Genomic DNA, 124,093 nt, shown 5'->3' on the forward strand with positions numbered 1-124,093 from the left:
TAGATAACATCCACAAAGGCAGGAAGATGAACGAGCTTAGTACTGAGTGATCACACGAAGTTTCACTATACACCACTTATAGCTCCAGATACTGCTAATAATCCGATCCAGACCACATGGTAAATTACCTCTTCTACTCATATGCCTTATTTTCCTTTATTTAGTTATCATATTTTCATTAGCCCTGTTAAAATTTTACTTTGTATACTTACAGTTGTTTCACTTTACTGTTTCGTCTTACTTGTAATATTTTACATGTTTGTGATGCTGGACCTATTAAAAACAAGATTATCTTGTTCAACACACCTTAGTATCGCGTCACCAAAGTTTACTGCATATTATTCAACTTATTTTTCTTCTCAGGACAGTTGTAATTTATCACTTAGTTATTTAATATGTTACATACTTTACTTAAGCTAAATAGTTTTACATTTCAATTTGCTAAAATCATTCCTCTAGTTGTAGTCCTAAATAAACATTAATAACTGTTCTCTCTGAAAACCAATCTTTGATCCCTCAAAAATTTCACAGCCACACATATTTGTCTTTGTACCTCATGTGTAACTGGCGAAAACTGGTTTTTAAAACAACAAATATTGCAGAATATTATACCAGTGTCGTGTGCTTTTTTTTCATTCGTAACTATAAAATATTCAACCAGGAACCAATGGAACAATCAATTAATGGAACTAATTTTAACTTAATGCTGGGATAATTGACCCACGCAAACAATGAATGCCCAATGTATGTGATAGTGAACTTGATTGTGATTATACAGAGTAAATTTAATGGCTTGCGTGATATGTGCAGTGTACATGTATCGCTATCGATCACATGCAACGTGAAGATGGTCTCAGTGCGTCTAGGACACTTGATCTATTTGAAAATTATTTCGAGAACATTGTTATCGATTGTCATAAACAAAATTTTAAAAAGTATTTTACGTACGTGTATGTGAGTTTGGGAATCGGCTTGGAACTGCATGAACTACACTGAATTGCGTGCATCGCTTGCGAGACGATTACTTTGTAGTCAATCGCTGTCTTCTTGTAGGATGCTTCGGCTGGAGGATGCACACCAGAACATGGTCAGTCCGAGAACATTTTTCACAAGCGACTTGTCATTTGGTGACTTCGCACTTGGCGCCGCTAGAGTCCGTCTCAGATTTGCGCGCCAAGTGACCGCTATTAATAAATTGTGATACGTCCTGTATAGAAATCTTACAGCCTCAGCATGGCGCCCCACGAGGCGGTTTGTGTCGCTTCGGCTTTAAAGCTGCTCTGATCAAGAATGTCATCTTTTGGCATTTACACTCACAGTTCCTCTTGAAAAGATACCGAGCTCATAGCTAAATATTTGGTGCAAACGCTTTCTTCTGGTGAGTCATACTCAGAAGACTGCTTTTGACTTTAAATTTATTTAGTCTTTTGAACAAAGTTAATTGGTGATCGCGATATCACATTCACGAAGAATGGTTCAAATGGCTCTGAGCAGTATGGGACTTAACTTCTGAGGTCATCAGTCCCCTAGAACTTAGAACTACTTAAACCTAAATAACCTAATGACATCACACACATCCATGCCCGAGGCAGGACTCGAACTTGCGACCGTAACGGTCGCGCGGTTCCAGACTGTAGCGCCTAGAACCGCTCGGCCACTCCGGCCGGCCTGGCTGCACGAAAAGATCTGTTAAATCTACGGTACTATGATATAGACCAGTAGGTTGTGTAATACGCCAAAATCTGTGTTGTGTTAAATCCACATTACTAGCACGTGTAGCCTTATCTTACTATCGAAATTTGCTGTAATGACGAGAGATGAGGCTGTAATGAGTTCTTTGGAGAGTGTTCTTGTATGTATTTTTGTAAAATGTTATAGAGATTGTCGCCTGAAAATGTCTGAGCTGCAGAATCCGGTCAAAGTCAGCGAGTTTACTACGCACAGACGACTGCAGAGTTGCAGCTTGCGGCAAAGATAACATCCACGGCGCAGGGGCAGCTGGTCGCCGCAAGACTCCAACGACCACCTCCATGCCAACGACAGCCGCAAAGGAAACCCAGCTATTGTTGAAATGGAGAATTTGAATTCTATGTTTATTCGTCGTAAATGGTTGTTGGTTTGACCCATGAGAACTTCAGTTAGTCGTTGGTGGTTGGTAGCCAGATTAAGATCAGTCCGAATCGCAGTTAGACTCGGGAATGTTTGAGTCAAACGCCATATTTGTTTTGGAGAATTCAGTGAGATTGTTATCGGATTGTTTGAAAGATATTTAGCCCTGTGATAATTCCGATCTCACTTTGTGGGGCGATAAGCGTGAAGTGTTTGATTTTTGTGGGATTATAGTTTTTTGTGAGATAGTAGTAGTGGTTACTGTATGCTGTATTTTAGGATCGGTTTCTCGTGGTTGGTGATTTTATGCCAAAACGGTTACTGGACGAAGTGTAGCATGAAAGTCACTCGTTTGTAGGCGATCTGTATCTGGGTTAGACTGGAGATTTTCTATTTTGTTGTGGAAGCTAAGTGACGTTATCAGATGAAGTCTTCATTTGAATTTGAAGGTGGAGAAAGCACGCACTAAGGAAATAGTGTCTCTGTGTTAGTGAATTAGTGGATTTGAAGACGAAAGCAAGCAGTTAGGAAATGGTGACTTTTCATATTGTGTTAGGCATTGTTTTGCGATTTCAGCGTGAGCATCGATGTATAAGGCTTGGGAACCTCTATATAGATACACGAATTGTGTTGTCCTTGTAATTAGGAGAACGACGTCCTACGCTTGTATGTGATATGGTGAGAACTAACCTTAAGTTAGTAGGAGATCTTCAAGCGCGGTCTCAAATTTAGTGGCTTTTCCTATAAAACTCTAAACGACAAAACAAGAACCATTGTTGCTGGAGACACGCAACTCCTACAGTGCGAGAGCTGCGTTTTAAATAATTTCAGTGCTAGTGGGTACGCGGAAAGTCAACGCCTGAAGTGGGATGTATTTTGTATCTATGTTAAAGTCCAAGCAGTTTAAAAGTGGTGGTGACACCTCGGTCTTCTGCTTGCTTTTTTCCGCTTAGAGGGGTTTGTTTGATTGACAAGTACTCGCAAAATCAAAGCTAGCTTGTACCTCTACATGAAAAAAAGGAGCAATAAAGAATGAAGAGTTTCCTTTTAAAAATTGAAATAGTGTTCCAGATCTCATTTGCACCATATTTAATATTCAAGGACATTTTAAAAATGAAGTTTAGTTTTGTAGCAAACGAATAATTTGCAAATATCGGAAAGTGGTAAAAAAAAGTCAAAGAGTAGATAAAGAAAAGTCTGCAATGTTATAAAAAGCAAAGATATTAATTCCCAAACAAATAGAAATATTGGTTCCTATTTGTTAATTTGCAAAGAGAGAAATTATTTCATATTTCTTAAGTTAAAAAGGAGAGAAATTATCTCCAGGATTTTATTTAACGAGAAAGATGCTTAATTTTTGAAAGAAAGATAATTTACTTATTTCTGAGACTGCAAGAATTTTAAAACTAATTACTACATTGGTAATTCAGTTGTGCAACGATATTGTTTCAGAATGGCTGCTTTCACGTGCCTCTATTTGTATATTACGTTACGAGAGGTACTGTGGCTGTAAACCTTTCAAAGATATACTTTGGCTTTCACAAAGGCATTGACGTATGTTTCTGTTTTCAAGGTTTCGTCGTGACTGCGGCAGCCATTCTAGCAGACGAATTAAAGCAGAAGCTCATTATATGTTTAACTGGATCATTCATTGCAAATTTGGAAACTATACTGGCTTTTCTTTTTTTGAAAGTTACGACCTTTCCGATTTATATCAATTATATCAGTTACATCGTACGAAAAGTACTGAAGCAGCGCCGCCGAAGATACATACGTGAAGTATGTTCTAATTTGTGCGAAAAATTACAACTGTTCCTGTATTTTCTTTCTTTGACAATGAGAATCTGTCAACTACATACTAGTTATTTAAGTAGCGGTATGTATTAGAAAAAGTACTTATGGGGAAACTCCCCCATCGCTAAATAAATGTGCTCATTATGTGAAGCATGTTCTAATTCGCGTGAAAAATTACAATTCACTGCCAGGGAAGTAAATTTCTTCCCTTGCTCTTGACAGTAAGTGAAACACCAGCAGAAACATGCCTGCACCAGTACCAGAATACATTTCGTCTGTATATGTGCTTAATTTGAAGTCGTTTTTGTTTGGAAAAGAAGTATCCTAAAATATTTAGCTCGTAAATTTTCTTTTAAACTTCATAGGCGGCTGACAGTGAAGCCAAGTCACCTTTCAATTCTGTCTCACAATTGTCAGTTTTCTTATGTTTTTGTTCTGATGATGAGTAATATTTTGTTTTTACCAGATAACCAACGTGTTTTGAATATTCACTCCAATTTCCATGTTTTATGTTTAATTTGTAAATCACTGACAATGACAAGTTCCAGAAACTATCAGAACCGTGAAGGCGAATAATAAAATTTTTGCAGATGGCAATACACGAACTGAAACTAGTGCATTTGCAATTATACAACCACTTCCACTAGTCGGAATTTAATCCACTATACGACAACGATAATTTGCAAATCTGGGCCTTTATACCTGTGTCATATGTTTGCTGGAATCTATAAACGCCAATAACATATTATCTGACAATTAATGTCAATAAATTGTACCTTTTCGAGTGACCCTCAATGTGTTAGTGTTTTGGAATAGTGTTTATTTATAGGAAATAAGGGTCAACAGAAACGTCCGATCTTACCCGTCGGCTTTGACCCGTGACGTAAGCGTGTTGTGGTGTGTGACGTCATTACGGCGCGGAGTTTGATTTGCGATTGTGGCGTGTTTGTAGATGTCTTGTTTTTTTTTGTCGTGCTCTCTGGTGGTGTGTTCATGGTTTTCGTTTGTTTCGTTTGTTTCGTGTGGTGGGGTCAGTTTTCTGTTGCTCAGGTGTTGGATTTGAAGCGGAATTTCTATTAGTGAGTTAATGGTTAATTTAATGCTCATTGCTGTACGTCGGGTGAGTTTGTTATTGAGTGTATTTGGTTGTGGTTTTTTGTTCAGGAATGGATATGAAAGACCGCCTTAACAGTGTTCGGTTGAGGGCGATGATGGGGGAGACAGCTTTAGAGCTGATTAAATTTCTTCAGCTATTTGGCTTAATTGCCGAGGTCGTGAAGTGCGGTGTGTGCCGTGAACCTATGAAATTGGTTAAAGTTCCGGACTCTCGGACCAGGGACGGATACATGTGGTGTTGCCGGAAAGATGGCGTATGGCGTTCTGTAAGGCGTGGGACCTGGTTCGAGAAGTCTAGATTGGCCATGCGTGAGATTGTGCTTATTACGTATTATTTTTGTTATAGTTGCGGGCAGAGTTTTTGCGCGTTTGAGACTGGTGTGAGTGAGAGGACTGTTTTAGACTGGTATTCCTTTTGTCGTGAGGTGTGTTCCGAATTTATTAAGTACAGGGGTAAGTTGGGTGGGCATGGGGTGCTTGTGGAGGTGGATGAGTCGCAGTTTGGTAAAAGGAAGTATGGGAGGGGGAAGTCTGTGGCTGGTCTTTGGGTGTGGGGGGCTGTTGTTCAGGGGGGTGGGGGTACTGAATGTGTTTTTAGGGTTGTGGAGGGGAGGTCGAAGCCTGAATTAGTGGGGTTAATTGAGGAGTATGTAGAGCCGGGGTCCACAGTAGTTTCAGATGCGTTTTCTTCATATAGGGGGTTGGGTGAGAGGGGATTTAATCATTTAGTAGTGAACCACAGTCTAGAGTTTAAGAATTATGATACTGGGGCTTGCACTAACACAATTGAGGGGATGTGGGGAGCGGTTAAGTCAGTTCTTGGGAGGGGGAAGAGGCGCTCTTCCAACCTTCAGTCTCATTTAGATGAGTACTGTTGGCGGAAGAGTGTCCCAGAGGGCTATTGCATTCTTCGGGTTTTTTTAAGGGCTGTGGGTAAAATGTATAGACCGAAAGTGGTTAGTTAGGGTGGGCTGGGTAGGTGGGTGGGTGGTTTATTTTGTTGTATAGTGTTTGTGTGTTGTATTTTGGAGTTGTGGGGGAGGGGGTTGACGTTTGGGTGGGTTGGGTTTTTATTTTAGTTCAGTATTTTTTCATTGGTGTGTGTGTGTGTGTTTTTGTATGTGTGTGTGTGTGTGTGTGTGTGTGTGCGTGCGTGCGTGTGTGCATTTGTGTGTGATTGTGGTGGCCAATCTAGTTTGTGGAGCTGGAACTTTTTTGAGGTAAGTTCCGTTTTTTTTTTTTGGTTATTTATGTATGTTTTGTGTATTGGGTATAGGTTGGAAACATCCGATCTCACGCGTCGGCTTTGACCCGTGACGTAAGGGACCTACACATTGATCTGTAGCGTAGCCCTGAATACGAGGTTAGGTTGGGAGTTTTTTTTTGGAATGCGGCTGCGGCAGCGGCCGCCTATGATTCGAAAATATTGATTTGACACTAATGAACATGTATACGTAATATGAAGCAATTTGATGAACATATTGATCTGTAGCGTAGCCCACTTGAGGTTAGGTTGGGAGTTTTTTTTTTGGAATGCGGCCGCGGCAGCGGCCGCCTATGATTCGAAAATATTGATTTGACACTAATGAACATGTATACGTAATATGAAGCAATTTGATGAACATATTGATCTGTAGCGTAGCCCACTTGAGGTTAGGTTGGGAGTTTTTTTTTGGAATGCGGCCGCGGCAGCGGCCGCCTATGATTCGAAAATATTGATTTGACACTAATGAAGCCTGTGGGGGGATGGGGGGGCACTGCAGACTCCCCCCACCGCATAACGACACATGATGATCAAATTTTGAAAAAAAATGAAAATTTTTTTCCGTACCTGCTAAACTGCATAAGTGCCGATGTATGTAGGTGTAAGGGAAGCTTTCGTTTCTTAGTTTTCTATTGGGGGATGTGATCGGTAGGTTCTGTTGAGCTATATAGGTTAAGGGAAGTGTCCGATTATGGATAGGAATGTGTTTTTTGGTATTTGGTCAGTTTTGTGATGTTGATTTATTTCGTTGTTTTGCGTGGTTTTGAATGGCGGTCGGTGGCTACATTTCTGTATATTTAGTTTCTCCGCACCCAAAAACCCCTAATTTCCCACGCTTGTCCCGTTACAGTCATTAGGCTTTTTGTGAAACTTGTGTATTTCAGTGTTTACAATACGTATGCGATGTTTTTATATCCGCCATATTGGAATTGTTTATAGTCGTTTCCGCGGTATTTGTGACGTCATGGGTCAAAGCCGACGGGTAAGATCGGACGCTTCTGTATTTCCGGAAATAAGTTATAATGTGACTATATGTAAAACCAACAACCTACATAAACAATATACCTCTTTGTGTAAAACACACCAAATACGAGCTTGACGAAATCCAATATGGCCTCACCACGTGCTTCAGCCAAAGTATATCTTTGAAAGGAACACAGCCACAGTACCTCTTGTACTTATATGCAAATAAAGGTACGTGGTTACTACGTACAGAAGTTATCATTAATAACGTCAATGAAACGAGAGAGTAAAGTACATCTCTGAAAGTGCAACGTAAAACAAATATTATTTAAAAGCGCAGTCAAGCACCCTGCAATTACCTGGTTATGCGTAATTTTGTTCTGGTTTTGATGTAGAAAGATATTTATAAGGTATTACAGAGCACGGCAGCTTGTACTTCTTTTTTTTAAATAAGAGTAGAATATTCCTGTTAAGCCGTTACTTAGCGATGTGTCTTATTCTGTAATAGATGTACACTATAAGTTTTCATTTTGTTACTTTGAGAGGTGAGATCGAGTATCTGGTTTTCTATCCAAGGTACACTATAGTGCATAGAATTTTCCATTGAAACTGTGATCGCCATTGGTGGTTGTTAATCGCACGAACAAGAAACTTGTAGATCTTTTGACAGTCAGACGCGTTATTAATATCCTTATTAACATGTTCCGGTAGCTACCACTAGGCCATCAAACCACAAATAGTATATGCGGTAGTTCTGTAGTGCTCATCATCTTTGTAGTGGTACATAGTGTGGGCTGTATCGAGAGAATTTCGACATCCAAATGAAAGGAACTACATTAGGATATGGACAGATGATGTTTCCAACACAGAAGTTTACGACCGCTGGTTATCTTGGGCGTAGTCTTACCTGTGAAGTCGATTGACGTACTTTCAAGACAGCTAACATAGCTGATCCTGATGTTATGCTTCTTGAGTAGAACTGAGCGAAATTAAGGTGATTTTTAGCTGTGCGACGTTGCTCTCCCAGTAAGTATTACTGTGCCTCTGCAGAGCCTAACAGTTTTGTTATTTCTACGAGGATGGTCGTGTCTGTAGGGTAGTGCAGTACAGAGGTGGCAATTCTGTGGTCCACGATGTGCTACTGATTGTGTCTTTGAAAAGCAGTACATTCTGACGTGACCAGGTGATAGAAAATTGTTTTCTGCTAAGTCCAGTTCAGAAGTGCTGTCTTTCGTTGGTCAGGATTCGCAGAGATCAAGCGTCTCCTGAAGAGATCTGAGTCGTTGGAAAGTAATTGTCGGGAGGAGGTTGGAAGTAGAATTAAGTTTGTTCAGGTACTACCAGACGTAGCTGGGGCAATCTCATTCCACGGGCGGTGCCGACAGCTGAGAATACAGCATCAATTGACTGCAGTAGCGACATCGGCGTCGGCTACAGCTCCAGATTTCACCTACAGGTGCAGCTCCTGTACAACTTAACACGACTTCACAAACTAGCGCAGCTCTTGCATTGCTTTCGGCTGCAGCGGCAGCGTCGTCGTCGGCTTCGCCTGCTTCATCCTCGGCATCGGCAGCGGATATGGCGACGTGTCGAGCTAATTGCGATAAGGAGGAGCAACGGAAGTAACAAAACTTACGCATCAAAAAATAATTTGGATGAGCCCTTATTGTTTATTGTAAGTGAATGTTCTTTCGAGAAGTGATGACTCAGTTTGCGGACTATTTGTCGGTTAAACTAACTTAAAGTCGTGGAGTGGCTTTTAAATACTGGAAATTATTATTTATACAGTTGGTTTAAGATTTCAATGCATAATTGGTCATTATTTAAGATTGATGGTGATCAGAGTGACAAGTCAGCGCAGCTATTAGCAAGTATAAAGGGAATAAATGATACTATAAACGAGACTAATGTTAATATGTAGGTGGAAACACTATGCAATGGAATCTATTATTGTCGCTGATAGCACACGTTGTTGACATATCTACCTTACATCCGAGCAAAGGGACTCGCCCGTCCCACGTCACCGGCGTGCGCACAATAGAGGGAAACACAGTCACTTGTGAGCGAGCAGTCTAACGTAACGGTGTCACTATGTTTTCGAAACAGGAACAACGGAGTTGGATCAAGATTGAATGTGCCAGAGGTCGTACAGCACGACACTGTCATCAAGGTCTTCAAGAGGTGTGCGGGGAATCGGCATTGCACAGTGGCACGTTGGGTAAAAGCCTTCAACGAAGGTCGGCAAACTGTGGCAGACATGCTACGGGCAGGTCGTCTTAGCGTCTCTCAAGAAGTGCATGCTGTTGCCGCGTTAGTGGACAGTGATCGACGAGATACGATTCGTGAGCTCGCCCACGAAACCGGATTAGCGCATACGACTGTGCTTCGTATCCTGAAGGAACGCCTGGGCATGCGAAAAATTTCATCACGATGGGTTCCGCATGGCTTGACGGAAATGCAGAAATGGATGCGTTACGACGCTGCTCAGTCGCACTTGGAGCGCTATGAGGGCGAACAAGAGGCTTTCTTACGCCGTATCGTAATACTGGATGAGACATGAGCCACATCGTACGAGCCAAAACTGAAACACCAATCCAACGAATAGCGTCATTATAGGTCACCGTGAAAGCCGAAAGTGCGTCAGAGCCCCAACATGGTGAAAGTTATGGCGATTCTCGTGTACGACTGTGATGGTGTTATCCTAACGCTTTACGTTCCTCCACGGCAGTCCATCAATGCACAGTACTACTGTTCGTTTTTGGAGCATCACTTGCAACCAGCTTTGCGAAAGAAGCGGAGATACTTTCTGCGCAACCCACCCATCATTATCCACGACAGTGCGCGGGCTGACTTTGATTTGATTCCGAAGATGAAGGAACCACTTCGTGGCATTCGTTTCAGAACTGTTTCAGTGATTCGACAGGCAGTAGACCGCTCCATTCGCACCATCAACAGAACAGGCTCTGCTAACGGTATGCTACGCCTTCCACATCGCTAGCAACGGGTTCTACACAAAGCTGGACAGTAACAGGGGCAAACATGTAACTCTTGTGTATCAGTTGTGAATAAATAGTTACCACTATTTATGTTCCAACCTTCGTATAAATAAGCTTAGTGATAAGATAGCAGGGGGTCTGAAGGTGCTGGACGAAGCTAAACATGACAGGGAGTAATTGAGACGTGATTTAAAGAAGGAGATCAGAGATAGTCAGGAAGAATTACAAAATGAAATTTCTATTTTGAATTATAAATATGAAGCAGTTAATAGTAATGTATTGTCAGTAGAGGGTGCACTTAAGGAGTCCCAGGAAAAGTCGATACGTTTGCTTTGGCGAGATGTAAATGATCAGATTGAGAGTAACAATGTACATTTCCGAGGTTTTAATGAAATCACGATCAATAAATTAGGCACATACCATGTAAGCGACATAAGGAGGTATTCTGTAGGCAGAATAAAATTAAATATGAGAGATACCTAAGCCAGCACTGGAAGAGGTTTCTACAATAACAATAAGTAATGCGACAAAAAATAATGTGAAGAAAACTCATGACGGTGTATCAAAGAGTTCTAAATTTAAAATTACTGAGTACCTAGTCGGCAAGGAAATAGGATACAACAGAATTAGCAGTGCATTATTTTTAAGTGTATTAGCCCTATATTCTAGCGAAAAGAAATGGTTGCGTAAGAAGAAAAGAACGAATTAGACATGGCAAACTTAGGAGTATCTGGAACTTGTCAAGAAGGTGGAATATACTCATGGTGTCGCAATATAAAAAGAGAAAGATTAAAGAATTTGAAATACAAGGTGGAAGACCACGTGCTTACCAGAAGAAGCTGTCTTTGAGTGGATCGGTATAGGCTCGGCTTTTATCGATGCCACAGGGCACCTGGTAATGAATTTTATACTTCAAATTAGTTATTTAGAAATAATTTGTTTAAAATTATGTTTAATATTTTCGGAAGTCCAAGAAAGTTTTGTATGCTGTGTCCTGTGTGTAGAATTGTTGGTGTTTTCTGTGGGAATGTTAAATGAAGTTTATCGTCTGAAGAGCATTGATATTATAATGCGAGGGGTCGACACACAGATTATTTCTATTTTGATTGTTGATCAATTAATAGGTGAAGCTAAGAGTTTAGATCCAACCCTCCGAAAGATCTCTGGCGCTCCGTCTAAGCACTGGTCGGGTATGACAAGTGCAGTGTGTTAAAAGTATCCATTTTTTTTCAAATGTGGGGACTTGAGTTAGTCTATCAATTCCTTCCACGACGAGTAAATCCGATGGACCGAGTTCTTGTACAACTAAAATTATAACTAAAAAGTAAGCGAATTGTTCTCCCCTTACGTATTACTGTGCCTATGCAGTGTCTAACCGTTTTGTTTTTGTTTTTTTTGTTGTTTTTTTCTGTGTCTACGAGGATGGTCGAGTCTGTAGGGTGGCGCAGTGCAGTTTTTGATTGTAGCCAAGTTTGTAAGTTCTCTTGTTTTCTACAGGCTAAATGATCCGTCGTTACTTTAAACCAAATATTTTAAATATGTTAAATATGATATGCTTTGTTGACACCTGAGAATGTCAACACACTCTAAACTACATAGTAGTAAACAATATAAAATAAAAGGATGTTTTAATCGTAATGATAAACAACTGAACTGCAGATTTATGTATCATAGAAGAAATTTATCACATTGGTGGACTCCACTGGAACTAATTATTTACATTTTATGGAATTATTGCTGTTTTAAAGTTTACATGATTTGTGAAAAACCATTGTATATGTGATATATATTTTGTGGCGAAATCGATTTGAATCGAGTTATGAATTTAGAATACAATTTGATATCTATGTATAAGTGCTGAGTTCTTTGCGATACTGTTCTGTGATGTATGGTTATTGTATGTGATATGAAGGAAGTTATACTGTGATAAATAAAAGAAAGTTCAGTATATTTAATAGTGTTTATTCTTTGGTGTTACATAGGATACCTAAAAATTCACTTAATAAAGCTTGATAATAGTCCACTGAGTTTAGCCTCAGCTCTCTTGTCCAACAAAAATTTGCTGTGCATATTTATGATAGCCGCATTTTGATCTTATTTCCTAAAAGAATCATCAGCTACCGTACCTGAAATATCACTGTATGAAATAGCTTTCTGTAGGCTTGCTATTTTAAATACTCTGCTGCATGCATGTACCATCTTTCTGTAGGCGTAAAACAGTTCGTTTGTAGCCCGAATTTGTGAGAAAATATTGATTATTAACACATGCACGAAAGTATCGTAACCATTGCTCCAGTTCACTATATAGTTATACGTCTAGTAATTTCTCAAACATTGGTGCAGTCAGTAAGAAGTAAATCAATCCGATCCTGGTGAAATTTAAGGTTACCTCCAACAACAAGATTTCTTAAAAATGAGAAGAACATTACAGAGAACTGCGGCTTAAAATGGCAAGAAAAACTCATATTCCATTGCTTAAGAAGTAGGCTGTAGTATCGTTATTGTATTAATACATAAACTCATGCGTTTATTGAAGACGCCATGGGTGATTTATTCTATTCAGTCATATTACGCCATCGTTTTGTAGCCATAGGTACGAATCATATGGAGCATGACAACTGAAACAATGAGTGTACACCACCTTGTCCAAATGCAATGCTCGTTCGTGAAAGCGATAAAGTCTCGAGCGCAGAAAGGCAACGCTGCAGTCGTACCAACTGTATTGCTGGTAAGCTAACGCCACCGGTGAGGTTCCAAGCGTTGGCAGCTCCGTACGCCGCTCTTGTGTTGCTTGTCAAACTGCGCAGCGGAGGAAATTCCGCAAAACTCATGTATTGTGAGTGTGCGTGCGGGATACTGCTCAAATAACTAAGCTGTATCTGTGAAGATCATTTCTCTCGCAGGCGAGAGTTCAGATACGTGAAGTTAAATCATACATAAGAACGAAACATATACTCGTACTTTTGCCTGTGACTTGTAAGTAATCGGCAAAGGCTCGGTGTAGAAAATCGACGGAGAAAGGTAAGCCAATAAGAACTGTGTTTCTTTGTTATTGATGAAGTAACGCTTCGTCACAGAGCTATTTTGATGTAATGACTTTTAATTTATTGGCAAAGGTACACTGTAGGAAGTCAACGGACGAAGATAAGCCAATAACAACGGTGTTATTTTGTTTTTGACAAAGTAACGTCACGGAGCTAAAAAATCAGGCATAGTCCCAGGGTTCATTAGCCTTATTCATGTAACTTTCTGTGTGATTATCTATTCGTCGACAAGCTTTAGTGTAATGTTGAATTATTTTCATTGGCTCAAACCTCTAAACTACCCAATGGACGGAACTCAATGGATTTTTAAAGGAGAAATGCGGTGCAGAATTTCTTGTGCATTTAATGTTTGTGCACATGTCATTTTAGTCGATGTAGCGATTTCTTCGGCTATAACCTACTTCAAACAATGTTAAATGCGTTCTCTAATTCAAGCTCGTTTTAATGAATTGTTGTGAGTGGCTGCTGTCATCTGTCAAAATTTCACCTACATTGTATTTACGACATTAAATAGACCACAACAGATTTATTTATCTTTGAGAATTACACGTGCTATATAGGTGCCATCAAAATCATAGGTGCCATCAAAATCATTTTCTATGTTATTGTCTACACATTTTTACTAAACACATGCTAAACAGGTGCTAGTGATGCTACATTGGTTACAATGTTGAGGTTAACACCTATGTGAACTGATTAAATACATTTGATATTCTGCTACACACGATTCGCCACAATTCATTTTGAAGTAGCTTTAATGGCAATGTTTATGTTGATTGTGCACTGTGTGTGCACATGGTGTTCTGCTGATGAAGCTGGTGTTCTGTTTTCAGCGGTGTATAATCTTTTTGGGCACAGCTTACAAATAGCATTTTAATATTTCCACCATGGTGGCAGTTGCATAATGGAGAAGTGTAGATGTAATTAGTGTGCCCTGCTGTGCCGTGACAAGTGCGTGTGACATTGATGATAGCAGCCTATCTTCAGTAGCGCATATTGTGCAGAAGTAGTACACTGGACATTGTACACCTCATAATTAACTGTGTCGAGAGGATTATGATAGAATCAGGGCCACTAGAGAACATTTTTCTACATATGCGATACATCGTTTAGTGCCACATCCCCGTCCATTGTTCCACACTAGCGACATATGATTTTGCCACCGCTCTCCTCCTATTTCCTCCCTCCGTCACAAAGTAGTTGCAGTTCTGTGAGCCTTTAGTAAGACCTTTAAAGATAATCTGAATCTAGTAAGCGCGGAAATGTGTTATTTTCGCCATTTGTTATGACGCATTCTGTGTGCAAATTTTGTGTTAGGGGCGCCCCAAGCGGATGCTTGTGTCGTTTGGGCTTGATGTCGGCCTTGGGTAGCACAAAATCTGCACTTATTTAGTTGCACACAGACCTCAATATTACCGTTACAGTATTGATATTTATCACGAGTTTATTGTCACTGCAAACTGCGAAAACAGCCATGCTTCGAAAACAGCTGTTTACGGATGTTACATTTCAAGAAATTTTTCAAGAAATGTAGCTTGTAAACATTCTACGTAAACGAGATCTTAAAACTAATTTTGTTAACTAAGACTCTTCGTTATTCCCCATCAGACTCGAGGAATATAATGACTGGCGTTTAATGCCCGTCGGCATCGAGATAAATAGCGATCGAGAACTTAGTCAACAGGGCAGGGAGAGAAGAATAGATTGGTGTTCTTGTTGAAGAAATGATTTTAGCATTCAGGTGTCATTGTCTTGCACTGGACGAGGTTTTCTGAGTAACGCCTGAACTCCCAAATAGCAGAATAGTGCGTAAAGTAATTCCTCACATCGTTCACTAATGTGCAGTATACTTACTAAAATGCAATTCCGGAACCCTGTACCAGTTGAGGGCAACAAAAATTCCATTTCCGATATTTCGCGCAGTTATTGTTCAAATGTGTGCGAAATCTTATGGGATTTAACTGCTACGCAATTATTGCCCGAATTTAAACTAAGTCATAATCTAATCATTAACATGTGTAACATTATATTAAATGGTTAACACAGTAAGACAAGTATTTGTCTTGGGGCAGCATAACGGACGGCACGAAAATACGAGGATCTCATTCATACAGGATTTGAGGATGAGAGCGCTTAGTGACTTCCAACAAACTTTACACATAATTTCAAACCTTTAGGAAACTGTTTCTCGCCGACATCCCTCGTACAATGATTAAGGGAAAAAAGTTTCACTTATTACATTTACCCGGTTCGTCTAGTAAAACTTCAGCATCAGGCAAGAAGTCTTAATTTATTTTGTCTTTACTACTGCCTGTATTTGTAACAGTTTGCAGACAGTTTACGCATATACCGCTGAATGAAACGGCAAAATTATGTCACTCTACGAGAAATATTTCAGGAGATACGTTGTCATAAGCATTGAGATGCGTGAAATACTAGCATTTGGTGAGAATTAAGCATAAATTACTCAGTTCATACTCATCCAGTCTTTAAAATGAGAGCACTTAGTGGCTTCCAACGAACTCAAAGCACTGTCTTGATCGTAGAATTCTTTGAACAGAATTGCTGGTTTTTGCTAAACGAGAGCAGTCTTCAGAATCTACAATAGAAGTAACATAGAATAAATTACTAGCTATTACATTAAGAGATTAGAAACAGAGGAGACAAATCACAATGTGAACACGTTAACACCGTATACTATTCGTTCTACTGCACTGCAACAAGTCGTAACGATGTAAAAATAAAATAGTTAAACTTGCCAAGCATGCTGTGAGCGCTATATATAGGATGCGAAGCTGTCCTATAAGTCCTTGATGCACGCTTAACGTACGGATAATTATACAAAGTAGTTAAGAAGAGGTCAATAACCGTTTGAAGCCGGCGTGGCAATTTTGACAAGTGTTATTTTTATATGGTTATGATTTTGTGCGGAGCAGCTGAATGGGAGGTAGCCTATATCGTGTTCACAGTATGATTTTTGTTCTTCGTTTTTAATTTCTTAATGTAGTAGCTAGTAATGTATTTTCTTTTACTTTTATTGTGGATTCTGAGGAAGGCTGATGTATAGCCGAAACTTTGTGAAACCACAGTAACCATGTAAATTATATGATCGGACCACAAATTGTCGGTTTATGTCAAATTCTGTATAATTTCAAACCTTCTCTAAACGTTTTATTGCTTACATGCTTAGTCAAATATTTAAGATATTAACTCATTTGTCAAGTATTCGGGCGTTTGATGCTGCTTTAAAGATGTGAGTTCGATTCTTTAAAGAATCAAGGGTTTGTTGGTAATTTCAGAAGAAGCAGCGAGAGCGAGGGAAGTGTATTTGCGCGGCTGTACTGACAAGTCGTTACTTGCGAGATACCTCGTGGACATGAGTGCGTCAGCTGTAGGCGGGAAACTGATATGAGCGCCGCGATAGAGGGGGGGCAGTACGTGACCTTGCAGGCAGCTTCTTTGGTGGACGTTGGACTACAGCGAGCGGCCTTGCACAGGGAGTGCATTCCGTTACGAAGTGCACGGCGCGCTCGCGTTTAATTCGGCATCGAAGATATTTATGGTATTATTTCCAACGTAAAAGCAGGGCCGGTTTAAGGCCCAAGCGGCCGACAGGGGCGCCAAGCTGAGAGGGACACCAGAGGCGGAAGTGCAGCCATTGTATATATTGGTGTGTTAGAATTAGTAGCGAAAACTGACTCGGGTGAAAGAATACAATAATAGAAGCAAAATCGCTCCAGTAAACATGGATCTGCAAACGTGTCTTTTTTGAGGTAATTCAGTATGAAATATTGTCGAAGTTGGTACATACCTACATCAATACACCGCAGCGGGGAGTCCTGATACTACTAACTGATCGCCTCATCCCTGTTCTATTCGCGAATGGCACGTAGGACGAATGATTATCTCTGTATTAGCTCTAATTTCTCGAGTTTTCTTGTTGTGGTCATTCCGCGAGATGTTTATTGACGGAAGTAGTATGTTGTCCTACTCTTCCCTGAACGAACTCTCTTAGAAATTCAATAGTAAACTTTTCCGTGATACGCAGCATCTCTCTTTTAGCGTCTGCAACTGGAGTTTGTTGATTATCCCCATAACGCTCTCGCGCCCACGAAACGATCCCCTGACGAAACGCGACGCTCTTCGTTGGATCCTCTCTATCTCGTATATTAATGCAACGGGGAAAGGGTCCCAGAATAATGAGCAGTACTCGAACAAGTATTTCATAATCCACTTTTATCGTGGAAGGAATATATTTTCTTGAGATTCTTACTACGAATCTGACTGGCATCCTCTTGTGTTACTGTTTATGCCTTGGAAAAGTAAACTTTTCGATTAAATCCCAGTCCAAATGGGCTTAAATTTCACCAAAGACTACCTTAACTTGGAATACAATACTATTTCGGCACATGACGTACTACTATTTTTATTAACCTCAGGGTAAGTTGACTAGTAATTCGCAACTGCGCATCACAGCAGAATACGAGCATTTCGCCAATAATACATGGTAATGAGGAATAAACCGTAAATAGAGGCAAAATCAGGCTCCTTAGCCAGCTGTGGAGCATACCTCCTTTCCTTCCTCACTGCTTAGCTGACAATAACATGCAAACAATGTGTTAGCAACGCTTGATTCCAAACCACAGTGTTGAGTCGTTTTCTACAGTGCTCTTGTTACGTACTAGTATATTGTCATGTTTTGGCCAGTAACACTTTTGTGAAGTTCCACTGTACTTTCACTGAATTCATAACAACGAATTAACTTACGAAAAATCTCTAAAAAGAAGAAAATGTCTGGTGCATAATGTTGACAAACAATAGCAGAAGAATAAAAGGAAAATGAAAAACAAGCTAAAGCTATGAAAATTTTTACGTCATCCTCAATAAGAAGCGAAAAAGCTTGTAAAGATGTATTTCTGCGTATAGAAACCAGCGGAAAAATGTCCTATCGGACCACAAAAAATGCGAATATGTTCGTTTTCACGTAAAAGACTGACAGCAAAGTGGGAAGCCTGCTTCCTCCTTCTACCTTTCTCAGCACCTTCAAAAATTTTGGCACGTCAACATATTCGCGCTTTTTTGTAACATGCAACCACCTCAGACTCCCACAAGCTCCCTTAACTGTGTAACTCACTCACACGCACTGGTCCATTGCTGTAAGTCACTGACACCCATCTGCTCCCATTGCACTTTCCCTCTCATTCAACCCAACTCATTGTCATCATCTCTTTGTATCTTTCTATCATTGTCTCCTGTATCACAGCCACATTCCATGTCGTTCTGTCCTACTTCTGAAATCTCTTATCACTGTCACCGTCTCCTTCTTGCTCTCTCTTTCTGCTAATATCTCATTCCTTCCTCTCTACTGTTGTTACTCACTTTCGCTACATCTCTCTCTCTCTTCTTCGTTGTTATTGTGTCAAATACTCTGTCTCTCGTTATCACTGCCTCTCACCTGCTTCCACTTTCTTTTTCTCTTTATTTATTCCCCCTGGCACGGTCACCTTCGCTCTTATCCAAGCACTGTTCTGTCACTGTCACTTATGTCCCACTGCCACTTTGCCCCTCTCTTTTTCTTATACTGCCATTGTCTCCTTCGCTCTTTTCCTAACACAATCGCTTTCTACTATCTTCCAGTATTTATTAATTTTCCGTTTCTTTGCCACTGCCACTGTCATCTCTCACAGCATAACGAAACGGAGTATGCTCGCATGCCAGAATTTGCGGGAAAATTTTTAAAGGTGCTGAGGAAGGTAGTTCGAGGCAGGTGGTCCCTACTGAAAATGAAAAAAACGGGTTTTCCGAGGAACCGCTCATTTACTAATGGCGCCTCCGTTAGTCCCATGAAACACGCCGTAGACCACATCAAATGCAGAAAGAGCCAACTAATTTGCTTTATTTGCCGAAGCGGGAGGAAAGGTGGAACATTCATACTTTGACCCTGTGGGATAGTGACACTCAGAGCCTGCTTTTTATGGCGGGAGGGGAGGGGAAGGGAGGAACCCTAAAAATAACCACAATACTTCAATGTTTGTAGTACTTAAACAGTACCTTTAAACATTCATTTTATAAAAAGTTTTGTTTTCTGAGCATGCCTGAAAATGTTATTGACAAACGCTCTGAGTTAGTAGATACTTGTAGCGCGATGACGTTTACGGCATTTATCCATCCTCATCTGCATCTACACAGATACTCTGCAAACCACCATTCGGTGCATGGAGGAGAGCACCCTGTACCATCGAGTGAAGTAGTTCTGAAGTTATTAACGAATGATTGAAATGAAGTAATAGCTCACTTCATTACGCCTCTTGCTAAAGATTGACTGGAACGGTTCAATATTAGATAATGATGCGTATTCTGTTAACAACACCAGTGACTTACAATTGGCCAACGCAGTTTTTCCAAACTGAAATTGATAAAAACTTACTTGCCGTCTACAATGTCTCAAACAAGTTAGGCCTCACTATCTGTTGGAAATGAAGTTGCAAGAAACCTAGATTTTGCTAATCGTACCGGAAAGTGTGCTGACAAAAAAAAGAAAAGTTAAGTTTTAGCTGTTTGTTTATATTTGCTTTTCATTAAATGTTTTATGCCCAGACGACTGACAGATAATATAAGCTCATTGATTAGAGTTATATTAAAGTCAGTAAAAAATAATATACCCAATTCAAAATTAGTTTTTTCTCCATTATACACTACTGGCCATTAAAACTGCTACACCACGAGGATGACGTACTACATACGCGAAATTTAACCGACAGGAAGAAGATGCTGTGATATGCAAATTATTAGCTTTTCAGAGCATTCACACAAGGTTGGCGCCGGTGGCGACACCTACAACGCGCTGACATGAGGAAAGTTTCCAACCGATTTCTCATACACAAATAGCAATTGACCGGCGTTGCCTGATGAAACGTTGTTGTGATGCCTCGTATAAGGAGGACTTTGATAAAGGGCGGATTGTAGCCTATCGCGATTGCGGTTTATCGTATCGCGACATTGCTGCTCTCGTTGGTCGAGATCCAATGACTGTTCGCAGAATATGGAATCGGTGGGTTCAGGAGGGTAATACGGAACGCCGTGCTGGATCCCAACGGCCTCGCATCACTAGCAGTCGAGATTGCAGCAGCATGGACTATCAGCTCGGAGACCATGTCTGCGGTTAACCTTGACGCTGAATCACAGACAGGAGCGCCTGCGATGGTGTACTCAACGATGAACCTGGGTGCACGACTGGCAAAACGTCATCCAGGTTCTGTTTACAGCATCATGATGGTCGCACCCGTGTTTGGCGACATCGCGGTGAACGCACATTGGAAGCGTGCATTCGTCATCGCCATACTGGCGTATCACCCGGCGTGATAGTATGGGGTGGCATTGGTTACACGTCTCGGTCAACTCTTGTTCGCATTGACGGCACTTTGAACAGTGGACGTTACATTTCAGATGTGTTACGACCCCTGGCTCTACCCTTCATTCGATCCCTGCGAAACCCTACATTTCAGCAGGTTAATGCACGACCGCATGTTTCAGGTCCTGTACGGGTCTTTCCGGATACAGAAAATGCTCGACTGCTGCCCTTGCCAGCACATTCTCCAGATCTCTCACCAATTGAAAACGTCTGGTCAATGGTGGCCGAACAACTGGCTCGTCACAATACGCCAGTCACTATTCTTGATGAACTGTGGTATCGTGTTGAAGCTGCATGGGCAGCTGTACCTGTACACGCCATCCAAGTTCTGTTTGACTCAGTGCCCAGGCGTATCAATGCCGTTATTACGGCCAGAGGTGGTTGTTCTGGGTACTGATTTCTCAGGATCTATGCACCCAAATTGTGTGAAAATGTAATCACGTGTCAGTTCTAGTATAATATATTTGTACAATGAATATCCGTTTATCATCTGCATTTATTCTTGGTGTAGCAATTTTAATGGCCAGTGGTGTACATATTATTATAAAATGGACGCCAAATGAGTCAGCCGCCCTGTGTGCCTGGATGGTTAAGGCCGGCCCTGGTGACACTAAGAAGGTCCCTCTGTTGGGTATACAAATGGTCTCTAACCCAAGGGCCGTCCGAACACCTGACCCTGTCATTTTATCACCAATAAAGCTCGAGGTATGAGTTTCGGAACATCCCTTTTTTATGCGCGGCGACGCATGCATGTCGATCCAATGAGCCTAGGTGATCGACAACTTACAGCCAGCTACAAGTCTCTTTTCAAGAGTAGAATCGTTGCTGGTACGGTTAAGAACTTATTTTATTTACTTGTTGGTGAACTTCGTTTCTTGTTTGTAAAAACTAATGAATTTTGTAAGAAAAATTGAATTTAATTAGTGCAATTCTTTATTATTACAATTGACAGATAGGTTTGTGATCAAATAAGTAAAAGTAATATGTTCAAATTGTATAGGTTAATTGATTTCTTTGGCAACTGCACTAAATATCGTATTAAGACTAGAAGCGTTTCACTTTATTTTAAAGAATTTCAGTGATTGTGGCAATTTGGGTTTTTCTCTCTTACAATTTTCTTTGTTATGGTCATTAACAGTTCGCTTGCTTCACGTAGAATTGTGAGCGGTTTTTATTGGTTTCGTTACTCGTGTTTTTAACGTTGTTTATTGCATTCTTGTTCGGCTTCCACGTGAATGTGTCGAGGTTCTGCACATCTGCACACAGCGTTTTCACTGCACTTAACACATTCAAATTTCTGCGTTGGAAAGTATCACTGTCCTCTCACCATTCCGTGCTTTTTCCGGGATGCATTCGTCTTTTGTTTTGATAGTGGTGGAAGCCTGTACTGTCGCTCTGTTCGTGTTTATATTTCCTAAGTGGAGATAGAGAGAGAAAGAGAGAGAGACAGTTAGAGAGATTACATTTCAGTACATTTCATTAATCCATTGCGGATGACGAACTGCGACTGTGATTTTAATTGGCGATTTTTCTGGCGACTGGTTGCGTATTTATTACCAGGTAAATCGCCAAAGAGATAATATTATTTTTATTTTTATGTGTATTTTTTATTTTAAAGTGGGGATGATTGTCTCTGCGTGCTTCCGCGTGTGTGTGAGAGGGAGAAAGAAGAAATAGACTTTTTATTTTTTTTAGTGTGGGTAATTATTTTTGTTTATTTGTGTGTGTGTGTGTGTGTGTGTGTGTGTATGTGTATACAAGTGTGTTTCTAAACGGAGGTAACAACTCCTAGCTACTGTGTGTGTAATTTATTGCGTTGCTATGGTACGGTGGTGGATGATCTAGGGTGAGGATATCGCCTAGTTTGTAATATTATTTTGTTGTGTCTATGAGGTTTGTTCTTTCTCAGCAATATATTTTATTAGTTTCTATAGCGCCTGGTTGCTAACGTTGGTCTGGTCATTTATTGTGTGTTTCTTCTCTATTATTGCTTTTTGAATTTGTAAGTTTCCTTGTAGGTGGAGGAGTAGTTTCTTGTTGTTAAACTTTCATGTCCTTTTCTGTGGTGTTAGGGTGATGGATTTCTTGCCGGAAGTGTTCTGCAAATGCCATATTTCCATGCTCTTTTGTGTTAATTTCTGCCTGGCTCTCCTATGTAAAGAGCATGACAGCTGTTACACTGGAGTTACTAAATGTCCGTTCGATCTTCCATTTCTACACTCCTGGAAATTGAAATAAGAACACCGTGAATTCATTGTCCCAGGAAGGGGAAACTTTATTGACACATTCCTGGGGTCAGATACATCACATGATCACACTGACAGAACCACAGGCACATAGACACAGGCAACAGAGCATGCACAATGTCGGCACTAGTACAGTGTATATCCACCTTTCGCAGCAATGCAGGCTGCTATTCTCCCATGGAGACGATCGTAGAGATGCTGGATGTAGTCCTGTGGAACGGCTTGCCATGCCATTTCCACCTGGCGCCTCAGTTGGACCAGCGTTCGTGCTGGACGTGCAGACAGCGTGAGACGACGCTTCATCCAGTCCCAAACATGCTCAATGGGGGACAGATCCGGAGATCTTGCTGGCCAGGGTAGTTGACTTACACCTTCTAGAGCACGTTAGATGGCACGGGATACATGCGGACGTGCATTGTCCTGTTGGAACAGCAAGTTCCCTTGCCGGTCTAGGAATGGTAGAACGATGGGTTCGATGACGGTTTGGATGTACCGTGCACTATTCAGTGTCCCCTCGACGATCACCAGTGATGTACGGCCAGTGTAGGAGATCGCTCCCCACACCATGATGCCGGGTGTTGGCCCTGTGTGCCTCGGTCGTATGCAGTCCTGATTGTGGCGCTCACCTGCACGGCGCCAAACACGCATACGACCATCATTGGCACCAAGGCAGAAGCGACTCTCATCGCTAAAGACGACACGTCTCCATTCGTCCCTCCATTCACGCCTGTCGCGACACCACTGGCGGCGGGCTGCACGATGTTGGGGCGTGAGCGGAAGACGGCCTAACGGTGTGCGGGACCGTAGCCCAGCTTCATGGAGACGGTTGCGAATGGTTCTCGCCGATACCCCAGGAGCAACAGTGTCCCTAATTTGCTGGGAAGTGGCGGTGCGGTCCCCTACGGCACTGCGTAGGATCCTACGGTCTTGGCGTGCATCCGTGCGTCGCTGCGGTCCGGTCCCAGGTCGACGGGCACGTGCACCTTCCGCCGACCACTGGCGACAACATCGATGTACTGTGGAGACCTCACGCCCCACGTGTTGAGCAATTCGGCGGTACGTCCACCCGGCCTCCCGCATGCCCACTATACGCCCTCGCTCAAAGTCCGTCAACTGCACATACGGTTCACGTCCACGCTGTCGCGGCATGCTACCAGTGTTAAAGACTGCGATGGAGCTCCGTATGCCACGGCAAACTGGCTGACACTGACGGCGGCGGTGCACAAATGCTGCGCAGCTAGCGCCATTCGACGGCCAACACCGCGGTTCCTGGTGTGTCCGCTGTGCCGTGCGTGTGATCATTGCTTGTACAGCCCTCTCGCAGTGTCCGGAGCAAGTATGGTGGGTCTGACACACCGGTGTCAATGTGTTCTTTTTTCCATTTCCAGGAGTGTATATAGAGACATTTCTATATAGAGTTGATGCTTTAGTATATTATTTTTATTCCTTGGTGCTTGAGGATGTTCCCAATTCTGTGTGTTGATTTGTTTCCATATATGATTGTGTACCTGCTTGTCTGTTGGGTTTCGATGTTGTTCTCTTTTTGAGCAATGGTGGTGACATTGGTGTATGTGTCTGTTATGGGTGATAAGGGTCTGTGGATTTTTGTGGTGTTTTGTATTTATATTTTTCTGGATTTTTTTGTTCAGTTTTATTACTAGGGATTTTTGGTATTCATTATTTTTTGCAATCTGAATAATTATGCTCAACTCCTTATTATAATTTTGTTAAGTGGTACTGTGTTTTATCTGTGGTTCACATACCTGAGGGCAGATTTCTTTTGGGCCTATGGGTGGTTACATGATTGATGTAATATTCTGCTTATCGTGATGTTTTTTCCTGTAAATAAGACTTTTATTACAGTTGCTAAAGACGGAAATTAACCTATGCAACTTGTATATATCCCAGTGCGGAAAAAAGAGTCCAAAATACAAAGAACAGTAATGTCTTCCTTGAAAAGTTACGAAAACAGTAATCTGAACTAACTGACTCGCGAAAAACAGTTTGGAAGGGGCTGCCAAATAATATGACGCTCTTGTGGGAAATGGTCTCGAACCGACCCGGTGGACCGCCTCCCTAGTAGCCAAATACTAGCGTCGCTACCTTCCGTGCGGAAGGCCCCACTTTCGATTCCTGGTACATTCTCAGATTTTTCTGAGATGGGAAGGTCTGGCAAGGAGCCATTCGGTCTATGTGAGGCGAAAAGAACAACAGCATCATCAGGATTCATCTCCTGTCAATAACGACTAGGACATGCTGATCGCGTGTTCCACGATTTCCACGATGCTAGATCGCTCTTCCACGATGCTAGATCTCTCGCCATACTGCCTAGCAGATAGCAGTGAGCCACTCAGCACAAGCTTTTGCTTTACTTTACAAATCCCGTGCTTTTTTTTCTTTTTTCATACCTGAGAGGACCGGGGGACGAGGGAAAATTCATGCCTCTTACGTTTTACCCCTCAAAGCGAACTGAAGACCTGGCCAGGGTGGCAACACGGTGTCATGAAATTCGCACGCAGTAAAATTCGCATCCAGAAAAGGTCGAGGAAAGGTACTTTAATCTCTCCGTTCGATCCCGGCCCGGCATGTAGAATCGCCGCTCGGCAAGTAGTAGAGCCGGAGGCCTTATTTTACTGCAATGTGTGGCCGTAGTAGTGTTGCCAGCAATATTGCTGATACGCGTCAATACCCAGGCCATGTCCGTCTCAGTTCCTGTCTGTATGTGTTTGCCTTTCACTCTCAGCCTTGATTCTTCTTCCTCAGCCGACAGTGCTGCTGTGTCAAGTCACGTGAAACAGCATTATTTCGTCCTTGGAGGTTAGGTTCGTCTAATGAATTCCACGAAGCAGTGCTCCAAGAATACAGAAGCAGCTACAGGTATGTAAAATTGAGCAAACGAGACAGCCAACGACAAAACATGAACGTGATAAATACATCTACAACTAGAGCGAATGTAAAATTGAGCAAACGAGACAGCCAACGACAAAACATGAACGTGATAAATACATCTACAACTAGAGCGAATTCTTTCTCACTGCTATCGTTTTAGAAGATCTGCAGTGCTGAACAGAAATTGTATTCTACGTCGGTTTTTAAGACGCCGGAACGTTTTTGAAACTTCATCACGCGTTTTAAATGGGCATCCATTTGCCAACTGTTATTATTTTATTGTCATGGTTGTATACATTACTTTGCACACACTATAACTCTGACCTCTCCCCATGAACCGTGGATCTTGCCGTTGGTGAGGAGGCTTGCGTGCCTCAGCGATACAGATAGCCGTACCGTAGGTGCAACCACAACGGAGGAGTACCTGTTGAGAAGCCAGACAAACGTGTGGTTATTGAAGAAGGGCAGCATCATTTTCAGTAGTTGCAGGGGCAACAGTCCGGATGATTGACTGATCTGGCCTTGTAACATAAACCAAAACGGCCTTGCTGTGCTGGTACTGCAAACGGCTGAAAACAAGGGGAAACTACAGCCGTAATTTTTCCTGAGGGATGCAGTTTTACTGTATGATTAAATGATGACAGCGTCCTCTTGGGTAAACTATTCCGGAGGTAAAATAGTCTCCCATTCGGATCCCCGGGCGGGGACTACTCAGAAGGACGTCGTTAGCAGGAGAAACAAAACTGGCGTTGTACGTATAGGAGCGTGGAATGTCAGATCCCTTAATCGGGTAGGCAGGTTAGAAAAATGGATAGGTTAAAGTTAGATATAATGGGAATTAGTGAAGTTCGGTGGCAGGAGGAACAAAACTTTTGGTGAGGCGAATACAGGGTTATAAATACAAAACCCAATAGGGGTAATGCGGGAGTAGGTTTAATAATGAATAAAAAAGTAGAAGAGCGGGAAAGCTACTACGAACAACATAGTATACGCATTATCGCAGCCAAGATAGACATGAAGTCCACGCCTACCACACTAGTGCAACTTTATATGCCAATTAGTTCCGCAGATGACGGAGAGATTGAAGGCCGGTCGTGGTGGCCATGCGGTTCTAGGCGCTTCAGTCCGGAACTGCGCGACTGCTACGGTCGCAGGTTCGAATCCTGCCTAGGGCATGTATGTGTGTGATGTCCTTAGGTTAGTTAGGTTTAAGTAGTTCTAAGTTCTAGGGGACTGATGACCACAGATGTTAAGTCCCATAGTGCTCAAAGCCATTTAGAAGAGATTGAAGAAATGTATGCTGAGATAAAAGAAATTATTCAGATAGTGAAGGGAGACGAAAATTTAATAGTCATGGGTGACTGGAATTCGATAGTAGGAGAAGAAAGAGATGGAAATATAGTAGGTAAATATGGAAGGGGGGTAAGGAATGAAAGAGGAAGCCGCCTGGTAGAATTTTGCACAGAGCATGACTTAATCAGAGTTAATACTTGGTTAGAATGACGAAAGTAGGTTATATACGTGGAAGAGGCCTGGAGACACTGGAAGCTTTCAGATAAATTATATAATGGTAATACAGAGATTTAGGAACCACGCATTAAATTGTAAGACATTTCCAGGGGCAGATGTGGACTCTGACCACATTATATTGGTCATGAACTGTAGATTAAAACCGAAGAAACTGCAAAAATCTGGGAATTTAAGGGGATGGGACCCGGATAAACTGAAAGAACCAGAGATTGTAGTGAGTTACTGAGAGAGCACTAGGGAACGAATGACAGGAATGGGGGGAAGAAATAAAGTAGAAGAAGAATGGGTTGCTTTGAGAGATGAAATAATGAAGGCAGCAGAGGATGAAGTAGGTAAAAAGACGAGGGCTAGTAGAAATCCTTAGGGTAACAGAAGGTATATTAAATTTAACTGATGAAAGGAGGAAATATAAAAATGCAGTAAATGAACCAGGCAAAAAGGAATACAAACGTCTCAAAAATGAGATCGACAGGAAGTGCAAAATCGGTAAGGAGGGATGGCTAGAGGACAAATGTAATGATGTAAAGGCGTATATCACTAGGGGTAAGATAGATACTGCTTACAGGAAAATTAAAGAGGCCTTTGGGAAAAGAGAACCACCTGTATGAATATCAAAAGCTCAGATGGAAAACTAGTTCTAAGCAAAGAAGGGAAAGCAGAAAGGTGGAAGGAGCATATAGAGGATAAATACGAGGTCAATGTACTTCAGGACAGTATTACGGAAATAGAAGAAGACGTAGATGAAGATATGATACTGCGTGAAGAATTTGACAGATCGCTGAAAGACCGAAGTCGAAAGAAAGCCCTGGGAGTAGACAACATTCGATTAGAACTAATGACAGCCTTGGGACAGCCAGCCCTGACAAAACTCTACCATCTGCTGAGCAATATGTATGGGACAGGCGAAATACCCTCAGACTTCAAGAAGAATATTATAATTCCAACCCAAAGAAAGCAGGTGTTGACAGGTGTGAAAATTACCGAACTATCAGTTTAATAAGTAACGGCTGCAAAATAATAACACGAATTCTTTGCGGACGAATGGAAAAAGGATAGAAGCCGACTCGGGGAAGATCAGTTTGGATTCCGCAGGAACATTTCTAGCATTTGTAGATTTAGAGAAAGCTTTTGACACTGTTGACTGGAATATCCTCTTTCAAATTCTGAAATCAGATAGCAGTTATAAGAGTCGGGGGGCATGAAAGGGAAGCAGTCGTTGAGAAGGGAGTGAGACAGGGTTGTAGCCTATCCCCGATGTTATTCAATCTGTATATTGAGCAAAGAGTAAAGGAAACAAAAGAAAAATTTGGAGTAGGAATTAAAATCCATGGAGAAGAAATAAAAACTTTGAGGTTCGCCGATGGCATTGTAATTTTGTCAGAGACAGCGAAGGACCTGGAAGAGCAGTTGAATGGAATGGACAGTGTCTTGAAAGGGGGATATAAGATGAACTTCAACAAAAGCAAAACGAGGATCATGGAATGTAGTCGAATTAAATCAGGTGATGCTGAGGGAATTAGATTAGGAAGCGAGACACTTTAAGTAGTAAATTAGTTTTGCTGTTTGCAGAGAAAAATAACTGATGATGGTCGAAGTAGAGAGGATATAAAATGTAGACTGGCTATAAGAATTTGTGGCACGACTAGAAGAAGGGATCGGTTAGTAGGACATGTTCTGAGGCATCAAGGGATCACCAATTTAGCATTGGACGGTAGCGTGGAGGGTAAAAACCGTAGAGGGAGACAAAGAGTAAGCAGATTCAGAGGGATGTAGGTTGCAGTAGTTACTTGGAGATGAAGAGGCTTGCACAGGATCGAGTGGCGTGCAGAGATGCATCAAACCAGTCTCTGGACTGAGGACTACAAGAACGACATAACTATGGTCAACTCTGGTCTATTACTTTGATAAATTCTTTGAGCCCTTCCACCAAAGCATTGCAAATGCCTTGTACCATGAAGCATATGGATGACAAATGAACTTTAAAGATATAAAATTTTTCAGCGCGTCGCGTCTAGAAGCTCAAAAATGTGGAAGAAAAGACATTTTTAAACACTTACAACAAAGTTGCTAATTAATTATTTAGTCTTGGTTGACTAGCTTCGGACTCCGTCCCTTTTCACATACCACTTCTTACACTTAACAAAATCTTATACGAGTACGTTAATTGAAGATAATAAAGGTATCATAAATAAAATGGTTCCTATGCTAACTATTTACGTATTTTGTATTTAGGATGTGTTTGGTGTGGACAGTCCTATCTGTGTCACTACACTTGAATGTAGCTCAGATCTGCATTCGAAGATGTCACAATTGTATTTACACCTTACTGCACTGTATTATGGTAATGTACTAATGGCTATTAAAATTGCTACACCATGAAGATGACGTGCTACAGACGCGAAATTTAACCGACAGGAAGAAGATGCTGTGATATGCAAATGATTAGCTTCTCAGAGCATTCACACAAGGTTGGCACCGGTGGCGACACCTACAACGTGCTGACATGAGAAAAGTTTTCAACCGATTTCTCATACACAGACAGCAGTTGAGCGGCGCTGCCTGGTGAAACGTTGTTGTGATGCCTCGTGTAAGGAGGAGAAATGCGTACCATCACGTTTCCAACATTGATAAAGATCGGATTGTAGCCTATCGCGATTGCGATTTATCGTATCTCAACATTGCTGCTCGCTTTGGTCGAGATCCAATGACTGTTAGCAGAATATGGAATCGGTGGGTTCAGGAGGGTAATACGGAACGCCGTGCTGGATCCCAACGGCCTCGTATCACTAGCAGTCGAGGTGACAGGCATCTTACCCGCATTGCTGTAACGGATCGTGCAGCCACGTCTCGATCCCTGAGTCAACAGATGGGGACGTTTGCAAGACAACAACCATCTGCACGAACGATTCGACGACGTTTGCAGCAGCATGGACTGTCAGCTCGGATACCATGGCTGCGGTTACCCTTGACGCTGCGTCACAGACAGGAGTGCCTGCGATGGTGTACTCAAAGACGAACCTGGGTGCACGAATGGCAAAATGTCATTTTTTCGGATGAATCCAGGTTCTGTTTACAGCATCATGATGGTCACATCCGTGTTTGGCGACATTGCAGTGAACACACGTTGGAGGCGTGTATTCGTCATCGCCTTACTGACGTATCACCCGGCGTGATGGTATGCGTTGCCATTGGTTACAGGTCTCGGTCACCTCTTGTTCGCATTGACGGCACTTTGAACAGTGGACGTTACATTTTAGATGTGTTACGACCCGTGGCTCTACCCTTCATTCGATCCCTGTGAAACCCTACATTTCAGGAGGATAATGCACGACCGCATGTTGCAGGTCCTGTACAGGCCTTTCTGGATACAGAAAATGTTCGACCGCTGTCCTGGCCAGCACACTCTCCAGATCTCTCACCAATTGAAAACGTCTGGTCAATGGCGGCCGAGCAACTGGCTCATCACAATGCGCCAGTCACTACTCTTGATGAACTGTGGTATCGTGTTGAAGCTGCATGGGCAGCTGCACCTGTACACGCCATCCAAGCTCTGTTTGACTCAATGCCCAGGCGTATCAATGCCGTTATTACGGCCAGAGGTGGTTGTTCTGGGTACTGATTTCTAAGGATCTATGCACCCAAATTGCGTGAAAATGTAATCACACGTCAGTTATAGTGTAATATATTTGTCCAATGAATATCCGTTTATCATCTGCATTTCTTCTTGGTGATATATAGGGTGAGGCAGCTAAGTCATAATACCCCTTGTATCTCCCCAAACCGTAATAGAAACAAAGATTTCGTTTGGACAGTGAATTGCAGGGACAGGGGATACTTGAATACATCACATTTCATGTTTGTGCTATTTTTTATTACGGAGATACGAGGCCATCTTTGGTTTTTTAAATGGAACCCTATGTTAAATTTTAGCGTAACAAGCTGGGCTTAAAAAGACGGTTTCAAGTATGTGTGTATCATAATATTTAGGCGAATAGTTTTTGCCCCTCTCGTATCGTGTTCGTCATTCTAAGTGGTGTTGCCCAGTGCGACCTTTCCTGTTGACCACTGAGGAACTTAACAGGGAAGGCGTTGTTTTCCTGCTTCTTGATAACGCCGCAAGCTGACGCACGAGGTAGCTGGAGAGAAGGGTATAAATATGCTGCTGGGGTAATGAGACATCGCATTTTTGTCACAGTTTCTTGGAGCAGACATGTACACCAACAAAGAAAAGTTAGGTATGCTTCTAGTGTATGGTGAAAGCAGAAGAAATGCTCATAGAACAAAAAAGCGATATGGAGAGCGCTGTATCCTGATCGTGAGCGTCTTACGCGCCAGCTTCTTGCACGTATTTGCAAGAAACTACTTGAATTGGGATCATGGAACGCCATACAGAGGACAAGGCAGAAAACTGCAACTGGCGAGATACAAGAAAATGGCGTTCTAGCGTTGGCGCATAACGACCCTACTGTTTCGTCGAGGCGTATCGCCTCGGAATGTGGTATAAGTCAGAGAAATGTTCTACGCATATTGCACCAGCATAGATTTCACCCGTTTCACCTCTCGTTACATCACGCACTCTCTGGTGTGGATTTCGAACGGCGCCAGGAATTTTGCCGGTTTGCTCTGCAGCGCCTACAAGTTGATCCAACTTTTTTCAATGGGTGCTTTTTAGTGATGAAGCGACTTTCACCAACCATGGTAATGTGAATTCGCATAATATGCATTACTGGTCACTAGAGAACCCTCGTTGGCTTCGACAGATACAGCATCAGGAACCGTGGAGTGTTAACGTGTGGTGTGACATCGTCGGAAATGTCATTGTGGAGCCGTACGTCATTCCGTGTATACTAAATGGCAACAGCTATTCACAATTCCTGCGAAACGTTCTGGCCATTTTGCTGGAAAAGATACCACTAACTACGCGTCAGTGCATTTGGTTCCAAAATGACGGCTGTCCTGCTCACTCTTACCGTGTGGCTAGAGCTGTTAAATGACAAGTTCCCGGATTGTAGGATAGGACGACGTGCTGAAGTGGTCAGCCCGGTCTCCTGATTTGACCCCTCTTGATTATTTTGTGGGGGCAATAAAACACGAAGTGTATGCTCAAACACCAACTACGCCAGACGATATGAAGCAAGGTATCATCGAAGCGTGCGCCGATATCTCACGTGACACCCTCTCAGCGGTTCACAAATCATTCGAACGGCGACTACAAATGTGCATTGCAGCAGAGGGGAACCATTTTGAGCACATGCTTCAGTAAAGTTTTGTATTATGTACAGTATGTACTTTGCATCTTTGTGTGTATTTGCTTCGTATTCTGATCAATAGTAAATATTTTAAAAAAATACGTAGGAAATAATTATGACCAATATGAGCCTCCTCATTGACATTTGTATTTCTGTTACTTAAAATGTATTAACATCTTGCAGTATTTTAATACTGTATGTTGTATACTATTTTGGTATCACAGTTGTCAAATAACTGAATAATACACTCCTGGAAATGGAAAAAAAGAACACATTGACACCGGTGTGTCAGACCCACCATACTTGCTCCGGACACTGCGAGAGGGCTGTACAAGCAATGATCACACGCATGGCACAGCGGACACACTAGGAACCGCGGTGTTGGCCGTCGAATGGCGCTAGCTGCGCAGCATTTGTGCGCCGCCGCCGTCAGTGTCAGCCAGTTTGCCGTGGCATACGGAGCTCCATCGCAGTCTTTAACACTGGTAGCATGCCGCGACAGCGTGGACGTGAACCGTATGTGCAGTTGACGGACTTTGAGCGAGGGCGTATAGTGGGCATGCGGGAGGCCGGGTGGACGTACCGCCGAATTGCTCAACACGTGGGGCGTGAGGTCTCCACAGTACATCGATGTTGTCGCCAGTGGTCGGCGGAAGGTGCACGTGCCCGTCGACCTGGGACCGGACCGCAGCGACGCACGGATGCACGCCAAGACCGTAGGATCCTACGCAGTGCCGTAGGGGACCGCACCGCCACTTCCCAGCAAATTAGGGACACTGTTGCTCCTGGGGTATCGGCGAGGACCATTCGCAACCGTCTCCATGAAGCTGGGCTACGGTCCCGTACACCGTTAGGCCGTCTTCCGCTCACGCCCCAACATCGTGCAGCCCGCTTCCAGTGGTGTCGCGACAGGCGTGAATGGAGGGACGAATGGAGACGTGTCGTCTTCAGCGATGAGAGTCGCTTCTGCCTTGGTGCCAATGATGGTCGTATGCGTGTTTGGCGCCGTGCAGGTGAGCGCCACAATCAGGACTGCATACGACCGAGGCACACAGGGCCAACACCCGGCATCATGGTGTGGGGAGCCATCTCCTACACTGGCCGTACACCACTGGTGATCGTCGAGGGGACACTGAATAGTGCACGGTACATCCAGACCGTCGTCGAACCCAACGTTCTACCATTCCTAGACCGGCAAGGGAACTTGCTGTTCCAACAGGACAATGCACGTCCGCATGTATCCCGTGCCACCCAACGTGCTCTAGAAGATGTAAGTCAACTACCCTGGCCAGCAAGATCTCCGGATGTCCCCCATTGAGCATGTTTGGGACTGGATGAAGCGTCGTCTCACGCGGTCTGCACGTCCAGCACGAACGCTGGTCCAACTGAGGCGCCAGGTGGAAATGGCATGGCAAGCCGTTCCACAGGACTACATCCAGCATCTCTACGATCGTCTCCATGGGAGAATAGCAGCCTGCATTGCTGCGAAAGGTGGATATACACTGTACTAGTGCCGACATTGTGCATGCTCTGTTGCCTGTGTCTATGTGCCTGTGGTTCTGTCAGTGTGATCATGTGATGTATCTGACCCCAGGAATGTGTCAATAAAGTTTCCCCTTCCTGGGACAATGAATTCACGGTGTTCTTATTTCAATTTCCAGGAGTGTATTTGCGCGACATCATCAGTTAATTTTTGCGCAAAATATCACAGTATGTATTACTATTGTCGGGTAAATGGGCGTGTTTGTGTAAGGACGAACTGGCGACGTTCGCCATGTACTCTACACAACAGGAAAGATCGCACTGGACAATGCCGCTTCGAAAGACGAACACGGTACGAGACTATATCTGTGTCTCAAAAACTATTCGCCTAAATATTATGATATACACATATTTGAAACAGTCTTTTTAAGCCCCTCGTGTTACGCTAAAATTTAACATAGAGTTCCATTTAAAAAACCAAAGATGGCCTCATATCTCTGTAATAAAAAATAGCACAAACATGAAATGTGATGTATTCAAGTAGCCCCTGTCCCTGCAATTCACTGTCCAAACGACATCTTTGTATCTATTACGGTTGGGGAGATACAAGGCGTGTTACGACTTAGCTGCCTCACCTTGTATAGTGGTACCCTCATTACCCAGCACGATGTGATCCACGTGACAACGATATTTTATATACAATGGAGAAATTGTTCTCATTGGATTACGCTGGCTTGTTTATTACAGGCATTATCGCAATTTTGACAGAAACACACTCGACACCAACATCAATTATAAAGAAGCCAAAACACGACGATATAACTATTCTGGCAGTTAACAAAACGAATGCAATAAGCCTACGTTGCACAGACGGATGTTTAAAGGGAACTAGTCGTGAAATGTCTGAAATTTTCGAAAACATATTTTTTTTCACCATCTGAAAGACAAATTTCTCTCATTTCAAAAAATGTATTCTTTATCTGCTTTTCAGTTGTTGATTTGGTCTTAAACGCACTTCGAACATACGTCGGCGAATCAGCCACGCTCATGCGTGAGGCAGGGAATATCACCGTAAACATTTCTTGCCTGCCATAGTCATAGAAGCAATAAAGCCAATATACAGGGGACCTTGTAGATACAAAATTACTTAGCGGATGTCTACATGGCCCTACACCAAACCCTAATGACAGTTTCAACAGCTGCGTCTGGCAAACAGTGCCAAAAACAGAGTTGATTCGATTGGCAGTACTCAAGTGTAATTGATGCTATCAGCTGTTTGAATGATGGTGTAACTAACAAGATAAAAATAATGGACAAATTAGGCATTCAACCAGGAAATGATATGATAACTGTATTGAATGCCAAAGATTGTCAGCAAGTAGTTGAAGCTGAAAGGAGTTTCTAAAGTCAGCACTAATGGTCCAGAGTAAGGAAAAGATTCATGAAAAAGTCTACAGAGGATGAAGAAGCAGCTGGCCAGCAAGAATAAAGCTGCTGAAATGTTCTAAAAGAGTCAAAAACACTGAGGACAATAATTTCTGATTTTTTCGAAACTAGTTTCAGGACATAGGTACATATATCTTCACAATGCTTTTGAGCTGTGTTCACTAAATACTCCAAAGTGAACGGTCTATCTATTATAAAGAATGTCGTATTTCTTAAAATATAACAGATAATTAAGTAGCTTTCCTTGTACAGCTTTAGTGAATGTCACTCAGTGATTAATGTCATTCTGATTCCTTCGCATTGTAGATCAAGAGTAACACGCGATGAAAGCGAGGCGTAGATATGCAGCCCATTGAACTCCAAATCCCCGTGAAACGAGATATACAAGATACATAAACAGAAACGAAAATAACCTTTCAATTTTCAGCACGCTCCTCAGAGAATAATACACACTCCACTGAAAATATCGAGATACATTTCACTACTTTACAGATTTATTCAAAGGCCAATTGAGGGACGTGCTAGAAGAAATACCTGTACAAATCTACATTCACACGACCAGGCTCCCAGAAGAAATGTTAAAATCATAGAAAATTTCCATAGCACCTTAATCAGCACATGAAAGGCACTCCACCACGTACCAATCATCGAATACGCGACTACAAACGATTCACAGAAACCTTCAAGAGTACCTTAATCAGCACATGAATCGCAATCCTTACAGTGAGAATGATAACAGCAGAATAATATTGTATGTTGATTTTATTGAAATAAAAATTAAAGAAAATTATTTGCTTTCAATTAGTGCTGAAAAGAAATGAAATATTTATTGTAGAACTGTAATGTGACGGAACACTGTCTTACACTGGATATAACAATTGATCTTAATACAATTGCGAAGTAAATTGAATACATCAAAGATTTATAAGACATAATAAAATTCGTTGCATCAACATTTGTCAAAATTGTGACCAGCGTGACGCACAGCGTAGTTCATTCAGGAACTTCTCCATTGTATATAAAATATCGTTGTCATGCGAATCACATTATGCTGGGTAATGAAGACACAACAATTAAGGAAAATATATATTATGCAGATATGTTAACATAATACTGTAAGGTGTAACTACAATTGCGACATATTTTAACGCAGATCTGAGATACATGTCAGTATTATGGCATAAATAGAACTGTCCACACCAAACACATCCTAAATACAAAATACACAAGTAGTTACCACATGAACCATGCTATTACTGATAGGCTACATTTATTACCCACATTCGACGCATCGACTCATTACAAATTTTATTCTCTGTAACAATTGATATCTGAAAATAAGCAAAGCCCGAAACTTGTCAGCCAACGCTAAATAACTATCAGCTCTGGTGTAAACTTTTCAAAATGTATTTTTTTTCTGCTCTTGAAAGAGGAATATCAGAGCTCTGTATCAGCCCCCACTAGCCGGGCGTAAACTGAACAGTTGCAACTTGTACACACTACATAATATTGGTATTGATTTTTTATCAATTATCGGACGAATTACTTTTAAACGATGTATTCGAAATCGGATTTCTGCATTCTGGAAAAGGTTTGTTCCCAGTATCAGTTAACGAGCTAAAGTTTCGGAAGCAGTTCGCCTGCTTTAAAAAAGAAAACGTCTATGATGCCCTATTTCATGTCACGGACTGCGTGGCCCCTCCCGTCGGAGGTTCGAGTGCTCCCTCGGGCAGTTTGGTCCCTTAGGAATTCACACACATTTGAACTTTTGATTTGATAGCCTATATCTTTTGTTCTTGCTACGTTTTTCCCTTACAGAACGCAAATGTAGCAGAGCTCCACTCACATCCACTATCTTGCTTTCGTTTTTTACGCGGCCATAGCGTTGCTCACGGAAACACATTTGGCCCGGAAATGTTTTGCCGCAAACGTTCCCAGGGAACTGTGGCCAACAATATTGCCTTACATTTGGCTATAATTCGTGTGGCCGTGATATTGCCAGACAACACAGCCGGTCTGTATTGTCAGAAATAGCCAATTTTTACCGTCCGTGTAAACGTGCTTTTACGTGCTGTACAGGAGAAGGGGCTAGTAGATGATCGGATAAGATTCCTAATGCCATATTACTTATTATGAGAAGTGATCATTTTTTCTGTTGGATGATTTTTACTTTGTACTATATGTTCAGAGACTACAATCGAAAATACAAAAAACAATTTACCGACACAGTATTCAAAGATCACTTCTATTTCACAAATAATACTTTAAGTTTATTTTAAAGTAAAATATGGTCTAATCATATGGTACATATAATGTAGGCCTAAAAATATGGTCCACAGCGTATGGCACATATAATGTAGGCCTATCTAAGACGCGTTGTTATACTAACTGAAATTCCAGGGTTAGGCACGAATATTGGTGAAATTAGCTGTACACGACATCCCACGGCACACCTAGCGCTAGCGCTACCTACGCGCAACTCTTGTGCAGGGGCCTTAATCTTCGCATGTTATGCGACAACGCATGTTATTTTACATTACATATACATGATATACGTTCCGTAGTTATGAGCCATACTTTATTTTTATTTTGAGGTATGCTTTTGACAAATAGAAGAGATACGATATTTAAATTGTGTGTTGGTAATTATGTGGTGTCACCGCCAGACACCACACTTGCTAGGTGGTAGCTTAAATCGGCCGCGGTCCATTTAGTACATGTCGGACCCGCGTGTCGCCACTGTGTAATCGCAGACCTAGCGCCACCACCAAGGCAGGTCTCGTGATACGAGAGAGCACTCGCCCCAGTTGTACGAGAACCTAGCTACCGACCAGATGTACGAAGCCTTTCTCTCTCATTAGCCGAGAGACAGAATAGCCATCAGCTAAGTTAATGGCTACGAACTAGCAAGGCGCCATTAGCCATACAGTGATTGTACTTAAAGTCTCCTGTGTATCGTCAAGATCGATGTACCACAATGATTGAGTAAAGTTAAGTATTAAACCAGCAACGTACTTTTCTTCCTAACATTAATTACGTATCCTGTTCCAGTACTTCACGCCCGTCTGCGTTAGTCTAGCTTGCCTTTTCAGCCATCTCAACTTCACGGTGTCGGCCCAGCTACCGACACAACAAATTATATATACACCAGTTCCCGTGAGATCACCGAAGTTAAGCGCTGTCGGGCGTGGTCGGCACTTGGATGGGTGACCATCCAGGCCGCCATGCGCTGTTGCCATTTTTCGGGGTGCACTCAGCCTCGTGATGCCAATTGAGGAGCTACTCGACCGAATAGTAGCGGCTTCGGTTAAGAATACCATCATAACGACCGGGAGAGCGGGGTGCTGACCCCACGCCCCTCCTAACCGCATCCTCGACTGAGGACGACACGGCGGTCGGATGGTCCCGGTAGACCACTCGTGGCCTGAAGACGAGATGGACGACGTTGGCAGATACAGGCCATATGTGAAAGTTTTATGATTGCGTCAGAGAGAAAATAAAAAAAATATCGAAGTCAATCGTGGTACTTCATACGTGAAACGTCGTTTCTTAGAGGAAGTGATAATGTCTCTATGGATTTTTCGTAACAAACAGACTCCCATCAAACTTTATCGAGGCTTTGGACTGGTTAAATGGCAAGAGCAAACTGTCACTCAGGCGTGTTTAAAATCAGTTTCCTTGTATTTGTTTTGTACTTAATTTTTAAAATTTTATATTTTGTTTTTAAATTTGTAAGTTACTACGAGTATTTACATTTTGTACCTTCTTTTCATATATATCGTCCAACACTAACGTATGGCTTCATTCAAATTTTTGGACATTTAAGAGATTGCTTTCAAACAAGCACCGATGTCACCATCCTCTTCATAATTTTCTACTATTTTTTCCAGCCTTTCATCAAGTTTCGTATAAGTTATTTTCTTTCGTTTGGCTTCCATACTTAATTCTGACCTCATTAATTGGCATGCCGAGTTCTCTGCTTCTGTCTACATACACTCAATCACGTCTTTAATTTTAGGATTCGGTTTTCCGAGATTATTAATTTTGTTGTGCCAACCCTCTACAGCGGTGGTGGTACGATGGCGCCGTCTGTGGCAGTTCCAAACACTGATCGGGATATCGTCATTTTCCAGCCATCTATCTACAAAATAGTCGAAAAACTGAGGAAGCTTAGCGATATCCAGTACTTGTGAATGTATCACGAGCCAACCATCGCAGACATCTTCAGGTCGAAGAAACGACAGAGCAGCACACATGCGAATTTGCAGCTTTACTTCTTCGTTTTCTCTGTATTCGCAAGAAAGCCCCAAGTCTTGCACTTTCCTCCAGAGAAATTTCTTCATATGAATAATACAGACATGCACTTGAACCGACTGGCTCACAACTTATAGCGCAGAAATTGCAGCTGATTCGAAATCAACGGTGGTGACATTATTAGGTTTCCATTCTGGCACATTCTCGACAACACTGCGGAGAAGACGGGTCTATGTTTCTTTTCCTTTGTTTGGTAAGTATGCAAAAGCCACCGGATAGATGTTTGATTCGTACTTTGAACTTCCGAAGTCCACACGAACAGTATTTGCTTGCGAAAATTCCTTGCTACAATATTTGAAGGTCGCATCCATAAAAATGTCTTGTTTAGTCTTTAGAGCCTCTTGTTTCGTTTTCGCCGTTTAAGCGCTCCATTTATTTTCGTTAGTATGTAATAATTTTTAGTTACAAATATCTGTACAGTTCTTTTGTTATATTTCTTCTTTTGTCAAGAACATTGCACTGTTCAGTAATTGGTGAACTATTAGCCACTGGGATTATATCTTCTGCCCACTCAATGTTTTCAGTTCATAAGAAGGGACAGACAATTCATCGTGAGGATAGTTAATAAGGAAGTAAGGAACATTATAAAACCATGTGATCTAGAAGCGAGGTGTGAAAGTACAAATAGGTTATCTGTTTAATGCCTATTATGTTGACGTATCTCTACAGTCTTTCGCAAGAAGTTGAAAAAGCGTAATTATCATAGATATGACCCCTTTGTGCTACAGGTTTTTAAGCGTCCAGGATATGAAGTACATAAGTTTCTCTATCGTTACTTGGTTATGGATGTAATAACAGACATAGGTTATCTGTTTAATGCCTATTATGCTGACGTATCTCTACAGTCTTTCGCAAGAAGTTGAAAAAGCGTAATTATCATAGATATGACCCCTTTGTGCTACAGGTTTTTAAGCGTCCAGGATATGAAGTACATAAGTTTCTCTATCGTTACTTGGTTATGGATGTAATAAGAGACGTTATACAATGTACATGTGGACATTACAATTCCGCTGCAAGCTAGAAACAGTCGAAAAGGCCTCGCAGATAACAATGTTTTAATTGGCTCGCCGTGACGAGAAAAAGCATTTCAATGGTTGCATACACATGATCAGCATTAATAAACTTATTACACAATAGGCTACACAAATGAAACAAAAAGGTCGGTATTATTTCGAAAGTATGTGTATCCTGAAAGAGTGCGGCGATTAGATATATTTCATTTGTTGAAATTTATTGCTGACAAAGGAGTATCTACTTTCATGACAGTGTTTTTCGAGCGACGTGAACTGCCGCCCACAAGGCTCACATGTCTAGCTTCCGCATTGCTGCAGCGCAGATTATTCTCAGCTGCTGACAATACACTGAACATTGTGTTGTGCAACAGATCAATTGTCTATTCTTCTCAGTAACAATTACTTTATTTGCGAATCACACATTATCAGCCGCGCGGAGTGACCGCTCGGTTAGAGGTGCAATGCGCGGGCTCTCCCGCCGGAGGGAATCCTCCCTCGGGCATGGATGTTTGTGTGTGTTGTTCTTAGCATAAGTTAGTGTAAGTAGTGTGTAAGTTTAGGGACCGATGACCTCAGCAGTTTGATGCCTTAAGGATTCACATACAGCCGGCCGTAGTGGCCGTGCGGTTCTAGGCGCTACAGTCTGGAACCGAGCGACCGCTACGGTCGCAGGTTCGAATCCTGCCTCGGGCATGGATGTGTGTGATGTCCTTAGGTTAGTTAGGTTTAATTAGTTCTAAGTTTTAAGCGACTGATGACCTCAGAAGTTACGTCGCATAGTGCTCAGAGCCATTTGAACCAATTCACACACATTTGAACACATTCTCAGTTTGGCAAGCCGTAGGTGAGTAACCAACGTCTGGCATGTGCCTGTCATTCCGCCAGAAGGAAACGCTCGTCATTATTTTAACACTGCTCAGGTCAAAAGAAGGAATAAAATCCTTTGGTAAGTTTCCATTCCAGTCGTTCAGTGTTGAAAATACGGTGGGCTACGGGGATTCAACCAAAATTGCAGCAGAGTTGTCAGTTAATTTTTGTGCGAATTGTTGACTTTCTCTTATTGGAAGAAGCATCACTATTTATGAGTAACGGCCACATTTCTCTTGTTGACAGGTGTAACTGTACTTCCTTTGCCAAATCAGTGTAATTCGTACAAACTCTTAAACGAAGTGACTCATTAAACAAGCAATTGGCAATCAGATGCTCAACAGCTTACGAAAAATGTCATAGCATCGGTTTGCAGCAACATAAGAGAAGAAATTTCATATATTTTTTATACTAGGAAACTCTTGTTTGTCTAGCTGTCGATAACTCTTAAAAAAATTTCACTGGAGTGAAAAAATAAAAAAGGAAGTATAACTATTGACATATCTCCATAGATAAGAAAGTTCCGTATGTTTACGAATTGTCAAAATACTCTCCTCTTTGTGTGCTATCATTCGCCAAACTCTCGTTTCGCTGTCTCGAGCCTTTTAGGAGATACCAGGGATGTTGTGAATATTTCATTCTCGCGGGCGTGAGATCGGGAGTGAGCACGAACCAAAGGATCCATTTTCTCGATATCGGAGGGAGATAAAGAAAAATAGAACATGTTAGCTAAATTTCATACCCCGTAACATATGGGGTAATATGCACCGAACGCAAAATCATAGCGACCCCTATTATCATAGCAAACGTTTCAAATTTTGCGTGCGTCTTACTAAAATCTGTGTACCACAATAAGTATGACCATTAGCGAGATGATTGGCACTTCTCCGTGAAGCTGACGTGTAACGCTACAAGCAAGGTAAAAATGAAATAGTTTTACTGAAAAGTTAAAATCGTTTCAGAAAGAATACAATGTGCATGCGCTTCGTTTCTGTCAATGCAGATCGTCGCCAACCGGCGCGTGCGAAGTATGTGTACGGGTCTCAATATGCGCTGGATCCGCGCGACACGTGCGGAACGTGCGCGTAGTGTCATGTCACGTCACATGTGCTATAAGCGTCTTAATTTGCGCTTAACCGAAGCGTAAATTGAGACGCGTACAGCGCGTGTGGCGCAGTGCAGCCCAGCGCGCTTTTTAGTAACATCACAGATTCAAATGGAACCGCGCAAATTTCGACGCGACGCGACTGGGACGCGACATGCGCCTGCGCCAGGTCGCGCGGCGTTGCGGTTAGGCGGGCCGCAAGATGAGACGCAGGCCCGTGAGGTGACGCAGGGGGGCTCACGCCAAATTCCTCACGGCAGCGTGAGTCACGGCGACAATCATCGCAATTTGGATCGCAGTTTCAATACGCAGTTTGCTGAGGAACTTTGGCCGAGATCGCGAGTACTTCTGCTATGTTAATAGACATAAGTTCAGAAACTGATTCCGATTCTGAGTTTGAGTTCGAAACACGTTTCCAACTCAAACTCAGAATTATATATATATATATATATATATATATATATATATATATATATATATATATATAATCAATAATGTACTCGGACGACAGTTTCGATTCTATATTGATGCTGAAGACGTGTTTAAACCCATCTATTCCGTTTTCACTGGTAGATATGGAGGGCTACACGCTAGTAAGGAATGATATTGTAAGGAACCTAGGCATCTTTTTGATAAACTTTTAACCAGGACAGAGCACATCACGAAAATTTGCTACTGAGTTTTAACAATGTCAACAACGAATTACAATGCAACTTACCATTTCGTACGTCCGTTTCCTTGGCCACTTCCTGCCGGCCGGTGTGGCCGAGCGGTTCTAGGCGCGTCAGTCTGGAACCGCGCGACCGCTACGGTCGCAGGTTCGAATCCTGCCTCGGGCATGGATGTGTGTGACGTCCTTAGGTCAGTTAGGTTTAAGTAATGCTAAGTTCTAGGGGACTGATGACCTCAGAAGTTAAGTCCCATAGTGCTAAGACCCATTTGAACTATTTTTTTGAAAGCGAAGCTGAAAGCTGAGAAGTTGGAGGAAGTGGCCAAGGTTCAAATGGCTCTGAGCACTATGGGACTTAACATCTGTGGTCATCAGTCCCCTAGAACTTAGAACTACTTAAACCTAACTGACCTAAGGACGTCACACTCATCCATGCCTGAGGCAGGATTCGAACCTGCGATCGTAGCGGTTACGCGGTTCCAGACTGAAGCGCCTAGAACCCCTTCGTTTTCAAGTAATCTTAATGGCTTGTATCATACAGAACTTTGCGAACACGTACGGCTTCAATTAGCTTTTTCTACATTTCGAAGTACCAACAGCCAGAACCACCTTGAGCCTCGCAGTAGACTACGTACAGGAGACTGCGGTCCGGAGGGTCACCAAGCGCAGGAACTGCGTCACGTCACGCTGCGCAGGACCATTCAGTTGTGTGGTTCGCAAAAACTCACCGTGAGTCACCCTGCGTCACCTCAGGGACGTGCGTCTCATCTTGCGGCCAGCCTATAACGGCACAGTTTCTTGCGCCGCGCGCCACGCGAGCCCGTGTGAGGGTGGCGGGGAGGGAGGCGGCCGTCGTGCCATATTCTCACTTCCGCATAGCTCATACGGGCAGCAGAAGTATTGCCCACCCGAAAAATCACTCTCACAGGCGATGTCATAACTACCGCAGATTATTTTCATGCCATGAATGTCTAGCGGGAATTCAACATCCCCAATTTGGGTGAAAATCAAAGGTTATACATGGACACGGACGTGCGTTTGCTTGCAGATTTTTTCGAAAAGTTCCGGAGTGTATGAATGACCATGTACTCTATGGACCCCGCATTTTATTACATGGCACCTGGGTTGTCCTGGGACGCTATGCTCAAAAATATGGGCCGCGGCATTGAACTTTTGACTGATGCTGCAATGCTTCTATTTTTTGAGCGAGGGATTCATTGGGGTTTTTGTCAATGTGTTCACAGGCACGCCAAGGCAAATAACCCGTGGATGGGTGTTGAGTACAATGCAACCCTTGATTCTAGTTACATTTTGTACTTAGATGTTAACAACTTATACGGGCATGCCATGATGCAACCATTGCCAGTTGGTGGGTTTTGGTGGGTGCCTGAAGACGAATTGAAGGGATTAGGTGGACAAATAATGGGTCTTGTGGTTGATTCTGATGCAGGGTATGTGCTTGAGGCAGACATCGCATACCCTAATAATTTGCATGGAGAGACAAGCGACTTGCCGTTATCTCCAGAGCAACAAATTCCGCGAGGAAGCACCATCCCTAAACTGCTGGCTACAGTTGGGGATAAGCAGAGGTATATTATTCATTATCATAACCTCCAGCAGTGCCTCAGATTAGGGATGAAGCTTGTTAGTCACCCGGGCAATCACCTTCAAGCAATCCCCCTGGTTGAAGGAGTATATTGAATTAAATACCGCAAAGAGGGTGGTCGCGAGTAATGATTTTGAAAAAGACTTTTATAAATTAATGAAAACATCCATTTTCGGGAAAACTATGCAGGACGTACGAAACGAACGCGACATTGTGATTAGAACCACATGGGAAGGGCGTTATGCCGTGAGAAAATGTATATCCAGGCCAAATTTTAAGCATTCCACCATCTTCAATGAAAACTTTGTTTCTTTGGAGATGTGGAAGACTGCAGTAGAGTTTATGAAGCTTATCTCTTTGGGGATGTGCATACTGGGTATCTCCAAATTCTACATGTATCGATTCCACTATGAGTTTGAGAAACCTCATTTTGTAGAACCAAAATTACTTTATATGGATACAGACAGCTTCATCTACTGGGTCAAGAACTGCGATCCATATGAAGTAATTAGGTGCAATGGTAAAGAATTTGACACGTCTTCTTATGAGGCCAATAATCCTTATAGTATTGTTCAACAGAACAAGAAGGTTATCGGTCTCATGAAAGACGAGTCGAATGGTTTACCGATTGTAGTTTGTGGGATTGAGGTCCATAATGTATGCATATCGTACAATAGACGGGGACACTCAGAGGCAGGCAAAGGGTGTTAGACGGATCGCATCTCGTGCTCTTATGGTCGAGGGCTATTTGCAGTACCTGTATGGTCGCAGTGTTGAAGGCACTTGTTCACACATGCTTCAACAAACTAGCATTCGATCACAAGGTCACGAGGTGTACAATGTGCTACAGTCTGAAGTTGGATTGTCTCCTCACGACGATAAAAGAATCATTTGTGAGGATGGGGTGGATACCCTTCAATATCACACTATTTACATGAAACGGAAGTAGGGGTGGGGGACTCAAGTTGATTGATAGAGAGGGAGTGAGCATGTGAATATTGTGATTGGGGGTGATACGTGGAAATAGTGTGGCTCTTTTATCGTAGTGTAAATACTAGATGAGAGTGTTGTGTTGTGTGTATCAGTTTGCGCGCTTCCGTGTATGTCTGAGTGTGCGAGCCTGTGTTATGTGTACATGTGTGTGTAAATATATATTCATTATTTTTTGAAAGAAAATCATAAAAATGGAAACAAAATTTTAAAAACTGAAAAAGTCTGTGTATGTATATATTTTTGACCAGTATTACTATTTAATATATATGAACAAAACATAAAATTTCCCACTTGACTTGTATCTTGTATATGAAAAAAAAGTTTTCGCACTTCATATATGCTTCCGTGTGAGTGGTTATAGAGATTAGATTTTAGTGTGTAAGTTTCGCGTACCCCTAGCCATCCAGTCAAAACTAGTTTTAAGTGTGTGAGTTCCACCTTTTAAATTCTTTATATGTGTTCACTTGCTTGTTGTTGTGCAAAAATGTTTAGAGCCATCGACTTCAATGAAAAATATATATATGTTCACCTCGTTCTTGTAGTAGAAAATGTTTAGAGCCACTTACTTGAACCAAATATATTTTCAATTGCTCGTGGTAGTGGAAAATGTTTTAGAGCCACCCACTTGAAGTAAATATGCTAGCCTTTAGTTGAAAGTGTTTTCTTTTTTTGTGGAACTTCACTAAACTTCACTAATAGCATTTACCTTGTAAGATAGTGTAATTAGCTAGTAGTACCTCTGCATTAGTTGTAAAATTATGTGTAATTTATGTGAAGAGAATGCTTATATTTCTCAATAATGTAAAAATCTTAAACACTTATCTGCAAACAGCAGAAGCTTGATATTTTTCGTCAAAAAGCAATCATACATAGTGCGAAAACTGAATCATGTTACTGTAAACTGATATTTCGCAGACACTCTTAAAAAATTCTAAATTGAAGAATAAATTCAATTATTTTATTGTAAAAATGTCGAATGTTGTTATTATTTCACCCCTCAATCATCATAATTCTTTTTATTAAAAAAATAGTCACTGGATTCCACGCAGGTGAGGTGAAAGCTGGTCTATTACTACCTCAGGTAACGTTACTCAACACGTCAACGCTGGGGTATGTGTTTCAGACAGTTCCAGTGGAATTCCCCAATAAACTTACATTCTACGGACATCGGGTGTCATAGAAAGAAAGAAAAGCAGCCAATCTTATTGAATAATAAATTATTTGTTTATTTCTCATCCAACTTAAAAGTGATTTTACATTCTCATATGCAGATACAATAGCACTCTTTTGGTAAATGTTCTTGAGTCGATGGATAGATGGACATCCGTACAATTCGAGGTCTTGAATATAAGCAGATTCAAATATTCGTCGCATCCAGGAGATTTTGCCCTTTCCCTTCACGTAAACGATGGTGTCCATGTGATCGAATAATTTAAGTGCAGTCACCATATTTTTATAGGGTATGCCAGGGCATCCCAGTGAATTCCATGATAAAAATTAGTCAACCACTTTATGCTGCTCCATGTTTTAGAGCACTTCACTTCCTTGAACGGCCTTGGTGATTGAATATTTCCAGAGAAAGTTTGAATTATTCCTGAATCGTGTGTGGAGGCTACAAAAGCAGCATATTTAAATACGAACTGTCTACACTCTCCATCATAGAATCCTTGAAAGTCTGCAACGATGTTCACTTGCTGACATGCCATTGTCAAATGATCAATGCACAGGGCAGTACCTATTCCTGTATACAGCTCGCTGCACAACACCTGTGAGCAGACAGTAGTTGATTACACGGTCCTGTAGGACTAAAGCATATGCAGCAGTGTGTTCTGGGAAATTTGTGGATGATTCAAATTCGGTTCGCATGTCTATAGATCCAGACTTAATTATCTCATTCTGTTTAGAACAGTCTTACAATGATCAGTGAAAGCTCTTTGAACTTACGCGGACCTAGTAGGCAGCCCCATCTCTCTCCTTCAGGAATTTCATAGTAAGAATGACGAAACCTTGCATACATGTCATACGCCAGGCTGTATACATTTTGATTCCGTTGCAGATTTAGATTGTCATATGGGTAGAATTCTGAATTGAGGTAGACTTTGGCATTAGTTAACTTGCAGTTATCGAACACTGTGGAATAATTTGCTGTATTTGCTCTTCTATCAGTCTGAAACGCAAGTATGATGAATCTGGTTGTCTCAACATGGCTGCAGGTCTTAATAGCCCATGTTTGTCTGCTCGCGGTCGGCAACACTGGGTACTCGAAGATCTCCCATGAGCGAAATGTCAGTGACAGAAACGTACCTGAATTTAACACTTTTAAAAGCTTCAAACGCTCCTCGTCGGATACACTGATGTGAGGCATTTTCCATATTATCTTGTTGATCGTGATCATATTCTCTTCTTGAGCTCCTTGAATGTATGAGTTATTGTCCGTGGCACTCCCTACTACAATGAGCTCGTCTTTAGCGTTCATAATCTGTCTCATATCGTCAAAGTATCCCATAAGCAGTTTTAGAGGTATGCATGCAGTAAATCGTTTGTACTATTGAGCTGCTATATCCTATGGCTCGTCTATGAACCATCCTGCATTTTCTAAAGTATGCAGATCTGCTGGTGATGCCGAGACGTATGTTTTAAGGGTCGATGTTATGCCAACATTGCGTGTACCATCGATCTCAGAACCGTTCAGTGTATAGCGAATCTCTTGGAAGAGGAATACTAATGCGTTGCGGGTCAGCTTCGATCCCACTGCATCGCTGCCGTCACTTTTCTTGAATGACCCCTCGAGATGTATGAAACTCCTGCACGGAAGCGTGACTGCGTCTTGGTGCTGTATGACAATTCTGATTTCATCATTCTTGTTAAACGTGGTTGAAGTGTAGAGTTTATGAGAGAAGTATTCCTGACGTATAGTTCTCTCATCGTACTCTACTGGACTGGTTATATTGAGTGATGACGCCATTGCGCTGTTTCAGACCAACTGATTTAAGAAACTCATAGGTGTTATTACTTTGCTGTTCGGTAGCGAAGTGGTGTGCTGTGGATTGCGTGCACTTGTTTTATACCGCACGCCCATCTTGACTTAGATGTAACCGTACAAGGATTTCCTCGCCACGAAAGTCAACAAGTTGATTATTCTGACCCACAATATGCAGCTCCAAATAGTCCAATGTCTGAGCTGTCACTGGAAGTTATATTGCATTGGCTGGGGTCTCAACAATCTTATACCTCGTTGCAACTGAGGGGAAGAATCCCTAAATAGTGTGAATGAGAGTATTGCTGAGATAGAAGTTCGTTGCAATGTTGCACTCAATGCGGATTGTGCTGACTGGGAGTATGTCCACTGTCTGATCCAACTTACAAAATTGAGTTGCATCCTTCTTCAAAATCTGCCCTTTTGTGAATCCAAGTATGCGTCCTATTGAACCTTTCTGGTTAAAGTCAATCGTTGCTTTTACTGCTCTTATTTCAGATTTAAGTGTATTGATGTTTGCAGGTAGTTCAATACTTTTTCCGGGCTGTTTTAAGCCGTCGTTTAAATCGTCGATATCGTATGTACCAGGTTCTATTTCCAGAATATCTTTTTCACCATTAACATCGAGATGCAGTTTATTGTTAGTCTCGGTGATATTCGGGATGCTGTTGTACGTCTCCAGTCCAATCAATGCAACACTCCGTTGACATGCACTCAAATCAATTGGCGGGAAGTAATTGCACGCAATACAGATGACCGTCCTTTCAACGTCAAAGTGTATGACACTACATCTGAACCTCAACTGATGAATGAATGTTTAAACATAGCATGCTGCTTCTTATTCTTCTTCTTTGTGAACGTCAAGAGAAACATGATGCAAAGATGTCCGCAGAGGTGTGTATTAAAGTCCCGATAGCGTTGATAATTGTAGAGAACATGTCTTCTGTGAGGGACGTATTGCTGTAATTCTTCGGGTGGCTGGAGGTCACCAAATGAGTCGAAGTAGTACACCGTCCCAGCGTCTCTCATAACGTATGCCACCCAGTCGGTGCCGGGACCTCCGATAACATCTAAATTCACAGTACTGCATTCACCTGTTTTCCACATAGTCTTCGGTAATGTATCACTCATAAACACACCACGGAATCTTGGTATCTTGAATTTATGTCCAACAAACTTAAGAAGGTCTGTATTTGTGAGCGGCCGATCTGGTAGGACCGCTAATGGTTTTTTTTTATTTTATTTATGAAAAGACCAAGGCCCTTCCTGTATGGTTTCAAGTGTAACCCTTTTCCAATGGCTGCGGCTTCCATCATGCGGTTATGTCTTCTCGCCTCTTCTAACTACGCTTGGGAATTTTGCGCATTCTTAACCGTTCGGGCTGTAGCTGCAGCGCCACCGGCGAGGGAACTTACCGCCGAGATCGCGGAGAGGGCCGGAATGAGAAAAGGAATAAAACCGCCGGATGTCTTGGGTATTGGTAGAAGACGAAGTGCTTTAACGGATCCTCTTGTTCTTCTTGTTCGCGAATGCTTAGCTGCACACATCGCTGTAAGGATACAGTTCTTCAAAGAGTCCTTCTTGTTCTTTTTCTTGTTGTTTAGTGCGCAACGTGCAGCGTTCATAACTCACTTGAAATTCATCACTCCTAAACCCAACTTGACATTTCCGCGCATTATTTTATCAACTGCGAATGCCGCGATGCGTTGACCTATACCAATATCTTTTCTTTTCCGTATCGCCTTAGCCTTATCAGCTAAAATCCTATCTACATTGTGACGACTTGACAGATCTTTATTTGCTGCGTATGCAATGTCGTGTTCCATGTACGCTTCGTCAAGCAGATTCACTCCCTTATCGCCTCGCGCCAAGCGTTTCTGAGGCTTTGTCCCAGGTCCACAGTAATTATACCCAGGGATGTGTAATTCCACAGGTAGTTTGTCCAGACCACCACCGCCTTCTCTTATGTGACTTCGAGCGCGCATGTTACGCTACTGTGGCGGTTGCGGGCGATGCATGCTCATTCAATAGCAAATCGCTGGCATCAATCCAACTATTTTGTGTAGCAGGAAAACCAAGCCATTTGACTAGTACCTTATTTTCGCGTCACCTTATGACTCTCTCCACGAGAAATCTGGTTGTGAGCTTTTCTGCATCTCCTCTGCGTAGAAGGAGCCTGCAATTTCTTCACCTTTACCGTCCTTCAATATATAAGTTCTAGGATTCGTTCGCTGTACCTTTGTAAATAGCTCAGTTTACCGGTTCGGTAGGTATGATTTCTCAGATGCGGTTTTGTGTTTTGAGATATGCACCAAATCACCTACATTGAATTTCTGTTGGCGTGGATCCAGCATCTTAATGCGAAAGTATACGGTATCCATGAGCCCATTATCACGAACATCGATTGGCCACATTTTTATTGTGCTATGTTTGGTTCTATTGTATTGAGCAATTATTTCTGGGAGGATATCTGTCCATTTATATGAGCCTCGAAGGTTAAAACGCATCCACATTCGACCTTTTATTGTTCTGTTCAAGCGCTCCACGATACTCGCCTTAAGGTGAGTGAATGTCGAGTAGTGATGTATTCCATACCGTTGCATCACTGTTTTGAAATACCTATTGTAGAACCCCCCTCCATGATCGGTTTGGAGATTGTCCGGGAGTCAATTCGTTCCTGTTTGTAGCAAGCGTTCAAAAAACATCAGCGACATTTGGACCGGTTTTTGTTTTGACAGGTAGTGCCCATGCAAACTTCGAGTATGTGTCAATAACCATTAAAATGTATTTGAATCCATTATTCTCATGTGAATATTGCCGCATATCTACAAGAACAGCTTGCCACAAGTCATCCAACCCTTTAATGATGACAGGCCTGCGAGGGTATGTTTTGCGTGCTGGCTTGTGCAGTTCTCGAACTACCGTCTCCATACTTATTCGATGATACCTCTCTCTCGAAGCTCAGAGATTATCGAAACAACCTCATTCGAATCACCTGTATTACCTGCAGCAGCTGATGCCATGAGCAGCCGTAGTCGATCTATTAGTTCGTAGGGGTCGTCATAATATATATACTGAGGGATTCGATTGTTCACTGCTTGAAGCCCAATGTCAATACCACTACCGCTGCTGCCACCGCTGTTAATGTTTTGGTCTTCAAGTATTGGTTTTATAATGGTTTTATATTTCCTGTTGCTCAGGGTTTTCGTGATCTTGTGTATACCAGTCATGTGCAGTATTTCATGGTACATGTACTTATCGTTAACTGAATAATTTATGGTTTTTTTGGTAGGTCTTAGAAAAATGAGATTCATTAAGCCTGGTGTTCTGTCAAACTGTCTATCACCGATCTGTATTTTGTCTTCAGTTACAGTTATGGGATAGCAGACGTAATTTCTCACGAACTGCTTTACGCACTTGAATCACTTTCTGCTTCGCCAACATGTCGGCATATACTAAACAGACATTTCTGCGACGTGAGGCTTTAATATCCAGTCATTTTCTTCCTCCTCTTACTATGATCGTGATCACCCTTCTCAACAACAATGAAGTCTACATCTATTTTCCCCTGAATAGCATCGACCTTTTCAGTAAGTCGGTTACTTTCTTACTGACTTGATTAACTAGCTCATTTAACGCATTCGCCATTCTCAGAAGAGTCTGGTAATACGTTTCTAGTTCCCTGCGCACACCTGCAACTTTATGCTCCATAGTCTGAATTTTCGCATCCAAGTACAAGTTAATGTTCTGTCTGTGCACACCCATCCTCTCAGGTTGAGAGGTGGACATACGCGCGAATTTGTCCATAGCGTAACGTAGACTGATGTACTAACCTCTCTTACCTTGCTATATATGCAAAGCTCTTGAAAGTTTCACCTGTACTTACCATCATTCAGTTTTCTTGTTTTATCAATAACGAGAAACCCATACTGTGAATGTTTCCAGCAATCTGCACATATCTTTACAAAATCATTGAAGTCCGAGCGAGGTGGCGCAGTGGTTAGACACTGGACTCGCATTCGGGAGGACGACGGTTCAATCCCGCGTCCTGCCATCCTGATTTAGGTTTTCCGTGATTTCCCTAAATCACTCCAGGCAAATGCCGGGATGGTTCCTCTGAAAGGGCACGGCCGACTTCCTTCCCCATCCTTCCATAATCCGATGAGACCGATGACCACGCTGTCTGGCCTCCTTCCCCAAACCAACCAACCAACCAACCAAAATCATTGAACGACATGTCCGTTCCCACATGTGACTGTGCTTTAAATTCAGATTGTCTTGTTTGAAGGCCATAATGAGGTTTGCGTTACCCCTAACAAGCTGTTTGGGGATTCTGAAATATGTTTGACTTAGATAAACTACGTGAGCACCCATATGACGACCGTAACAGAAATATTTTCGGATTTGGTTTTCCACGTCGACATCGTCAAACATGAAGATATCACCGCTTTCGCCGCGCTATATCTCTTGCAATAGTTGATACTTGGGTTGAAAGAGTGTTTTTGAGAATACACAGACATGTTCAAATCGGACGCCGTCTACATGCATTAGCAGAGTCAAGAGGACATTAGTCTTCCCGCAATTGGATGGACCTACAATAATTGCTCGTATATTATCAGGAAGGAGAATTCCGTTATTCTTGTTCTTCTTTTTCAGCTCTTCACTTGAATCTTCACATGACCAGTCACCGACAACAAAGTCCTTGTGGCAAGGGTGCTTCACCCAGCCCGCCATGATACTAAATGAGTCATGTACAGTCATGTAGTTGACATGCAAAATACACGTGGAAGGATAATAATAATAGTATTTGTATGTAACCAGTATAGTTCCATCACTTAACCGATTGAGCTATATTGACTACACGAAGAAAAGAAGTATATATTTTACGCTTGAAGAGTAGGATGTTCATAATATGAGTAACTGGTATAGTAGTGAAAGAAATTATTGTTATAATTTGATTATAATAGGAAAGTGGAAACACGAGTTGAGTTTAGAGATAAATTATTTATTTAAAAATCATACATTGGATGTAGTATTTCTGAAGTATCATCATAATCCGTACGTTTGTTCTTAGCACCTGTACAATATCTACCAAATAATTCTTTTTGGTCGGCAATAAATTCGACACGTATCTCACGCAATCCAATAGGTGACTCACAGTACTCTCGTTTTTGACACACGCATTTCAAATGGAAGTCTTTAGCTTTAACGGTCATATGCGAACAAAGGTGCTGCTCAAAATCGTCAGTATGTATAATATTTACACGTAGAGAGTTTCCAACATTACTGTATGCTGCCTCTATGCTGGGCAACCAACGGTTCAGTCTCCAGCGCAAACCGTATGGCAGAGTCTAGATTGAATAACTTGATAACTGATGGGTGTCTTAGATAGACGCTGTTGACACCTGATTTCACGCATAAGGCGCAGTCATCATATACGGTAGTAACAGAAAGTGTAGCATCAGTAAGACGAATGTCTGGGGGAGAATGTGGTGGATTATATTCGGTGGTCATTTGCTGGTTGATGTATTGCTCTGCGCCGCACATCTCATCCCAGTCGAACTCGGAAATTCGGACTTTAACGCATTTGGATACATTTTCGATCTCCATTATAGCTTGGATCCCCCAGGCATGGTGCACTTCTATAGCAAGGTTCACACGTTCGAACCCACTGGGGGTTAAATTGTATGTGGTGGTGAAAAGCATAGCTGCACTAGACGTATTCTTTTCATCTACAGTATCTAAACTCTGTGGTTGCACTATCACAGGAATGTTCGATTGGTATGAGTCGGTGGCACCCAGTACTGGCCTCCATTTAGTTGCTATTTAACACCGCCAGTGGTTGCATTCGTTGTGTCGTGTGCAGGTCATGCATCCTCATCACGCAAGTTGCTGAGTGGGATGGAGAGCAGCAACTCCTTGTCCTGCTCCAACATGTGGGCTAGGTGGCCTAGCTTATTCTCCCGCTGACTAACTGACCAAGACTGAGGCCCCGGAGCTGCTAAGCTTAGCCTATATCTCCTATAGTGACGTCATCGAACAGTTCAATCCTATTGGCCGAAGTCGAACATGTGACTCAATTAAGGGCTTCTATTGGATCCTACCATTTCCCCCACCCTCAGATCATAATCAGCTGAGGCCATGACAGAGCCCTCTGGTGGCGCCGATAGGAACTATACCTACATCACGTGGTGGATACACTGGGCGCAGCCATCTTGAATGAGGGTACTTGCGTCATGATCTGATGTCACAATGGCGCTCTCTGGTGGCGAGGATATGAACTCAGTCAGTTGGAGTCTAGACCCAGTGGTGAACAAATCTGCTTGAAATTGGTTAAATAATAAAGAAAAGTGCTTTTTTCCTGCCATTATTGTACTGAAATTTGAACTTCACGCCATTTTTCTTGGGGTGGGGGTTAGGTTAGTGGAGGTAGGCCAAGTGTCCTATCTTCCCACGATTTTCTATGCTCAGTAGAGATAACCAGGGTGTGACGCATTATCATGTTGGAATTTGAACGTCCCTCCATTTTTCTTGGGGTGGGGGTTAGGTTAGTGGAGGTAGCACAATTGACCTTTTTCCCGCCAAAATTCAAACCCCGCCAAAATCCGCCATCTTGATTGACGTCATCGCCGCCATATTGTATGACGTCATCGCCGCAATATTGGATAATGGTACTCTGACCTGGTACGCAGGTTGTTCCAATACTACCAACATCAGGCATGTGCGTGTCATTCCACCTGAAGAGTATGCTCATCATTACTTTGATACTGCACAGACGAAGAAAAGGAATAAAAACCTTTGGCAAGTTTCCTTTCTAGTTGCTCAGTGCTAAAAATACCATGGGTTATGGGATTCAACCAAAATTCCAACAGGATTGACGATTTATTTCCGTGTGAATTGTTAACCTTTTCTCATTCGAAGAAGCATCACCATTTACGAGTTAGGGCCACATTTCACTTGTTGACAGGATTGATAGTACTTCTTTCGGAAAACAAAATATAACTTGCACAAGCTCATTTTTACAGTAGCTATTGTGACAGAATTCTGAAACAGAGTGCCTCGTTAAACAAGTAATTGGTGATCAGAGAGCACAATAGCTTACGAAAAACCTCATTGTGTCGGTTTGTGATAGCAGAAGAGAAGAAATTTCATGTTTATTTTCATACTAGGAAACTCTTGTCTCACTTGCTATCGATAACTCTTAAATAATTACAGTCACTGGAATGAATAAAATAAATTAGATGGTACAACTTGTGATGTATCGTCATAGATAAGAAACTTCAGTGTGTTTACGGACTGGTAAAGTACTGTCTTCCTTGTGTGCCATCATTCTGCAGAATCACGTTTCGATGCATCGAGCGGTTTAGGAGATACCATGAGGGATGTAAGAATATTTCATTCCTGTGGGCGTGGGATCGGGAGTGAATGCGCTACATAGGATCCATTTTCTCGAGGCAGTTAAAGACTTCCTCCCTAGTGTAAACAAATATTCAGTATGTTAGCTAAATTCCATACACAGCAATACATGGTGTAATACGCACCAAACGCAAAATCATAGCGACCCCTATTTTTCATTGCAAACTTTTTAGGCTTTGCGTAGTGTCTTATAAAATGTGTATATCACAATAAGCATGACCATTAGCGAGATGATGGGCACTTCGCCACGAAGCTGACATGACGCTACTAGTAACGGAAAAATCAAATGTTTTCAGTGAACAGTTTCTGTAAAAACGTTTGAGAAAGCTTACAGGGTGCGCGCGCTTCCGTTCTGTCAGCGCAGAGCGTCACCAGTGGGCGCGTGCGAAGTATGTGTACGAGTCACAATATGCGCTGGACCGCCACGACATGTGCGGAACGTGCGCGTCGCTCTGTAGTGTCGTGTCATGTCACACTTGTTATACGCGCTTAACCAGCGCTAGGTGCAAATTGAGACGCGTATAACGTGTGTGGCGCGGCGCAGCGCAGCGCGCATTTTTATAACTTCAAAGATTTAAATTGGACGCACAAACTGGGACGTGACGCGACTGGGACGAGACACGCGCCTACGCCAAGTCGTTCGGCGTTGTGGTTTAGCACAGTTTCTCGCGCTGCGCGCTACGGGAGTACTACGGGGAGCGGGAAGGCAGTCTTGCAGTATGCTCACTTCGACATGGCGCATATGGGCAGTGGAAGTATTGCCCGTCCTAAAAATACGGCTTTACTGTACACTGAGTTTTATTATCACTGAGTAGTGTTTCATTTTTGGTTGTTTAAGCGCTCCATCTGTTTTCGTTAGTACATAGTAGTTTACAGTTACATATATCTGTACAGTTCTTTTGTTTTGTTTATTCTTTTTTTTTCAAGAACAGTACACAGTTCAGTAACTGGTGAGCCATTAGCCACTGGGATTATATCTTCTGCCCACTCAACGTTTTCAGATCATAAGAAGGGATAGATGATTCATCGCGAGGATAGTGAATAAGGAAGTAAGGAACATTATAAAAGCATGTGATCTAGAAGCAAGGTGCTGCGTATTATGCTGACATATCTCTACAGTCCATTGCAAAAAGTTGAAAAAGCGTAATTGCCATAGATATGGCCCCTTTGTGCTTCAGGTAAAAAGCGTCGCCGGCCGCGGTGGCCATGCGGTTCTAGGCGCTGTGTAGTCCGGAACGGCGCGACTGCTACGGTCGCAGGTTCTAATCCTGCCTCGGGCATAGATGTGTGTGATGTCCTTAGGTTAGTTAGGTTTAAGTAGTTCTAAGTTCTAGGGGACTGATGACCTCAGATGTTAAGCCCCATAGTGCTCAGAGCCATTTGAACCATTTTTTAAAAAGCGTCCAAGATATGAAGTACATAAGTTTCTCTATCGTTACTTGGTTATGGATGTAAAAAGAGACATTATACAATGTATATGTGGACATCATACTTCCCCTACAAGCTAGAAACAGGCGAAAAGGCCTCACAGATAACAATGTTTTAATTGGCTCGCCGTGACGAGAAAAAGCATTTCAATGGTTGCATACACATGATCAGCATTAAAAAACTTATTACACAATATGCTACACAAATGAAAAAAAAGGTCGGTATTATTTCGAAAGTATGTGTATCTTGAAAGAGTGCAACGATTAGATATATTTCATTTGTTGAAATATATTGCTTACAAAGGCATATCAGCTTTCATGACAGTTTTTCGAGCGACGTGAACTGCCGCCCACAAGGCTCACATGCCTAGCTACAGCATTCCTGCCGCGCGCGTTATTCTCAGCTGCCGACAATACACTGAACATTGTATTGTGCAACAGATCAATTGTTTATTCTTCTCAGTACCGACAACTTTATTCGTGAATCACTCATTGTCAGCCGCGTGGAGTGACCGCTCGGTTAGAGGTGCCATGCGACGGATTGCGCGGCCTCTCCCGCCGGAGGGAGCCCTCCCTCGGGCACGCATGTTTGTGTGTGTTGTTCTTAGCATCAGTTAGTTTAAGTAGTATGTAAGTTTAGGGACCCATGACCTCAGCAGTTTAGTCCCGTAAGAATTCACACACATTTGAACCCATTGTCAGTTTGGCAAGCCGTATGTGATTAACCAACATCTGGTATGTGCCTGTCATCCCGCCTAAAGGGAACGCTCGTCAATATTTTAATTCTGCTCAGATCAAAAGAAGGAATAAAATCCTTTGGTAAGTTTCCATCCCAGTCGTTCAGCGTTAAAAATACGGTTGGTTACACCTGAACCCAAACATATGCGTTGGTGCAAATGGCTCTTGGCAGCTTTATTCTAACCATTTTCGGACTGTTTCTCTACTGTTCCACTCTGAAAAAGTGCGCGGAAAAAACCAGCACGTAAATGTTATTTTATTACAGTGATCATTTTTGCCATGTAGTTGGTCACCAACACAATAATTTCGCATTCGCAGAATAAAGTTGGTGATGGAAATTTCGTGAAAAGTTCCTGCCGCAACGAAAAAACCCCTTTGTTTTAATGATTGCCAACCTAACTCGCATATCATATCCGCGGCACTGTCTCCGACAATACAAAACGAGCTGCCCTTCTCTGAGCTATTTGGATGCCCTCCGCCAATCGTATCTGGTAACGATCCTATACCGCGCAGCGATGCACCAGAAAAGAACGGACAAGCGTAGTGTAGGCAGTCTGATTAGTAGACCTTCTGCATCTTCTAAGCGTTCTGCCAATATATTGCAGTCTCTGGCTCGCTTTCCCCACTACGTTGTGTGTATGAACTTTCCAATTTAGGTTATTCGTTATTGTAATCCCGAAGTATTTTGTTGAATTGACAGCCTTTAGATTCGTGTGAAAACGAAATTTAGCGGACTTCGTTTGGAATCCATGCGCATGACTTCACACTTTTTATTATTTAATTTCCAGTTTTCGCACCATACAGATATCTTGTCGAAATAATTATGCAATTGGTATTGGTCATCTGTTGACTATAGGAAACAGCAAATGACAGCGTCATCTGCAAACAACCTAAGACGGCTGCTGAGGTAGTCCCCTAAATCGTTTAAGTACGCTACTGGCCATTAAAATTGAAGAAGAAATGCAGATGATAAACGGGTATTCATTGGACAAATATATTATACTAGAACTGACATGTGATTACATTTTCACGCAATTTGGGTGCATAGATCCTGAGAAATCAGTACCCAGAACAACCACCTCTGGCCGTAATAACGGCCTTGATACGCCTGGGCATTGAGTCAGAGCTTGGATGGCGTGTACAGGTACATCTGCCCATGCAACTTCAACACGATACCACAGTTCATCACGATTAGTGGCTGGCGTATTGTGACGAGCCAGTTGCTCGGCCACCATTGACCAGACGTTTTCAGTTAGTGAGAGATCTGGAGAATAAAATGGATAGCGACTTGTAAATAATTTTTACACGTGGCGTAACGGAATGGCAGCTCTCTTTAAATAAATGCATCATATTGCCCGACAGTATCCGATTACAAGATAAGTGGTATAATACTGCAGTTCCTCACTCTGTTTAAATAATTAGGGTATTACGAAACGTTGTTTGGTTATATGAAGTGTACGGAACACGTAAAAGTAGTAGAATCGAAGGAACATGCGCATTTGTTGGAAGGGTTCTGGGAAAGTGTGAAGCAGCTGTAAACGAGACTGCATACAGGACTTCGTCTCACCAATCCTGGGGTATTCCTCCAGTGTGTGATCTCCTTACCAGTAGGCGTGGCGACAGACAGCAAATGAATCCAGAGACTGCTAGGACCGTGAAAGTTCGGTATAACCCGTATGAAAGTGCAAGAGACAGAGACTGACATTCAGGGAACTAGACGGTGTCTACATAAAAGATCCCTGATTTACAAACGTAATTTTAAAAAAGTATGAGACCTATGTAGTAGCGGTTGGCGGCGTCATGTACATTAACTCAAAAAGCTTTGTACAAAAAATTAATACAATTCTACATGGGCTTCTTTCGTAAGTGTAAAATGCCTAGACGATACTTATCTTAACTCATGAGCGCACAAACATGTCTTGGGTGATGAAGGCTATTGCAGTCACAATTCTGTTGACCAGGCAAGTCCGGATAAGCGATTCCCGTCACTGTTCGCTCGATGAAGAAAAGTGTACAGTCATGCTGTATGAAGAAAAACGGCCCATCAGCGCACGCAGCACATCACGCCATCGCTGTCTCTGACATTTTCTCGAAAACTGTGGGTGTTTTCCGAACACCAAATGTTCAAATGTGTGTGAATTTGTAAGGGACCAAACTGCTGAGTTCATCGGTTCCTACACTTATACACTACTTAAGCTAACTTAAACTAATTAATGCCTAGAAAAAAAAAAAAAAAACACACACACACACACACACACACACACACACACACACACACACACACACATGCCCGAGGGAGGACTCGAACCTCCGGCGGAAGTGGTCGCGCAATCCGTTGACGTGGCGCCTCAAACCGCGTGGCCACTTCGCGCGGCTCCGAACACCAGATGCACATGTTGTGCCGATTCCTTCCCACAGGTGTGGAAGGTTGTTTCGTGAGAGAAAACAACATTTTCTACATAGTTGGGATTTTTGTGGGACCGATCCAACAGACCTGTAGCTCTTCGAGAACATCTAAACAGCAAATTCTTGGCGAAGCTGCAAGTCTTTCCAGTTCAGTGCTTAATTTGAGATTTGTAAGGGCTCAAGCGAAGGCGTTTATGCAGCACCTTGCGAGGGATGTTTAGCTCTCGTGGTGTACAGCGAATTGATTTTGATAGGCTTCTTTGGACTGTATCTCTGAACTCTTCCACCATTTCATCAAGTGTGTGTTTTCTGCCAGAACCTGGCTATTTGTTTACATTCCCAGTGGCAAAGAACTTGTCAGATCAAGCCGTAATCGTTTTACCGTCTGTTGGCTCCTTTTGAGATTCACGTCTTAAACTTCTTTGGATAGCAGTGTGTGATTTGGTTTTCGCAGACCACAGTATGCACTGCACGCTCCTTTGAGATTTCTGGTAATTTTTAGCAGCTGAAACAAAACAAAACCGAGCGAGTCGGCGCAGTGGTTAGCACACTGGACTCACATTCGGGAGGACGACGGTTCAAACGTGCGTCCGGCCATCCTGATTTAGGTTTTCCGTGATTTTCCTAAATCGCTTAAGGCAAATGCCGGGATAGTTACTTTGAAATGTCACGGCCGACTTCCTTCCCCACCCTCCTTAATCCGATGGGACTGATGACCTCGCTGTCTGATCCCTTATCCCGAATCAACCAACAAAACAAATGGAATTGTTTAGAAAAAATTTGCACAGAACTTTTTGAGTGTCTTTACGTGATGCCGCAAAACCTAGGTAAGTATCTACATCACAGTTTTTTTTTTAAATTTCTTTTTGGAAAGTAAGGGAGGTTTCATGTGGACGCCCTTTAACTGGCACTTTTTGGAGGAAAGCAACGTTGTTCTCGCCAAAATTTCTTTGGCCAGTTTAGAGAAACGAATTTCGAGGCAACCTCAGCAGATATTCAGATGCCTCGATCGCATATCTCGCGCAGGGATCGCGAGAATAAGATAACCACTAAGATAACCACACGTAACCGAGTTTTCCTCGTTCCACACAAAAATGAAATAGGACAGAAACTTGCTAATATTGCTCCGTGCGCTATACGTGGCTTGTACACGGTGGTCCATTGATAGTGACCGGGCCAAATATCTCACGAAATAAGCATCAAACGAAAAAACTACAAAGAACGAAATTCGTCTAGCTTGGAGGGGGGAACTACAAGGCGCTATGGTTGGCCCGCTAGATGGCGCTGCCGTAGGTCAAACGGATATGAACTGGGTTTTTTTAAAATAGGAACCCCCATTTTATTATATATTCCTGTAGTACGTAAAAAATATGGCTGTTTTAGTTGGACCACTTTTTTCGCTTTGTGATAGATGGCGCTGTAATAGTCACAAACATATGGCTCACAATTTTAGACGAACAGTTGGTAACAGGTAGGTTTTTTAAATTAAAATACAGAACGTAGGTACGTTTGAACATTTTATTTCGGTTGTTCCAATGTGATACATGTATCTTTGTGAACTTATCATTTCTGAGAACGTATGCTGCTACAGCGTGATTACCTGTAAATACCACATTAATGCTCAAAATTATGTCCGTCAACCTCAATGCATTTGGCAATACGTGTAACGACATTCCTTTCAACATCGAGTAGTTCGCCTTCCGTAATGTTCGTACATGCATTGACAATGCACTGACGCATGTTGTCAGGCGTTGTCGGTGGATCACGATAGCAAATATCCTTCAACTTTCCCCACAGAGAGAAATCCGGGGACGTCAGATCCGGTGAACGCGCGGGCCATGGTATGTGAACTTGCTGGCCATGGTATGGTGCTTCGATGACCAATCCACCTGTCATGAAATATGCTATTCAAAACCGCTTGAACCGCACGCGAGCTATGTGCCGGACATCTATCACGTTGGAAGTACATCGCCATTCTGTCCATCTTGTAGTAACATCGGTAGAACATTACGTAGTAAATCAGCTTACATTGCACCATTTAGACTGCCATCTACAAAATGGGGGCCAATTATCCTTCCTCCCATAATGCCGCACCATACATTAACCCGCCAAGCTCGTTGATGTTCCACTTGTCGCAGCCATCGTGGATTTTCCGTTGCCCAATAGTGCATATCATGCCGGTTTACGTTACCGCTGTTAGTGAATGACGCTTCGTCGCTAAATAGAACGCGTGCAAAAAGTCTGTGATCGTCCCGTAATTTCCCTTGTGGCCAGTGGCAGAACTGTACACGACGTTCAAAGTCGTCGCCATGCAATACCTGGTGCATAGAAATATGGTACGGGTGCAGTCGATGTTGATGTAGCATTCTCAACACCGACGTTTTTGAGATTCCCGATTCTCCCGCAATTTGTCTGCTACTGATGTGCGGATTAGCCGCGACAGCAGCTAAAACACCTACTTGCAGGTCGTGGTTGACGTTTGACATGTGGCTGAACACTTCCTGTTTCCTTAAATAACGTAACTATCCGGCGAACGGCCCGGACACTTGGATGATATCGTCCAGGATACCGAGCAACATACATAGCACACACCCGTTGGGCATTTTGATCACAATAGCCGTACATCAACACGATATCGACCTTTTCCGCAATTGGTAAACGGTCCATTTTAACACGGGTAATGTATCACGAAGCAAATACCGTCCGCACTGGCGGAATGATACGTGATACCACGTACTTCTACGTTTGTGACTATTACAGCGCCATCTATCACAAAGCGAAAAAACTGGTCCAACTAAAACATTCATGTTTCTTTACGTACTACGCGAATATGTAATAAAAATGGGGGGTTCCCATTTAAAAAAAACGCAGTTCGTATCCGTTTGACCTATGGCAGCGCCATCTAGCGGGCCAACCATAGCGCCAACTGGTTTCCCCCTTCAAGCTAGACGAGTTTCGTTCTTTGTAGTTTTTTCGTTTGATGCTTATTTCGTGAGATATTTGTCCCGGTCACGATCAATGGACCACCCTGTAGAGTGTCTGATCAAAAGTATCCGGACACCTATTAGTGGACATTAATATGGAATCTATCCACCCTTCGTCTTTATGATGGCTTGAACTCTGCTAGGGTCACTTTGAAGATGTGTCTGAATGTCTGCGAAGGAAGGGCACCCCATTCTTCCAAGAGTCGAAATCAGAGAAGGGAGTGATGTTGGACGCTTGGGACTGGAATGAAGTCGACGTTTTGAATCATCCCGAAGGAGGTGTTCAGGTCGGGAGTCTGAGCAAGCCACTTGCATATCAAGAATGTCATCGTCCACAAATCATTGCCTCACAGACTCTTTACACCACCTTAGGCGTCGCTTGAGCTTGACTGCACTAATGTGTGGCTTATGACGACCTGCTCGGCCATTGTACGATGTTCTTTTTAATTCCTATGCACATTCACTGTGTGTTAGCTGGTTTGCTTTTAGCACTTCGGAACTCAGGAGTTATTCCTTGTGCTGATTTCATTTTTTAAAACCACCTTTCGCAATGCTAGACAGTTGATGTCCTCTCAGTGCATGATGTCTGCCTATTCTTCGTTTTGCTGTGGTTGTTCCTTCGCGTTTCCACTTCACATTTACATCGCCAACAATCGACTTTGGCAGCTTTAGAAGGGTTGAAATGCCCCTGATGGATTTGTTACTCAGTTGACATCCAATGTCTAATCCACGTTCGAAGCCGTTGCGTTCGACCCGCAGACTCATTGTGATGTTACTGCTTCTTTACTAACAACTTTTATAGTGGGTGGAGCGCCTCTCGTGACATCTAGTGGTCCATTCCGCGTTACATAGGGGTATTCGAATGCTTTTGATCAGATAGTATACATGTGCAGGATGTTATATAGTGAAACGCCAGAGAAACTCGTGTAGGCATGCGTATTCAAATACAGAGATATGTAAACAGGCAGAATACGGCGCTGCGATCGGCAAAGCTTATATATGACAAGTGTCTGGCGCAGTTGCTAGATCGGATACTGCTGCTACAGTGGCAGGTTATCAAGATTTAAGTGAGTTTGAACCTGGTGTTATTGTCTGCGCACGGACGATGGGACACAGCATCTCCGAGGTAGCGATGAAGTGGGGATTTTACCGTACGACCATTTCACGAGTGTACCGTGAATATCAGGAATCCGGTAAAACATCAAATCTCAGACACCACCGCGGCCGGAAAAAGATCCTTCAAGAACGGATCCAACGACGACTGAAGAGAAGCGTTCAACGTGGCAGAAGTGCAACCCTTCCACAAATTGCTGCAGATTTCAATGCTGGGCCATCAACAAGTGTCTGCGAATCATTCAACAAAACATTATCGATATGGCCTTCTGAGCCGAAAGCCCACTCGTGTATTCTTGATGACTTACTACACAAACCTTTACGTCTCGCCTGGGCCCGTCAACACCGACAGTGGACTGTTGATGACTAGAAGCATGTTGCCGGATTGGGCGAGTCTCGTTTCAAATTGAATAGCGCGGATGGATGAGTACGTGCATGGAGACAACCTCATGAATCCATAGACCCTGCATATCAGCATGGGACTGTTCAAGTTGGTGGAGGCTCTGTAATGGTGTGGGGCGTGGCAGTTGAAGTGATATGGGACCCCTGATACGTCTAGATACGACTCTGACAGGTGACACGTACGTAAACATCCTGTCTGATTCCCTGCATCCACTCATGTCCATTGTGCATTCCGACGGAGCTGTGCAATTCCAGCAGGACAATAGGACATCCACACGTCCAGAATTCCTACAGAGTGGCTCCAGGAACACTCTTCTGAAGTTAAACACCTCCGCTGGCCACCAAAGTCCCCATAAATGAACATTATTGAGCATATCTGGGATGCCGTGCAACGTGCTGTTCAGAAGAGATGTCCATCCCTCGTACTCTTGCGGGTTTCTGGACAGCCCTGCAGGATTCATGGTGCCACTTCTCTCCAGCACTACTTCGGACATTAGTCGAGTCCATGCCACGTCGTGATGTGGCACTTCTGCGTACTCGCGGAGGCCTTACTCGATATTAGGCAGGTGTGCCAGTTTCTTTGGCTCTCCAGTGTATGTCACTATTAGAGAACTACTTAAGTATTTTTAAAGCTACATCTATGAACATTGCTATTCGACTTCTCGGCTATAAATAAAAGAATACGGGTTTCAGTGTTTTTGGAAACTGAACCCCTAAGGGGGTGAAATAGGGGATGGGATTGTTTTATGAAAATATTTTATTGTAACAGCATTTTTAAAGTTAAATCTATGAAAATTTAATTCTGGCTTCTCCGTTAGAAATAAAGAAACGTGTTTCACGGTTTTTGGAAATTCAACCCCTTGGGGGTGAGTTAGGAGATGAATGTTTTTATGGAAATATTTCATTGTGCAAATGTTTTTGAAGTAAATCTTTGAAAATTGGAGCGTGGCAAATCCGTGTTTCATTGTTTTTGGAAATTCAACACCCAAGGGGATGAAATAGGCTCAGTCTGATTCCCTCCAGCTCAAATCGCTAAGGATAGAAACTTGAAGTTTGGAGACGGTGTGGATCTTACAGTGCAGGCATCATTTAAGAAGGGATTGTCCGAAATTCCACTCCTAAGGAGGTGAAATACGGGAAAAAAATGTGTTTTGAAAGTATGTCACTATTAAGGGAATTTTGAAGGTAGAACAATGAAAACTGGCATTTGGTTTCACAGTCAGAGAATAAAAATACGTGTTTCCGAATTTTTGAAAATTCAACCACTAAGGGGTAAAGTTGGGGTGAAAGTTATTTTGAAAATAAATAATTACTAAAGAACTGCTAAAGGGCGTTTAAGGCCACGTCTGCGACAGTTGATATTTGAGGAGGAGGAGGAGGAGATTAGTGTTTAACGTCCCGTCGACAACGAGGTCATTAGAGGCGGAGCGCAAGCTCGGGTGGGGGAAGGATGGAGAAGGAAATCGGTCGTGCCCTTTCAGAGGAACCATCCCGGCATTTGCCTGAAGCGATTTAGGGAAATCACGGAAAACCTAAATCAGAATGGCCAGAGACGGGATTGAACCGTCGTCCTCCCGAATGCGAGTCCAGTGTGCTAACCACTGCGCCACCTCGCTCGGTTTGATATTTGAATTCTCGCTTAGAAATTTAAAAACTACATGTTTTTCAGTGTTTCTGGGAATCCAACCCCTGAGTGGTGCAGCAGGGGATGAAAATTTTTAAGAAAATATTTCGTTACATTAAAAAAATTAAAGCTAAATTTATGAAAAATGGTATTTCACTTCTCGGTTAGATATAAAGAAATGTTTGTTAGGGGATGAAAGTTGCTATGGAAATATCTCCAAAAGAATGCGAAAGGCATGATTAACAAAAACTTTGCACACCAGCTACCACAATTGTGTTTTGGTCGGAAGTACATTCGGGAAAAACCTTGCTTTTATAGCCATAATTGGCATGAAAAGCTTAGAAGGTGTTGAAATTTGTGAACAACATAAAAATGCGGCCCATACAGTCTACGCGAGCAAAGCAGTGGGTGTTAAGCTAGTACTGCTATGTTTACAGGCTCGTGTTTTTCACTGCCATTTTAAGAAACATTAAAACATTTCACACACAGAGCTAACTTTGAAGAGAGATAACTGTAGTGCTTTGTAGAAGTTAGTATTTATCTCTTGTAGACCTAGACTTCTTGGAGAACATCACACATAAGGCCCAAATCAAGAAGAAACTTGCATGACTTTATTTTTCTCCACAGACCCTCATAAAGACAGTGACCTGTTTTGCTTCTTTGCTGCAATCCTCTGCCTTCTGAAAGTAGATGGACGAAGGCTTCAAAGTGTTGCCACACTGCACAAACGATGCGAAAACTACATGCAACCCACCGAATGCTGAAAATTCTACCAATTTTGAGAAGTTGAAGCTGTAGAGTCGCTGCAGGTGAAGCGTGATAAGTTACTTTAAGTTTGCCCATAAAACATAAAGCGGTTCACTCCTGCAACACTATTCACCCTGTCACTAACTGACAATTGAGGGAGATAGCACGATGCCGGAGTATAATACTTGGAAACTTCTCTTGCTTTAGTCTTGTCACGCCATTGCGCACACCACCAAATAGCACAGCTGCTCTATAACAAATTACTGATAGTAAATATTCCTTTAAGAATCTTCAGAGAGGCCTAAGTCCTCAAGGTGACTAAAGAATTTAGGATTTCATTTGCATTTTTATCTGATAAGTCTAGGAAAAAACTGACTGGAGCTGAAAGTTCAGGAAGTGCATGAATAATAACGATGAGTGCTGGGCTATTAAATTTGTCGACTCTTGAATAACTAACGACACCGTGATTTTGGACTGCACTATGGTTTTACTCATACCATTTGCGATTTGTTTCACAGTGTTAATGCATGCATTTGTAGAATGAATAATTTATCCCATGTCTACGCCATTAAGTAAAGTTGTTGATTGGTGGGTATTTCTTCGCAATTTTATAAGCGGTTCGAAAAATATTTTCAGTTACTTGTTTTTATGCGGCGAAAAAACTTTCTCCTTTGTTTTATTGTTTTCTTGAGATGTTATTTTTTGGTATGCTTTGTGGTCCCGCCCTCTCCCTGTGATAGTGTATCTTTTTTTTCAATGACATTAATTATTGTTTCCGGGATTCCCCAAAATAACTGACTTTACCATTTGCTCACTCCACCGAAATTTCCGTTCCCATCCGTTTATCGGCGGCTAGACTTGCGATATCACGGCACAGTTTACAGCCCAATATTTAATTTTTGACATGCAGTCACTAGTTTCTGTCGCAAAACTCATTTTTCTGCAAGTGTCCAACATTCAGGCCAATCATAATCACAGTCTTTCGTATCTGCATCTTCGGTCTTCCTTTTTTTACTAATCGGCGTAAAGAAACTACTTACAGTAACCATTTTGAAGAATGATTGCACTAATTTTGAAGAATGATTGCACTGATTTAAAGTAGACTGACTGAAAACTGACGTGAACAGCTTCCAAACACCAGCTTGTAATGGTGAAAACAACACCACAAACGAGAAACACTGATACAGCAGATGAACTGACAAGGGGATCGCGCCTATTCTTCATCACTGGTTTCGTACAAATTAATGGTACGCGAAGGGGTCCACCAGAAATGAAAGTGACAGAAATGAGAGCTCCAGATGGTCAAGCATTTACAGAACACATCATTTTTGGCGTGGGTCGCGCAGGGAATGAGCTATTTACGTTAGCACAGTTTCCAGGCGGTGGTTGGCGTAGCGGAAACAGTACAGCAAAGTAATCCCAGGGTCGTTGGTCGGAGTCCCTAGACGAAAACGATTTTCTTTTTATTTTCAGTTTTTATGTTACACTACCAATAAACTGATATGAAGCTTAATATAATATGTTTATTAATATTTTCCTAAAAGATTTGAAAAGGAACAGCAAAGGAGGATTTGGGATTACAAATAAATTTCCAAGAAAAGATCGTACTTACAGTGTCCACGAGGACTCCGCAAATAAATTTCCAAGAAGGGTTTGTAATTATAGCGTACAGGACTTCGGCTACGGAGCTCATAGCTTGCTAGCTTTCGACTAACTAACGTCAGTTTTTCGAGAATATTGTGAGAAGACAGTTGAGAATATTGCGAAACATGGAATCGGCATAAAATGTCTAATAATACTAGTATAAATATTAATTCGGTTTATTTGCAGCGTAAATAACATAAGAACTGAAAATAAAAGAATCTTCTCACAAGGACCCGACTCCACGACCCTCGGATTAACGTTCTGTGCTCTTTCCCATGCTGTCTTTATAGAAACGCTTGGCCATCTGGAGCTCCCACCTCAGTTACTTCCATCTGTGGCCAGGTCCTGCAAATACCATAAATTTGGGCGAAGTCAATGATCATGATGAATAGGTCGGTCCCCTTGTAAACGCAATTTCCTGTTTCCGATACCAACACATGAAACAAAAAAGTGTGGTGCCAACTTGTAAGGTATAAAATTAGAAATTTCATTCACGAAGACAGTGGCAACTACCGGGATATTATTTTATTCTAAATAAACGTAAGTCAAAAGGTATTGCTACTATGTACAGTTACGTACCGCCAGAAATGCGCTGGGTACGGTACACCGAGTCTCTCTCCTATGGGTCGTCAGGCGCATTTTTCTGATGTTTCGGCATATATCTGCAATTTATTTATTTTTTAATCATGTAGCTGGTGTCAACCCAAAAATCCTTCTGATCACGTCTGTCATACGACCCACAACGTCAAGGGAAAGCGTCGGTTTGTTTCCCGTTACAAACAAAATGATTTTTAAACCGGATTTTATGTGCCGATCCGAGAGAGCGGTCCAAAATTAGTTTAGTGCGATGTTCATTCCACCGATTTGCAGTGACATGGACAGTACAACACGAAGAATAATCAGTGCTCCAGTAGCGAGCGAGCAGGACTTCTGCATGGCGGTAACAGTCAGTGCAGGCGAGGGCGTTGCTGCCGTTGCTAGAATGCTGGGTGTTCGTCGTGTTTTACTGCCCCCGTTAATACACATAGATAAAACGAAAATCGCACTGGGCTAATTTTGGGCTGCCCTATTTATTTATTTAATGGTATGGTGATCTTATACGAGAGTCACTCCAAAAGAAATGCACACTATTTTTGTAAAAATACAGTTTTCATTCTGCATGTGTGAAAGTCTTACAGTCTGTAGATACATCCTTCCCGCTTGTTTTCAAACTTAGTTCAACCTGTTCCCGTGAGTGGCGCCGTCACGGCATGTCTTCAAGATGGCTGCTACGCTTGACGTTCGTCAGAAGCAACGTGCTGTCATAGAATGCCTGTGATATGGAAACGAGACAGTGGGAAACACCCACAAGAGGTTGAAAAAGGTGTATGGAGGTGCTGCTGTCGGTCGCAGTACAGTTAGTCGGTGGGCAAGCAGGTTATGTGATGAAAGCGGGCACGGCAATATTGGGGATTGTCCTCGCAGCGGCAGGCCTCGTACTGTACACACTCCAGTGTGCAGAGAGTTAACGAATTGGTGACTGCTGACAGATGCATCACAGTGAACGAATTGTCACGGTACGTTGGGATAGGGGAAGGAAGTGTTTGCAGAATACTGAAAGTGTCGGCGTTAAAAAAGGTTTGTGCCAGGTGTGTTCCCAGGATGTTGACAGTGGTTCACAAAGAAACAAGGAAAACGGTATGCAGCGAACTTTTGGAACAGTACGAGAATGGTGGAAATGAATTTCTTGGAAGAACTATGACAGGTGATGCAACATGGCTCCATCATTTTTCAACAAAGACGAAGAGGCAATCAATGGAGTGGTATCATGCAAATTCACCCAAGAAAAAAAATTCAAAACCACATCTTCTGCTGGAAAAGTTATGGCTATGGCGTTTTTCGATTCCGAAGGACTCTTGCTTGTGGAAATCATGCCAAGTGGAACCACCATGAATTCTGATGCGTATGTGACGACACTGAAGATACTTCAAGCTCGACTGAGTCGTGTTCGACCACATTGGCAAAAGCAGGATGTTTTGCTGTTGCACGACAATGCACGGCCATATCTCAGTCAAAAAAACCATGGAAGCGATCACAAAACTCGTATGGACAATACTGAAACACCCGCCTTACAGTCGAGACATGGCCCCATGTGACTATCATCTCTTTGGGTAACTGAAAGATGATGACTCCCTTGTGCACGCTGCCAAACAGTGGCTCCAACAGGTTGCTCCAGAATTTTACCGTGCGGGTATACAGGCGCTGCTTCGAAGATGGCGTAAGGCAGTTGAGAGGGATGGAAATTATGTAAAGAAATGAAAATATTGTTCCTGAAGGATGTATCTACACACTGTAAAACTTTCAGACATGTAGAATAAAAGATGGATTAAAAAAAAAATAGTGTGCATTTCTTTTGGAGTGACCCTCGTACAATATACAGTTGATATAAGACAAGTGATTTTACACAATATACATATGATTTAGGACAAGATTAAACCTTAAAGCCTGTGTTTTTCAACCAATTAATTAAGCTAGGTGTGAGAGTGAACAAGTCGTCGGGAATTCCAGGGTATGAATGAAGTGGACAGCGTTGCACTATTGAATGGACACATAAAATTCCACTTTAAAAATAAAATTGTTTTTGGTTGGAAACAACCCGACGGTTCCCATTGACTCTGTGCGTCGTATGATAGACGTCATGAGCAAGATTTGTTTGGGCTGATTCCAGCTACATGTTGCGAAAACTAATCTGCAAATATCTGTCGAAATACCAGAGAAAATGTGCCCTACGACTGTTAGGAAAGACACTTCATATGTATCAGAATGGCAGATTTACTGTGAGGGGCGACACTTTTTTTCTACCAGTTTCGGTTGAAACAATGTAGAATTTGCTGTGGGATATCGTGGAATATTCCCGCTTTAGCCCTACAGTAGAGCATCTGTAAGGGAAGAGGAGAGGGAGATCAGTGTTTAACGTCGTCGGCGACGAGGTAATCAGAGGAGGGACAAAAGCTCGGATTAGGGAAGGAAAGCGGCCGTGCCCTTTCAAAGGAACCATCCCACCATTTGCCTGAAGTGATTTAGGGAAATCACAGAAAACCTAAATCAGGATGGCGGGACGCTTGTTTGAACTGTTGTCCTCCCGAATGTGAGTCCGGTGTGTTAACCACTGCGCAACCTCTCTCAGTTGCGTCTGTAATGGATGTACATTCCAAACAGAGAGCTGTCATTGATTTCTTTTGGCAGATATCTGCGGAGACCTGGCAGAGAACAAAATCACAGTGCGTTGGGCAGGGGGCGTCTGTCATCATCGCAACAAGGTCGCACAAACCAGTCCGATCTCCTGCGTGCCGGCCGGCCACACACAGCTGGCACTCGTGCGGTGTTGGAACGTGCGGACACTCTCACTCGAGGTGATCGACGGATCACAATCAAACACCTCGCCACACAACTGGACCTCTCTGTTGGTACTGCTGACACAGTCGTACGCCAGTTGTAATACTCAAAGATGTGTGCCCCCTGAATTCCTTGCAGCCTAACAGATAAAGAGCAGCAACCAAGGATTATGTTTGCGGGAAAAAGTTGTCACGATCAGTTGTTACGAGACTGATCGTGACAACTTTTTCGAACATCATCCCAGGCGATGAAACGTGGATTCATCACTTCAAACGGGAAACAAACCGGCGATCCATGGAGTGGCAGCCGGCCGAGGTGGATGAGCGGTTCTAGGCGCTACAGTCTGAAACCGTGCGACCGCTACGGTCGCAGGTTCGAATCCTGCCTTGGGCATGGATGTATATGCTGTCCTTAGGTTGGTTAGGTTTAAGTAGTTCTAAGTTCTAGGGGACTGATGACCTCCGAAGTTAAGTCCCATAGTGCTCAGAGCCATTTGAACCATGGAGTGGCGCCACACCAACTCTCCTCCGAAGAAAAAATTCAAAGCCGCCGTCGCGACAACCTTTTGGGACTCAGAAAGGGGGGGGGGGGGTTCTGTTTGATGGCCCCCCTCTCCCCTCCCCTCCCCCGGTGGTGCAACGGTCATCTCTGAAGTTTATTGCGCTGCCCTCAGGATAATGAAGAGACGACTTCAGCATGTTCGTCTCCACAAAAATGCTGAGGAATGTCTCCTCTGTGACAACGCAAGGCCTCACAGAAGCCTGTGCACCTGAGAGGAGCTTGCAAAAGGTCATTGGACTGTTCTTCCTCATCCACCCTACAGCCCGGATATCGCACCTTGTGGCTTCCGTTTGGCCTAAAGAAGGATACGCTCTGCGGGAAGCAGTATGTGGTTGATGGGGAGGTTATTGATGCAGCAAGACGTTGGCCCAGACGTCGACCAGTAGAGTGGTTTATGCCGGCTTACAGACTCTCGCAGTAAGGTGGCGTAAGGCCGTCGTATTTAACGGAGACTGTGTTGAAAGAGTGGGTAATAACGTGGTGTGGTGGACTCCTGCAGAAAACCAACGTGCTTTCAGTAAAAAATGTCTTGCATTACTCATTGAACGCCCATCATAAAAGAGGCTAGATGCATGAATACACTACTGGCTATTAAAATTGCTACACCAAGAAGAAATGCAGATGATAAACAGGTATTCATTGGACAAATATATTACACTAGAACTGACATGTGATTACTTTTTCACGCAATTTGGGTGCATAGATTCTGAGAAATCAGTACCTAGAACAACCACCTCTGGCCGTAATAACGGCCTTGATACGCCTGGGCATTAAGTCAAACAGAGCTTGGATAGCGTGTACAGGTACAGCTGCCCATGCAGCTTCAACACGATACCACAGTTCATCAAGAGTAGTGACTGGAGTATCGTGAAGAGCCAGTTGCTCGGCCACCATTGACCAGACGTTTTCAATTGGTGAGAGATCTGGAGAATGTGCTGGCCAGGGCAGCAGTCGAACATTTTCTGTATCCCGAAAGGCCTATACAGGACCTGCAACATGCGGTCGTGCATTATCCTGCTGAAATGTAGGGTTTCGCAGGGATCAAATGAAGGGTAGAGCCACGGGTCGTAACACATCTGAAACGTAACGTCCACTGTTCAAAGTGCCGCCAATGTGAACAAGAGGTGACCGAGACGTGTAACCAATGGCACTCCATGCCGCCACGCCGGGTGATACGCCAGTATGGCGATGACGAATACACGCTTCCAATGTGCGTTCACCGCAATGTCACCAAACACGGATGTGACCATCATGATGCTGTAAACAGAACCTGGATTCATCCGAAAAAAATGACGTTCTGCCATTCGTGCATCCAGGTTCGTCGTTGAGTACACCATCGCAGGCGCTCCGGTCTGTGATGCAGCGTCAAGGGTAACCGTATCCACGGTCTCCGAGCTGATAGTCCATGCTGCTGCAAACGTCGTCGAACTGTTCGTGCAGATGGTTGTTGTCTTGCAAACGTCCCCATCTGTTGACTCAAGGATCGAGACGTGGCTGCACGATCCGTTACAGCCATGCGAATAAGATGTCCATCATCTAGACTGCTAGTGATACTAGGCCGTTGGGATCCAGCACGGCGTTCCGTATTACCCTCCTGAACCCACAGATTCCATATTCTGCTAACAGTCATTGGATCTCGACCAACGCGAGCAGCAATGTCGCGATACGATAAGCCGCAATCGCGACAGGCTACAATCCGACCTGTATCAAAGTCGGAAACGTAATGGTACTCATTTCTCCTCCTTACACTAGGCATCACAACAACGTTTCACCAGGCAACGCCGGTCAACTGCTGTTTGTGTATGAGAAATCGGTTGGAAACTTTCCTCATGTCGGCACATTGTAGGTGTCACCACCGGCCCCAACCTTGTGTGAATGCCTTGAAAAGCTACTCATTTGCATATCACAGCATCTTCTTCCTGCTGGTTAAATTTCACGTCTGTAGCACGTCATCTTCGTGGTGTAGCAATTTTATTGGCCAGTAGTGTAAATTGTAGTGACTGATGCTTGCGACCTAATCGGCTCTTCAGTGTGCATTAGGCCGCAACTCTCAGCAAGGAGTGCTGTCCATAAGCCACGGATCACAAGGATGAGTGCCCAACGTCGTTTAGAGTGTTGCAAATAACTGGCGTCATTTGCCAATCAATCTTGAGTCATAGTACACTTGACAGCACAAAAAAATGGCCAGAGGTGAAATTTGAGTTACCCACCATGTTACGCAGAAGCCACACACATTACTGGTTTACACTGATGCTCATACGACGGTTGAAACTTAAATAGTGGCAACTATTTATTCACAACCGATGCAAAAGAGTTACATTTTTGCACCTGTTACTGTCCTTGGTTCAAATGGTTCAAATGGCTCTGAGCACTATGGGACTCAACTGCAGTGGTCATAAGTCCCCTAGAACTTAGAACTACTTAAACCTAACTAACCTAAGGACATCACACACATCCATGCCCGAGGCAGGATTCGAACCTGCGACCGTAGCGGTCGTGCGGTTCCAGACTGTAGTGCCTTTAACCGCTCGGCCACTCCGGCCGGCCTACTGTCCTTCAAAGTAGTCACCAGCGTTGTGTAGAACCCGTTGCCAGCGATGTGGAAGGCGTAGTATACCGTTAGCAGAGCCTGATCTGTTGATGGTGCGAATGGAACGTTCTGAAGTTACGGTGATTCTCGTGTACGACTATGATGGTGTTATCCTAACGCATTACGTTCCTCCACGGCAGACCGTCAATGCACAGTATTGCTGTTGGTTTTTGGAGCATCGCCTGCGACCAGCTTTGCGAAATAAGCGGCGACACTTTCTGCGCAACCCACCCATCATTTTGCACAACAATGTGCGGGCGCATACAGCGCAAGCTGTGACTGCTCTCTTCGGTCGATGGGACTGAAATACTGTACTATCCACCATACTCCCTGGACTTAAGTCATTGTGACTTTGATTTGATTCCGAAGACGAAGGAACCACTTCGTGGCATTCGCTTCAGAACTGTTCCATAGATTTGACAGGCAGTAGACCGCTCCATTCGCACCATCAGCAGGACAGGCTCTGCTGGCGGTATACTACGGCTTCCACATCGCTGGCAACGGGTTCTACACAACGCTGGTGACTACTTTGAAGGACAGTAAGAGGTGCAAACATGTAACTCTTTGTATCAAATCAAATGGCTCCAATCACTATGGGAGTTAACATCTGAGGTCATCAGTCCCCTAGACTTAGAACTACTTAAACGTAACTAACCTAAGAACCTCATCCACATCCATGCCCGAGGCAGGATTCGAACCTGCGACCGTAGCAGCCGCGTGGTTCCGGACTGAAGCGCCTAGAACCGCTCGACCACAGCGGCCGGCTCTTTTGTATCGACTGTAAATAGATAGTTGCCACTGTGTAAGTCCCAACCCTCGTAAAAGTAAAGAATATTTGTAATTGTGACTGTCATTAAAGGATTAACATGTTCTTAGCAGTAGACGCTCTCCAAATAACACACAGTCTACGTCACTCACAGCATTACAAACCTTGGAAACGTAGCTGATGTCATTAAGTGGAGTCAGGGTTGGAACAACGGTAACAAATGCCTTGATGTCGTAGTATTTCGTATATCCTCCTCAGGCTAGCGACAGTATGGCAGCAGGCCTCGGTTCGAGTCCTCCTTACGGCATTTTTTGTGTTACTGCATCAATTTATTTAATCTGTAGAAAACAGTAAATTGACTGTTCCTAATTAGATATTTTTGGCACTTAGGGATACGAGAAGTGGTTAATTTACCACTTAATATGTAGTCCAAAGACCTCGTACATCATTGACCATCTGCATTCTGCGAGGAAGGAAGTCAATGATGTGAGTGACGAGACTTCCATTTTTTCCACCTCCTCCCAGGGAGCTACGCCGACGGTCCAAAGGTCATCACTACTTCTTGGCGCGAGGTCTGGCCAGTTTACTTGCGTTGGCCATATCGTCTCTGCCCATATGTTTCTAATCGGGCAGCAATAGGCCTAAGTCTTATTCAATTCTGCTATTCACTCATGAAAACGGTGTTAGAAAGGACAGATTGCATGCAACCGGTAGTGGCATGTTTGTCGCTGTTAGTAGTAGTTTATCCTGTAGAGAAGTAGAAGTGGATAGTTCCTGGGAATTATTATGGGTGGAGGTTATACTCAACAACCGAGCTAGGTTAATAATTGGCTACTTTTACCGACCACCCGACTCAGCAGCATTAGTGGCAGAACAACTGAGAGAAAATCTGGAATACATTTCACATAAGTTTCCTCAGCATGTTATAGTCTTAGGTGGAGATTTCAATTTACCAGATGTAGACTGGGACACTCAGATGTTTAGGACGGGTGGTAGGGACAGAGCATCGAGTGACATTATAATGAGTGCACTATCCGAAAATTACCTCGAGCAATTAGACAGAGAACCGACTCGTGGAGATAACATCTTGGACCTACTGATAACAAACAGGCCCGAACTTTTCGACTCTGTAAGCGCAGAACAGGGAATTAGTGATCATAAGGCCGTTGCAGCAATCCTGAATATGGAAATAAATAGGAATATAAAAAAAGGGAGGAAGGTTTATCTGTTTAGCAAGAGTAATAGGAGGCAGATTTCTGACTACCTAACAGATCAAAACGAAAATTTCTGTTCCGACACTGACAATGTTGAGTGTTTATGGAAAAAGTTCAAGGCAATCGTAAAATGCGTTCTAGACAGGTACGTGCCGAGTAAAACTGTGAGGGACGGGAAAAGCCCACCGTGGTTCAACAACAAAGTTAGGAAACTACTGAGAAAGCAAAGAGAGCTTCACTGCAAATTTAAACGCAGCCAAAACCTCTCAAACAGAAGCTAAACGATGTCAAAGTTAGCGTAAGGAGGGCGATTCGTGAAGAGTTCAGTGAATTCGAAAGTAAAATCCTATGTACCGACTTGACAGAAAATACTAGGAAGTTCTGGTCTTACGTTAAATCAGAAAGTGGATCGAAACTGCGTATACAGACGCTCTGGGATGATAATGGCATTGAAACAGAGGATGACACGCGTAAAGCTAAAATACTAAACACCTTTTTCCAAAGCTGTTTCACAGAGGAAGACCGCACTGCAGTTCCTTCTCTAAATCCTCGCACGAACGACAAAATGGCTGATAACGAAATAAGTGTCCAAGGAATAGAAAAGTAACTGAAATCACTCAACAGAGGAAAGTCCACTGGACCTGACGGGATACCAATTCGATTCTACACAGAGTACGCGAAAGAACTTGACCCCCTTCTTACAGCCGTGTACCGCAGGTCTCTAGAGGAACGGAAGGTTCCAAATGATTGGAAAAGAGCACAGGTGGTTCCAGTTTTCAAGAAGGGTCGTCGAGCAAATGCGCAAAACTATACACCTATCTCTGCCGTTTGCTGAAATGATTAAATTCATGTGATACCAACAGCGTCACCTGACTAGAATACAAATGAGGCGTTCAGAGCCATAAGGACCAAAAGCACACCGTCTCGACCCACAGAACCAGTCAGACAGCTTTTGGTAAATGTTCAGATACACGGGGTGTTCAAAAAGTCTCTCCGCAGTGCCGTATGATAGTTAGCCGCGCGTGCCGTATGCCGCAGTGAATATACCGAAACGAAACTCAGTGAAATACAAGTTATTAATTTATTGAATATTCATTTTTACTTACAAATTTTCACAGTAAATGTTGCAAGTGTCCCTCCTCTTATTGAATACACAATTCGTCTAATCATGTTTCCAAACACAAGCTGTAACATTTCTTCTGTAACAGAAGCAGTGAAAGTGGATATTGTAGTTTTCAGTTCATCGATGGATTTTGGACGGTTTTATAGACAGTTGCTTTGGCTGCACCCCAGAAGAAAAAGTCATGTGGTGTGGAGGCCAAAGTCCCTGTGAAATTATGCGATCACCAAAAACATCGGCAAGCAGTGACTTTGAAACGCGAGCTGTATGAGCGGCACCATCTTGTTGAAAATAACTGTTCAGTATTTCACTTAACACAAGTTCTCCTATGAATGCGTACAGAATATCACTGCAGTATCGTTGTGCGTTTATTGTTTCGTTGAAAAATATGCAATATCTTTGGCAGGCGAACAATAATACAGCACGCGCGGCTAACAATCATACGGCACTGCGGAGAGACCTTTTGAACAACCCGTACATAAAATGTGGGCTTACAGTACGCATAAACCTGACCCACCATATGATCAACAGATGTCAGAAGCATGAGTAAATGCTACAGTCTCACAATCAACGATGATGTGCGTTATGGTTCTCAGCGCCTGAAATGAATTACTCTATGACAAAATCCATAACTTAATGGACTATATCTCATTCAGAAGCCTAAAAAATAGGTTTTTCTATCATTATAACCATAATATATACTGATGTGCGATCTAATTTTACCATGTAGTGAGGGAATTCGCATATGTGTGGAGTGTAGTGGGATTTATGCCAAGCGAACGTAGACGTCTGCTGCAGTGTGCTACATATGGTGGCATTGACGTGAACTTGTAGTTGAGCGATATGGCCTGGCAGCGCACACCTTGCACCGTGCACATTGTTCGTCAGATCTGTATGTATTTGGCTCATAAGGCAATTACGTCACGCGAGTTGCGCATGCGCAGAAGCTCCTTAAAACATGCACAAGTGAAGGTGTGTTCGTGACCCTGAAGCCAAGTTTCACCGAGCCTAGAGGAGCAATGTGTAGCACAGCCCGGTAGATTTAGAGCCATGTATTTCAGATTACCGGCAAATGCATTACGTTTAACAGTATTCAAAGAAAAATAACCAATAAATCCGTAAGGTGTCGAAAGTTACGTTGTTCAGGTGCTCTTGTGCTTTTCCACATCAGCCGCCACTGTGTACATGCAATAACGCCAGCTGTCCTCACGTGTCTACCGCAATGCGTGACGCGACGACGCGGTGGCGGGCGCAGCTTCAGTGTCAAGTGGTGCATGCGGAGGGGCGTGGACATTACGCAGTGTGTATATTATGCAACAAATTTATAACTTTCTTAACATGGCTTATATTCACTGACATAAAAGTGCTCTTCCATTCCCTATTTCACCCTTTCTGGAGTCGATCTTTTTTTGCCCCTGAAATGGCCTGTGTTCTTTCTCAGGGTTCTAGCTATCTTCGCACAAGATTTCATAAAAAAAAAGGTTCAAATGGCTCTGAGCACTATGGGACTTAACTTCTGAGGTCATCAGTCCCCAAGAACTTAGAACTACTTAAACCTAACTAACATAAGGACATCACACACATCCATGCCCGAGGCAGGATTCGAACCTGCGACGTAGCGGTCGCGCGGTTCCAGACTGTAGCGCCTACAACCGCTCGGCCACCCCGGCCGGCAAGATTTCATCGAAACACGTTTAGCACTTTAGTCGTGAAAACGGTACAGACGAAGTTACTTTCGCATTTATAATATTAGTATGGATTACATCAGAATCTGCAATATGATGACGAGAAGTTGAAAACAGTTGCAGCAAAATATAGTTTTATTTGATATCACCTTTGAGCAGTATATGTACAAAATGTCTGTAAAAGTATATTTAAATTATATAAGTATATGTAAATAATGTCTGTCAAAATATTCGCCAGAGGACTATTTTCCGTTATTAACTAGAGGACAGTTACATACATTTACAGATCTTGCATTGCTGCTGCAGTTCTTCTCAATAGGACGTATCTTAAACTGAGCCCTGCCCAAGTAATTGATTTTTATCATTCACCATTTTAGTGGAGACCTTAGGTACGCTGTCTGTTCCCAGTATAATCCAGGCACAAGCTGCTTCATCTTCCAGTTACATAAACATTGCATTTGATTTAAAAAAATCATACTGTGATCACGAAGTCACTCAACAGAGGGAAGTCCGCTGGACCTGACGGGATACCAATTCGATTCTACACATAGTACGCGAAAGAACTTGCCCCTCTTCTAACAGCCGTGTACCGCAAGTCTCTAGAGGAACGGAAGGTTCCAAATGATTGGAAAAGAGCATAGATAGTTCCAGTTTTCAAGAAGGGTCGTCAAGCAGATGCGCAAAACTATAGACCTATATCTCTGACATCGATCTGTTGTAGAATTTTAGAACATGTTTTTTTGCTCCCGTATCATGTCATTTCTGGAAACCCAGAATCTACTCTGTAGGAATCAACATGGATTCCGGAAACAGCGATCGTGTGAGACCCAACTCGCTTTATTTGTTCATGAGACACAGAAAATATTAGATACAGGCTCCCAGGTAGATGCCATTTTCCTTGACTTCCGGAAGGCGTTCGATACAGTTCCGCACTGTCGCCTGATAAACAAAGTAAGAGCCTACGGAAAATCGGACCAGCTGTGTGGCTGGTTTGAAGAGTTTTTAGCAAACAGAACACAGCATGTTGTTCTCAATGGAGAGACGTCTACAGACGTTAAAGTAACCTGTGGCTTGCCACAGGGGAGTGTTATGGGACCACTGCTTTTCACAATATATATAAATGACCTTGTAGATAGTGTCGGAAATTCCATGCGGCTTTTCGCGGATGATGCTGTAGTATACAGAGAAGTTGCAACATTAGTAAATTGCAGCGTAATGCAGGAAGATCTGCAGCGGATAGGCACTTGGTGCAGGGAGTGGCAACTGACCCTTAACATAGACAAATGTAATGTATTGCGAAAGAAGGATCCTTTATTGTATGATTATATGATAGCGGAACAGACACCGGTAGCTGTTACTTCTGTAAAATATCTGGGAGTATGTGTGCGGAACGATTTGAAGTGGAATAATCATATAAAATTAATTGTTGGTAAGGCGGGTGCCAGGTTGAGATTCATTGGGAGAGTCCTTAGAAAATGTAGTCCACCAATAAAGCAGGTGGCTTACAGAATACTCGTTCGACCTATACTTGAGTATTGCTCATCAGGCTGGGATCCGTGCCAGATGGGGTTGACGGAGGAGATAGAGAAGATCCAAAGAAGAGCGGCGCTTTTCGTCACAGGGTTATTTGGTAAGCGCGATAGCGCTACGGAGATGTTTAGCAAACTCAAGTGGCAGACTCTGCAAGAGAGGCGCTCTGCATCGCGGTGTAGCTTGCTGTCCAGGTTTCGAGAGGGTGCGTTTCTGGATGAGGTATTGAATATTTAATAATAATAATATATTGCTTCCCCCTACTTATACCTCCCGAGGAGATCACGAATGTAAAATTAGAGAGATTTGAGGGCGCACGGAGGCTTTCCGGCAGTCGTTCCTTCCGCGAACCATACGCGACTGGAACAGGAAAGGGAGGTAAAGACAGTGGTACGTAAAGTGCCCTCCGCCACACACCGTTGGGTGGCTTGCGGAGTATAAATGTAGATGTAGATGGCGCATTGTTTTCTCTCAGTCCTATTTTCTCATACAACCAGGTTGTATCTATCAGTATGCGTTGTTCATACCCATACCGGTAGCTAAACGTCAGTGCCTAGTTATGTTTACTCAGTTGAACGGTACTCACGCTAGCGACGGGCAGGGTAGAAACACACGGTTTTCATTCCGCCGTAGTAGCTGCGACGGAACTAGGCCAGCAGAACAATTAGCAACCGAATGCGGGTGCGATAGAGCATTTGCTCTTCCAACTGCCGCAGCCTAGAGTAATGGTCGTCAAATTTCTTTGCACAAGAGCCAATACTGGCACTGTAAGGCGACACCTCGAGCCGCATATGTACCTACTGCATTATTAAATGCTAACATACATAAATTAATACGAGGGTGAGTCAAATGAAAACCTGAAATTTGTAATAACAAATCGAAATTTCGCGCCGTTATCCTGTAAGTTGGTAAGAGTGCTACAAACAGCGTGCAGAATGGCCTGTAGGTGGCAGCAAAGTGCAGATGCACACATACCATCGCAGTATCAGTATAAAGATGGCCGCCGAACTAGCGACTTACACCAGGGAAGAACAGCGTTCTGTTATTCCGTTTTTGCGTAGTGAAGGTGTGAAACCTATTGAAATTCATCGACGAATGAAGGTTCAGTACGGTGGTGGCTGTTTGTCACAGCAGCACGTCTACGAATGGAGTAGGAAGTTCGCAAACGGTGTGACTTCAGTGGAAGATGCTCCTCGTCCAGGTCAAGCACGAGTTGTGACTCCACAGAACATTGCAGCAGTTGAAGCCATAGTGAAGGAAAACCGCCGAGTGACACTGAATGACACTGCAGCATGTTTTCTCATTAGTCATGGGTCAGCACACCATACTATGCATGATGTGCTCCAGTTTCACAAAGTGTCTGCAAGATGGGTGCACCCTCATATTTATACGAATGTAAAAATTTTTGAACACTCAGAATGTATACGTACGAGCCGCCACTACATGTACAATAGCTATAGCTTACTTACTAACACTCATCGTAACAAAACTACAGATATGCGAATGCAGCTACGGCTAACAGCAAGTACGTAACAAGAGAATGCAGTTTTAACACTATAGTCGTTTTATATCGTTAAGTACTTGCCCTGCTGAGTTCGTTAATAAATAATTTTGAAGTATTATTAAATGACTATTTAGAGTACTCAAACCATCACTCATTTTGGAGTATTTCCGGTGGCTGAGATTTTCTGTTCAGGATTGTCGATGTTTCTGTTCTTTGGAGCCACTCTAGTGTTGTGTATCTACAGAAACACTTTTTGGTGTTAAAACTCTTATTTTTATGATAAAAGTTGAACAGTAGGGCAGCTTTACACTTAGTACACAAACGTCCAGTAAGTGCATCCTCAGCTTTAGGTTTTCTATAGTTACATTGACCTGCACAGGGAACACATATATAGGCCTAAGTCTATAATCCGTATATTTGCGGCAGGGGCTAATGAAATTAAATATTATGTGGTCTGGATAAAGGCAGCAACTTACTTGGCAACCACGGTAAGTCAGCACAAAATAGCAACAGAATTCTCTGTCCTAATGTAAAGTAATAAATAATTGGCTGAAGCAACATGACACACACTCTTCTCTCCATACTGTTACCTTTGTTGGGGATGAACACTTTCAACAAATTTAAAACTCCATCCTGGACAAGAAGTTACTTCAAAATAAATGTTGAGCTACTCAATTGCAGTGGGAGGAATTTTTATGCACACGACTATTAAACAATAAAACTGCCTCTCTGATCTTATGTAAGTTAAAAAAATGTAGTTTCCTCAGCTGTCGTAATTTTCACACTTCACTAATTACGATCTTTTAATCGATAATAGTGGACTTCTCAAGCAGCAAATATTCACTTGAGATTTACATATCAGTTTGCAAATTAAACACGCAGTGACAATATACTGCGTGCTATCCAGTTTATTTTATTGCTGAAAGTTCTTAGTTCGCCGGCCAAGTGGTTCTAGACGCTGCAGTCTGGAACCGCGCGACCGCTACGTCGCAGGTTCGAATCCTGCCTCGGGCATGAATGTGTGTGATGTCCTTAGGTTAGTTAGGTTTAAGTAGTTCTAGGTTCTAGGGGACTGATGACCACAGCAGTTAAGTCCCATAGTGTTCAGAGCCATTTGAAACATTTTGTTCTTAGTTTACGTGGTCAGTGTTTAGACATTGTACTATTAGATTACTGCTTAAGTACGTAGCATTTTTGTTCTGTATGTTGATATTCAGGTTGCTATGGGTTTATACATCGATTATCATTTTTATTTGTCGTCCACTATTACTGTTTGAGTTACATGTTGTCATTTGGAGATAGTGACTGGAGCTGTGGATGCTAGAAAATGGAGTTCATTGTGTAGAAATTGGAACATTCCAGACATATTCTTCTGTCTGAGTTCAGTAGAGGTTGACTGCAGCGAAGTCAACCGGAAACATTTGCGCTGTGTATTAATATGGGGATAATGCCATTGGCCAGAGCACGACAAGAAAATTGTTTTCTCGTTATAAGGAGGATCGTTTTGACATTGGTGACTCTCCAGGTTCAGGAAGACCTTCGGCGTTTGATTATCGTTTAAACGCGTTAATGAACAATGATCCACATTACTGTACTCGAGAACTGACAAACGTGATGAACTTTGATCATTACACCTTCGCATGACAATTTTTATGCAACGAGGAGGTTCAAAACTCGGTTGTATGCGTACCGCATGCTCAAATTAAAAAAAAAAAAAATATGGGCATCTATGTTTGCTCGTCTTCAGTTGGCTCGTGAACAAAACCGATCATTCCTATCCTGTACCGTTACTGGCGACGAGAAATGGTGTCTTTATGCTAACGTAAGGAAAATAAGGAAATGGTTGAACCCAAACCATCCAGCAGCTCCCCGCACAAAGACCTACACGCATGCACGAAAGGTAATGTTATTCATCTGGTGGAGAAGCGACGGTGTTGTGTAATACGAATTGCTTCCCGAGCCCGAGGTGTAACATTCACTGCTGACGTTTATTGTCAACAGCTGCAACGTCTTGCAGATGGAGTCCAAGAACGTCCTGGAAGACTGCGTGAAGTGATGCTGCTCGACAATAACGTCCGCCCTCTGACAAAAAACCTATACTGGAGTTGGGTTGAGAAGTCATTCCGCACACACATTATTCACCCGATATTGCGCCCTCAGATTTTCAGCTTTTCTCCTCTCTATCGAACAACCTTCAAGAAACTTCCTTTGCGGATGAAAATCTGAACATGGCTCGACGGGTTCCTCGCCTCAAAATCTCGTACTTTCTACAGTCGCGGAATCGAAAAGTTAACCCAGCGTTGGCAGAGTGGTGTAAATACTGGGGGAAAACATATTATTGACGACTAAAGTCTCTGTTATGTGTACCTGTTGTGTTTATTGATCTGCGCGTTGGCAGCACTGGCGGAGATCGCACGCGCTTGAATATTAAGCTCGTGGAGATAAGCTATTAATTCTATAATAACTGTCAATTAAGTTAATATTACACCGTAACGAAGTTGATTACATTCCGTTTTATATTATCTATTGAAGGTTTCTCTCGTTTCAAAGTATTTCTCAACAAAATAAAAGAAAGACATAACCTAAGGGCCGGTTTCCGCTTACTTTAGACGTAGGTTTACATACAAAATTTAGACGTTTCTTTAAATATTAAGTGAAGAATTTAGGTTGTATTCATTACACATATATTTTGAAGTGCCGAATCTACCCGGGGAATTAAAGATTTTAAGTTCTGTCTTTTATTTCCTTTCAAGTAAAGTAAGTATCGCGCATACACGATCTTAGGAATAATTTTTCGGGTATACAAGTTTCGATTTTTAACGTTATTTGAACTACATTACGTTACTATATTAAAGTATACTCGTGTATTAGTCTCCACATAACTTTAGTGATTCTTGTGATCTTTAGTTAATAGAATATTAGTGTTATTGCCTAGATAAATTTTGTGAAAATATTGTAATCAACCATGAGCGAGAAGTGTTTGAGCTGCTGTAGGAAAGTTAGTTCTAGGGTTCTTGCAGCTGTTGTGGCAGATGGTTGCATTGGGGTGAATGTAGTGCATGGGAATCAGGGAAGTATATGGGTCTCTTCCATGGTATTGCAGATTATGTTCAAGGGTTAGGAAAATAGCGGAACAGGAAGGGAAGATTAGAGCCCTTCAGGCTGAACTGGATAGTGCCAGAGAGGAACTGATGAGGTTAAGGGGGGAGAAGGGTGAAGACAGGTGGGAAGTGATAGCAAGGAACAGTGGCCACAGAAAGAGAACAGTATCTGACAGTTTCATCATTGGCACAAACAATAGGTTCGCCTTGCTACCTCAGTCAACTAAGGAAGGGGCTCAAGTAGATGTTAAGTGTAGTCAGCACTAAACACACTTTCACTAGGAAACCAACTCTTGCAAAAAAAAGTAGAAAGTAGGAGTAACGTTCTGTTCTTAGGTAGTAGCTGTGGAAGAGGTGTGGGACAGATCTTGCAGGAGAAATTAGATGACAGGTACCAGGTCAAAAGTACAGGGTTATTACAAATGATTGAAGCGATTTTACAGCTCTACAATAACTTTATTATTTGAGATATTTTCACACTGCTTTGCACACACATACAAAAACTCAAAAAGTTTTTTTAGGCATTCACAAATGTTCGATATGTGCCCCTTTAGTGATTCGGCAGACATCAAGCCGATAATCAAGTTCCTCCCACACTTGGCGCAGCATGTCCCCATCAATGAGTTCGAAAGCATCGTTGATGCGAGCTCGCAGTTCTGGCACGTTTCTTGGTAGAGGAGGTTAAAACACTGAATCTTTCACATAACCCCACAGAAAGAAATCGCATGGGGTTAAGTCGGGAGAGCGTGGAGGCAATGACATGAATTGCTGATCATGATCTCCGCCACGACCGATCCATCAGTTTTCCGATCTCCTGTTTAAGAAATGCCAAACATCATGATGGAAGTGCGGTGGAGCACCATCCTGTTGAAAGATGAAGTCGGCGATGTCGGTCTCCAGTTGTGGCATGAGCCAATTTTCCAGCATGCCCAGACACACGTGTCCTGTAACGTTTTTTTCGCAGAAGAAAAAGGGGCCGTAAACTTTAAACCGTGAGATTGCACAAAACACGTTAACTTTTGGTGAATTGCGAATCTGCTGCACGAATGCGTGAGGATTCTCTACCGCCCAGATTCGCACATTGTGTCTGTTCACTTCATCATTAAGAAAAAATGTTGCTTCATCACTGAAAACAAGTTTCGCACTGAACGCATCCTCTTCCATAAGCTGTTGCAACCGTGCCGAAAATTCAAAGAGTTTGCCTTTGTCATCGGGTGTCAGGGCTTGTAGCAATTGTAAATAGTAAGGCTTCTGCTTTATCCTTTTCCGTAAGATTTTCCAAACCGTCGGCTGTGGTACGTTTAGCTCCCTGCTTGCTTCCGCGGGCTACGCGTGAAACTTGCCCGCACGCGTTCAACCGTTTCTTCGCTCACTGCAGGCCGACCCGTTGATTTCCCCTTACAGAGGCATCCAGAAGCTTTAAACTGCGCATACCATCGCCGAATGGAGTTAGCAGTTGTTGGATCTTTGTTGAACTTCGTCCTGAAGTGTCGTTGCACTGTTATGACTGACTGATGTGAGTGCATTTCAAGCACGACATATGCTTTCTCGGCTCCTGTCGTCATTTTGTCTCACTGCGCTCTCGAGCGCTCGGGCGGCAGAAACCTGAAGTGCGGCTTCAGCCGAACAAAACTTTATGAGTTTTTCTACGTATCTGTAGTGTGTCGTGACCATATGTCAATGAATGGAGCTTCAGTGAATTTATGAAATCGCTTCAATCATTTGTAATAGCCCTGTATTTACAAGCCGGGTGCATGTCGTAGCCAAGTGATAGAGGATGTAGGATCATTGTGCAAAGGGTTTTAGAAAGCAGGATCAAGACATGGTTGTGGCTGGAGAGGGAAGCAATATTGATAGGGATCAGGGCTACAATATTGAGTGCTACCAGATAAAAATAGCATGTGCAACGAACCATACAAATGCTGGCTTGGTTCCTGCTTTTATGGAGTATGGTCGGCCCCAATTGAACAGTTCTGTCAGGAGGTTCAATATGGAGCTACATCAGCTGCTTTGGTGGCTACTTTGTCAGGTATAGGTTTGGTTCCTGTTGATGGTATTGGTAGGTGGGACTTCACAAGACATGGCCTGCATCTCAGTAGGAAAGGGAAGGGTAAACTGGCTGAGATGATAGCAAAATCTTTAAGGGGGGGGGGGGGGGGGACTGAAACTCGTGGGAGTACATTTTTAGGTTAAGATCAGTGTCCAGTCATCCGACACGATTGAAATTAAACTTAATGAGTAGTTCAGACAGGCAGGTACTAGAGACGTTAAAATATCACAAGATTGTCATAACAGTACAGTGTAAAATAAAGTTAGTGTGACACAAGATTCATATAAAGACACAGTGAAAAGTAATGTTAGTATATTGCATCAGAAAAGCAGTAGATTAAAAAACAAAGTAGATGAGATTCTTGTTTGTTTAGAAGATTTAGAAACTGAGGGTATAATAGATGTACTATGCCTGTCTGAACATCATATAGTCACAGGTATAGAAATGGTGAATGTAGTAGGATATAAGCTTTTATCACATGTAAGTAGAGACACTATGGAGAGGGAAGGAGTTGCCATATATGTTAAAATCTGTCATAGTGTGAAAAATGTGGAAACTAAAATTTTTTGCATAGAGCAACACATAGAAGCATACTTGTGTGAGCTTAAACTAAATAATGGCACTTTTATAATTGTAGCCATGTATAGGTCCTCATAAAATTTTCAACTATTTTTTAAGAACTTGGATTCTTTGTTGTGCTCTCTGTCAGACAGAGGAAAGCAAATTATAGTTTGTGGGATTTCAATGTAGATTTTCTGAAAGAGTCCAATAGAAAGCTTGACCTTGAAGTATTACTTGGTTCTTTCAATTTGACATCAATTATTGATTTTCCTACTTGGGTGGTACAGGAAAGCAACACACTGACAGATAATGGTTTCATAGACCAAGATAAATTTAATCAAATAAAAACTTTTCCTGTTAAGAATGGTCTGTCTGATCATGATGCACAGCTAGTTACAGTGTATGATATAGATCCTTACAGTCAATTAACGATTTAACAAATCAGAATTTTAGGGAAAGCTCGCAACAGTTAGACTGGGATGAGGTGTACAGGGAACATGGAGCTAATCTAAAATTTAACCTATTTCATGATACCTCTGTGCATATATTTGAATACAGTTTCCCTAAGAAAACAGGGAAATATAATTGTAAGAAACCATGTAAAAGGCTATGGCTTACTAAAAGGATAAGACTATCTTGTAAACAGAAAAGGGAAATGTATCTTATAGCCAGGAGGAGTAATGATCCCAAAACACTGAAACATTAAAAAACTACTGCACTGTATTAAGAAAAGTTATTAAAAAGTCCAGAAGTATGTGCATTATGTCTGAGATTAGCACATCTAATAATAAAATTAAAACAATTCGGAATATTGTTCAAAGGGAAACAGGACAACTGAGACTGTATTTCTATCAATCTCGATGAAGTCAGAAGTAGAAAATAATCATTTTTTTTAAGTGTTGTAGAGAAAATAGGATCCAGCTATTCATCAGAAAATGCAAGGCAGTATATGGAAAAGGCAGTACCTATGCAATTTGATAAAACTGAAATTCAACCCACCTCTCCTACTGGAAGTAGGAAAATAATAAATTCACTCAAAAGTAAAATCACACAGGGTATTGATGACATTTCGAACAGAGTACTAAATGCTTGTTCCCAACAAATAAGTATGGTTCTCAGCCACATATGTAGTAGCTCACTGAAATAGGGTATTTTTGCAGATAGACTGAAATACGCAATTGTTAAACCATTACATAAAAAAGGGGATAGGTGTGATGCTAACAACTACTGCCCAATCTCACTTCTTAAAGATTTATCCAAAATTCTTGAAAAAGTAATGTTTTCAAGAGTAGTGTTACATATTTGTAAAAATGTAGTACTAACAAAATGTAAATTTGGTTTGCAGAAAGGCTTTTCAACAGAAAATGCTATATACAGGGTGTCCTATTTATCTTAACCACCATAAATAACTGTTCATCCAGATGCAAATTACAAAATGTTTCAAGCAAATGTTCTTTAGACTTCAGGTGGCCATCAATCAGCATGGTTGCCTTCGTTGTAGCTTTGTTTTTTACAAAGACATGAACATGGCTTTTTTAAATGGCAACCTGTAATTTTTATTCGGTAATTCGTTTTCTCTCCTAAAGACCTATTCAAAAATGTATCACAATGGACCATTCACTGAAACACAACTTTATTAATTACATAACACAACATTGACTTTGAGCCTGGTATCACATACTCGTCCACTTGTTGGAGTTGTCAGAAAACAAATAAACCAAGTAAAAACAAAACACAAAATTGACTTTGACTCTCCTGTACCATTTCCCAGGAGTAGAACATTGAAAGGTGCTCAAAGTGGTGACCCTGAACACCGATACACTGGTGCACTTATTGGGTGAAAGAATTATTTACTGCTTCCAGTGTTGCCTTCTGAAGAGAATTACAAGCAAGCATGATAAGTTCCTGCACGTCCTCTGGGGTTGTTGGAATATCGTGATAGACAACGTCTTTAATGCATACCCAAAGAAAATAGTCCAGAGGATTTAAATCACGAGACCTAGCAGGCCAAGTAACTATTCCTCCTCAACCAGTCCATCTGGCAGGATACCTTCGGTTCAGAACACAATGTGCATGCAAGGCATTATGTGCTGGACATCCATCATGTCGATACCACGTAAGCATTCTGGTTATTCATCCAGAAGATGAGGAGGAATTCACCTGAGGAAGTTGGCATACGCTGTGCCGTTTAGACTACCATTGATGAAATAAGGGCCAATAATTGTAGTACCAAGCATCCCACACCAGACATTAATTCTCCGATGACGCCGATATTCCACCTTATGCCATCATGGGTTGTTGCTGGACCAATAATACATGTTACTTGTGTTTACCTGTCCTTTGTTTGAGAAGGAACATTCATCGGTAAATAGAACATTGGAGAAGAAGTTCGGGTTGGCGAGGATTTGCTGCTGTGTCCACTGACAGAACTGTACACGACTCTGGAAATCACTCCCATGCAATTCTTGATGTAAGTGTGATTGGTAAGGATGGAACCAGTGACATGTAAAAATACGATGTACACTGGTTTTAGGAGTGCCAATCTCGTGTTCAAGCTGTCATGTGATCACATGTGGGTCATAACAACAGAAGCGAGAACAGTAACTTTGGTATCTTCGTCTGTGCGAGTGCTACGATTGCGTTGTTGTGGGTTGAAACTTCCCGTTTCCTGAAGCATCGCAACAAGACGAGAAAACATCCGTTGGGAAGGTGGGTTCTTGTCAGGGTATCGCTCTCTGTACAGTTCCACTGCCTGCATAGCATTTCGCCTACCTGCAAAAATAAAAGAAACGGTATGTCGATGCAATTTGTAGGAAGCAACCTTTACTGTATGCCTACTCTACACAACAGTATTTAAAAGTACTTAACTACTGTACTAAATGTACCCATACATAAGTAAAAGAGTATCGCAATTAGTGTTCTGCTAACTTAAATTCCCCATAGATGAGTAGCATTTCTACCTTCTCTTCTTTGGTGTCCATTCTACTCACACAACTCTTCAACTGACGATGGTTGATGGAATGACGGGTGTGGATTCTACTTATGTTTACGTTTGTCCTCTGTCAACATCAGCACTTGGATGTGTACCATTACCCCGAGTACCTGCACTTAATGCTGGGAACGTCAACATCAGTGTTGTGTTATGTAATTAATAACGTTGTCTTTCAGTGAATGGTACACTGTGATACATTTTTGAATGGGTCATTAGGAGAGGAAATGAATTACCAAAAAAAAAAAAAAAAAAAATGCAGGGTGCCATTTAAAAAAGTCATACTGCTGTTCATGTCTTTGTAAAGAACAAAGCCACAAGGAAGACAATCATGCTGATTGATGTCCCCCTGACAGCTAAAGAACATTTCCTTGAACCATTCTGTAATTTGCATCTGGACAAACAGTTATTTAGGGTGGTCAAGATAAATGGGACACCCTGTATACTTTCACTGATCAAATATTAAATGCATTGAATAACCGAACGCCGCCGATTGGGATATTTTGTGATCTCTCAAAGGCTTTTGATTGTGGGAATCATGAAATTCTTCTAGATAAGCTTAAGTATTGTAGTATGAGGGGGACAGTGTACAAATAGTTTAATTCATTCTTAACTGGAGGAATGCAGATGGTTGAAATTAACAGTACCGATAGTGTGCAAAAATCAGCTGAGTCCTCAAACTGGGGAGATATCAAGAATGGTGTCCCACAGGGTTCAGTCTTGGATCCCTTATTGTTCATAATATATATTAACGACTTGCCACTCTATATTTATGAAGATACAAAGCTAGTTCATTTTGCTGGTGATACTAGTAATCACACCCAACAATAATAACCAGCTGAGGAAATTGTAAATAATGTCTTTCAGAAAATTATTAAATGGTTCTCAGCAAATGGACTGTCACTAAATTTGGAGAAAACAAAGTTTATACAATTCAGTACAGTAAATGGCATAACATCATTGATAAATAAAGACTATGAACAGAAATCTGTTGCTAAGGCAGAATAAACAAAATTTCTGGGTTGCTAAGGCGGAATAAACTAAATTTCTGGGTGTGTGCATTGATGAGAAATTGAATTGGAAGAAACACATCGATGATCTGCTGAAAGGTTAGGTTTGGCTACTAATGCTATTAAGGTTATTGCAAATTTTGGGGATAAACATAGCAAATTAGCCTACTATGCCTATTTTCATTCATTGCTTTCCTATGGCATCATATTTTGGGCAATTCGTTGTTAAGAGAGAAAGTATTCACTGCACAAAAGCGTGTAATCAGAATAATAGCTGGAGCCCACCAGAGATCACCTTGCAGATATTTATTTAGGGAACTTGGGATATTCACAGTATCTTCTCAATACATATATTCACTTATGAAATTTGTCATTAATAATCCTTCCCAATTCAAAAATAACAGCAAAGTGTATAGCTATGACATAGAAGAAAGAATGACCTTCGCTATTCGAGATTTAATCTCACTTTGGCACAGAAAGGGGTGAATTATGCTGCCTCAAAAATCTTTGGTCATTTTTCAGATAGTATTAAAAGTCTGACAGATAGCCAACCAACATTTTAAAGGAGATTAAAAGAATTTCTGAATGACAACTCCTTATTCTCAATAGATGAATTCTTAGATATGAAGTAGTAACTGTAAAATAAATAAATAAATAAAAAATTTAATTAATCATTTTGTTTATGTTCAAGTGACAATTCCACATAATTACGAAATGCCATATTCATGATCTATGGAAGAAGGATTAATGTATGTATGTCAGAAATGCTACGAGCTTGTGCACCAACTCAATATATTGGGAATCCATACACTTATATCCAAAGAAAATATTTATATCTCTGAAAATTATTTAGTTCCACAAATAAACAATATTGAAAGTTGGCTGCACTTGTTTTATACATCAGTATAGCTCACTCTTCACGAAACAAATTTAACAATAAACAGATTGATACTTGTACCTCTCAAAATGATACATGCCTAATTACAGCAGGGACACAAGCCGCTACTCTATTTAAAACTGTTTTTGAAAGGAATAAGTTTTACATATTGCACCAGCTCATTGGCCTCTACATTCTCGATACATCGTGTTTTTTTAAATATAGTTCAGTTCAAATGGTAAACTTTCAACACACGTAAAAATATAGCACCTCTAAAGTATTCATCTTAGCGACTACATTCCAGAGTGTTTCCACTCACAGCCTATGGTGTCGCTAGTGTTCCGTTTCTTTCATTCGTTAACTACAAATTAGTGCCGATCGCATTCCCAGAACAGTTCTCATTCAAGGAATACAAGAAATCACATATTGTCATTATTTGCCGTATCAGCATATGTTAAAAGGTAATAAGTAATGTAATGTAAATAAATTAGAGATATCATGTGACATTCACACACAACTGCAGAAGATAAACGACCAAAAAAAAAAACAGATGCAAAGAAAAAAAAGCACGAGGTAGGGAGGTGTGCCAGTCACGGATCGAATGATGTTGTATCACGGTCTTTAGATAAATGCTCGGCTGGGCCCCAATATCAGTCTCAGAAAATACTGTCTGTATCACCATGACTACCCTACAATTAACACTTTAAGTGCTTGATAGTGTGTCCATCGAAGCACTTTTGACTATTTATGTACCGTTCAGCGTCCGAATGCGACGTGGAAAAAAGCGAACATCTTAATCTTTTCGGGTGAGCTCTTGATACCGAGGGAGGTGGCACAGTGGTTAGAACCCTGAACTTGCATTCAGGAGAACGACAGTTCGAATCGACATTCGACTGTCCAGATGAACTTTTCCGTGACTTACCTAAATCCCTTCAGGCAAATGCAGGTATGGCGCGTTTAAAAGGACACAGCCGATTTCCTTCCCCATTATTGAAGCATTCCGAGCTTGTCGTCCGCCTCTAATGCCTTCGATGTCGAAGGGACGTTATACTGTAATATTCCTTCCTTTAGAGCTCTGACTTCTCCTATTTTATTACGGTAGTCATTTATTCCTGTGTAGGTAGCAGACAACAGAGTATTTCAAATTCGGAGGAGGAAGCTGGTGATAAGAATTTCTTGAAAAGATTTCGCCGCAACGAAAAACTTTATTTTAATGCTAGCCACCACAGGTCACGTGTCCAGATGACACTCACTCACCTCTTTCGCGATAATAGGAAACGAGCTGCTATTCTTTGAACTTTTTCGATGTCCTATCTGGTAAGGATCCTATTTAGTATTGCCAACTTTGTGGATTTTCCACTAAAACTGGTGGTTTCTACCCTCCTTTTAGTGGCGAAGTATTGCTTCTACTGGCTGGTGGATTTTATAATGGTTTAGTAGAATTCCCCGTTTCAGTTGCTGAAAATGTGATCTCTACACCACTAAGCTATTTATATGTTTCGAAATACGTTATTTCTGCTGTACTTGATTTAAGGAGTATTTAACTTTTACTGCGAAGACAACACTGATGCATTCCAGTGTGACATCAAACGAACCATCGCAGTCAATATACTACATGCGGGGATACCCTGTTGAATGAACACTATTTAGTAGCATCTAGTTATAGGTCATTTTACGAGCGAAGGCGACTTGTGCAGGTGCAGGGAATGCAGCAACCGGTTCAGACGATGGGTGCTCACTTATTTCATTGTCGCTTCGAATAACCACTGAGCGCTTGTTGGCTCAGACAGGGTGCGTCACGTTAGATGCGCAGGAAAAGTAACTCGACTGTCGTCGTTCGTGGTGTGCATTACACAATTGTGATTCTAAGTGTATGGTAATATGCCACTACTTCATACATGTATAACTTTTCAGGAACAACAATATACGCAAAAGTTTCGGGATTCTTAGCTTCAAGATCCACGTTTAAAAGATTGGTTTCAAGTTGAAAGTACTTCGGACCAGGTAGCGAAGTGCAAATTTCGTGGTATATTTTTAAGGAGTCACTATGGACATTTGAAGTCTCATGGGACGTCAGAAAAGCATCTACAAAGCAAAAAGGTGGGCAACATCTTTTTAAATTGATTTGTCATTCATTGATCGGTTTTACATCTTTGACCACTCTTTGACTAAGTAAATTGTTGCAGGTTGAACTATGCAGCCTAAAATTGCATTTAACTCAGAGCCCACTGGGAATGAAAAAAAAAAGGAAGAAGCAAGACTTGCATTATTCACAGCCATGCGTACTGGTATACGTGTAGTCGACCATTTGGGAGAGGTAATTAATCACTGTCATGAAAAAGATATCGAAAAAGTTCAGCTGCACCGAACTACAGTTACAAAAAACCTGTTAGCACCGCATTTCACAGACGTTCTAAAATAAGATTGGAAAGATCAACCATTTAGCTTATTAATTGATGAATCTACTGATATTGCTGTAGATAAATACTTGTGATTGATTATAGTTTATTACAGTAAATTACGCCAAACAATGGTATCTACGTACCCTGACCTTGCTGAACTACATGAATGTAATGCTGAAGCTATTGTCTCTGCTATAAAGAAGACACTTCAACGATTCGATCTGCTACTTGAAAATTTAATGGGCATTGGTACAGAAAATGCCTCTGTCATGGCTGTAGTAAATAACTGAGTATTTACGAAATTGAAAGAAGAGGTACCACACCTCATTTTAGTACGTTGCTTGTCTCATTCCTTGCAACTGGCTGTTTCAGCTGCTGCAAAAGAATTTTTACCGAGAAGTTTGGAGTTTTTAATTAAAGAGACATATGATTGGTTTAGTCGCTCCGCTTCCAGACAATCTCTTTATAAGGAGCTATACAAAACCATCAACGATGTACAGGAACTGTTAAAAATAGTTTAAGCGTGGCACACAAGGTGGTTATCAATAGTGTCCGCTGTATCAAGAATGTACACGCAATGATCAGAGCTAAAAACACATTTTCCCGTAGCTACAGTGCGCGAAAGGTGTCACACGGTAGAGTTATTGCGTGCAATGTAGGCGAACTAGATTAATTACGCATATATTTCATTTTTATATCCAATATTAATTGAAATAAACACAGTCAATAAAATTTTCGAAACGAAAGATACAGATCACACCAAACTCTTTGATGAGTTGACCAACCTGATAGATATGCTTGTCAGCAAAGTTGCATGCTAATAAAGTTAATATTTTTACTCAAAATATTCGTGATTTCTTCGATCGAAAGTGTTATCTGGGATTCCGCTTTGAAAACCAGTTGCTTGAAATATGAGAAAAAGGATTACCATGGGAAGACGAAGAAATGTTGCGTAATTGGTGCATAATATTTATAGTAAGTCTGATTGAAGAAATAAAAAACAGGTTACCAGAAAATTTGACGTTCATGAAAAAAATTTCCAGAATAAGTGTTGGACAAGCACTTAATCACAACAAAGAAAATCTAATTGATATAATGGATCAGTTCAATAAAAGTGTAGAATTTATAACAAGAGTGGATGATCAGTGGCGACACATTTATTTGTAGAACAGGAACGAGACCAAAGACACAAAAAAAATTTGGAATGAAGTATTGCATTTTAAAGATGCTCAAGGGAATTCAGATTTGAGGAATTAGCGACTTTTGCGAATACTATCCTAATGCTACTTCATTCCTATGCCGATGTTGAGAGACTATTTAGCAGTATGAATGTAATAAAAAACAAACAGAGGAACCGAATGAAGTTATATCTTTTAACTGCTATATTAAGAATACGCTGTTTTGAGGTTGGAAGGAAAATGCTGCAACGAATATGAAATTCCAATAAACGTTGTAAAACAAATCGGTACCAAAGAAAACGACGACGATGATGATGATGCAGACAAAAATGATTCATCTGAACGAGACGAACTAATTTAAATAATTAGCTGTTGTTATAGAACTGTTTGTGTGTTCCTGACCTTCACTTGCTGATTTATTTAATGTTCGTTCATTTAATGATTGTGAATATTTTATTACCTAATAATAAAGGAAACTAATCACTAATATACTTATTGTTTCCTTTAATAATAATTAAAACAATTTTTAGTAGAAATTTTATCGATTATGAGCGTAGGGGCAGTTTTATTAGTGGTTTTCTGGCGGGTTTTGCTCTTGAAACGGGTGGTAAGCTCACTTCAACTGTTGGCAACATTGATCCCATATCGTGCAGCAATACTTCGAAAGAGGTCTGACAAGCGTAGCCTAGGCAGCCTCTTTAGTGGGTTCGTCGCATCTTCTAAGTGTTCTGCCAATAAAATGCAGTACTTTTTGGTGCTCCGTCCACACAGCACGTTCAAAGTGATCGTTCCAATTTAAGTTGTTCCTAATTGTTATCCCTTGTACTTAGTTGAATCGACAACCTTTAGATGTATGTGGCTTAGCGTGTAACCAAAATTTAACAGAATCCTTTTAATACTCATCTGGACGACTCACACTTTTTATTGTTCAGAGATGTTCACACCATATAGGTATATTGTCTACATAATTTTGCTCTTTTCATTGGCTTCACTGCACGATAACCGACAGCATCAACCGCAAACAGTCTGAGACGTCTGCTTAGATTGCATCCTTAACACACAGAATTAAGTTTACACGATTCACAGGCAGAAGGTGCACACACAACCTCCCTTCCCCAGGTTAAATGACGCCTCTGGCGACAGGAAGGGCATCAGACCGCAAACTTGAAATACAAATAAACTTGCTAAATCATGAAAACAGCTAACTCTGTATGCCGATATAGGTATCGTGTGTGTGTGTGTGTGTGTGAGAGAGAGAGAGAGAGAGAGAGAGAGAGAGAGAGAGAGAGAATAATTCCAATCATTTCTTCTGGTTCCATGAGTTTTATTCCTCCAGCATGAAATAAACAGACAAGTAAGATAACATTAATTTGTGAAGTGCTATAATAACAGCAGTGAATCAAAATTAGCTTTACAATATGGTAGTATTAAGTTACTGCGTATAACATAGTACTTTTTTTATCTATTATTATCTTTTAGCTATTGACTACAATAATCCAAGTAAAGTCTGCAATGGAATATCATGCCATCCTTAATCAGAATTTCTCGTGTTTTGCCGATTTCGAAGGTTAAGGACGCCTTGAGAATGAAATTAAAGAGTGCAGACGACAGATGTTTTCAAATAACTTCCGGCAATGCCGCCAGGTAACACTTTCAGCGACCGCCGATATTTCGGCGGGAGAACACCCCGCCATTTTCAAGGCAAACTGCAACGGACAGGCGGCGTACATGCAAATTTAAAACCTCGGTTCTCGGAGTGAAGTAGGAAAGATAACACACCAAAGATGACCAGAGTCAGAGCTATCGATAGTGAGACTACGAATTCGCAGGTGAGGTAGCATTGAGTCTATTCCTCTGTTTTTTGACAAGGGAGAGAGCCGGATTCCAAACAGAGTCTAAACAGAAACCTCTCTCCCTTTTAACGAGTTTGACCAATATATGCCATGCCGCAGCTACAAGGAATACGATATTCACCCGCCTTACGCGGACCAAGATCACCCTTAACGGAACTCAAAAAAGCTCTAATTTTAGATGGAGGTCGGAAAACACATTTCACATCGTATTTCCGTAAAATACGACCGATCTTGTTGGAAGTGTTTCCTACGTAAGGCAAAGAGGCAGTAGACTTAGGTGTTGACTCAGAATTATCATCAATCATCCGATGTACAGTTGGTGTATAGCGCCACGCTCGTTCAATCTGTCTATCACTATAATCATTTTGACGAAATGTAATTTCAAGATGGGACAGCTCAGCTGGCAAAGTCTCAGCGTCAGAAACATGTGCCCTGTGTACCAAGGTACGAAGTACCCCTTCACGCTGAGCGGGATGGTGACAACTATTAGCCTGTAAGTACAAGTCGGTGTGAGTACGTTTGCTGTAGACTGCATGTCCCAATGATCCATCATCCTTCCTCCTAACCAACACGTCAAGAAAGGGAAGGCAACCATCCTCTTCCACCTCCATCGTAAAACGAATGTTCGGGTGGATCGAGTTCAGATGTTCTAGAAAGACATTCAAATCCTCCCATGAGGCCAAACAACGAAGGTATCGTCAACGTATCTAAAGAAACAGGCGGGTTTCAAAGGCGCCGACTTCAATGCACGCTCCTCGAAGTCTTCCACAAACAAATTTGCATGTACGTCGCCTGTCCGTTGCAGTTTGCCTTGAAAATGGCGGGGTGTTCTCCCGCCGAAATATCGGCGGTCGCTAAAAGTGTTACCTGGCTGAATTCCCGGAAGTTATTTGAAAGTTGTGTACGCCAGGAGAAACTCAGGTCTCACAGACGACAGATAATTCCACAACCGATGCCTGCTTGATAAATCAGATAGCGTTTTCCGACAAATTAATGACAATAGCCCTAAGAGTAATGGGGAGCGAAGGTCGATCAAGAAATGGCATTTTCGATTTTTGTCCTGTATGACGGGCCATTTCCATAAGCGTTCCATAAATTATAAAGGTTGCATTAGTGGAAGGGAAGGAGAAGGCGATTCTCAGATTTCCATAGATTTGAGATGTTTTACCATCTGAGATACCTCACGTACCTTGTCGATGGAGACTTATGAGGTTTCATTAAGTTGAAAATAGTTATAGTGTATGGAGAGACAGAAATTCCAAAGTTTGTATCTTGTGGACATGTGCAGAAAAGGACGAGACTAAGTTTACGATAGCCGAAAAACGATATGAACCACAAGACTGTCGGTAAGCTGCTGACAGATCGCGAACTTCTCACAGCCAAAAATTTAGACTTGCTTCAGTCTTAATATGATTTAGCCATACTGAGAGGAGTGATATTGGGCACCTTATACTGTTAGCGAACAATAATGCATGGCACACGCGTTATCTGAAGGGAGTTAGTTAGTCATAGTGTGAATTTCGGCAGTAGCATATCAACAAGGAAAATTACAGTCGTAAACGTTACCTAACGATCAGATCCAAGTGATCAAAGCTTTTGAGGAAAATGTCTAAACGTGTCGTGTGAATGGCGATTTGTTTGCTACATAATCTGTGAATGGGTAGCAAAAAATACACTACTGGCTATTAAAATTGCTACACCACGAAGATGACGTGCTACAGACGCGAAATTTAACCGACAGGAAGAAGATGCTGTGTATGCAAATGATTAGCTTTTCAGAGCATTCACACAAGATTGGCACCGGTGGCGACACCCACAACGTGCTGACATGAGGAAAGTTTCCAACCTATTTCTCATTCACAAACAGCAGTTGACCGGCGTTGCCCGGTGAAACGTTGTTGTCATGCCTCGCGTAAGGAAGAGAAATGCGTACCATCACGTTTCCGACTTTGATAAAGGTCGGATTGTAGTCTATCGCGATTGCGGTTTATCGTATCGCGACATTGCTGCTTACGTTGGATGAGATCCAATGACTGTTAGCAGAATATGTAATCAGTGAGTTCCGGAGGGTAATACGGAACGCCGTGCTGGATCCCAACGGCTTTTTATCACTAGCAGTCGAGATGAGAGGCATCTTATCCACATGGCTGTAACGGATCGTGCAGCCACGTCTCGATCCCTGAGTCAACAGATGGGGACGTTTGCAAGACAACAACCATCTACACGAACAGTTCGACGACGTTTGCAGCAGCATGGACTATCAGCTCGGAGACCATGATGCGGTTACCCTTGACGCTGTATCACAGACAGGAGCACCTGCGATGGTGTACTCAACGACGAATCTGGGTGCACGAATGGCAAAACGTCTTTTTTCGGATGAATCCAGGTTCTGTTTAGAGCATCATGATGGTCGCAACCGTATTTGGCGACATCGCGGTGAACGCACATTGGAAGCGTGTATTCGTCATCGCCATACTGGCGTATCACCCTGCGTGATGGTATGGGGTGTCATTGGTTACACGTCTCGGTCACCTCTTGTTCACATTGGCGGCACTTTGAACAGTGGACGTTACATTTCAGATGTATTACGACCCGTGGCTCTACCCTTCATTCGATGCCTGTGAAACCCTACATTTCTGCAGGATAATGCACCACTGCATGTTGCAGGTCCTGTATGGGCCTTTCTGGATACATAAAATGTTCGACTGCTGCCCTGGCCAGCACATTCTCCAGATCTCTCACCAACTGAAAACGTCTGGTCAATGGTGGCAGAGCAACTGGCTCGTCACAATACGCCAGTCACTACTCTTGATGAACTGTGGTATCGTGTTGAAGCTGCATGGACAGCTGTACCTGTACACGCCATCCAAGCTCTGTTTGACTCAACGCCCAGGCATATCAAGGCCGTTATTACGGCCAGAGGTGGTTGTTCCGGGTACTGATTTCTCAGGATCTATGCACCAAAATTGCGTGAAAATGTAATCACACATCAGTTCTAGTATAATATATTTGTCCAATGAATACCTGTTTATCTTCTGCATTTCTTCTTGGTGTAGCAATTTTAATGGCCAGTAGTGTATTTTTGTAGGAATAAAGATCTTGAAGCCCGCATCTCGTGGTCGTGCGGTAGCGTTCTCGCATACCCACGCCCTGGTTCCTGGGTTCAATTCCCGGCGGGGTCAGGGATTTTCTCTGCCTCGTGATGGCTGGGTGTTGTGTGCTGTCCTTAGGTTAGTTAGGTTTAAGTAGTTCTAAGTTCTAGGGGACTGATGACCATAGATGTTAAGTCCCATAGTGCTTAGAGCCAGCCAAAGATCTTGAATCTTGGAGTTATGTATTCAGTGATTAGAGATAAGTAAGAATTACAGATGGACACTGGCGAGAAAATGATCGCTGCACTTAACATTACTGACGAGATACGTCTTGCGAAAGCGAAGATACAGCAGTTGCAAATGTTTTTGACATCAGCTCTATTTGGCATAGTAATCACTCTTATTAATGACATGTGAAAGTTTGTGACGGACCGGGACACGAAACTAGATTTGCCGCTTATCGCGAGCAGTTGCCTGGGTCATTCGGCTCCCCCTGAACGCTTCCAGCACGGATTAAAACCTCCATTGATTTCAGTCCCGGGCCGGCACAAATTTTCATGTGTCACCAAAGGTATGATTTCCATGCCTAATACAGCTGATGTCAAAAATATTCGCAGTTACGACAAAATTTCATATTACTATGGCTCCAGATCATCACCAGTGTCTGTTCCTTCAGACAAGCAAGATGATAAAAGAAAATACGTAAAATTAAGAAGCGAGTAGATGGAAGAAAAAAAAGGACGAGCAGATGTCTCAAAATGAAGGGCTCTTAGTGCTGGACTGTTACAGTGCTGTAGGGGCTATATGAACTTACATAGGCCTATTTCCCAGTTTTCTATAACTTTGATTTTCAATGCTTTAGGTACGGTTTACTTTGGAGTTACTGAAATTTTTGTGCTGTTTAATCAAATGATTCCTTAAATATTAAAAAATGTTAAAAACTGTTTGCTAGTAGTTCCTACATGACATAATGCTATTCTTTCTTTTGTCATTAAGAGCACAAATAAGAATGCAATATTCCACTCACTTTATCAGTTCTTAAGTTTTTACTATCTTGAGTGACTTTCTACATCATACGAGGTGCGACAATAAAGTAATGAGACTGATGTGAAAAAACAATGTTGAGTACCGGTACCGTTTTAGCCAAATTTAGTGTTGTCTCCTTCAAAGTAGTTCCCTTCTGATTGCACACACTTTTTCCAGCACTTCTGCCATTGATGGTAACATTTCTGGAACTCAGCTTCTGTAATATCCTCCAAGTCCCTCGTCACAGCTTTTTGCACATTTTATGTTGCCTGAAAATGTTGCCCATTGACCACCGTTTTGACTCTTGGAAATAGAAAAAAGTCGCACGGAGCGATATCTGGTGAATAAGGTGGCTGTGGTAGTACTGATATTTGTTTTGAGGTTAAAACTGCTGTACTGACAGAGCAATATGGGATGGCGCATTATCGTGATGCAGAATCCAATTATCAGCAATGTTGGCACGGACACGAAGAACTCTTTTATGAAGCCTTTCTAAAATTTCTTTGTAGTAATATTGGTCAACTGTTTATCCAGGAGGCACCCACTCTTTATGAACAATTCCCTTGGAATCAAAGAAGCACACAAGCATGTTTGTGATCTTCATCTTCAAGATTCGTTCTGCCTTCACTGAACATTGTATGCCAATGAAAACTTGAGCTCTTGACATAACCTCCTCTCCAACAGCCTTCTGAAGCTTACCGTAAGTTGTCATCGCATTTTCACCCAATTTATGCAAAAAGAAATGGCATACCATTGTGCAATATTATGTGGTTCCATTTCTGTGACGAGAGATACAAACACATGTGAACTTCCTGCAGCACAACTCATGACTGAGCAGTTGCATTGATGTGCCGCTTGGACTGGAAGCAGCTTATAGGCCAAGGTCAAAGATATTGTGCTTATGCAAGCCTGCAGGGTTGCCACATCTTGCAAAGAAAATCAATCTCATTACTTTATTGTCGCACCTCGTATATTATAAATTTCCCTGCAAAGGATATTGGTGTCGTCTGTTGCAAAACAAAAATGAGTAATTCCAGTAAGAGGCTTATTACGTGAGGTCATTTTGAGAGGTTTTTTTCTCAGTACTTCCAATATTTTGTGCAGACTGTTTGTCCCTGGTTTTAGTAGACAGTAAGAGAACTTGTTTAATGTATACCTCTCTGCAGTACCCAATGTTTCATATTGCCTCTTTTTGCCATAAATAGTAGCTGCATGATAGGTAAATTTATGGTCTGAAATCTAAGTAACAGTTTTGTGTTGCAGGAACCTTTGTGGTAATATGACTCTCACACTGCTGCGCAGCTTCGACAAAGATGAAATTCTTGGCTGGTCACCTGTCCGTTTCGCAGAGGAAACGGAGCATTGGGAGTCTGTGGAAATGATTCTTATTGAAGGAGCCTCTATGAGTGACTTAGCTGTGACGAAGAGGAAGCTACAGGACTCGGAACGTGCGGCACTGATCTTTGGCGAGCTCTGCAGGCGTAGGCTGGTGAGACTGCTCACCTTCGCCCTTCAACAGAGCCCTGGTCTGGTGCAAGCTGAGCTGCCACTCAACCGTTCCCCACTACACGAAGCGGCTCGCTCTGGCTGCCCAGCAACTGTCCGCTGTCTCATCGCAGCAGGCGCTGCAGTCAGTGCTGCCGATGACCACGGCATGACTCCACTACACGAAGCAGCAGCCCACTCCAACGACTTCACCGTGCGCATACTTCTAGATGCTGGCGCTGTTCCCGACACCACAGACAATGGAGGGAGAACGGCTCTGCACTATGCGTCTAGGAGTGGTTCCACTGCCTGCATCCAGCTTCTGCTGGCAAAGGGTGTGCCTGTGGACCATGTAAGTGCTGATGGCTGTACTGCTCTCCACGAGGCTGCCACCAGCCCCAGTGCCCACGCTGTCCGCTTGCTGCTGGACGCTGGTGCTGACAAACATGCAAAGTCTGCTTCTGGCTGGACAGCACTACACTGGGCTGCCAGCAGGGGTCGACTGTTTGCTGTTATGATCTTACTGGAAGCTGGCATTAGCGTGGATGTGAAGACAGTGGATGAGGAAACGCCTCTTCACCTTGCAGCAACCCTCACATCGTGCGATGTTTGGGAGGCTCTCGTCAGGGCTGGAGCAGATGAAGGAGCTGTGGACAAGAATGGTCAGACGCCAAAGGAACGAGCTGCAGATAAGTCAGTGCCTAATGTTGTAGGGTATGACATTGGAGGAACGGGCACCAGCGATGTATCACCAAACCAGTCTCATATTCCTCTGGGAGTGGCAAATGATGCACCATTGACATCCAGTGGTAACGTGTGTGATTCAGAGAATCTCTGTGCTGAAGATTCAGTTGTGCCATTAAGCAGTGCATCACCAAATTCTACAACACAACAAGCAGTAACAACAACTGCTGAAGAAGATAACGGAACAGGTGTAGAGGGTGCACCATCAGTTTCTGGTCAAACAGCAGACAATAAGGGTAGCTTATTGTATGAGACATCAAGCAATAGTATCTGTGAGTCTGAGGAACTAACTACTGAAAATTTTACTGTGCCTTTAAGCAGTGTGACACTAAATTCTACAACACAACAAACCATAACAGACTTCCAAGAAGATGAAGGAGCAAATGTAGAAATATCAGCAGTTTCTAGTCAAAGAACAGACAGCATGCATAGTTCATCGTGTGAGGAATACAGTGAATTGAGTGATGAAACAGGGAGTGCTGATGAAACATATAGTGGTGAGCTACTGGAGAGTGATGAAGAAACAGACAGTGGTGATGAAACAGTGAGTGATGAAGAAACGGGCAGTGATGATGAAACAGACAGTGGTGCAGATGAAGAAGATGCTTCTTCCTACATCAGCTCAGCAAATGAAGAAATAGATAAAGTCTCAGAAAGAGGGTCAGTTAAGGAACTTTTCTCCCCTATTCTGACAACTAATACAATAATGTATTATGAGGGACCTCCGTTGTTCCATACTTTGGGAACTGTTGGCACTTCCTCAAAATACAACCAACAAGCAACAAAATTTCAAGGAAAATTTAGAGGAAGAGGACGTGGAGCTCCTAGAGGTACTCGTGGGAATGCAGCAGCATATACCACCAGATCAGTGGCATCAACATCAAGACAAGAAAATGTCAGTGAATTTCCACATTCACAAGGAAGTAGACAGCGTGGTAGGAGCAATGAGAAAGGAATCAGAAGAGGACATTTTAATGGTTCTGTATATCAACATGCAAGAAGGCAAGGTGATGGAAATTGTGGCCAACCAAATACAGTTCTGTTTGGAGGTGGATCAATCCAGCCACATACTAAACAACAACCTAGTGTGAGAGATGACTATAAGAACAGAGAGCCTCATACGGCAGAAGACAAGAAAAACAAAAAGATAAAACACCCAAAATCTGTATCAAAACAAAAAGGAGATTCTAACGCGGAACACAAGGAGCAAAAACGACCTGATTCCCAGCATGGTGTAGGTCATCACAAAAAAAGACATGGTGAAAGTCACCATGGCAGTCAGCGTGGTGAAGGTTACAGTAATCAAAACAGTGAAGGTCATCATGGTAATCAACATGGTGGAAGTCATTATGGCAATCGACATGGCAAAGGGCTTCATAGTAATAAATATAGTGAAAGTCATAGCAGTAATCAATATGGGGAAACTCATAATGGTAATCGACATGGTGAAGGCCATAGGGGTAATCGACATGGTGAAGCTCATTATGGTAATCAGTCTGGTGGTCACCATGGTAATGGTCATTATGCTAATCGACAAGGGGAAAGTCGGGCTGGTAAGTGGAATGGTGCGGGCCGTGATGGTAAGAGCCATGGCAGAAGTCGAGGAGGTAAGAGTTGATAAGGTACTGAGTAGATGGGTTGCTGCTAACTATATCATAAACATAAGCTGAGAATAAAAAGAGGAATACAATACTGAATCTACAGCAAACTAGTGTACAGTTGCTGCAACTGTCAATACAGTAGGCAGCTGTGGTATAATGGACTTTTATTTTAATATCTGTACACAATAAAACATTTACATGTACATTGGAAGAAAGAATGTCACCAGATCCAACTGTGAATGTGTGTGTTAGTGCTGATGTAACTATGTTAAGATGGATAAATGGAACATCCAATTTATTTTAATGTATGGAAACTGCTGTTTCCTGTCTAGGTCATTCCTGTACATGAGGCATGTCAGGTGGTACAATACTATGGATTCCATGTTAAAATCTTAACAGGTTCTGTAAGCTGTCTCACAGCTGTGAAGAGGGCAAAGTTATATGAGCACTATTGGGTTCAAGCAAGCTTTGAGATTTGTGGTCTTACTTTTCAAACAAGTATTTTTTCTAAATAAAACTAAAAAAGAAACTTTCTATAAAAAAAGCTCCTAAAACACTTTTGTGCATTCACAGTGTGTATGTATGTAAGTGAGATTATACAATGACTGCCTGCTGTGACATATGTGCTGAATATTTGCTCAGACTGTAGCCGTTTTCACATGAAACATTTGTGTTTCAGAAAGGGGACATGACTGAAATCTTGGCATCACAGAAGTAACCCATCTTAGACAAGTGTACATTTACCGGTATCTGACTAGTACCACATACTTGAGTATGTAAGAAACATGCTACTATAGGACAAATTATAAATGAGAGTAAGTTTTTACCTCTGGATTATACTGCAGAATAGTTCTATGTAATGTGCTAGCAAGGAGCAGTTCATGTTTTGTACTGCTGTAATTTAGGAAGAGTGAAAATGTGACTACATTCTACATTGTACTGGTTCTGCAGCTCTGAAGAGGAACATTATCCGAACACCTAGCAACAATTTCAGCATTTGCATGTGCCTTGTCTATACATTGATTTTTGTATCTTTAAACCTTCCATGATATATTAGTATGTTTAGTGTGTTTAATGTGCTATTTTTCCAGTAAATATCTTACTACATTTTTTATGTGTCAGTGACCATTTATTTTGCTATGTTTATTTTATGGTATTTAAATTTCTTTGGTTTACTCAGTTTTGTGTAAAGTGTAATAGTTTTTTAATTCTCATTTTGTTGGCTTAATTTCTTGTGTCTGAGAGTTCTGTACAATTAATTTAGATAATTTATAAATTACATAAATCTTTGTTTTCTTCTTTTTCCTGTCCTTATCCCATATCTTCAGGGGTTTCAGCATGTTAATGTGGATTTGGCAATGGCAGTGGTAGAGGATGGCTGGATGCACTGTCACTACCCATTTTTCTTCATATGGAATTTGTGTACCCCTCCTGTCTGCGTCTAGTGTTAAGTTGTGAAAATGTGCAAATATTTTTCCAAATGTTTGCGAATAGTGTAACTGAGGTGGGACTACGGCACCCGCCCAATATTCACCTAGATGGATGTGAAAACTGCGTACAGACTGTCCTGCAAACCAGCCCTTATGGTTAATCTGCCATGCAGAATTGATGCAGGACAGGTGTGACTCCCCTAATTCAGCCGGCCCTGGTGGCCGTGCGGTTCTAGGCGCTCCAGTCTGGAGCCGCGCTGTTGCTATGGTCGCAGGTTCGAATCCTGCCTCGGGCATGAGTGTATGTGATGTCCTTAGGCTCGTTAGGTTTAAGTAGTTCTAAGTTCTAGGGGACTGATAACCACAGCAGTTGAGTCCCATAGTGTTCAGAGCCATTTGAACCATCCCCTAATTCAGGAAGCAGCATGATAACGTGCCTGGCAGTCTGGATAGGTCTGTAAAAGAGATAACTACTTTTTGCAAATTTTTTAGATAGAGAGCAGCATGCATTGTTCTGTATGAACATATAGATACTGTTCTGTACATAGGTTACAAGATGGCTCATAATGAAGCAGTATGGTCCTGACATTAGCGAGAAGATTGTGTCACTTTTTAAATGCAAGGGCAAATAAAATGCAAACCAGAATTTGTGTTTTATGCACCTCTTTGTAAATGGAGAAAGGCATGATCTCTGCTCATTGTTGCTTTCATTTCCAGTGATTGTTCTGTACAGCTAAAAGTTTCCATGCCATTACTTTAATCTGAATCAAATGTCAGTGCAAGAGGTACCATCATTGTTGTGTAACACATTATAATGAAGTATTCACAACAGAGGGTGTAAAACCACCCAACATTTTGAAAAGACTTGTGGCACTGTTCATGGATAATACTCTGAAAAAGACTCAAGTGCACACATGGCACAAAAAGTTTTAACAAGAAAGAGAAACTGTTGAGAATGCAGCTCACCAATATTGCCGGAAGACCAGTATGACTGAAGAGAATATTTACATTGTTAGCTAGCTTATTGACAACAAATGACAAATAACAGTTCTTAAATTTGCTACTGAGGTTGGCACAAGCTCCAGTGATACTCGGGCAATCATTACTGATAACCTTGAATTTTGAAAAGAGATGGAAAGTGGGTGCCTCATCTTCTCACCAAGCAACTACCCGAACTCAGCGAAACATTCAGGAATTGTTCTGGATCACACTAGATCATCCTTCCTACAATCCACAGTTATTGTCCTGAGAACTTCATTTGCTTGCACCACTAAAGGAAGCAGTCAGGGAACACAGATTTGACATCAGTGGCATTGTCAAAGTGATTCTGCACAACTGGCTGCTGTTACAGACACATTCAGTTTACAGAAATGGGATCAAGGAACACTGGGAAAAGTTTGTTTGCCATTCAAGAGACTATACAGAATTGTATGAATTCTGAAGCTTAAACAACCTCATAAAAAATGCCAATATATACTTGATTCAAACTAATATTATGACAAGCCCTGAATATTGCATTATATGGAATGTGTTAAGGCAGAGGTTGTGGTGATCTTTGGCAGTGGTGACACAGGTGTTCTTAATGCATTGTCAGTCATCAGGTCACATCATTAATGGTATTGTTAAAATATGAATCCTTTTGGTAAGCTGAATGCATCTAGTAAGGCACTACTTACATGGAGAACTGCCAAAGCAATATCCATTATACTTATGTGATTCTCTATGTTTTACTTTGGCATCTTTTACTCATTCCATATCTTCTGTTTAAATGTAAGAAAATAAAAAAATAAAAATGATGAACTCCTTGTATTAATACAGGAAAATAATAAAAAAATAAAAATGATGAACTCCTTGTATTAATACAGGAAAATAAACGGGCAAATGCTTAGAGCTAGGTGCATAAAGCTAATCTAATACTGTTGTAGAACTAATGCATGGTTGGGGTGGGAGTGCTTTTATGTACAAAAATCTAAGTTGACTCCCAAGCCTTATGTATTATAGAATATTGAATTGAACAGGTCACTGAATGGTCTGGCACAACAGTGGATCTAAAACACACAAGCTGTTAATACTAATAGTTTACAAGCCATAATTTAACCATAGCACCACTAAGCTCAGATCTGTCACATGGATGTCTAAGGGGTGGGGCGGGGTGGGGGATGGGGGCAAAATTGCCATCAAATTAACATTTTTGTTTGTTTGTTTTGTTTTGATTATTTAATGAACTAGGAATTTCTTTACTAGGTTGCAGCACACTTTCCACAGTTATCAGGGACATTATAACATATACAAATACAATAAATGAAGTAATGAATATGAGAAATATTATATTTTTATCATGACACTAACACTTTCATATACATCAGACTTACATTAAGAAATCATAAAAGAACATACAATAGAAAACCACACAAAAACAACAGAAAATCAAAGTCAGAAATTATAACTGAGTTTTTACTTCCTACTCACTTTCACTTTCAATTTCACAACCATTGCATATGACTGTTTTTGCAGAATGAGTGGAACACACTAACTTGGAACACCTGAAACAAACTATAGACGCTTTTGTCATCTTGTCTTTTACATTTTTAGAGTTTTTACTCTTCAAGCAGATGTAACATCTTTCTCTTGAATAAAATTCAACAGATTGAACAGTTGCAGTAATGCTGGGGTGTTTTCCCTAGAACACTTTCCATTACAGAGATGATAGGCTTTTGCAAACCCATGATATTCTTTGCTCTCTCTTACACAGCTGGCCTAAAGAGCTGTTGACCTAATTCTAACAGATACAGCCTTCTTACATTATGATTCTTCTTATTCCAATTTGGGGTGAAAATTGTTCCAGCATTGAGACAGGCAATATCTATCAAGGTGAAAAAGAGTGATAATGGCCACTTTCTCGCCCCTTGTTTTACTGAATGATGTCGCATCATACGAGTAAGGCTGTCTGTGCTTCCTTTGGTTTCATTGTAGTAGAGACTGATGTTTGTATTTTTTTTTCTCTGTTGTCTCGTCCACTTTGTTATCATTGTATTGTGTTGAAAGAAGTGGGATATCCTTAGTAGCCTTCAGTTTGGAGATGTAAGAAACCAAGGTAACTGGTGCATTGCCTGCTTTTGGATCTGTGAAGAACAACTTAGAGAAAAATAGCTCTTGACCCTGCGTCATCTTTAACTGTTCTGGTATGTGTTTCCTGTTACTCTTAAATGTTCCCACCAAAGTAAACTTATCCTTGTAAGGCTCCTCGGCTAGGTCTATGGATGTATAATAACGATCTGTCATTATATTTCTTCCACTTCTTGCCAGCAGATTCATTAGGCATCTAACAACCGCCTTTGCACTCCGTTCCTTGGCAGGTCATTCATCCTTCCCTGCAAAGACCTCCATTTTTAGAATGTACCAGGTGTGTTCATCTGATAACATCCTGATCAATATGCCCTACTTCCCAGGCTTGTCTTTCATAAAGACCTTAAAGGGACCTCTTCCTTCAAATAGGGAGAGCATTTGATTGATCATTAGATCTGCACTTGGTATGTAGTATTTTACAAACATTTTGTCAATTTTGCCAAAAACTTCACAATGAGGGCAAAACTTATCCAGCTTTCACTTTTTGGTTCTCGTTTCTTTATCATCAAATCTAATCAGGTACAGAAATTCTCCACATTGAATACGACTCATTGTAGCTATGTAAATATTCTTTCCCAGTACTTTCCTCCATAAGTCCTCAAGAGGCAGTCTAGTGTCCTTATTAGTGGCCATGAGTATCAAACTACTAATGAAGGTACACATTTCTTCTATGGTTGTAAGTTTTAAGTTCTTATTACAAGTTTCTTGGTTTTTATAGTCCATGATAATCTTCATTATTTTGTGAGTTATAAACTTTTTGAAAGGTTCTGACACAGTAGAGATCAAGCCTTCATGAGTCAAACCTGCACAAAAATTAACTGTATTTTGTACTGATCTGTGTACTTGCCTTGGAGGTGAAGTAATATATTCCCTACCGCTTTTTGCTGCAACAATGATGCTACAAGCAGCTGCATGCTGTTCATCAGGGGATGAACTCTGTGAACTTGACTCATTTTCGATTGCTGTGTCACTATCGTATGTCACAACTGTATGAACTTCTTCTGGATCACTTTCATCACCTTCACTTGCTTCATTTATTATAGCTGACACCTCTTCATCTGTGAGAAACCTGTGATACTGATGAGACATTTTATTAGAACTGTGAGTAATATACAACTGCTTGAACAACAAAGGAGATTTGAAACTTCCTGGCAGATTAAAACTGTGTGCCGGACAGAGACTCGAACCCCGGACCTTTGCCTTTCGCGGGCAAGTGCTCTACCATCTGAGCTACCCAAGCACGAAGCTACCCAAGCACGACTCACACCCTGTCCTCACAGCTTTACTTCTGCCAGTACCTCGTCTCCTACTTTCCAAACTTCACAGAAGCTCTCCTGCGAACCTTGCAGAACTAGCACTCCTGGAAGAAAGTATATGCGGAGACACGGCTTAGCCACAGCTTGAGGGATGTTTCCAGAATGAGATTTTCACTCTGCTAAGAGTGGGGAGGGGGGGGGGGGGGGGGGGGGACCTGCCAGCACTTAAATGAAATATAATAGGCAGATTTAAATAATTCACAAAAATTATAAAACCATGACAGCACATACTCTAGGTATTTTTCTACAACTACCCAAATTCTTGCTTCTTCACTTCAACAAATTATATTACACAAATAAATTAAATACTGCGGACAATTTTTGCCCTCTCTTAGTGGTGCTAGAGTTAAGTTAAGCTTCATCAAGTAGAGTGGAAACTAATACGTTGTCCAGACTTGGCTAGAGACTCATTATTTGTCGATTTACAGTGCTATGTACTGTTTTTGATGTTTTCCCGCAATAAAGTTTATAATGAGATTTGTTTTTGGCCTCAACTACTTTCAGTGATTTAGATGCTAAATCAATAAGAAATTATTTTTCTCGATCTTTTAAGAATAAAATATGCCTGCCAGTTAGGTTTAAATCACAGAAAGAAAATGCTTTATAAAAGTGATAACCTATATCTCTCAGAATTTTTACATAGATACAGGTAGAATAAATTGGGAAGAGGTTCATAAAGTGGACACTGCAGGTGAAAAATTTAACTTTTTCACAAACATACACCTACAATACTTTACTGATCTTGGTTAAAAAAGTTAACTTAAACATAAATAAATAAATGAAATGAAGTGATCATCTGGTATTATTTGCTCCTAGGCCCCGTCTGGGGAAGTTGAGCCGCTGAGTGCAAGTCTTATTTCAGGTGATGCAATACTGGATGACTTGCATGTCAGTGATGATGAGATGATGATGAGGAGAACACAAAATCTGGTCCACGGGTGGAGAAAATCTCCAATCCAGTCAAAAATCAAATCCAGGCCTGCTGCATGGTAGGCAAGCATGTTGTGGGCTGGCCGTGGGGCTCCAATGGATGTCCAGTACATCCGAGGATCCAGTTGGTCCTCACCAGTGCCCAGCCCAGTTACTGCTCACACTGAAGTTGATTCCTCTCTTGTGGTCGAGTGGGAGGTCACCCTGGAGCATAGCATGTGGCGAAAGACCTTCCACGGGCCACACGTAAGACCTCCTCAGTTAGTCTGACAAACATGTTCCAGGTGCTGTCTGTAGCTGACACTGTTACTCAGCCAGATGCAGTCGCCTGTCCTGTTTCAGAGGAAACCTCTCAGCCTGCAAGATCTGGACGATGATAGAGGGTGGGGTTATTGATAGTTGATAGCTCCAGCGTTAGGCACATTATGTGGCCTCTTAGGGACATGGCTGTAAGGAGAGGAAGAAAGCCAATGTGCACTCCATGTGCAAACCAGGTGGAGTCATTCCAGACATGGAACGGGTCCTTCCGGATGCCATGAAGAGCAGAGGGTGCAGCCAACTGCAGGTAGTGGCTCATGTTGGTACCAATGATGTGTGTCACTTTGGATCAGAAGAGATTCTGTCTGGTTTTGAGCGGCTAGTAGAAGTGGTAAAGGCTGCCAGTCTTGCTTGCAAGACGAAAACAGAACTGACCATTTGCAGCATAGTCAACAGGAGCGATTGCGGACCTCTGGTACAGAGCCAAGTGGAGGGTGTGAACCAGAGGCTCAGACGGTTCTGTGACCATGTAGGCTGCATGTATTCCTCAATTTGCATCATAGGATGGTTGGGTTTCAGATTTCGCTGAATAGGTTAGGAGTCTACTACACGCAGGAGGCAGCTACACAGGTAGCAGGGACTGCGTGGTGTGGACTGGACGGTCTTATTGGTTAGAGAGTCTCATGAAAACACAAAAAGGGCTTCAGTGAAAAAGGGTGCAGGCCAAACACAGGAAGAACATAGATATAGGGACCATTGGTATAACAGTTGTAAACTGTATAGTAGCTGTGTTGGGAAAGTATCAGATATCCATGCACTAATAGAAAGTAGCAAATAACCTAATGGTATTCTGAAAGGATAGGCCAAACATAGTTGGCGGTGGCATGTTTGGTGCTGTTAGAAGTAGTTTATCTTGTCGCAAAATTAAAGTAGATAGTCCCTGTTAGTTAGTATGGGCAAAGGTCAGTTTTGGCAACTGGAGTAAAATAATAATTGGATCCATTTACTGACCTCCCAATTCAGATGATACAATTGCTGGAAGATTCAAGGAAAATTTGAGTTTGGTTTCAAACATGTACCCAACTCATACAATTATAGTTGGTGGTGACTTTAATTTACCCTCAATATATTGGTGAAAATACATGTTTAATTCCAAAGGTACTCATAAAATATCACCCAAAATTGCCCTAAATGCATTCTCTGAAAATTATTTCGAGCAGTTAGTTCATGAGCTTATGAAAATAGTAAACGGTTGTGAAAACATGCTTGACGTCTTAGCAACAAATAATACTGAGTTAATAACAAGTGTCAAAATGGATACAGGGATTAGTGAACACAGGGTTGACATAGTAGGATTGAATATTGTAACCCCCAAACTCTCCAACAATAAATGAAAAGTAGACCTGTTCAAAAAAGCAAACAAACGTTCACTTGATGCCTTCCTGAGAGAGAATCTCTGCTCCTTCCAAATTAACAATGTAAGTGTAGCCCAAAGGTGACTTGAATTCAGAGCAAGAGTATCAGCAGCAATTGAGAGATTTACACCAAATAAATTAACAAATGATGGAGCTGCTTCTCCTTGGTACACAAAATGGGTCAGAACACTGTTGCAGAAACAGTGAAAAAACATGCCAAATTTAAACAGATGCAAAATCTCCAAGATTGGCGATCTTTTACAAAAGCCCAAAATTTAGTGTGGACTTCAATGCAAGATGCTTATGGTAGTTTCCACAGTGAAACTTTGTCTCAAAACCTGGCAGAAAATCCAAAGAGATTCTGGTCGTATGTGAAGTATGCTAGCGGTAGGACACAGTCTCTGTGTGATAACGATGGATATGCTATCAATGACAGTGCTGCCAAAGCAGAGTCGCTAAACACAACCTTACGAAATTCCTTCACCGAAGAAGACAAAGTAAACATTCCAGAATTCGAATCAAGAACAGCTGCCTACATGAGTAATGTAGAAGTAGATATCCTTGGAATAGTGAAGCATCTTAAATCATTTAAAGAAAGCAAGTCTTCTGGTCCAGACTGTATAACAATTAGGTTCGTTTCAGTGTACGCTGATGCAATAGCTCCATACTTAACAATCATATACAACTGTTTGCTCGACGAAAGACCCGTACCCAACGACTGGAAAGTTACACAGGTCACACCAATATTCAAAAAAGGTAGTAGGAGTAATCCACTAAATTACATGTCGATATCATTAAAGTCAATATGCAGCAGGATTTTGAAACTTATATTGTGTTCAAACATTATGAATTACCTTGAAGAAAATGGTCTATTGACACACAGTCAACACAGATTTAAAAAACATTGTTCTTGTGAAGAACAACTTGCTCATTATCCCCACAAAGTGTTAGTGCTACTGACAAGGGATTTCAAATTGATTCCATATATCTGGGTTTCCGGAAGGCTTTTGACACTGTACCACATGAGTGGCTTGTAGTGTAATTGTGTGCTTATGGAATATCGTCTCAGCTATGTGGCTGGATTCATGATTTCCTGTCAGAGAGGTCACAGTTTGTAATAATTGACAGAAAGTCATCAAGTAAAACAGAAGTGATTTCTGGCATTCCTCAAGGTCCTTGCTGTTTCCTATCTATGTAAACAATGTGGGAGACAATCTGGGCAGCCGTCTGAGGTTGTTAGGAGATGATGCTGTCGATTATCAGCTAGTAAGGCCATCAGAAGATCAAAATAAATTGAAAAATTTAGAAAAAAATATCTATATGGTATGAAAATTGACAATTGAATCTCAATAATGAAAACTGTGAAGTCGTCCACATGAGTGCTAAGAGGAGCCCATTAAACTTTGGTTACACGATAAATCAGTCAAATTTAAAGGCTGTAAATTCAAGTAAATACCTAGGAATCACAATCATGAACAACTTAAATTGGAAGGAACACATAGAAAATGTTGTGGGGAAGGCTAACCAAAGACTGCATTTTATTGGCAGGACACTTAGAAAATGTAACAGATCTACTAAGGAGACTGCCTACACCACGCTTGTCCGTCCTCTTTTAGAATACTGCTTTGCGGTGTAGGATCCTTACCAGATAGGACTGATGGAGTACAACGAAAAAGTTCAAAGAAGGGCAGAATGTTTTGTATTGTTGTGAAATGGGGGAGAGTGTCACTGAAATTATACAGGATTAGGGGTGGACATCACTAAAACAAAGGCATTTTGACCGCAGAGGAACCTTCTCATGAGATTGCAATCACCAACTTTCTCCTCTGAATGCGAAAATACTTTGTTGCCGCTGACCTAGATAGGGAGAAATGATCACCATGATAAAATAAGGGAAATCAGAGCTTGCACAAAAAGATATAGGTCTTCTTGTATCCGAACACTGTACAAGATTGGAGTAATAAAGAAACTGTGAAGGTGATTTGATGAACCCTCTGCCAGGCACTTAAATGTGATTTGCAGAGTCTCCAAGCAGATGCAGATGTAGACATTACCACTCAGCTAAGCAGGCAGACAACGTAAGTAGAGATAAAGGATTACAGTGATTAAGATTAAAGTATGTTGCACAGGAAGAAAGAGATCTACCCACATTTAAAAGGAAAATTCAGTCAAGAAAACCATTAAATTATGAGACAGAATTGCTAGGTAGTACTAAATTTCTTGAGGTGAAATATTTAGTACAGCTGATAGAAACATGTGGATGATGCTAACCTAGCTTTGGAAACTATTAGTTGCTTCCTTGGAGAGGAGAGAGGAATGAATTGAGGAGGGTTACAAAGAAAGGCCAGATCACTCAGAGCCATCAATGACAGGAATCCCTCAGTAGTCCACCATCATTCTCACTATGGGTGGGTTCTTCTAATTGTGGGCCCTGAGTGCCTTGCTCTCCCTTTGGAACCCTCCACAATTTAGGCCTATCTGAATTTACACGTAAACTACTCAAGTGTGTTCTTGTATGCAGTATGCTTTTTAATATGTACAAAGATGGTACTGTAAGTATGTTAGCTGTATGAACAATGGCTTGCAGTGTGTTTGTGGGGAGCTGTGTGTAATAATTCTAATGGCCGTTTTCTGTAATTTTAAAACCTCTCTCAAGTGACATTTAGGTGCACCCCAGAGTGTTATTCCATAGGATATAATAGAATTGAAATAAGCCATATACAATTTGTCTGATAGTCCTTATGCTCTTACTTTGTTCATTAAACGACTGTGGGGAACTGTATCAAACACCTTGCAGAAGTCAAGAAACACGGCATCTACCTGGGAACCCTTGTCAATGGCCCTCTGGGTCTCGTGAATCAATAGCACCTGCTGGGTTTTTCGGAACCCATGCTGATTCCTACAAAGTAGATTTCTAGTCTCCAGAAACGTCATTATACTTGAACATGATACGTGTTCCAAAAGTCTACAACTGATCGACATTAGAGATATAGGTCTATAGTTCTGCACATCTGTTCTATGTCCCTTCTTGAAAACGGGGATGACCTGTGCCCTTTCCCAATCTTTTGGAACACTACGCTCTTCTAGAGACCTATGGTACACCGCTGCAAGAAGGAGGGCAAGTTCCTTCATGTACTCTGTGTAAAATCGAACTGGTATTGCATCAGGTCCAGCAGCCTTTCCTCTTTTGAGCAATTTTAATTGTTTTTCTATCCCTCTGTCATCTGTTTTGATACCTACCATTTTGTCATCTGTGCGACAATCTAGAGAAGGAACTACAGTGCAGTCTTCCTCTGTGAATCATCTTTGGAAAAAGACATTTAGTATTTTGGCCTTTAGTCTGTCATCCTTTGTTTCAGTACCATTTTGGTCACAGAATGTCTGGACATTTTGTTTGATCCACCCACTGCTTTGACATAAGACCAAAATTTCTTAGGATTTGTTGAACACCTCTCGCATAGCCCTCCTCACACTACATTTTGCTTCATGTAATTTTTATTTGTCTGCAAGGCTTTGGCTATGTTTATGTTTGCTGTGAAGTTCCCTTTGCTTCTGTAGCAGTTTTCTGACTCGGTTGTTGTACCACGATGGCTCTTTTCCATCTCTTATGATCTTGCTTGGCACATACTCATCTAATGTATATTGTACAATGGTTTTGAACTTTGTCCACTGATCCTCAACACTATCTGTACTTGAGATAAAACTTTTGTGCAGAGCCGTCAAGCACTCTGAAATATGCTTTGTGTCACTTTTGATAACAGAAAAATCTTCCTACCATTTTTAATATTTCTATTTACGGCTGAAATCACCTGTGCTGTAACCGCTTTATTTTCGCTGATTCCCTGTTCTGCATTAACTGTTTCAAATAGTTCGGGTCTCTTTGTCACCAGAAGGACTAATACGTTATCGCCATGAGTCAGTTCTCTGTTTAACTGCTCAAGGTAGTTTTCAGATAATGCACTCATAATAATTTCACTTGAGTCTTTGTCCCTGCCACCTGTTATAAATGTTTGAGTCTCCCAGTCTATATCTGACAAATTAAAATCTCCACTGAAAACTATAACATGATCGGGAAATCTACTATTTTCCAAATGTTCCTTCAGGTGTTCTTCCACAACAGCTGCTGAGCCAGGGGGCCTATAGAGGCATTTAATTACCATGTTTGAGCCTGCTTTAACCGTGACTTTCACCCAAATTATTTCACATTTTGGATTTCCGTCAATTTCCTTTGATACTATTACACTTTTTATCGCTATAAACACGCCTCCCCCTTCACTGTCCAGCCTGTCTCTGCGGAATACATTCCAATCTGAATTTAGAATTTCATTACTGTTTACATCTGGTTTCAGCCAACTTTCCATCCCTAGTACTATGTGGGCATTGTGACCATTTATTAATGAGAGCAGTTCTGGGACCTTTCTATAGATGATCCTGCAGTTTACTATTACCACATTAATATTGTCATTCCTTGTTGCGTTTTGCCTACTGCTACTTTGTCGCGTCTTGGGAGGTGTCTTGTACTTCACACGTACTCCGCCACCCTTGTAGCCACTTCCTGCATGTAGTGCACGCCTGACCTATTCAGGGGGACTCTACGTTTCTCCACCCGATAGCGGAGGTTGAGAAATTTGCATCCCAGATCACCGCAGAATCATCTTCACTAACACACCACCAATGATTAATATTCTCTTTGTATGAACCAAACAAAACATTTTTTAGCCTCCTTTCACACACTTTACTACTGAACAATCTAGGTTTTGGGTTATAGTCCAGTTTTCTAGTGGATAACTAATCCAATAGATGAGAACCTAGAAAAGATAAACATGTCTACTTTTAAACTGTTGATTCTTATCTTAAAATGTAAAAGTTATCTCTGTTGACAATTTTGACAAAATTAATATGGATTTACAAAATTCATTAGGACATACATTGGTGTAGACCCATGCACAGGAACAGCCAACAGCCTAGCCACTATGGTAGCATCAGTTCTCATCAGATCACCAAAGTCAAGCACTCTTGGGCTTGGCTAGCAATTGGATGGATCACTGTCCGTATCTGCCGAGCACTGTTGGCAAGCGGGCTGCTCTCCGCTCTAGTATTGCCAATTGCAGAGCTATTTGATTGGGAAGTAGCGACTCTGGTCACAAATATTGACAATGGCTGGGAGAGCAGTATGCTGATCACATGCCCCTCCATCTTCACACCCAGTGATGCCTATGGACTAAGGAGGCCCAGCAGTTGGTCGGTACCTTTGGGCCTTTCGAGGCCTGTTTGGATGGAGGTCGGTATGAACAGGAATGCAATTTTGCTATGTGATTGGAGGCACCAAGGTTTTTCTTCTATGTAGGGGTTGCAGTTTTGTCTAAAAGCGGTGAATAGTTGAACTGAGTTTGTTCATTCCATATTAAACATGGAGATGCACACATCTAGTTCTTAACTTCTAATATTTTTAACTGAGTGAGCCTTACATCCTTTCCATCTGTGTGTAGGAGTTGCATATCTATGATGTATTTGTGTTTGTCATTTATGCAATGTTTGACAAAGGATGAATCTGGCTTCTTTAATCTCTAACATATATGGGTTTTCTGAACCTAGTGCATAGAAATTTTAAATATTAAGAAACAGATGTGCATATCTCCACATTTATTACTGAGTGAACAAACTTAGTTCTACTGTTCAAGCCTTTCAATAACACTGCAGCCCCTACGTAAATGAAGCACCTTGGTACCTTTATTCACATAACAAAATTCCATTCATGTGCATAGCTCTACTCCAGTGTATGTTATTCATACGTATTGTAAACGCTGTCCTAAGGAATTTTGTAAATCAATATGTAGTTTTGTCAAAATTGTCAACAGAGAAAACTTGTACTGTGGAAGCCAAGAACTGATAGTTTAAGAAGTTGACATGTTTATCTTTGTTTGGTACTCATCTTTGGGATCGTTTACGTGGTGAAACAGGGTTTATAACCTGAAACCTAGATCATACAGAAACAAAGGTTGTGGAACAAGGCTAAAAAGTGTGTCATTAATACAATATACTATATTTCACCAAGAACACACAGTTCAATTAGTTAAAATATTCTGTTATATTATTTATATTTAAGCAATGGCACTAAAAGATTTTTCAGGCACTCCACTAACTCTTTAATGTCTGTTTTTGGTGGACAATGTATAGATATTATAATCACTTTGCATTCAAGGAATCAGTCAGCAGCAGCTTCAAATTTTCCTTCTACAGTTAAATGTTTAATATCTATCTCTTTGCCTTTCAGGGGCAACTGTTTGTGTAGCCATCTGGAGTAAATAAGTTACAATCCTTTTCCTAAAGCCAGTTTTCTTACAGACACAGTATTTCACACAGCATTTTTTAAAAAGAATATCATCAACTCAGGCAATTCATTTCTTAATGACTGTATGTTCAGGTGGGTTAAGCTAATGGATTCAGTGGATTAAGGTCATGGATTCACTGTGCAGTTCTGATGAAAAGGTGAAACTTGAAATCTTACCCTCCCACACGTCACCATTAAAGTCACATTCCTTGCACAAATCTTGAAAACATTGAGAGGAGTAGGATTACGAAAGAAGAACATTTTACTTATGTTGGTTATCTCGTTGTTGTTGTAGATGGCTCAATGTCTTGTCTAGGAGTACTTTCTTGCAGCTGAAAATTTTGATTTCTTAGGCTCGTGATGACAAAATAACTGTTGAGGAGTTGCTGAGTCAACGGAGGTGTCTGATCCCACCGTCGGCTTTGACCCGTGACGTAAGGATGTTGTGTTGTGTGACGTCATGACAGTGCGGGGTTAAGTTTATGACAGTGTAGTGTTTGTAGATGGCATCTTGTTGCAGTTGGTGGAGTCCTCTGGTGGTGTATTGGGTTCATTTAGGTGTCAGTGCTTGAAGTGTGGTCATTTCCATCAGAGGCATGCCCACTGCTACTTACATTCTGCGGTAGTCACATTATTCCAAAGAGTTTACAGAGAAAAAGAGTTTTCAAAACTAAAGATGAATCATTGATAAAATATGACATTATTTTATGAATTAATCCAGAAATGAATTTAATAATAATTGGTGTTAGATTGTGCAATTAATAGTATGAATTTTAAGTTAGCCACAAATTTTGTAATTTCAAATATTTTTAAAAGAAGAGTAATTTTAACTGTTACTACATATTGATTGTAACACTTTAATTTCTTTTTTATACATTTTAGCCTGAAATATAATACATTGTATACAAAACCATATGAATTCTTTTAATGAAATTGCTGAGAATATTTTCACCTAAGTTACATTCAAGATTATACATGGAATCAGTTATTACTATAAAAAAAAGGTAATGTTAGAAGAGGATGACTCATTGCAGACTATAACTCCCATTGCTTCTGTGGCATAGGCTACATCTGTATTCTGCCTTTAGAGGTCATTTTGAAACCTTGGCAGAATTGTACTACTCATTTCAGTTTGCCCCTAAACTTGGCAAGTTGTCTGCAATCTTCCTCATGTTTCTGAGCTATGTAGAGTTTTTCCTCCTTGAACACATGCAACTCTAGATCTTCTTAGTCAGTTGGGCACATAAAATAGCAGCCTTCCTGCAGTAGCCACCAGAAAGATCGCGGGAGGCGCACATCGGCACGGCATGTCACGTCACGGACAGTAGTTGCCGCAAGTAAAGTCCCGTCCACCAGAGGGCACACGAGAATTCGACCACGCCCTCTGC

General features: G+C 41.9%; 1 protein-coding gene across 2 annotated transcripts; it reads left to right on the forward strand.

The window, feature by feature from the left end:
* Positions 1 to 13,027: 13,027 nt before the first annotated feature.
* On the forward strand, positions 13,028 to 109,184 carry LOC126470733 (ankyrin-3-like). 2 transcript variants are annotated; one of them, XM_050098748.1, is made up of 4 exons: positions 13,028 to 13,263; positions 96,433 to 96,618; positions 96,705 to 96,835; positions 105,333 to 109,184. In XM_050098748.1, exon 4 carries the CDS (start codon positions 105,349 to 105,351, stop codon positions 107,914 to 107,916), a length of 2,568 nt encoding a protein of 855 aa, XP_049954705.1. In that variant the 5' UTR covers positions 13,028 to 13,263; positions 96,433 to 96,618; positions 96,705 to 96,835; positions 105,333 to 105,348; the 3' UTR covers positions 107,917 to 109,184. The 2 variants fall into 2 exon arrangements, with proteins under 2 accessions (XP_049954705.1, XP_049954696.1); XM_050098739.1 differs by lacking the exons at positions 96,433 to 96,618; positions 96,705 to 96,835.
* Positions 109,185 to 124,093: the final 14,909 nt, after the last annotated feature.

This window comes from Schistocerca serialis, chromosome 1 (genome assembly GCF_023864345.2).
Source record: "Schistocerca serialis cubense isolate TAMUIC-IGC-003099 chromosome 1, iqSchSeri2.2, whole genome shotgun sequence".
Lineage (NCBI taxonomy): Eukaryota > Metazoa > Arthropoda > Insecta > Orthoptera > Acrididae > Schistocerca > Schistocerca serialis.

Bases quoted from the DNA above. Each gene is read 5' to 3' on its own strand.
- LOC126470733 (XM_050098748.1), top strand. From the start codon at position 105,349: ATGACTCTCACACTGCTGCGCAGCTTCGACAAAGATGAAATTCTTGGC.